Source organism: Nicotiana tomentosiformis, chromosome 12, assembly GCF_000390325.3.
Source record: "Nicotiana tomentosiformis chromosome 12, ASM39032v3, whole genome shotgun sequence".
NCBI classification, from domain to species: Eukaryota; Viridiplantae; Streptophyta; class Magnoliopsida; order Solanales; family Solanaceae; genus Nicotiana; species Nicotiana tomentosiformis.
The window spans coordinates 131,099,883-131,231,075 of NC_090823.1; the positions used below are offsets into that span (position 1 = coordinate 131,099,883).

The 131,193-nt window shown below is 35.8% G+C and overlaps 10 protein-coding genes across 21 annotated transcripts; 9 read left to right on the top strand and 1 right to left on the bottom strand.

The window, feature by feature from the left end:
* The first annotated feature begins 3,006 nt into the window (after positions 1-3,006).
* Positions 3,007-15,043, top strand: LOC104107897 (pheophytinase, chloroplastic). 2 transcript variants are annotated; one of them, XM_009616813.4, is made up of 8 exons: positions 3,007-3,328; positions 11,077-11,169; positions 11,728-11,939; positions 12,482-12,626; positions 12,704-12,776; positions 13,388-13,534; positions 13,649-13,774; positions 14,465-15,043. In XM_009616813.4, the coding sequence occupies exons 1-8, from the start codon at positions 3,072-3,074 to the stop codon at positions 14,534-14,536; spliced, it is 1,125 nt and encodes a 374-aa protein (XP_009615108.1). In that variant the 5' UTR covers positions 3,007-3,071; the 3' UTR covers positions 14,537-15,043. The 2 variants fall into 2 exon arrangements, with proteins under 2 accessions (XP_009615108.1, XP_009615109.1); XM_009616814.4 differs by having other exon boundaries at positions 3,045-3,328; positions 11,077-11,197.
* Positions 15,044-17,018: 1,975 nt separating this feature from the next.
* LOC104107898 (signal peptide peptidase-like 3) lies at positions 17,019-33,549 on the top strand. Its single transcript, XM_009616815.4, has 14 exons — positions 17,019-17,364; positions 19,353-19,511; positions 19,687-19,798; positions 19,924-20,043; positions 21,929-22,080; positions 28,855-29,028; positions 29,845-29,879; positions 29,980-30,136; positions 30,365-30,418; positions 30,527-30,619; positions 31,922-32,064; positions 32,580-32,650; positions 32,954-33,037; positions 33,128-33,549. Exons 1-14 carry the CDS (start codon positions 17,236-17,238, stop codon positions 33,229-33,231), a joined length of 1,587 nt encoding a protein of 528 aa, XP_009615110.1. The 5' UTR covers positions 17,019-17,235; the 3' UTR covers positions 33,232-33,549.
* Positions 33,550-37,823: 4,274 nt separating this feature from the next.
* On the bottom strand, positions 37,824-51,759 carry LOC104107901 (importin beta-like SAD2). Of its 5 annotated transcripts, none has more exons than XM_033659104.2 (22): positions 51,571-51,759; positions 49,624-49,759; positions 49,380-49,467; positions 48,983-49,132; positions 47,685-47,841; positions 47,041-47,225; positions 46,769-46,936; positions 44,925-45,070; positions 44,706-44,829; positions 44,358-44,538; positions 43,625-43,784; positions 43,501-43,542; positions 43,283-43,410; positions 43,003-43,201; positions 42,029-42,160; positions 40,111-40,214; positions 39,846-40,025; positions 39,324-39,463; positions 39,093-39,232; positions 38,895-39,001; positions 38,547-38,607; positions 37,824-38,434 (listed from the first exon to the last, which is right to left on the bottom strand). In XM_033659104.2, exons 1-22 carry the CDS (start codon positions 51,658-51,660, stop codon positions 38,274-38,276), a joined length of 2,979 nt encoding a protein of 992 aa, XP_033514995.1. In that variant the 5' UTR covers positions 51,661-51,759; the 3' UTR covers positions 37,824-38,273. The 5 variants fall into 5 exon arrangements, with proteins under 5 accessions (XP_033514995.1, XP_018630232.1, XP_009615114.1 ...); XM_018774716.3 differs by having other exon boundaries at positions 47,077-47,225; positions 47,685-47,847; XM_009616819.4 differs by having other exon boundaries at positions 43,283-43,401; positions 47,685-47,847.
* An 8,583-nt stretch (positions 51,760-60,342) lies between these two features.
* LOC104107902 (eukaryotic translation initiation factor 3 subunit H) lies at positions 60,343-67,954 on the top strand. 2 transcript variants are annotated; one of them, XM_009616822.4, is made up of 12 exons: positions 60,343-60,483; positions 60,570-60,652; positions 62,162-62,278; positions 62,380-62,483; positions 63,338-63,404; positions 64,228-64,361; positions 64,453-64,501; positions 64,954-65,025; positions 65,119-65,220; positions 65,300-65,367; positions 66,841-66,993; positions 67,724-67,954. In XM_009616822.4, exons 1-12 carry the CDS (start codon positions 60,474-60,476, stop codon positions 67,779-67,781), a joined length of 1,017 nt encoding a protein of 338 aa, XP_009615117.1. In that variant the 5' UTR covers positions 60,343-60,473; the 3' UTR covers positions 67,782-67,954. The 2 variants fall into 2 exon arrangements, with proteins under 2 accessions (XP_009615117.1, XP_009615118.1); XM_009616823.4 differs by having other exon boundaries at positions 60,573-60,652.
* Positions 67,955-70,143: 2,189 nt separating this feature from the next.
* Positions 70,144-79,571, top strand: LOC104107903 (uncharacterized WD repeat-containing protein C2A9.03-like). Its single transcript, XM_009616824.4, has 10 exons — positions 70,144-70,331; positions 71,321-71,467; positions 72,287-72,454; positions 72,569-72,655; positions 76,385-76,519; positions 76,855-76,965; positions 77,893-77,984; positions 78,063-78,168; positions 78,507-78,593; positions 78,955-79,571. The coding sequence occupies exons 2-10, from the start codon at positions 71,345-71,347 to the stop codon at positions 79,366-79,368; spliced, it is 1,323 nt and encodes a 440-aa protein (XP_009615119.1). The 5' UTR covers positions 70,144-70,331; positions 71,321-71,344; the 3' UTR covers positions 79,369-79,571.
* A 1,846-nt stretch (positions 79,572-81,417) lies between these two features.
* Positions 81,418-85,294, top strand: LOC138891352 (DEAD-box ATP-dependent RNA helicase 45). Its single transcript, XM_070190003.1, has one exon. The coding sequence runs from the start codon at positions 81,721-81,723 to the stop codon at positions 85,141-85,143; it is 3,423 nt and encodes a 1,140-aa protein (XP_070046104.1). The 5' UTR covers positions 81,418-81,720; the 3' UTR covers positions 85,144-85,294.
* Positions 85,295-85,440: 146 nt separating this feature from the next.
* On the top strand, positions 85,441-95,550 carry LOC104107904 (uncharacterized). Of its 6 annotated transcripts, none has more exons than XM_070190004.1 (11): positions 85,441-85,643; positions 86,895-88,529; positions 89,616-90,516; positions 90,597-90,740; positions 90,829-90,927; positions 91,721-91,943; positions 92,352-92,603; positions 92,965-93,367; positions 94,209-94,338; positions 94,442-94,950; positions 95,041-95,550. In XM_070190004.1, the coding sequence occupies exons 3-11, from the start codon at positions 90,445-90,447 to the stop codon at positions 95,264-95,266; spliced, it is 2,058 nt and encodes a 685-aa protein (XP_070046105.1). In that variant the 5' UTR covers positions 85,441-85,643; positions 86,895-88,529; positions 89,616-90,444; the 3' UTR covers positions 95,267-95,550. The 6 variants fall into 6 exon arrangements, with proteins under 6 accessions (XP_070046105.1, XP_070046107.1, XP_070046108.1 ...); XM_070190006.1 differs by lacking the exon at positions 85,441-85,643 and having other exon boundaries at positions 85,661-86,951; positions 87,076-88,529; XM_070190007.1 differs by lacking the exon at positions 85,441-85,643 and having other exon boundaries at positions 85,661-86,946; positions 87,116-88,529.
* Positions 89,623-90,411, top strand: LOC138903409 (uncharacterized). The gene has a single exon (XM_070191383.1). It carries the CDS (start codon positions 89,623-89,625, stop codon positions 90,409-90,411), a length of 789 nt encoding a protein of 262 aa, XP_070047484.1.
* Positions 95,551-102,402: 6,852 nt separating the features above from the next.
* LOC104121634 (15-cis-zeta-carotene isomerase, chloroplastic) lies at positions 102,403-106,635 on the top strand. Its single transcript, XM_009633672.4, has 4 exons — positions 102,403-102,974; positions 104,741-104,887; positions 105,014-105,223; positions 105,956-106,635. The coding sequence occupies exons 1-4, from the start codon at positions 102,561-102,563 to the stop codon at positions 106,289-106,291; spliced, it is 1,107 nt and encodes a 368-aa protein (XP_009631967.1). The 5' UTR covers positions 102,403-102,560; the 3' UTR covers positions 106,292-106,635.
* Positions 106,636-107,425: 790 nt separating this feature from the next.
* Positions 107,426-110,420, top strand: LOC104121636 (ABC transporter G family member STR2-like). The gene is made up of 3 exons (XM_070191692.1): positions 107,426-107,927; positions 108,213-108,904; positions 109,693-110,420. The coding sequence occupies exons 1-3, from the start codon at positions 107,445-107,447 to the stop codon at positions 109,907-109,909; spliced, it is 1,392 nt and encodes a 463-aa protein (XP_070047793.1). The 5' UTR covers positions 107,426-107,444; the 3' UTR covers positions 109,910-110,420.
* The last annotated feature ends 20,773 nt before the right edge of the window (positions 110,421-131,193 follow it).

A 131,193-nucleotide genomic window follows, 5' to 3' on the forward strand; every position in this document is an offset into this window, starting at 1 on the left:
CAGAGAAGGTTAGGAATATATGTTGGGTTTGAATCACCCTCTATTATACTCTATCTTGAACCATTGACGGGAGATTTATTTACTGCTCGATTTGCAGATTGTCGATTTGATAAAACAAATTTCCTACAATTAGGGGGAGAGAAAAAGGAAATCAAAAAAGAAATTGTGTGAAAAATTTCATCATTATCTCACTTTGATCTATGTACCCCTATATGTAATCATGAGGTCCAGAAGATCATCAATTTACAGAATATAGCAAATCAAATGCCAGACGTATTTACTAATTTGAAAATGATAACTAAGTCACATATCCCCGCAGAGAATGTGCCTATCTGAATTGATGTCCCAGCAGGACCATCTACTAGTATGGGAGCTAGTGAACCTAAAGCACGTCTGAAGCGTGGTAGGCCTTTGGGTTCTAAGGATCGAAATCCTAGAAAAAAAATCGACAAATGATCGAAATGATATTATGAAGGGATCTCCTGAAGAGACCCAAGATCTGATTAGTTCTGAGATTCCTGAAGAAATCAATGAACACGAGGCTAAAGTGAGTGAGGAACTTTTAATAAGTTCTACTGATGATGGGATTAATTTAAATCGATCTGAAATAGTGGTAGATAATATTTTTGCATATAATGTTGCACTTAACATTATGCAAGATAGTGAGGATCTTGAACCCCGGTCTGTCAAAGAATGTCGACAAAGATTTGATTGGCCAAAATGGCAAGAGTCAATTCAATTGGAATTGAAGTCACTTGCTAAAAGAGAGGTCTTTGGACCAGTAGTCCAAACACCTGCTGGTATAAAGCGAGTTGGTCATAAATGGATTTTTGTGCGAAAAAGGAATGATAAAAATGAAGCTGAGAGATACAAAGCTCGCCTTGTTGCACAAGGATTCTCACAACGACCTGGAGTCGATTATGAAGAAACATATTCACCCGTTATGGATGCCATAACATTTCGATATCTCATCAGTTTAGCCTTACGTGAAAGGCTTGAAATACATCTAATGGATGTTGTTACAACTTATCTATATGGGTCACTTGATAATGATATTTACATGAAAATCCCCGAAGGATTTAAAATGCCTGAAGCATATTCAAAGTCTCGGAAAATGTACTCAATCAGAGTACAAAGATCTTTGTACGGTTTAAAGCAATCTGGGTGCATGTGGTATAATCCCCTCAGTGAATATTTGCTGAAAGAGGATTACATAAATGATGTTATTTGTCCATGTATTTTTATAAATAAAATGGCTTCAGAATTTGTTATACTTGCTGTTTATGTTGATGACATAAATCTTGTTGGAACTCCAGAAGAGCTCCCAAAGGCAATTGAATATCTTAAGAAAGAATTTGAGATAAAAGATCTTGGAAAGACAAAACTTTGTCTTGGTCTGTAAATTGAACATTTAGCAGACGGGATCTTTATCTATCAATCTGCCTATACAGAAAGGGTCTTAAAACGCTTTTACATGGATAAAGCACACCCATTGAGTACACCGATGGTTGTTCGATCACTTGAAGTGAATAAATATTTGTTCCGACCTCCAGAAGAGGATGAGGAACTCCTTGGTCCCGAAGTACCCTATCTCAGTGCAATTGGTGCATTAATGTATCTTGCTAATGCTACAAGGCTTGACATAGCATTTTCTGTTAATTTACTAGTAAGATATAGTTCTTCTCCTACACGGAGACATTGGAATGGGATTAAGCATATATTGCGATATTTAAAGGGAACTATTGATATGGGTTTGTTTTATGCTAACAAAGATAGTGCAGATCTTGTTGGTTATGCAGATACAAGTTATTTATCTGATCCCCATAAAGCTAGATCTCAAACCGGGTACGTTTTTATATGTGGAGGTACTATCATATCATGGTGCTCCACAAAGCAATTTATTGTTGCTACTTCTTCAAACCATGCTGAAATAATAGCTATTCATGAAGCAAGTAGAGAATGTGTATGGTTGAGATCAATAATTTATTTTATTCGGGAAAAATATGGTTTGGAATGAGAAAAAAGCCCCACAATTTTATACGAAGACAATGCTGCATGCATAGCTTAATTGAAGGGAGGATTTATAAAATGAGATAGAACGAAGCACATTTCACCAAAATTATTCTACACACACGATCTTCAGAAAAATGGTGACATTGATGTGCAACAAATCTGTTCAAGTGACAATCCGGCAGATTTATTCACTAAATCTTTGCCAACTTCAACTTTTGAGAAGATGGTATACAAGATTGGAATGCGGAGACTCAAATATTTGAAATAAGGTTTTCATCAGGGGGTGTAAAATACGTGATGTACTCTTTTTTCCTTACTAAGATTTTTTCCCATAGGGTTTTCCTTAAAAAGGTTTTTAACGAGGCAACTAGAAATGCATATTACTAAATATGTGTACTCTTTTTCCTTCATTAGGATTTTTCCACTGGGTTTTTCCTAGTAAAGTTTTAACGAGGCACAATACCTTTTAGTGAACATCCAAGGGGGAGTGTTATGAAAATAATTATATTGTGGATGTCCATTTATTACTCCGCTATAGATAATCTTCCTGAAGAAGATTATCCATTTAGTACTTTGTTGAAGTTTATCTACAAGCAGCTGATGCAGGCAGGTTGTAAGCAGCTCAATAAAATGATTTGAAGCAGCTTCTTATTAAGCAGGCAGGTTGCAAGCAGCTCATGCAGACAACTTACAAGCAGCTAAAGAAAAACCTTGCAGCTGCTTCCTGAAAAGCCTCGCAACTGCTTCCTTTCTTCTATAAATAGAGTAGTTTTTAGTTAATTATGTACGTAAATTTGAAAGTTGAATAATATATCAGCTTCTCTCTATAGTTGTATTTACTTTACAATTTTTATTTTATAACATCTCTTAAATAATTACAAATGATATACACGTAATAAGAGGAAAAAGGAAAGATTATTACTTTCAAGAAAATATGGGGACGTGGCTGTATTTATGTGGCTTCATTCTGTCCAATCACTTTGGAAGTTTTTTTTTTAAACTTTACTTCCAACTTTAGCTTCAGCTATCTCACTAACCAAACTGTGACAAGTCTGAATATGGCGATCTCAAGTTGTTCATCAATCTTCATATCCAAATTGGATTTCCCTGTTTCATGTTCACAAAGCATAACCAACAAAATATCAATTAGTTCAATTCCTTTTCTTAGAAAATCTGTTAGTACTAAGAAGTTTTTTATTTCCATTAAGACTCCAAAATCTTGTAGCTATATATCCAATTCACTTGTAAATGACTATTCAATTGATGAAACATCTAAAGAAAGCACAACCCAAGTTCCCATTGAAGTCAAAACCAGGTAAAATTCTATCCATTCTTTTGTTTGTTGTGTATTTATGTTGTCTATTTGAATATTCAATTGTATTTTACTGAATTCATCTTTTAGTTGTGGCTGTCTGAGAGAATCTGTAATCTGTACCTATAAACTCTAGTGTATTACAGGGAAAACCTTTCCCCGCTCCCCATTTGAAACCAACCTCCACCCCACCCCAAATCCAAAACAAACAGAAAAAAGGAAAAAACAAATTGTTGCCTTTAGTGCCCAATTGACTAGCAAGATTGCAAATTATTATATAGGAGTTCCGAATGACACTTTCCCTGTGTTATGAAATGAGCCCGTTTACAGGGGAATATATAGCCGATCCCAGCTTGTTTGGGATTGAGACGTGGTTGATTGATTAATTGTTATAGAGTTGGATTGGGGCTAATGACAGATTGAAAATGTAGCTAATGCTTGAAAAGAATAGGCTAACAGATATATTGTAGAAGAATTACATATCCAAAAGAAAGAAAAAGGTTCTATAGGAGGATAATTAAAGCATAAAGCACATTAAGCTGAAACGAAAACGAACTTAGGAAAGACAGTCTGAATTTCAGCATTAAGGTTCCTTTGGAATTCATATGTTGGAAAAGGAGAATAGGAGGGAAGAAAATAAATTGTGATCGTCGGCCTAATATGTGGGATTGGATATAGGTATTCGTAACACGCGACGGAAGACAATAAAAATCCTAGGAAGATCTTTTCGTGTTTAAAATTTATTTACATGTCAAAGATCGGATCTAAGACGTACCTGGTGAAGAGAATCTCGTTGCAAAATTTCTTCGATAGTGCGAAGACCCTATACGTATTCACACCGAGACCGATCCTTGCTATCAACTCTTTGATCAATGAAACCCGTGAACAAATTGAATGAAATTGTGTACTGAATATTTTCTAAAAAATTTCAGCCAAGAAGAACGAAGAAAACTATTTTCTTGTCAAGAACGTATTTCTCTTAGAATTTTGTGCGGTGCATACACCTTGTGATTTTTCACACTGACTTCCTCTTCACAGATATGTGTATATATATAACAACAACAACAAAAAAATTGGACTTCACAAATATGTGTATAAATACATGAAGTGAAAACAATATTCTAATAGGGCAAGTCAAAGATGGAGGCTTCAAAGATGGTGGCTTCCCTTTTGTCTTTCAAAGTCCATTCCAAATTGGACTTCAGAGAATCCTCCTTTTTGAAAAAAAAAATCCAATCCCATATCAATTTGTCTAATTGTGATGGTCGTACTTTAGTTAGTCCAATTGGACTTTCACGTCCCTTGATACAATTCAAATTGGATTATAAGAATAAATGAATATTATATATCACCTTTATATAGATCAATATCAATTTATTATATATATCACATATATATTTTAATTGAGAGATATAATTTTAATTTTCTATTCCAAATAGAAAACTTCAACTTGTCCACAATATTAATTATATCCTCTGTGCTAGCAAAGAATATAATAATATTTCATTTGGACTAATAACTAAATTTATTTGACTAATTACATTCTTTAATTTAATTATCAAATAATAAAGTAATTAATCCTTTAGCAAAGATCAGAACACTCGTTAGTGTGCGACCCTATAGGTTCAATACTAAGGCGGTAGTTAATTGATCACATCAATATACTAATCAAGGGTGGCGTCTAGCAACACTCCTTAACGACCGGATATAATAAAGTATACAATTTACTCTTAAGAACCAGTAGAAAAATAATGTAGTAATTCCTCCGGTTGGACCCTATGTCAATCATATGATTGATCTTATTGAAGAACTTGAGAAGTTGGGGTGCAAACTGGGTAAAGAGCTTTCTCAAGATTTGATCTTGCAGTCACTCTCTGAATCCTTTTCACAATTTGTTATTAATTTCAATATGCATAAAATGGATTGTGATCTTCATGAGATGCTTAACATGCTGATTGATTATAAGAATCAACTTGCATCTGAGAAGAAGAAAGGAACTGTCATGTTGGTTAGAAACTCTTCTACGAAGAAGGGTAAGGGTAAAAATAAACCCAAGAAGAAGTCTACTGCGCCTAAGGGTGGTGTGACCAAATCCAAAGGCAAAGGAGGCAAAACTGACCAATCTGATGCTGGATGTTTCCATTGTAAAAAGATAAGACATTGGAAGAGAAACTGCACGGAGTATCTTGCAACTCTAAATGATAAGAAACAAGGTAAGACTCGAATGAAAAATATTTTTAAAGTTTCTTTAACTACTACTGATCCTTCATTGTGGGTATTAGATACTGACAGTAGTTATAACATTTGCAATATGTTGTAGGATTCCAAATAAGTAGAAGGTTGAAGAAAGGAGAAATTAATCTGCAAGTTGGAAATGGTGCAAAAGTTGCGGCCGTAGCTGTAGGATCAATTTCTTTAATAATGCCTACGGCAAAGTACTTATGTTGGATGATTGTTATTATGTTCCTAAATTTTTTGCGAACATAATTTCAGCTTCTATGTTAGACAAAAGTGGTTTTCGCATACCTTCCAATGTTCCTCACAAGGATTTGCCTGATATCGGCTAGTCATTCCTAGTGCATAAGCCACGTCAGAAAGTGTACATGTCATGGTATACATGATAGCTCCCACCACACTAGCGTATGGGATCCTACTCATGCGTTCTCTCTCTTCAGGTGTTTTAGGACAATCGTCCCTACTGAGAGTAATTCCAGTGCCTATCGGTAGATAGCCTCTTTTGGAATTATCCATGTTATACCTCTTTAAGATGCTATCAATGTACAAGGACCGGGAAAGCCCAAGCAGCTTCCTAGATCTATCTCTATAAATCTTTATTCCCAATATATAAGCTACTTCTCCTAAGTCTTTTATGGAGAACTGTTGAGATAGCCAAATCTTGGTACTTTGCAATGCTAGTACATCATTCCCGATGAGCAATATATCATCAATATAAAGTATTAAGAATATAATTGTGCTCCCACTAACCTTTTTGTACACACAAGGCTCTTCTTCGCATCTAACAAAATTAAACTTTTCAATTGTCTTGTTAAAGCGAATATTCCAACTTCTAGAAACTTGCTTTAGGCCATAAATAGATCTATGTAGCTTGCAAATTTTATTATGATCGGGCGAAGATGTGAAACCTTCAGGTTGTGTCATGTACACATTCTCTTCTAGTTCACCATTAAGAAAAATTATTTTCATATCCATTTGCCATATTTCATAATCGTAGTATGCTGCTATAGCAAGCAAAATCCGAATCGATTTGAGCATTGCCACGGGAGAGAAAGTCTCATCATTGTCGACTCCTTCTTTCTGATGATATCCCTTGGCAACAAGACGTGTTTTTAGGTCTCCCCCTTTCCGTCCGCTCCAATCTTTTTCTTAAAAACCCATTTACATCCTATATGTTTTATATCCTTTGAAGGTTCAACTAAAGTCCATACTTTATTCTCCTTCATGGATTCCATTTCGGATTCCATGGCCTTTTGCCATCTCTCATAGTCAGAACTTTGTACAGCCTCTTCATAGGTCTTAGGGTCATCATCATTATGATAAACTTCATTTGATACATCATCTTGTACCATTAGATTTAATCTAGTTGGTACATGACGTTCTCGTGTAGACCTTCTAAGAGGTGCTTGTACAACTTGCTCACCTTGTGTTGGATTTGATTGTTGTTCAATTTGGTTTGGAACTGGTTCATTAACCTGTTCTTGAACTACATTTAGTTCTTGAACTTCAACCGTTGAAGATAACAACTTTCTTATCAACTTCAAAACATCCAATAAAAGTTCTTCAATTAGTGTCTCATGATCTTGATATTGTGTTGATTCATTGGTTTCTTGAACTTCACCAAGTTCTATTTCTCTGCTATATTTTCCTTCTAAAAGAAATTCCCTTTCCAAAAGGTTGCTCATCTAGCCACAAACACTTTATGGCCAGAAGGGTGATAGAAATAATATCCCATTGTTTCTTTGGGATACCCAATGAACCTACACTTATCAGATCTTGAGTCCAGTTTATCAGATTGTAGTCTCTTAACATAAGCTGGACAACCCCAAACTTTAATATGCTTAAGGTTAGGCTTACGTCCTTTCCATATCTCATATGGTGTTATAGAGACTGACTTAGTGGGAACTTTATTAAGTTAGTATGTTACTGCTTCCAAAGTATATCCCCATAAATATATTGAAAAATCAGTGAACCCCATCATAGATCTCACCATATCTAATAAGGTTTGATTTCTCCTTTCAGACACACCATTATGTTGTGGTGTTCCTGGAGGTGTCCACTGTGAGAGAATCCTGTTCTCTTTGAAATACCTCATAAAATCTTCACTAAGATATTCTCCACCTCTATCAGACCTTAGTACCTTGATACTTTTACCCGTCTGTTTCCCAACTTCACTACAGAACCTTTTGAACATTTCAAAAGATTCAGATTTGTGTTTCATAAGGTACACAAATCCATATCTTGACATATCATCAGTGAAGGTGATGAAGTAAGAATATCCAACTCTAGCTTGAATTTTCATAGGCCCACAAATATCTGTATGAATTAGTCCCAATAATTCAGTAGCTCTTTCTCCACTTCCAGTAAATGGAGATTTGGTCATTTTTCCTTTGAGACAAAATTCACAAGTTGGATATGATTCAAAATTATTCCTGTCAAGGTACCCTTCCTTGTACAACTTGTTAATTCTTTTCTCTCAAATATGACCAAGTCTACAATGCCAAAGGTATGTATGATTTACTTGATCATCTCTTTTTCTCTTAAGACTTGAAACATGCATAATCGAATTAGCATTCACATTAGGTAAGACATAAACATCATGCTGGAGATAGCCATTCACATATAAATTATCACCATAATAAATAGAGCAAATACCATTACTTATAATAATGCGAAAACACATTTGTCTAACATAGAAACTGAAATTATGTTCAAAACAAATTTAGGAACCTAATAACAATCATCCAACGTAAGTACTTTGCCCGTAGGCATTATTAAAGAAATTGATCCTACAGCTACGGCTACAACTTTTGCACCATTTTCAACTTGTAGATTAATTTTTCCTTTATTCAACCTTCTACTTATTTGGAATCCTGTAACAAATGTTATAACTACTGTCAGTATCTAATACCCACAATGAAGGATCAGTAGTAGTTAAAGAAACTTTGAAAATATTTTTCATTCGAGTCTTACCTTGTTTCTTATCATTTAGAGTTGCAAGATACTCCGTGCAGTTTCTCTTCCAATGTCCTATCTTCTTACAATGGAAACATCCAGCATCAGATTGGTCAGCTTTGCCTCATTTGCATTTGGGTTTGGTCACACCACCCTTAGGCGCAATAGACTTCTTCTTGGGTTTATTTTTACCCTTACCCTTCTTCGTAGAAGAGTTTCCTACCAACATGACAGTTCCTTTCTTCTTCTCAGATGCAAGTTGATTCTTATAATCAATCGGCATGTTAAGCATCTCGTGAAGATCACAATCCATTTTATGCATATTGAAATTAATAACAAATTATGAAAAGGATTCAGAGAGTGACTGCAAGATCAAATCTTAAGAAAGCTCTTTACCCAGTTTGCACCCCAACTTCTCAAGTTCTTCAATAAGATCAATCATATGATTGACATAGGGTCCAACCGGAGGAATTACTACATTATTCTTCTACTGGTTCTTAAGAGTAAATTGTATACTTCATTATATCCGGTCGTTAAGGAGTGTTGCTAGACGCCACCCTTGATTAGTATATTGATGTGATCAATTAACTACCGCCTTAGTATTGAACCTATAGGGTCGCACACTAACGAGTGTTCTGATCTTTGCTAAAGGATTAATTACTTTATTATTTGATAATTAAATTAAAGAATATAATTAGTCAAATAAATTTAGTTATTAGTCCAAATGAAATATTATTATATTCTTTGCTAGCGCAGAGGATATAATTAATATTGTGGACAAGTTGAAGTTTTCTATTTGGAATAGAAAATTAAAATTATATCTCTCAATTAAAATATATATGTGATATATATAATAAATTGATATTGATCTATATAAAGGTGATATATAATATTCATTTATTCTTATAATCCAATTTGAATTGTATCAAGGGACGTGAAAGTCCAATTGGACTAACTAAAGTACTACCATCACAATTAGACAAATTGATATGGGATTGGATTTTTTTTTCAAAAAGGAGGATTCTCTGAAGTCCAATTTGGAATGGACTTTGAAAGACAAAAAGGAAGCCACCATCTTTGAAGCCTCCATCTTTGACTTGCCCTATTAGAATATTGTTTTCACTTCATGTATTTATACACATATTTGTGAAATCCAATTTTTTTTTTTTTGTTGTTATATATATACACATATTTGTGAAGAGGAAGTCAGTGTGAAAAATCACAAGGTGTATGCACCGCACAAAATTCTAAGAGAAATACGTTCTTGACAAGAAAATAGTTTTCTTTGTTCTTCTTGGCTGAAATGTTTTAGAAAATATTCAGTACACAATTTCATTCAATTTGTTCACGGGTTTCATTGATCAAAGAGTTGATAGCAAGGATCGGTCTCGGTGTGGATACCCATACGGTCTTCGCACTATCGAAGAAATTTTGAAATGAGATTCTATTCACCAGGTACGTCTTAAATCCGATCTTTGACATGTAAATAAGTTTTAAACACGAACAGATCTTCCTAGGATTCTTATTGTCTTCCGCTGCGTGTTACGAACACCTATATGCAATCCCACAGTGGTATCAGAGCACAATAAATAACTTGTCAATTACTATGATGATCTCAGGTCAAAGGAAACTCTTACATCACATCCTTCAAGAGAATATTCTATTGACAATTTATGGTAATTCTAACCATTAAGAATTATCCAATTAATCGGTTCAATGATCATATCTCTATATGCATCATCTATTTATGTGATTTAGTTAATGAGATCAATTAATCTTTATCCCATAAAGGCGATTACATAAATATTGATCTAACCGGATTTCTAATGTCCAAATTAATAATCCTACGATCAAGAACAAAATTTAAATTAAATTGTAACTCATTATCATGATCTCCATCATGATGACAAGTCTCAAAATTTAATCAAGGACTTTATTAAATTAATCAAGCAATTAATAATAACTATGATAAACGAATATCAAATGCCATATATTTTTATATCAAATAACATTCACAAAAATATGTTCAAATCATCAAATATGAGATTGGATCTAGGGCATATCTAATATATCTCTAACATAATAATGAAGCAAATTAGTATATGAAAAAGGAAGTGCTGTTTCATCCTAAAGCTATTTGTTTTTGTACAAAAATTACATTATTGCTATGCTTGGAATGTATTTCAAGAACAAGCCGTTAGGATTTAATTGGAAAAAAAAGGTAGCCGGTGCACTAAGCTTCCGCTATGCGCGGGCTCCAGGGAAGGGTCGAACCACAAGGGTCTATTGTACGCAGCCTTACCCTGCATTTCTGCAAAAGGCTGTTTCCACGGCTCTAACCCGTGACCTCCTGGTCACATGGCAACAACTTTACTAGTTACGCCAATGCCCTCCAGGATTTAATTGAAAGTTTCAAATAAATCATTTCTGGCAAGATAGAGAACATAACTGCGACTATCACTATTTTGTTATTTAAGATTTCTGAATGACGTCATTTAAAATATTGTCTGATTTTGCATTTTCCGTCTTCAACTGTTTATCTGTTTGTTTTGGTCCTGCAGTATGTGGAACTGGAGGGGCTATTCCATTCGATACCAGTATTGTGGCAACAGTGGCCCTGCGCTCATTTTAGTCCATGGTTTTGGAGCAAACAGGTCAACATCAATCACATTTTGCTTATAGGTACTAATTTGCAAAACAACAGCACAAACATAATATTCCCTTCCCCTCCATTTCAGAATCCTTTTCTCTTTTGGCCTTTGAATTTTTAATCACATAGTAGATAACAGAATTTGAACTTTAGAATGTAGTTTATCTTTGATATATTTACTCCTTTTTTTATATTAAAGCCAAAACTCTATTATACTAAGATTCTTCGAAGATGCTTGAATGGAAACTATAGTACATTACAGAGAACTTCACGATCAATTTGTTATCTGGACAGAGTATAGAAGATGTCTAAAGTTTGAGGTCTAATTTTGCATCAATTAAGTTAGTTTATGAATGTAAACCTTTCAATGTAACATTTCTTTTATAATTGCAAACCAGAACACATGGTTAACGTGTAGCTCTTTTTGCTGGCTGTTGGTTGATTTGGTTTCATTTGAATACAATTTCAACTATTGGCACCCTTCAAAAAGATCATGTTTGGCATTTTGTTACTGTTTCATTCTGTTTGAACCGCCGTTTAGAATGATCGTCTTTTCCCACAGTGACCATTGGAGAAAAAATCTACCTGTTCTTGCACAATCACATCGGGTGTTCTCTATTGACCTTATTGGTTATGGCTATTCAGACAAACCAAATCCTCGTGAGCTTGATGTAGACAACTTTTATACCTTTGAAACATGGGGTTGCCAGCTAAACGATTTTTGTAAGGATGTTATCAGAGATAAAGCCTTCTTCATTTGCAATTCCATTGGAGGTGACCCCTTCTCTTTATGTTTTGTTTATGAGCTTAAAAATAATGTACCTTTTACTGATTCAATGATTTTTCGACTGATACATAATTCTAGAAGACTGAGCCTTTTGTATATTAGTGTGAATATTCCAATTGATGCTCGAAAGTTCACTGAGACATCATATGAGATAAACAGATAAATTATGTACAAGAAAATCTCATTATATTTATTGTTTTCACTTGTAAAAAAGGAAAAATGAATTGAAGTTTGAGAACCGAAATCATGACATTGTGTTTTTTGCTATTGTTACCGTACATCACTAGGATATATCACATATATATGGTTTTAAGTACTAAAGGTAAAAAAACCTTGCTATTTTGTTTATTTTTATTTCACTTTCATGCAATTTTTATGTGTGGAGTAGTCAAATAGTTTACTCGCTGCGGGCTCCCTTTTGAACTAGTGGAATTCACTTATTTGCGCTTATGTGCTTCTTTCATATTTTTATGCTTTAATTTATGTGATGTTTGTAACCCATAAAAGAACTTTCTGGATACCTCTGCAGGACTTGTCGGTCTTCAGGCTGCAGTTATGGAACCACAACTCTGTAGAGGCATTCTTCTTTTAAATATCTCGCTCCGAATGCTGCATATAACAAAGCAGCCTTGGTTCGGAAGACCACTGATTAAAGCATTTCAGAATTTATTGAGGTGAACTTCTTTATTCATTACATCTCAAATCTTTTGCTATCTGCAACAGACTCATGTTCTAAGTGTTTTTGACTCAGAAATACTGCAGTTGGGAAATTCTTTTTCAAAAGTGTTGCTACGCCTGAATCAGTGAAGAATATTCTATGTCAGGTAGATAATTTAAAGCACCATTTTGTCTATAATGTTATATCTATCTGAAGAATTAAAAAGTAATTGCTAACAGAAATGTTCACCAAAAGTATAAAACAATGATCTTGAGATATCTTTCAATGTTTAGCGTCCGTCAATTGTTATTCAAGATAGCATAATTTGGGAGGAGTGGACATACATGAACTATTAAAAAGAACAAAGAATCTGACATCTAAGGCCAAAAACTTCACAGGCTACTTGTAACTTAAATTTTGGCTTGGAATAATTGAGAATTTTCAAATTTAAGCAGCTTAAAAGATTACGTTTGTCATAGTTTTAAGGTTGAAAATATTCAACTATTTGAGGTCGGTAAGTATGCATTTCTTTAAAGGGTATTGAACTTAAGTGGAGCATTAGTTGGTTTAGAAGAAACTACTATGACAAAAAGGTCAGAGGGATGCCGCTTTAGCAAGTGAAGCACAGCAAGAGATGACCAAAACATCGCATTTGAAAAATCTGTGGTATGCTGGTCACATATTTGGAGGATCTCTAGTGTATTTTTACAGTTTGTTTTCGTTTCTTTGTTGTGACTATAGCAGAAATCGATAAGATAACCAAAACTTTCTTTGCAGTGTTACTATGACACATCCCAGGTGACAGATGAGTTAGTACAGGCCATCCTTCTTCCAGGGCTCGAGCCTGGTGCTGTCGATGTGTTTCTTGAGTTCATTTGCTATTCAGGGGGTCCTCTTCCTGAGGAACTACTGCCTCAAGTAAAGGTGATCCTAAATTTATTGCTATTTTTTCTGTACTCTAATCGATTATTTATTTATTTTTGGGAACTAAATCTTTTTTTGGAATTCAATGTTCTTCCACAAATGTGCAACTTGCAGTGCCCTGTTCTGGTGGCGTGGGGTGACAAGGATCCTTGGGAGCCAATAGAACTTGGAAGAGCCTACGGCAAATTTGATACAGTTGAAGATTTCGTTGTCCTCCCTAATGTTGGCCATTGTCCTCAGGTCTTTCCTCCCTCTTTCAAATGCAGACGCAATTGTCAAATGCCTTTAATTCATTATCTGCAATTTTGCAATCATACTCGCAGACGCAAGTTCAAAATTCAAAATTTGATGGGTTCAATCTTTAAGGTCTTTAGCGCTAAACTCATAGTACATTTAAAGTTATGAGTTCAGAATTTAATATTAAACTTGAAAGTTTAGTGGTTTCACACACATACTCTCAAAGTATGGAAAATACTAGGTTAAGTTGAATCTATTAGACAAGGCTCCATCCGCCGCTGCATACTAGCTCAAAGTACGTAGCTTATATACGAAGCAATAACGTCAAGAAAACATGCTTCTTCAAAATTTGCATGTCATCTTTTTCCAAAGGATAACTCTTTGTTTTCTTACGTCTACCAAGAGAAGAAAAGCTTGATTCTTGTACAAAAGGGCAGCTCGGTGCACTAAGCTCCCGCTATGCGCGGGGTCCAAGGAAAAGCCGGGACCACAAGGGTCTATCGTACGCAGTCTTACCCTGTATTTCTGCAAGAGGCTGTTTTCACAGCTCGAACCCTGACTTCCTGGTTATATGACAACAACTTTACCAATTACGCCAAGGCTCCTCTTCAAAAGCTTGATTCTAGTGTAAAATATATTACAACTCTGAGGATTGTGTCTCGTCATTGTGACATTTTATTGATTTTCTTGTAGGATGAGGCACCTCATCTTGTGAACCCACTGGTGGAATCATTTGTTGCCCGCCATGCCAACGTTGAGAACTGAGTCGCTGAGCCTGTAGTCTTGCTGTTTACATCAAAATATACACGTTTGTTCTCGATCCAAGGACGTCAAAGGTTGCTAGTCGAGAAAGACTGAAAGAAGTATATGGGGAGAAGAAGGAAAAAGTGAGACATAGTTTACTCAGTTCATGTGTATGTAAATAGGTACAATATTTCTAGTTTTCTCTATATGATGCAGGTCCTTGAGCCTCAATATTTTTTCGAATATAACGTTGTTGGTCTCGAAACCATTCTATAGAACTTGTTTTCTTTTTACGTGAGTTCGAGTCACTCCAAGAGTAAGGTGAGGAGTTCTTGGAAGAAGGGAGCCGGGGGTCTATCGGAAACAGTCTCTCTGCCTCAGGTTAGGGATAAGGTCTGCGTACACACTACCCTCCCCAGACCCCACTAGTGAGATCATACTGGGTAGTTGTTATTGTTGTAGTTGTTGTATGTACTTCCTATTACATAGCTAACACAACATGTAAATCGTAGTGCTCCCTTTCAACCATTCGTTTTGGTTCTATTTTTTTCACGTTTTACTTCTACATGTTTTTCATGTTTTACTTCTTCTCAGATATTGAAGAAAAGGTTAAAAAGTGGATAACTAAAGAGTGCAAAATAAACACAATTTCTGTCTTTTCTCATCAATCTTGGCGATATGTTAAAACAAAGAGTTAAAGTTTTGTGTACCGTTAGTGTAAAAAAAAAATATGCCATCATGTAACATTGACTTGCTATATAGTTTACCAATATTATTTTAATTTTTTTTCCTGTTTACAAAATTCAAACGCTGCTCCCCCCCCCCCCACCCCCTCCTCCCTTCAAATACTCGTTTTCCTACTGTATTCACAGTTTATTATATGAATATATTTAATGGATTTCTCATAGATATATAGAATCGGGCCAGAGCTACTGGGTTCGTAACATATATTGTGCCTATGCCACTGATTCAATGTTTTTTTTTTTCTTTTCTCAATGGTTGATTTACACAAAAGAAACAAATTTCCTATTAGCTTTTTAATTAGTTAAAGATAATTAAAGTCTTGCTCTCCCTTCCTTCCCCATTAAACTACGTATATTATTGTGTGGAACATAAATAAATTAGTACCATCTTCTTCTTTAATTAAGAATCATTCTAACCAAATTTGGATTAGTTCTTTAATTTTGCTTGCTACTTGTTCAGTTAAGATTAAAAAGCTACCTCAGGAAAATGCTAAGCCAAATGTTAATCAATTCATATATATATATATATATGCGCACTGTTCAGGACTCCAGGTTAGCCAAATTGTCCTGTTTCAGGCTATTAAAATTTAAGAAAACACATCATTATTAGGTTTCATAGATTTTTATATTTAATTATTAAATTCGATTAACCTTAAAAGCATGAAAAATTATTGTTAGACGATTAAGAAAATAACTAGTATATGTATTACTAAAAAAATTATCCGATAAGAATATTTTAATAGATCATATGTTTGTCAGTTTTTTAAATTTTTACTAATCGTATATTCACTTATCAGAACTTTATCTATACTTTAACAGAGTAAGATTGAAATAATATTCATGTAACAAAAAAATTCAAAAAAACCCGAAAAGACAAAAAAAGTCAAACCAATCCAAACTGATATAATTGATTTGGTTTGGTTTTGATAAAAATCGAACTAACCAGGTTCATGTACGCCCCTAGTGGTGGTTTAAAAAAAAAACCGCAGGCAGAAATTTACCCAATTACTCCTCTATGTTTTAGTTATACATGCTTATTCTTAATTTAGGATATTTTGCATTACTTTGACTTCAATTCATGTGGCCTATGCTAAATAAATTGTGTATATATATATACAAAGGAGTCAAAGTCTTTATTTATTACAGTTTTAATTTGTTAAATGATTGGTGGCAAAGCTGCAAAAGTAAGTATTCATTGTATCATGTAAGCGAACCTAGGTACGTTAAGGAATATGTAGAATGCGATTTAAAAAAGATAAAAAACCATCTTATAGTGTAATTTACTAGTCCGATTTAGTAAATATGACTTACAAATTATAGTGAAATCGTGCTTGAAAAATAAATCTACTTCAGAAATACGATTTATAATTCAAGTCGGACAAAAAGTGATGTATACTTATAAATTGTAAGTATATGCCAAATGCAACTTATAAATAGATTTGCTAATTTAGAACTCATAAGTCGCATTTGTCAAATTTCTCAAAATCTGACTAATATTGCTACAATGGGGTTTTATAAAACGCAAATTTGGAATGAGACTTATGAATCGCTATTAGCGGATGCGACTTATAAATTGCATTCTGATTACACAACGCCTTCACCAAATGCTACTGCAAGCTGGAATTGAAACTTATAAATAGCATCTAATAAATGAGACTTATAAATCTCATTCACCGAATGCTACTTGTAAAAGCATTCTGAATTTATAAATTTGATCGAATGCAACTTATAAATATGCGGTTTCCTCTGTACGGAACTTTATTGAAGAAACTTTAATAATTTTTCATTCGTTTAACTGTAAACTAATGAAATCCCAATAACGACCGCATCACCTACTTTTAACCCCCCCCCCTCTCTCTCTCTCTCTCTCTCCGTCAAAATTTCTGAGCAAAAACACAGAGATTTGCTTTTGAATCTCCCAAAAACCCTATGCGGAGATAGGGTTATTGGAGTAGAAAGCGGATCAATAATTTTATTATGGCATTTTCATGGCGTTTAATCGGACTGTGCATTCTTCTTCTATCATCGATCGTTATAGCCGATGATGATATCTCACGCGCCGCCCCTGCTAATGCGTCAACCTCCTGCAACAATCCTTATCGATTGGTAATTTGTTTTATTCTTTCCTATTATTCAGATTCCTTCCACTCATAGTTTATTTGCGAAAAAAAAAAATGGTGGTAGTGGCGGTTAGAGAGTATCTAATCAATTTATATGTGAAAAATAACTAAAAGTTTAAAAAAATATAAATTTTGAGCTCATAGTTTCAAAAATGTAATAGGTTCTACAGTAATAAGCTGAAGGTTGAACTTATCAAATTTAAATCCAGAATTTGACTCTGCCTGGTGGTAATTATGTGGAAACGTAGTTGGGAGAGAGGTTTCTCTTCTCGTATTTTTTGAGTTTTAGAAGGCATAGTTTATTTGAAACCAAATTATTAGGTGTTGGAATGAAATGGGTCCAAATAGAACGGTATGAATATAGAGGAGTGGCGGAGCCAGAAATTCATACAAGGGGATATAAAAGAATACTAGAGTGTCACACTCAGGATTTGAACTTGTGATCCAAGGCAATTTTTGAACCCCTTTACCACTACACTAGAATCATTCTTACCGATAAAAAAACTACACTAGAATATTTCTTATGTCAATGAGATTCGACAGTTCATATATAACCAAAAAAAAAAAAAATTAACCCTATTTTCTCAGTACAATTTTCCGTAAAAGGGGGTTCAACAACCCCCTTGGCTCCCTTTAGCTCCATCACTGATATAGAGTATTCATGTAGCTAACCCTGACTAGTTTGGGACAAAGATCAGGAATTCCAAATAGAAATTAAGATTGGTTGGTGGGCTGTTAAGCCCCTTATCACAAATAGCGGACAAAGTGAGTTGTTGTCGTTGTTATTATTGTTTTGTCTTAAAATTACTCTATACAACAATAACAACCATAATCCCACTAGTGGGGTCTGAGGAGGGTAGTGTGTACGCAGACCTTACCCCTACCCTGGGGTAGAGAGGCTGTTTCCAAGAGACCCTCGGCTCCTTCCCTCCAAGAACTCCCCACCTTGCTCTTGGGGTGACTCGAACTCACAACCTCTTGGTTGGAAGTGGAGGGTGCTTACCACTAGAGCAACCCCCTCTTGGTTAAAATTACTATATATGGTAGTGAAATAATCTTACAAGGTTGCTGATACCCTGATAACCAAAACTTGTAGCCAAATTTGAGCTATCTTCTAATCAATATTTAATTCTGAGGTTTTAGTTCGGCGAGAGTATCATAAGGTTCACAAAGTTTAGTAGTATGAGTTATGCACTAGCAAAGTCTACTAGTGAAATCGTTATGGAGATCTTACAGGGAGGAAGATGCCTACTGGAGAAAGATAATTAATGCTAAGCATGGAATACAAAATAATTGATACAAAGTTTACCTCCTTACCCATGGAAAGAAAGGAATGCAAGATACTTTGAAGAGACCTCTGCTATCCCTGTACTAATGCCTCTTGAACCCTTTTTGTTGGTGTAAACATACGGATATATCTGATGTAAATATGTTTTTGGACTTACATTGGATCCCTGAGTTCTGCATAGGAGCTATTTACACTTTTGAAATTATGCATCTTCTGGACGCCAGTATTAATAAATGTATCTTTACTTCATCAAAGAAAAAACAAAAGAGCAGTACAGAGAAGTTCTATGTGCATCCAATCCAATGAGAAAAATAAAGATCTAATCACCGAGTTGTATGCATGTGAAAATAGGTGTCATTATTGTGTTACATCTTTGAATTCGACAAAAGGTAGCCTAACTAGTTTTAGATTGAGATGTAGTTGATCGATTATTTGATCAGTTATTTCTGTATCTGTTTCTTGGTGACTTGGGAGGGTGAGGGGTGCTTAGGAATTAGGAAGTTGGGTTCTAACCATCTGATGTCATGTCATCTTTCAAAAGATGTAAATTTTAATGACTACGAGAAGATTGAGTCAATCCATTTTGTTGTTGTGACAAAGTATTCTTTGATTTAATTCTGTTATGTACCTCTGGACACATACTGAGTTACTTCTTCATACCAAGTTATTACTTTCTTTTTGTACAGGTTCTGGTGAAGTTGTGGATTGATGGTGCTGAGCATGAACAAATAGGTGGCTTAAGTGCGGCATTTGGGTCTCTTTTACCCACTAATACTAAAAATACCCCCAGATTGCCTGCTACTTATGCAAAACCCTTGAATGGCTGTTCTAGTTCCTCTTCTAAGGTATTTATTCCAGATTCCTGACAATGCCTTTATTCTTAGGTAAATAGCCAGCATCGCAGAGGCTTTCAACTCGTAATCTATAATTTTTGGTTGCAATTCTTTCTCTGACATATGAAGAAGGTCAACTTTTGTTATACATTGCATAAAGCAGAGATTTTTGTTTACTTTGGTCTAGTTATCAGGGTCTATTGCACTAGCTCTTCGCGGTCAATGTGATTTTCTAACGAAGGCTACGGTTGCACAAGCAGGAGGTGCTGCAGGGATTTTGATGATAAATGATCAAGAAGGTTTTCATCCATCATGACTTATTGCCATTTCAGTTTTTATTTTCTTTTCTTTTTTTACTTTTTTGGTGATTTTGTCTCCACCGTCTCTTCCAGAAATGACACTACTTTTTCCTGCTATCCTTTAGATCTTTTGGAGATTACTTGTCCGGACAATTCTACGGTATCAAACATAACAATTCCTGTTGTGACCATTTCAAAAGCCGGAGGAGATGCCATTGAAAAATATATCTCTGCTGGAAAGAAAGGTAAAGTCTTGGCTTCATGTATATTAGCTCCATTTTCTGTCAAGGGTTAAACTTTCTGTTGATTCTAGTTCTGGTTTTCAAGGTATCTGGTATCTTAGGATACGATTTATACTTTTTTATAGTACATGCATTGTTTTTCACCTCTTTCAATTGTCGTAATGTGTAGTGCGATTCTTGTATCACTGTATAGCATATGTCTTGCAAAAATCTGTTCAACACATGTCCTTTTTTCAGGATGTGATATGATCCATATTTTTATGATACATGCATACCTTTGCAGGAAAGATATGATATGGTCTTTTTTTTTTTTTTTTAATCTTTTTTACATGTGTGCCTTCAACATATATGAAGTGCGAAATTAGTATGTTTGTTGTGCATGCCATTATTATTTTGGTGCTATTTCTTTCTAACAAGCTTGGGGTTTTTTTTTTTTGGGGGGGGGGGGGGTTCTTGTGTCTTTTTTGGGTTGGGTTTTGATTTACTCCGACTTATGCCTTAGTTCTTATCTTTGTTCTTGTTTCTCCTTGTACTTGTGTTTACTAACTGAGTGCCATTTACCTGTTAGAAAGACCAATTGAGTAACATCAAGCTGCCCCAAATGATTTGAGACTATATGAGTCTCATCTCATAAGGATGGCTGATAAATAGATTTTGGATGCTATTTCACTTGAAAGTGCCGTTTAAACACCTAAACTATATAGAAGAGTTGAGCTACAAGTTAGACTTAAGCGGTATAAGGTGTTCAGTTTGAATGATTGATTCAGAGTGTTCTAGAGATCTCTGCTTTTCATCTCACTTCATCCTCATTTTTAATGCTCAGTCATCAGATGATGTGGTTCAGGAAGTTCTGAGAGTTAAAAGGCTAGTACTGGTTGATTGGTTAAGGTTTCAGGTCATGGAAAGGGCTTTAGGAGTATACCACAAATGTAAACTGAGAATAAACGGAGTTTTAGAGGTTTTCAAAGTTGGTTTTTTGCTGCTGCGGAAGATCTAGGAGATCAGATGGTGCTCATGACACAAGGATCTGATTTGGGCTCCAGGACAATTAGGGTAGTTTGTAAAAGTTGAAGTGAGAAAGGAGATATGGAAATTTGAGGAGTTTAGGTTTTCGGCACAATGGATTGAAGGATTTGAGTAATATGGTTTTTTCAGTAAGTGTTTCATTGGAAGAGGTATACTGCAGTAGAAAGTCTACACAAAAGGTTGACTTTTTTCATAAAAGCATCTCATCATCTATACAGGGTGTGTTATTCAAAAAGATTCAAGACCAAGAATGTTTCTTGGACCTGTGACAAAGGCTTCTCGATTTCCGGTAAAGCCCATGGTTACGTTCACTTTGAACAGACAATCCACATGAGTGCCAAAGCAGGAGCTCCTGAGCAACCTCTAAAGCTCTGTTGGAAATATTTGAGTATTAATTACCATTTCAAAAAAAAATAAAAAAAATACTGAGTATTGTAAGATTTCTTGTAAAGATTACAAAGATGCCTGAGGTGGCTTTCACGGGAGAAATAAGTTATTGGAGGGTCATTGATTAGAGTGGGCTGGATTAGTCTTGAACTAGTCCTATGATGGATTAAGAATATCTGCATATTAGTCATGGGAGACTGGGAGTGAAAAGACATCCTTCATATGGTAAGTAATGGTATACAACTGGCTTTGATGATGGGATGACTTGTTCTTAAACACTGTGACTGAGGATAGAATATTCATGCTCACTATTGAGCATGTGCATTTAAACTATATAGTAGCGGCTTCTCTTGCTACTCTGTCCATTGTGCATTTGTCATCATGCTTGTTTTAATTCTTGTTATCTCTTGTTGTTCCTCTGTTCTTGGATCGTGGAAGAATTACAACATGACGGGCATACTTTCTCTTAATGCAGTGGAGATTCTGTTGTATTCGCCAGATCGCCCCATTGTGGACTACTCAGCGATGTTCATATGGCTGATGGCTGTTGGCACAATTTTTTGTGCATCTTTTTGGTCCGAGCTTACTACATCTAAGGAAAGCAATGGCTATGAACAGGCACCGGAGGTTCCAAAAATAAGCATCCTGATATATCTTTTACATTTAATTTATACAGCCCCTTATGTTCTTACAGAATTAATTAGCAATGCTCTACTTGTTTAATCAACTTTTCATACTGTATCTTGAAGTTGATATCCTAGTTTTTAGGCTGCTGCATTGTGTTGGATTTTGGAGTTATACACTTAGGAATAGCTGCAGTCTTTCAAAAGTGTGAGAAGGCACGGGAGAAAATATGTTATTGATATTGGATGAACAATACAATACAAGAGGTCCTTATCTATAGCTATACTATACAAGGACATACTACTCCTCTACCAATGTGGGACAATACTACACTATATACATGCTGTAAACTAACACTACCCCTCAAGCCGGTGCATACAAATCATATCTACCGAGCTTGTTACATATATAACCAATACGAGGACCAGTGAGAGACTTGGTGAAAATATCTGCAAGTTGATCATTCGACCTCACAAACTTTGTAGCAATCTCTCCTGAAAGTATCTTTTCTCTGACGAAGTGACAATCAATCTCAATGTGTTTAGTTCTCTCATGGAACACCGGATTTGATGCAATATGAAGGGCAGCTTGATTATCGCACACAAGTTCCATCCGACTGATTTCACCAAATTTCAACTCCTTGAGCAATTGTTTGGTCCAGACTAGCTCACATGTTGCCATAGCCATTGCTCGATATTCTGCTTCTGCACTAGACCGAGCAACTACATTCTGTTTCTTGCTCTTCCAGGACACCAAATTTCCTCCTACTAAAACACAATATCCAGACGTAGAACGTCTATCAGAAGGTGATCCTGCCCAATCAGCATCTGAGTATCCAATGATCTGCTCATGACCTCGATCCTCAAAGAGTAACCCTTTGCCTGGAGCCGATTTTATATATCGAATAATGCGGACAACTGCATCCCAATGACTATCACAAGGAGAATTCATAAACTGACTTACAACACTCACAGGATAAGAAATGTCGGGTCTAGTCACTGTGAGATAATTTAATTTTCCAACCAGCCGCCTATAGCTTGCAGGATCGCTAAGCGGCTCCCCATATCCTGGCAGACGTTTAGAATTCGGATCCATCGGAGTGTCAACAGGTCTGCAACCTATCATCCCTGTCTCCTCAAGAATGTCTAAAGCATATTTTCTTTGAGAAATAACAATACCTGAGCTAGACTGGGCAACCTCAATACCTAGAAAGTACTTCAATCTGCCTAGATCCTTAGTTTGGAAGTGCTGGAAGAGATGCTGCTTCAGATTGGTAATACCATCCTGATCATTGCCAGTAATAACAATATCATCAACATAGACTGCCAGATAAATACAGAGACTTGAAGCAGAGTGCCGATAAAACACAGAGTGATCAGCTTCACTACGAGTCATGCCAAACTCCTGGATAACCGTGCTGAACTTACCAAACCAGACTCGAGGAGACTGCTTTAGACCATAAAGTGACCGACGCAAGCGACATACAAGGCCACGAGACTCCCCTGAGCAACAAAACCAGGTGGTTGCTCCATATAAACCTCATCCTCAAGATCACCGCGAAGAAAGACATTTTTAATGTCCAGCTGATAGAGGGGCCATGACGAACCACAACCATGGATAGAAAAAGGCGGACTGAAGCCACTTTAGCCACGGGAGAGAAGGTATCACTGTAATCGAGCCCAAATATCTGAGTATATCCTTTGGCAACAAGACGGGCCTTAAGTCGATCAATCTGTCCATCGGGACCAACTTTGACTGCATAAACCCAACGACAACCAACAGTAGATTTACCTGAGGGAAGAGGAACAAGCTCCCAAGTACCACTTGTATGTAAAGCAGACATCTCGTCACTCATAGCGTGTCGTCATCCTGGATGAGACAACGCTTCACCTGTACACTTAGGGATGGAAACCGAGGACAAAGAAGATATAAAAGCATAATGGGGAGATGACAGACGATGATAGCTCAAACCGACATAATGAGGATTAGGGTTAAGTGTGGTTCGTATACCTTTCTGAAGTGCAATCGGTGTACTAGGAGCAGGGTCCGCAGCAGGAGCAGGGTCAGGTGCAGGACGAGAACCAGTTGGGCCTGATGGAGGACGCAAACGACGATGATAAGTCAAGAGTGGTGTTTCTGTGGTTGGGGAACTAGGGAGAACAACACTAGACTCCTTAACGGTTGGTATGGATGAAACCTCTGTGGTTGAAGGTGGAGGAGGAGCTATAGTAAACTCCTCAAAGGTCGGTATAGGTAAAGAAAGGTTTAGACTCAAAAAATATGACGTCAGCTGACATAAGGTACCTACGAAGATCTGGAGAATAACAACGATATCCCTTCTGAACACGAGAATAACCAAGGAAGACACACTTAAGAGCACGAGGAGCTAACTTATCTTTCCCAGGGGCTAAGTTATGAACAAAACACGTGCTCCCAAAAACACGAGGTGGAAGAGAGTATAAGGGTGACTGGGGAAACAATACTGAATGCGGAATCTGATTCTTGATGGGAGATGAAGGCATCCGATTAATCAAATAACAAGCTATGAGAACTGCATCGCCCCAAAAACGCAACGGAACACGAGATTCAATTAGAAGTGTGCGAACAGTCTCAATAAGGTGCCTATTCTTTCTCTCAGCAACTCCATTTTGCTGAGGGGTATAAGGACAAGATGTCTGATGAATAATTCTTGAGAAGTCATAAACTGCCGAAATTGAGAAGATAAATATTCTAAGGCATTATCACTGCGAAAAATGCGAATAGAAACACCAAATTGGTTTTTGATTTCATCACAGAAACTTTGGAATATAGAAAATAACTCAGAACGATCTTTCATTAAGAAAAGCCAAGTACATCTTGAATAATAGTTAATGAAACTAACAAAATAACGAAATCCCAAGGATGAACTGACTCTACTAGGACCCCATATATCAGAATGAACTAAGGAGAAGACAGACTCTGCATGATTCTCAACACTATGCGAAAAGGAGGATCGGGTATGTTTCCCAAGTTGACACGACTCACAATCTAATGTAGACAAACTAGATAAACTAGGCACCATCTTCTGAAGTTTGGATAAACTCGGATGTCCTAAACGTCTGTGGATTAGATCTGGAGGATCTGTAACTAGACATGTTGTGGAAGGACTGAGTGAGTTAAGGTAGTAAAGGCCTTCTGATTCACGTCCTGTACCAATTGTCTGTCCCGTACTGCGGTCCTGCATAATAAAAGAATCGTCAATAAAATATATACCACAATGGAGGGCACGAGTCAAACGACTAACATATGCAAGACTAAAAGGACAGCCAGGGACATAAAGAACGGAATCTAGGGTGATAGAAGACAAGGGATTAGCTTGTCCAACTCCTTTTGCCTTAGTTTGACATCCATTGGCTAAAGTAACAGTGGGAAGAGACTGTGAATATACAATATTTGACAAAAGTGATATATTACCAGAGATGTGATCAGAAGCGCCTGAGTCCATGACCCATGGGCCAAGAGTGCTAGACTGGGAAACACAAGCAAAAGAATTACCAGTAACAGAAGTATCAGTCTGAGCAACTGAGGCTACTTGTGGAGATGTCTGCTTACTTGCTCGATACTGAAGGAGCTCATTATATTCTTCTTTAGATAAAGAAAATCCTTGGTTACCTGGAGTCTCGGTCTGAGCAATGTAAGCATTTTTGGGTGGACGACCATGTAAGGAATAGCACATTTCACGAGTGTGTCCAAGTTTGTGACAATAAGAACACTTGGGTCTAGATCTTCCAAAACGACCTCCTCCTCGTCTATGCTCCATAGTTTGAGATGCCCGAACATCCATTGTCTGGGATGCAAGAACAGAGGAATCAAGTATCTGTGATGAGATCACTGGTGGACTTGGTGCTGCAGCAAGGCGGAGTAATCGAGAGAATAATTCATCAACTGTCGGGACAGACGGACTAGCCAAAATCTGGTCGCGTACTGAATCAAGATCATTAGGAAGTCCAGTGAGGGTAAGAACGAGAAACATCTTCTGTCGCTGCTCTTGTTGTTTTTCCACACTAGCAGAAACTGGCATCAACTTCTCAAATTCCTCCGTGACTGCCTGTACTTGACCCAAGTAAGTAGATATATCCAACTCCTGCTTCTTTAAGTTTGTCATCCGCGATATCACATCATAGAAGCGAGATATGTCATTAGTGTATAAGGTGCGTGCCTTTGCCCAAACCAAATAACATGTCTGGAATGGACGAAACAAGGGCATCAACTTGGAATCAATAGATCGCCACAAGATGCTACATAACTGAGCATCTATTTTTGCCCAAAGTGCTATTGTCTTTTCATCTCCATCGTTAGACTGTTTGATTAGATGATCTTAAACACCTTGACCTCTACACCATAACTCGACAGATGAAGCCCAAGCTAAGTAGTTTGAACCTCCCATTAAAGGTTCCGAGGTAATAATAGCACTAGAGCTTCCAGAACTCATGTTTCTAGACCCAAAAGCATCAAATCCCAAAGACATTGTTGCAAATTATTACCATATAAGTGAAAGAATCAACTGTAATCCACTGAAACAATGTATGGAAACACAGAAACAGAATACTGAAAATTGTAGCTGCCGGAATCTACTGTAGCTGTCGGAATAGTACTGTAGCTGCCGGAAAAAACTCAAAGTTGTCGGAATGAAATGAAAATAGTAGGGGTAGGATCGGAATTACCAGGCGACCCAACTGTTCTGAAGGAAGATTTTCAAAAAATGGCCGGAAGTGGTCGTACGCGCCGGCGCGTGGAGGCGCGTGAGGAGGCTGCTGCCGGAGCTTTTCACTGAGGTTTGGTCGCCGGATAGTGACGACTCTTGTGGTAGTGTTGGATTTTGCACAACACTGACAGAAATGAAGCAGATAGAAAACAGCCTTAAAAAAGTACTGATTTCTCTTTCCCGGACTCGTTGAATTTAATGAACAGCGGTAAGTCTCTCACAATTGCTCTGATACCATGTGAGAAGGCACGGAGAAAATATGTTATTGATATTGGATGAACAATACAATACAAGAGGTCCTTATTTATAGCTATACTATACAAGGACATACTACTCCTCTACCAATGTGGGACAATACTACACTATATACATGCTGTAAGCTAACAAAAAGTTTATCTACCCGCATCACCAAAATATCCGGGAAGGGACACACATATATCTAAAGTCACTCGTAGTCAATACATAATATATTCTTTTATCAGTCAAAAGAATTTCATTGATGTTGGCACTAGGATGGAAAGAGTTTCTCATAAATTGAGATCGAGGAAGTAAGTTGTTTCCTTCTACTGCAACTACTCTCTCTAGCATCCCAGAAGATAGAGCAGGAGGCTAGAGTATTGGGCTTTTGGGAGATATCATCTGCAAATATAATATTCCCATCACTAAGTGGTTCTTCAACCAAATATTAACACACTAAACTAAATTGAAACTCAAAAGAAAGCAGTAGATATTATGGCTAAATGCCATAAAAATAGTAGTCTATTAAGAACCCTTTTTAAATTATTTCTGGTATCTCCCAAAGATAAGTTTATGCAGTCAAAATTGTTGTATGGACATTGTCATCCTGTAAACATTCATGTTTAGTGATATTTGAGTGTCTTTCATCGCATAATATCATTTCAATGCACAAAGAAGGTAATAGTGAGGTCTGTTGGAAATAATTTCAGAGGATCTTCTTTATAAAATCGTTTCAGAGGATCTTTTGGAATGGTTAAGCATGTGTTGCTTTGTTTCATTTGTATTATTACGAGATTGTACCCTCTTTTAGCCCTTGTGTTCTTTTGATGAAGTAAGTAATTATCATTAATAAAAGGCATCCAGAAGATGCAAAATTGGAAATACAATGGTAGCAAAAAAGGTTAGCTCCAGAATAATGTCTATGCTAGAATCAGGGAGCTAACAAAATCCAAAAAAATTATCAACAAATTTAGCCCTTGTGTTTTCTTTTGACTTAATGTAGTTCTGAGCTTTTGAAGCAGGAAGATGCAGTGGGATTACTTATTTTGCTTTGTTTAAAAGTTTATGCTGATTGCTGATAGGGTAAGTTGGACGCTAGTAGCACAGACAAGACACTCGTTTGTTTACTAGTCCTGTGACATGTAGTTTTGCATATGGATTCTACTGGTAGGAAATTTGATTGCGACTTAGGTGAACCACCGGGAATTGTTAGAGCATGAGAAGATGGGGAGGAAAAGTTACGAAACAATTTTTTTACGATGAGAAAGTGCTAGGATTCTTTATGTTACCTAAGCTAGAGGATGAATATCTTGCATTATGGGTGAGTATGGTCCATTAAAGTGGAGAGGTATCAGGAGCAGAGTGGTGCTTGGGGCATTTTAGCTATGCTTCCCTGACATGACGGAAAGCTGAAAATTCTTCTTCGTCGAAGGAAAAGGAAAGAATGCAGATGATAGGTTCATGGCAATAAAAAACACTATCACTGGCGTAACATGTATTAGAGATTGATTTTGTTATACTGTGCGATTCTTAAACAATGAACTGATGGCAATGGTACAGAATTCTTGGTCACTTGTCTTAATTTAATGTATCTAGCTTGTTACAGTCTATTGCTGTGTAGGAGGTGCTCCATCTTTTTTATGTTTGGAGGTGATTTATGTTTCTTATTTTTATACTATGTGTCCCTTCTTTCCCATTCTTTTTGCTTGGAGTAAAAGATTCAGACAAATCACAATTAGTTTTGATGATTAATGGCTGTCACACTAGTTTATATGTTCTTCCTTTCTCATTTTTAGGTAAATGCTGGAGGCGCCAGGGAGGAAGATGACAAGGAAATTCTAAATATCACTACAAAGAGTGCTTTTATATTTGTCATCTCAGCGTCTACTTTTCTGCTGCTACTTTACTTTTTCATGTCGGCTTGGTTTGTATGGCTGCTGATAATACTTTTCTCTATTGGTGGAGTTGAGGTACTTAAATAATTCTCTACTTTGACTTGATCACGAAGTTAAGCTAACTTGTTTTGAACTTGGTTAAGGTAAAACCATCTCACTTCATAGCATTGCGTTTCTCTTCTCATGGTGCTAGTAGTTGACAGATTATAGGTCATCTATTTTGTACTAAAAGGGAGCACGATGATAAGCAAAGACGATGCCATCCACAAATTAACCACAAACAAGCCTTTCAAAACAACCCGAAACCAGAAACTGCACACAAACTGACCCACACAGTCAAATCAAACAGAACCTGATTAATAAGCCACAAATGGAACCCATCCCCACAAACCATACTAAACCTTCAATCACAATTTATGTTCCCAAAATGACCCACTAATTATAGTGTCCTTTCAGCTGATTAACTTATTAGTTATGCTGTACATAGCATGACCAGTTATAATGTAATAAAGCTATGCTTTGTAAACCAAATTTAGTCAAGGGAATGCACCAACTGTTAATTTTTTATTCTTTTTGCCTGGTTGAATCAAAGATAAAAGTGATCTATTTTTCCATGTGAGCTCATAAGAAGATTTAATGAAATTTTCTGCTCAATGCATTTTCTATGGTAATGAAATTTTGTGCTCAATGCATTTTCTCTATAGTTCTGCTGGACAATGTTCTTTAGAAGGGTTACCCTTCTCCAGCTCTAGAAGATTGAAGCTTATGGACACATATTGAGCATTTTTTGCATTTTTATGCATCTTGTTTGAGCAGAACTTAGGTTTCTTTCAGTTTGGTTGACATTGTCTCTGCTTATTGACTTTTAGTGCTTAATTGTTTCCTTCTCAGGGAATGCATAGCTGTATAATATCCCTAGTATCAAGGTATAATATTTCCAAGAGTGATTGTTTGTCTGTCAGATTAATGTATGGAATAGATTTCTAATTAGCTCTTCTACTTTGTTTCTGTCAATCTTGTGAGTAGCAAATGTAAAGGTTGTGGAAGGAAGACGTTGAATTTGCCGCTTCTTGGGGAGATTTCTGTTCTATCTCTTGTGGTCTTGATAGTCTGCGTGGCATTTGCCATCTTCTGGGCCGCAACTAGGAAAGCATCATACTCTTGGATTGGCCAGGATATTCTGGTAAGCTTATTAGTAAAATTCGTTCTTGAAATTTCATGCATTTTCTTGCATAACTGGAAACGTTTTTTGCACTTTGATCTGTATGCTGTTACTATGAACCGGGTAATAATCTACTCAAGCCAGTTATCTAATTCTCTGATAAATATGCATCATAGTCACTTGAACTTTCACTCTTCTAATATTTGCACTCTCAAACGCAGTTAAAATTAAAGAACTTTTCTTTGCCAGGGAATTTGTTTGATGATAACTGTTCTGCAGTTGGCTCAGTTACCTAATATAAAGGTATGTTGATAGCTTCCATATATTTTTCTACGAGAGGAGTTTATAGCTTATTTTGCTTCACTATGATTACTGTTCTAATTTAATTTGATGATTATTGTTTTGCTTTAGGTTGCTACAGTGCTTCTGTGTTGTGCATTTCTCTACGACATCTTCTGGGTTTTCCTTTCACCTGCTATATTCCATGACAGTGTAATGATTGCAGTAAGTTCTCTCTTTAGCTACATCTATCTCTCTGTACCGTCCATGCTGACTTTCTGTATTGTGGTGAGTTCCCAATTTTAACCTTTGTGTAGGATGTGTTATATCATATAGTATCATATTTGTTTTGAGTAGAACTTAATTCCTAAAAGTTTGATTGCATATTTAACCTAAATGAATATGGAAAAAATCTATGTCAGTTAAACAAGACTTCTAGTGAACGCTGGTCTTAGACTCATTTGTATACAGCTGATTCTGTACTCAAGTATTTGTGCCTCATAGGATAGATTTACATGCAATGACATAGCACGAGTACAACTTATCACCTAGCATAACCATGGCTAGTTTATATATTAGATTCTTTAGTCCACTTGGCTGGTTTTGAAAGCTAGGCCCTCGTGCTGGCAGAAAAATCATTGGAAGTGTGTCATTTATCTTCTCCTTTTTGTTAGCAAGAAGCTCGAATGGATGTTGATTGAGTGAGTTCACTGTCTGTTTTGTGAAAGTCTTCACTCTATGTTGGAATGTTTAGTTGTGTAGTAATGATTCAATCGTTTTGTCATTTATATAGGGTTTAACCTCTTTGGCTGTCTATTAGATTATATAAGGAAATAAGCTTCAATTCAAATATTAGAACATGAGCATGCTCATGTGTAACAATGATTGTTTTGATAAGGTATTTTAGTCACAAAAGAACAAAGAACTTGCTAGGGCTGGCGAGAAACAGAAAATCGAGTATAGTTCTGTTTAAGTTAACTTAATTTTATAAAGGAAGATAACATGAGTATCAAAAGATTCAAGGACTACTGAAAGAGTAACCCGAAACTGCAAGGAATAAACTTGAACAGAAGATATACATCAAAATTTCTTGAATTCTAGGACCCGGGGATCTCGAGAACATAGTAATCAATAATTAAACTGAAGACTCATTGATAGTTTTCTTTAATCGATGTGGATTGTGGACATCTCACTGAAATGAAACTAAAGCATTTGATGGGTTTACACGTGAATGAACTCATGATTTTTGTGAAACTTCTGCAGAATAGTTAAGATCATATAGATGTATTTAGGGAAGAGCTTAATTGTGCAGCTATGTATATTATATGTTTTAGTGGATCAAAAATTGCTTTGTGTTTTTCGCTATACGGCAGTAGAATTTTGGTTCGATTGTTTAGTGGTTACTTCAATAAGCTGGAATAATACACGAACTTTTGTCCTTCATTGCCGCAAGAAGATGATTTAACTCTTAGAAGCTAACATCATATTTTCTCACTGACATCTTCTTGAGTTCTTCTCCTCTCATAGGTTGCCCGTGGTGACAAAGCTGGAGGAGAATCCATCCCAATGCTTCTGAGAGTTCCTCGGGTATCAGATCCTTACGGTGGCTATGATATGATTGGCTTTGGGGACATTCTCTTTCCTGGTTTGCTAGTTTGTTTTGCTTTTAGGTATCCCTTTGTCCTTCATCCATCTTGCAAACAAAAGTTTTTACCCTCTCCCAAAAATGAAAAAGAACTAAGCACATTGACTAGGTGAAACAAGAAGAATATTCCTTTGTGTAGTTGTTTTCTACCTTTGCTCTTCGAGGATATTCAGATGTTATATGTTTATAGATAGGTTGAATAAAAATGAACTGTAGTCACGCGTCTTTTGATAATTGCCGATCTGTGTTCTCATATAAATTCTTCTTATTAGTTATGAAAATATCTCTCTAAGTATCTTATTGAAGAGAGAAAATGGTTCCTATGACAGTGATTAAAATTGAAATTGATATTGGGGAAATGTATTGGATCTAGAGCTGAAAGATGTTTTCAATGCTAGGGTTGCTCACTTTAATGAGTCGACTACCTTTTTCCTTTTACAGAATTAAAGTCATTTAATATCCTTTCATCTGATAAATCACTTTCTCTCTAGAAAAGGCAATTGAACCTCCTGTTAATCCTCTTTGCTATCTTTTTTGCAGATTTGACAAAGCTAGAAGGAAGGGTATACTAAATGGATACTACCTCTGGATGATCGTTGGTTATGGAATTGGTGGGTACTTTGCTTTAGTATTATTTCTGTCTGTTTTTAGCTACTTTGCTAATTTTGTTCTCCATCCCTTTTGTAAATGATGTTATTCAGTTGCTTGAAATCATTAACACTTCGGTAACACGCAACTGAATAAAAAGTGTGTGAAATATAAATATGTCTTAAAGCACGTTTTAACGAAATCAAAATCATTGTTGACAAGTACAGATCCTGAAACCTGTTATTCTTTTCCTTTTAGCACTTGTTTTAAATTTCCTCCCCTACTCATTCTGTATCCTATTCCAAATCAACTTGGAATTCTTGCAGGTCTTTTATTCACATACTTAGGTTTGTATCTAATGAATGGACATGGTCAACCTGCTCTTCTATATCTCGTGCCCTGCACGCTAGGTATGTCAGTTTTACGGCCTCTTGAACCAAAATTTGTGTTTGGTCTTTATATATCTTTTTTTTGTGTGTGTTTTAACCTTTAATCTTTAGGAACTTATGTGGTGCTGGGATTGGTGAGGGGCGAACTTAAAGACCTATGGAACTACGATAGTGAATCAACAGAAGTTGCAGACTCACTATTGGAAGACGCTTGATAGATGAGAGAATTAAACATTAAATCTACAGACACTGATAGATGGGAGAAGAAATATTAAATCTACAAGCACAAGCCGTTGGTGTATTCTTTCCATGCTATTTGTATAAGCTGTTCATAAAATTCAAACTTTATTCAGGAAATTCTTGCTGTGTTTTATATGTATATTTCCGTTCACGACAATGTTTTCTCTTTCACCTTTAGTTTCCACTGCAGCTGTTCTTGATCAGTATGTACAACTTCACAGTAATCATACAAAAGAAGAGAAGTTATAATGTAACAGATTTAGTAGTCAAAATTTTCCCTATTGTTCTGCAAATTGCTGTTTGATCATCTCATTTATTGTCCCCTAAACTGCTTTTCATTTGAAACACCTTGTTATTTGCTGATTGAATTACTTTACATCCACAGTACATACTCTTCGAGTAGCTATTTGTATCGTTTTCTGCAGTTTTGTTTTTTCAGTTAGGCAGTGGGTAATTAGTTTCTTTGCTCTGCAGTTAGAGACAAAATAGTTTATCGATATAATCCTAAAGGGGAGACTGAATTTGCTGCAATAATAGTTTGAACTCCTCTCATTATGTCGATATAAACCTCCATTTCCTTGCCCTTTTTCTCAGAAAAGCTATTTGCCCTGGGTCTTTTGTCTAGCGATAACTGTTAAGAATATAGTATGTGATGTGGGGAATAAGTGCATTTCACAGGCTTGAACCTTGCCACAAATAGAAGTCTGGTATTTACGTAAAAAGGCAGACATATTATCCACTGAGTTTCAAATCGTGAGTTATTGGTCCTCGAGAATTTTTCGATTATTTAAGAAGAGAATTGAAATCTATTCTCCAACTGGAGCTTGAAGCGAGCAACGCTTACTGGAATTAAGAAAAGTATCAAACATTTATGAGTTCAGTTCAATACAAATTAAGTTGTAATTAAAATAACTACTTTTGGCATCCAGTATACAGAAATACCGATATTAGTCCAACCCAAAGTTGAAATTATTCTTGTTAGAATCACTTTGTGCACCATTTGTTGAAGCACAAACTCATCTAAAGCACATGACTTAACTCATACTCCTTCCCGTCCATAATAAGTGATCATTTGCTCTTTGGCACACTCCTTAAGAAAATACTAACTCCTAAAAAAAAAATAGGTATTTTGACTAAATTACCCATAATTAAAATTTGCATATTGTTAACTTGACATACTGGGATATGTAAATAAAAGCAAATTTTGGAAAAACAAAATTAATTCATTCTTGATTATATAAAAGGTCACTTATTTTGGACCAAAATAAAAAACAAAAAATGTCTCTTATTACGGACCGGAGGGAGTATTAAGCAGTAACCCCTACTAGCTACTGCTGCCCATGTTAGCTCTCTGCTTTACATTTGGAGACGTCTTCAAAAAACCTACAACAGATGAAGTCATGCTTTAATGCATATACCGATTATACATGTCCAAAAATGAGATTGCTCACATATATATTTTTTATTATTATTAAAAAAAAAACCCTCCCAAATTAGTAGGATCTATAGTGTTTTCACACTTTCCCTCCAACGTTACTCGAACCCAGGACTTAACGGTCGTGGGTGAAGGTACAAATGATGAAATCATGCTGACTTTAGAGATCGAGATCTAAAGATGTGGCTTAATGGTCAATAAAGTGGATGCAAACCTTAGAGATCAGGATTAAAATTTAAGCGGAGGCAAAATCACTAAATATATTCCCATCTCTTTAAGACTCGATGGTTGGATTTACCCGATACCTTTGCATGTGAGAGGTGTAGTAGACGGAACCAGAATTTGAAGTTACCGGTTCGGAATTCTACTCTTTTTGAGTTACTGAATTCTAAATTAATAATTTATACATATTAAATGAATTTCTTAAAACAAATATAAAATTTGGATCAAAATTACTGGGTTAAGCCAAACCCACAAGTCCACAACACAAAGGCTTGCTTCGGCCCTGAGTAGGTAACTGATGGATAGTCAAGCCGCGCGGGAGCTGATCGCAACACCACCATTATAAAAAAAATCAAAAATCATAAATGAGGATGGACCAAAAGAATGATTTCAGAAATATAATCTAATGTGATTCAGAAAATTAATTTGCGAGGTAATGACAAAATGAGTTTTGAAGAACTTAACAACAACAACAACAACCCAGTAAAATCCCACTAATGGGGTCTGGAGATGGTGGTGTGTACGCAGACCTTACCCCTACCCGAAGGAACAGAAAGACTGTTTCCGAAAAACCCTCGGCTCAAAAAAAACAAAAAGACAAAAGGGACAAAAAGGAAAACAATATTAGTATCATAACAACGTTTTGAATAACTTACATTTCCATAATTCTCTTCCTCTTATCACTGCAAATGTAGGAGCTAAGCTGTTCAATCCCCATATTGGAAAAAGTGTTGTCTAAATCACGATTTAACAAATTACATATATCTAAATTTGCAGAGGACTCAGCTGTACCAGGTGTAATAGAGAGATCTTCAAGTTTCCCTTTAAGATTCTCAATCAAAATAAAACCTGCCAAATAGATATTATGAGAAAATAATAAAGAGATCAAACTTCACTTGAACCTTTATAATAAAAAAATCTCCGAACGTCAGTAGCGCACGGTAAAATATGAAAATGCCCTTTTACCCTAATTCACTTAAATATCAGGTTTTTGTATGCACTGCATTATGAAACAGTCACACGCGTCTAATTCACACATCATATGTTGCGCTCTTACCACTAAATACTGGGGACTTTCACTTAAAATGATGTAAAAATATTGTCATTTAAGATAAGAATTACTTTACAAAATATCCGGAGCTGACACATAAATTTCTTTTTTTAAAGGAAGTAACAATTAATCTGGAACAAAACTAGATAAATAATTCAACAATTTATACAGCAAACAGCAAATATTTCACCAATTTTTCACTAGTGCAAGCTTCAATATAACCAATAAATTTTGTTATAAATTCTGGAGAATAAGAAAAATTGTTAGCTAAAGAGTCATGGCCAATTTTTTAGGCACGTTGTTGTATCAACACTTTCAAACCTATTAATAAATCCTAACAATTCAACCAAATAAAACCTAAGATATATCACCCAAAAATAAAAAATAAACACACACACACACACTGAGAGAAAACTTACAAGTTCAGACTCGGTTAAATAACAAAGCCATCGGACATCTTCAATCCTATTATTCCCTAAAACACCCCTTTCTTCTTTCATCTTAATTGAAAAATTGTCCGAATTTAGGGGGAAAAAAAGAAAAAGAAATTAGTAGAAGAGAGGTTACACCTCTAAAAGCAATGTCGAAATCATATCACGTAGCCACCGTAAATGGCTGTTATTTAAGAATTAATTATTTCAATTTTTCAGGATAAAAAATATCCTTCATTGTCCTAAAGTTAAATTTTTTAGTTTAAAATTTTAGGACAAAATAAATACTACTCCTATTTCAAAAGTACTTAACATTGACTGTGAATTTGAACATAGATTCTTCAAGTTTTTGAAAATAAAATTTATATTTTCGAAAACTACATAAAAATATTATAAGTCATATTAATTCATAACTTAAAATATTTATAAAAAATATGGTCAAAGAAGAGCGTCTTAGACTTCCCAAATAGTAATCGTGTCAATCTTTTGAAAGGGAGGGAGTAGTTAAAGATTTGTGCACTTGCCCCTTAAAGATTTGCATTAGTAACCTTACCAGTCTTGTTTGGATTTCCATGTAACAATTATTTTAACTTATTTATTATGGTTATTAATATAATAAAATAATTACGACCTGACTAATTTATCTTTTTTGTGTCTTTCATAAAATTAATGAACTAATAAAAGGAGTGCAATATTAGGAAGGATTAATGATAAAGAATTAAGATAAGCGTTATCGATCTTCAACCCATAAGCGGCCCCTAAAGTTGGCTTCGTTTTTCATTTTGCCACTTTTACTTCGATCTTTTTTATTTTGACACTTCAACTCATTCTCTCATGTGCCACTTAAACACAAAACGATGAATCACATTGTGATTTGCACCTCTTTTGAGCTCGTGGAAAGCTGAAATTTTTTTACTTTTAAATTTTTTATCTTTCTGCTTCCTCCTTCCATCTCCGCTACCAATTCCGCCGTCAACACCACCAACACCACTTTTTCAAAAGCTGAAAGATAAAAAATTAAAAAGTAAAAAAAATTCAGCTTTCCACGCACTCAAAAGAAGTGCAAATCACACAATGTGACAAGTCAGCGTTTTGTGTTTAAGTGGCATGTGAGAGAATTAGTTGGAGTGTCAAAATGAAAAATGTCGAAGTAAAAGTGTGAAAATGAAAAGTGAAGCCAACTTTAGGGGGGCATTTATGGGTTTGGCCTTTATTTTTTGAACCAGAATTAAGAATACTGCTTCCTTCCAAATAAACAGGAGATCGATTTTTACTGTTTGGGGTTGAATAACACAAACTTTCGAGAAAAAATTGGCAATCCCCAGCTTTTTATCCAAACTCCAGTCAAATGTAGACTCAGAAATAGCCAGTATGATTAATTTGAAGGAATTTATGGAGTCCCTAGAAAGAAAGAAAAAAAGAAAGAAAGAAAGAAAGAAAGAGTGCCTTTGAAAGGGCAAAATCAAAGAACTATTCAAAATGATGAACAAATAAAGCTATGATTTTCCTCATGAGTTACACATCAAAGAATATGAAATGTTTTTTACAATAAGCAGCAGTGCTAATTGCACAAAACCTCTGACATGAGAAACACCTACTAACCCAAAAATTGACCAATAAACGAAGAAAGGAATGATAGCTGCAAAGAGGCATATCTTTCTTGGTAGGCTGTAACGAGTATCTGATGGAATAGCCAAGGTGCACGCAAACGGCCCTGACACCACACTTTGCCTCATAGCCCAAAGAACCACAATGTACAAATGGATATGATATCAGACTAACCACTCGAAACATACAGAGTTGGCAACTCATTCAAGCCTCTCTCCAATAGTTCTTGAATGAATGGAACAACCAAAGAACTTGAAGCAAATTGAATTTTCATGAAGCAACGGTCGTTGATTCCTTCTCCATTTTCTCCTTATCAATCTCTACTCTTCTCTGCTCAGCATGCTGAGCAATGCTATCTGCCAGCGCTTGATAATGGAAGTCCAAATTTTGGGTGAGGCTCTGGTACCTCAATTGATCAGATGCTTGCATTGCTGGATTCAGACGTCCCGGGGAGGAGGGGTAGAAATCAAGTCAGTACATTGCCTAATACCAACCTAAAAGCACTCCTGATATCAGTTAAGCAGAGGAGAAGCAGCAGCATACCTTTGATAGTTTCCATAAAGAGAATGAATGGGTCCTCGTCAATAGCACGGAAAGCCTTTGCCTGCAAAGCATGTCAAGCGCAGAAGAAATGATAACCCTAACAGGATAACGTTTTTATCACACCTTTAAAGGATTGCAATAGTACAGGTCCGCTATTATTCTTTGTTCAACATAAACAAGACAGTCAAGTCATAGCCGACTACAAGTCCAAAAGAAAAAATAGATACACTGTTTTTTTGAATTTTTAAAAGATACTCTATTTTTTTATGATTTTTTAAAAATAGATACTCTAAATAGAGGACACAGATACCTATACTTTTTGAAGAGCACCATTTTAAAGGTACTCACCTGCGCAGCCAATTTTATAATCCTATTGCTGTCAGCTTCATCTCCTTCCTCGGTTTGCAATCCTCCATCCATGTTATCATCATCTTCAGCTTCCTCTTCGTTAGCAGCTTCCGAAAACAATCATAAACTAATTAGATGAAAGTGGACCACAAGATTCAATGATATTATGTGGAAGGTGGGAGGTAATAGAGGTTTAACCTGCTACTTGATCCTTATAGACAACAAGCAGATCAAGAATCGCTTTGAAAATACGCCCTAAGGTTTCCTCTGGCAGTTGATCTGCCGGAAGAGAGAGTAAAGATAGCAAGCCCAAGCAGCAAACCTTCTTGTCATGTTCCCTGCAAAACCAATATAACAGGTGTTAGAAGTCCTGTTCTCCATTTTGCAATATCTCTCCTTTCCATCCAAACAGAAAGCAAGAAGGCTTACCTTTTAAAGTTAACCTGAGCTCCACTTTTTTTAGTTTGTCCCAACATCTCAAACCAAAGATTAAAGATCTCTGTAGCAACACCAAGCTTTTGAAGTATGTTGAGTGTCATGGACCCATTGTAATAAAGAGTAACAGCAATCTGCCAAAGGAAAATCATCAAAGAATGGAACATTAGAAACAAATAGTTAGAACAATTAAACTTAAGTGATCTACTACACACGGTCCATAAACCATTACTCCCGGTACTTGAATACTTCACCTCGTATTATATACAATCAGAAGCAGAGTGCAGTCAAGTGCAGAAGAGGTGATAACTCCAATATACATCTTTACACTTCCCAACATTTAAATAAGTAAAAAATTATCTATTACCTGCATTCGGCTCGGTTAATATAGACTCATATATGCACCCGAAGAAATCATCCAAAGTCTTATCATTTTTATCTTAAGTTCATGTAGAAGTTAACAAGTTAGTGCAGGGCCTCATTTGGAAATTCCTCGGTTTAGATGAATTGTATTACCACTTGGATCAAGAGGCACTTCAGATATGGTTTCTCAGTTTGACGAAGACGCTTGATTGTTATTCTGATATATGGCTCAACCCAATGATCTACCTGTCCCTTGCTGTTCTGGAATAGAACTTGGATAAGCTTTGGTGCTGGCTCAATGATCCCATCCTCCAAACTCTCATCTCCCATGACCTGTTCAAAAATTTAAAGCAGTATTACATATTTTAATCTGCCTCACTCGAGCAGGGCCAAACTGCAGTGTCAATATTCCACTTACAGATGAAATCATATTCCAAAGACTTTGTTGGTAGTCTGGATCTTTGCATGTTAGGAAGTGGGCAGTGCTCCTGGATATATAGTTGTCTAAAGAAACCAGAATATCTGCAAAAATATAAATCCAAAAACAGTCAAGGGAACTAGATCAGGTAATGGAAGAAGAACTGTACTTTTCAACAACAACAACATACCCAGTATTATCCCATATCGTGGGGTCTGGGGAGGGTAGTGTGTACACGGACCTTACCCCTACCTTGTGAAGGTAGAGAGGTTGTTTCCAATAGACCCTCGGCTCAGGAAAACATAAGAACTGTACGTTTCTGTTGCATATAAATGATAAAGCATTTACTATCCAGTGAAAAGACAAAGAACATGCCGCATTCTGCAGCACCAAGCATCTCTAACAGAAGAATTCACCAAAATATGTTAAGCACTACAGTATTGGTGCAGCAGCAATACAAGAACATAACGACAAAAGCCTTTGGAGAAATTTTAGTTAGCAGCCAAGCCAGATATGTTGTTTTTGTAAAGTGACAAGCAGCTCTGACAGTTGTTTCATGTGAAAAAGTCAAAGTCGGAAAGTGTGTGGAATTTAGAAAAGCAAAAATGCTTGACCTAACATATATAAATTACACATTCTCAAAGGATAATATAGCAATAATTGGGTTTTCATTTTCGGTAAAAGCATAAAGGCTGATGAGCAAAGCAAGGGTCTCAGCTGCTTTATAATTCTTATGACTCAAACCATTTAAAAGAATGACATTGATTTCGAAAGGGGAAAGCTCAAGAAGTATCTGCCTTAGGATATCAATTTAGCCTCAAGTGGTCTAGTGCAATATTTTTAAAAGCGAGAAGCGCGAAAAAACGACAAGATCCATGGAACTTGAAGCAAAAAACATGCTTTTTGAAGTGAAGCGCATAATTTACGAAAAATTAAAAATTACCTGACATGAATTTAGTACTATAATCTTACTTTACCTATCAAAAAAGAAGTACTATAATAATCAAGTTGTAATTAAATTAACTAGTTTCGGCATTCAACATATATAATGCCGATATTAATCCAACTCCTCAAAGTTGGGATGCAACGTACGCACACTTCTTGTTTGGATCACTTTTTGCATCACTGTTTGAAGTGCATGGTTTCACGCATGAACTGATAAACGCTATCTTCATAATACTGGTCTAACAGTTGATGAATCTTCAATGGAGATCATTGGAGACCAGTGTCTGGTAGAAGAGGCAAAAAAAGGTGATCGTTTCCCATCTGTCTAAGTCTTGGTGGGCGAATTTACCAATACCTGTCCTGGTGGGAGCATGCATCATTGGTGAATAATCGAGCTTCGAGCAAGCTGGACATTACTTAGTTCTACAACTGTGACATCATGCTTTCAAAGTTAGGGAGAATAAAAGGTGCCCGCCAAGATGACCCTTCCTTGAAAGGGTGCTAAAACAGCAATTACCGAACCATCTATTATGGATTGCAGTTATTTGCATCACCAACACCCTTCCCAACCCATTAATTAAAAGGAGGAAAGCCAGAAAGAAAAAAGTAGAAAGAGGAAAGAGAAGAGTACAAATAAGATGCATGAAAGCCATCCAAATTGACAATGCCTACCAGCAACTATAAAAACAAAGACAAAAAGCTTCTCATCCATGAAACTTCGATCTATCACATGCTACCCTTTGATAGAGATGATTATTCTTTCTCGAAACTTTAAATAATCATCATGCGACTTAATAGATCATAAAATGACTTCCAAGAAACCTGTTGAAGATCTAAGAGTAGCTAGTGTCTCATAGCAAATATGCTACCACCAATAAAGGGAAGAGAAACCCCATTAAAACTACCAATCCAACAAAATAGAAAATATCGCCCTACCCAACAGCAAAGTACAAGTGATATATTTTGGACATACTTGGAAAGAAGTCAATAGCCCAGTCTAGAAGTGCTTCCATCATTAATGGCCAAAGACTCCACATTTCCATGGATATTGTTGGCGGGAAAAATGTCATAAATGAGACAATTTCCGTAACTTCTTTGAAGATCTCTGCAGGAACATGAATCAGTGAGAAGGGAGACATACTTTTTCCCTAGAGGTTTACAAAGGTATCTAATTTGTTTCAAGATGAGGACTCACAGTTCGAACTACGTTCTGCAAACATATATGACTTAGGATACGCTCAGCCCAGATTTGTCACATTTTTACTAAAATTTCGCTGAACAAATAAGAAAGCAGAGAAAGATTGATTCACCATGTTCTCCTAAGCAGATAGAGTGGGAATGAAGGAATGCTCCCTTTTGTTTTAATCGAGAAGGAATGCTCACTTATACCTTAGTTAAACTAAACTTTAGTTATTTTTTTAATTGGAACAGTTTTTAGCTTTCACATTCTATCCTTCAAAAAAATAATTAACTTTTGGCATGATAGTTGTAGTCATTCCAGAGATTAACATTTCAAAAATGTAATTTAAAACACATAAAAAGTAAACAGAACTTTTCCACTTCCCCTTCATTTTACATAGAGGAAGTGAAAAGAAAAAAGAGAGCAAAATCACTTTCATCTTGACCCACTTACCTTAAGAAATAGGACAGAGAAAGCATATTGTATCTTCATATCCTCTTTGCTTTCTCTCAAACCAAAATGCACTTCTTAAACTTCTCTTCCATTTTCCTTCTATTTGCCTTCGCCCTAACAAAAAACGAAGTTTGGCTGATGGCATCAGCTAATGTCACAGCACGACTTCAAGGACAATGGATTTTGTCCATTATACTATGTAGGACATATTGCTGAAATCTAACTTACAGAATTCGGAAACTTTAACTTCAACCAAATGCTTTTGTCCTACTAAATAGCAAAAAGTTAAACAAGCTCAACAAAGACTAAAGCACCTTGTCCATCAGTAGTCAGCATCCTACGCATTATTGGGACAAGTGTCGGCTCAATGTGAACAAAGAGGTGTGGCAGATGGCTAATTGACTCAATGATTGTGCCTATGGCTCGCAAACATCCAAATGCAACCGGAGAACCAGGATCATCACCATCGTCATCATCTTCAGCCGTGTTAATATATTTCCAAAATGCAGCAGCCTAAAAAGAACAACTTCTATTAGATTCCACTGAGCAAGATATCATTTGCATTCAAATTCCTCTAATAACATATACTCTCACCAGATTATGGCATAACCGATGAGCATAAGGAGCCATCTCCACACCAAACTTGTACACAATAGTCTCAAGGGTAAATACAACATCGCCATTCTCAACTTCATTCATTAGTTTGTAAATTTCTGAATGCGCTTGTTGTGAAAAGATTGTTTAACGAAATCCATCAAGAGATGCTTAAATTTTTTATTTTTTAAGAAATGAAATAAAAATTTAGCACATACCATCTAGTAGTTGAGGAAGAATGTGCCGGATTTCATTCAAATCTGCGAGGATAAACACATGGCCAAGTCTAAACAGGGCTCAGTGAGATAAATATAAGAGATGATAGTGTCAACTAAATGTTACCTCTGCACGCATCAACAAAGGTACGTAAAGCACAAACAGAATCAACACGAACTGGGAGGTCAGGGTCATGCACTCCAGCCACCACAAAGTGTAACGCTTTCCGGAAGTTATTTGGATCTGAGAAGTTTAAATGGGCATATTCTCCAGCAATCCAAGCTGCCTAATATGGTAGAAAGATTAAATAGCTTAATGCAGTGACGCTACATCCAAATCAGTTTCAAAATTTAGAAGGAAAAAGGAGGAAATGGCATATCCCTATCTGAAATAAGAATTTGTTCAAAGATGAGGAATAAGTCAAGCATCAACCTTCATTCATAAATTGAAAAAGGAGCAGCAGCAACATGGGTTTAACATTACAAAAGGAAGCAGCTACCAATATTTAAATGAGTTAATTAGTGTACATTGGTTCCTTGAGCTATCGAGGCTTTGTAAATATTTTACAATCAGACAAACAAAGAACAATGGAGTCAACATTGCTTGAAATAGATATCAAGATAGTTAAGCTGTATAAAAGGACGGCATTGAACACAGATCATACGCTATTCATTTCACCATAAAACTTATCACATCGGACTCTCATGGGGAGGATCGGTGAAGATAAGAAAGTATATGTTATCGTTCAGTATATGCCTCTCAATTAACTAAGGGAATCAGAAAGTGACAGAACGAACAACTTATCAAGGAGGATACAAAGTGCATGTTAATCAAGAAATAGGCAACATATCCTACACACCTTGGCTCGAAGATGGCCCACGGGACAGCTGAACTCCGGGAAAACATGCTGTACAAGCATAAGCTCAAGATCAGACTTGTATGGTTCAGTATGTTTTAGTTTGTAACATAGAGTTCCAATTGCAAAAAGGGCTCCATCTTTCTGCCTATAGGGCTTGTATTCTGGAGCTGCCTCCTCATATCTAAATTATGAAATTGTCAAAAGATAAATGCAAAGGTCTGTTATCATGAAACTTACTATAACTGAAGGAATGTTGAAATATACATGTAAAGTATGAAATTGTCAAAATACATAAGGTTTGTTATCATCACATGTTGAACTGAGTTAACTAAAAATATTGAAACATACCTCTTAAAAATTTCCACAATGAACAGCATAAATTTTTGAAGGTTCTTTATACCACGCTTTCTCACTAACTCGGTTACAAAATCCCTCGCAGCAGCTCTAGGACTATATGAATCCTCAATTACATCTGCAGAATTGTAGTGAGGAAAGTCATTGTATAGTGACAAAACTCAGTCATGTTCTGCTGAGATAGTGGTATATATCAGAAAACAAATCAATTACCATAACTCTTCCTCACATATTCATGAGGATCTTCCTCCCAAAGCTTTTGATCATTATCATTGAAGCACATAAGTGGAAATATGATCTCAAAAAGAACAATATCAAGTCGTGGTTGCAACAAGATGTACATGTTACTCTTGGAGATGCTGCCAGTAAAAAGCAGAATGAAATAAGCATGCAAAGGAACGTAAAAGCAATAGTCTCCTATCAGATACCAGAACTACAAAGAAGAAAAAATATCCAGAAAGTTAGACAGGCGAAAAAGATAGTGCCAGAGGAACAAAACATGAAGTGACAGAACAGCGGCAGTAGCATGTCCCTAAAATTGAAAACTAAAACCAAGGCTTCATTTCAATGATTAGTTACCTATTAGAAACCTAAATCCATAGAGATAATTTATAAAACTGAAGAAGTGACAAATTTGGCATATGGTGGTAAAAGAGCAAAAACATAGTTTTCCAAAAATACCAGGTCTTAGATTTTCCAAAGACTTCCAAGCACAAAATCATATTAAACAATGCCTCTAACATATGGCACCCTGAAATTATGTTCCAGTTTATGAACCAAAAACTAGTTTTCTTCTCAGCATCCAATACATTACAAAGTGACTAACGGACTTAGAGAGTTGTTTATTCTCGTCAAGAACTCACCTATCTAAGACTTCCCATCCATAAGTTTGGCATTTTATGTGATGTAGTTTGAGTAATAACAAAGTTAAATAAAGTAATATGCCTTTTGCGCTGCATCAATGAGTGTGCAAAAATACATTAATTAACGTCCAGTAAGTTAGTTTCTATTCTTCTTCTTTTTTTGATAAAGAAATGAAACAAAGTTGATTAACGTCCGGTAAGTTAGTGTGATAGAAAGAGCATCACTTGGCTGTCTAGCGGAAGGTAAGTTAGTGCAGTGAGAAAAAATACCTCATTATCTTTTATTTGTTTAAATGCTGGATAGAAATGAAAATGTATACATTAATTTGTGGATATATATCATTTTAAGATGTCCCAAAAACATAAACTGGTGAAGGCGTATCTGATCTCTCAGTACTAGTGTTACAATCCTGGAGATTTCCTTGGTAGAAACTTTGGGTAGAGAAACCCTTTCTAAACTAATTTATATCCCTTTTTCTTGATAAAGAAACTAATTTGTGTCCCTTTGTACTACATTCTCATTGACTAGGGTCTCTCTCTAAATTACAACTGAAAAACCTCAAAGAAGTAGCTTTACTCAATTACAAATGAGCTTTATGTCATTTCTTAAGACCTACACCTGATCACCACATCTTATATTTTTCTTCCTGAAAAATTAACACCAGAGTACTCAATTTTAAACATTGACTAGTATAAAGAAATGGATATTTACTTTACTTTTTCTGTAAGGTAAATAAATGAATATTTCCTTAATATACTTGAAACCTACAATAGACAACATGGTGTGGCTCACAGCAAAGCTAGATGTAAAAGCTAGAAATCTAATCATGTTACTAGCATTTGATGCCATTGTCTCCTTTCCTCAGTAAAAAGACTATCTTTTTTTTATAACAGTGGTATCCGGGCCAGCTTGCGCGCAACTCGACTAATTCCACGGGATACATGCTACCTCCCACCTGTTGACCAGCAACAGGTACCAGGTAACTCTACTAACGAAGGCTTGGACATATGGGAAAGAATCACCTAGTATTTTTCACCCTGAGATCTCAATCGTTCTAAATCCACTTCATTGACCACTAGGCCATACGTAAAAAGACTATCTTATCAAGGGGAATAATCAAGGAGAGGTTTTCAGATGGGCACGCATTATATAGTTAACTGTGGTTCATAAAGCAAGAAGCAGTTTGCACAAACCTATTGCTTAGATATTGCAAAACGAGGTGGGTCACTCTATCAGGCAAATAACAACCGCCACGTAAAACATTCAACAAATTAAGGTGACATTCAAAAAAATTCCCAGCATAATTCTCCTGAAACGTTTGAGCTTCATTGTCTGGGGTTTGAAGTTTCACATCTCCAAACCTGGGATATACAGAGAAAAAAATTGGAAGAGTTAGGAAACAAAAGGTGTTAGATAATATTAGCAGTAAGCCATAAATTGCAGTGTCAAGTAAGTGTCATTCTACCACAAGGAAAGTCGATTTAATATGCGAACAATCCACTTTTTCACCTTCCACCATTCCCATGATTTCCTTATCTCAGGATCAGTTGGTTGGCCTACCAAAGGAACGGGCCTCTCCAATATATTCAGAAAAAGAACTAGCCAAGCATTGAATACATTTGGATCAAACAACTTCTTTGGAATCTCCAACTGAGAAAACGGTTTAAGATGGAAAAGATATTCTCAGGAGCCAATTTAGCTATCTCATCGGCACTGAAATCAATAACCAGAACTCACATTGTTTATGCAAGCCAGGTTAAATCTGTCTATTATTAGCCAGATCAAAAATTTATCATGCCTTAAGAAGATGAAATAAATTGCAAATTCAAACAAACGCCCTACAATGATCACATGCTTCTTCAGTCAGATATTGTAAAACAGCAAGAAACATTAATCATAATGTTCTTATAAGAGAACTGAAACATATCCAACTTGATGGATTAAAAAATTGAATAGAAGGAAGACCGGCTCCCTTCTCTACAAATACAGAAAAACCAAAATTTCTGACGTTACCTCCAAATATATTCAGTAAAGTTGATACAACTAGCACTGCAGAAAAAAGTGAACTAATAGGAGCGTTGAGCTTAAAACAATTTAACCCAAACATACATATATAGATGACCAGAATATTTTGCAGATGAGCTTGATCAACTCCGCTACTTCAATTGACGGATTCGCTATCTGAACAAGCCTGTTAAATATACTATGAAGATGTGGAAATGTTTCCTCAACAATGTGATAAACGGGTGCCCTCTCCTCATCTAATCTGCATCTGGCAAATAGATACAAAACATGAGAACAGCAGAAGAGACAACATACTTTCACCAATCCAGTAAAGGATGGTTAAGAAGAAAGTTTCGCATAATAAGCTTTGCTTGAACAGCCACACAACAGAACCCGCTAAACAGTTACACCCCTCCCCCACCCCCCCAAGAGCTTGTGAATGGCATAAATTTCTAATCGAACTTGTTGTGCCATTCCAAAAAGGTATGTATGTCAAATTGGATATACTTTATGAAGGAAATAGTATACTTTCATCACTTCACAACAAGGTATTTGGTTTTTCCACATCACTACAGCTACAAAATTTCCCCTCCCCTTGAGCCGAAATTGAGATACACATGTTCGAACACTCTAATTTATAAATAACTACAACAAAAGGCAAAAAGGGTTTCATCACAGAGTTGAAATGACAATGGAAGACTTTGGAACAAAGATATCAACTCAAAATTCAAATACAACAAACCATCAACAACCTCCCACCCAAACCCAACCCCACCCAACCCAAAAAAGAAAAGGCAAAAAGAAGATAAAAAACATATGAACCTATACCATGTTTTGTTGTTGTCCAGTTCAATGGATTGTTAAAAGATGTAACTACAGCGTAGCCGATCACATCCAAGAAATTAAAGAGCTACTTTTATAGGTTCACTACCTGCAACCTAAACTCTATATATTTTTACAACAGTGCAAAGGTAATTGCCACTATAAGGAATGTGCTTTGCAGCCTATGTTCTAGTTCCATTTTGTTTCGCAGAACTTAATGATATGAAATGTTCCACCAAAAATGTAGGACTAATTTTACTATTCTTGCAGAGAACTGCAGATTGCATGTTTTGTTGGGCTTTTGTAGAGAGAAATAGTAACATGCATATGCACCTATATACATGAAATAGTAACATGCATATCTACCCTTTATACATGAACATTATTCCATGAAGACTTGAGAATACAAAGGAAAAGAGATTCAAAAACATAAAAACCATTTCCTGAAGCACAGACTTCACCGGGTTTCGAATCAGCAGAAAAATACTTAAGTACAGTTTGCATTAATAGCTTTTACACTGGCAAAAAGAAAGATAAGAGAGATTGTAAAGAAAGTGAACTCATTTGTATCACAGACTCACTCGTATTTCCTAGAAAGAATTCTCAGGACAAACAAGACGCCAGAAACTTGCTGGTCCAGTAAATTATGCTTCACCCAACGCAAAAGCGTAGGCCACTTCTCTGGATAGTCTGCATATATCATTGTCTTTAGGGATTCTCCCAACTGTACTCTGGTCACAATAACGAACATATCCGAATGTCAATGACAAAAGATTCATGCTTTGTCTCATCATATAGGAACTGTGTGCCACATAATAATTGCAGTTAAAATACTTGGAGCATACAGTCCCACGTGCATATAGACGCATCAGATGTCAGATTATCAAATTAACAACTCATAGCCTATATCATTAGAGTGCTAGAATAAGAACATATAAAAGAAAATATACAGAACAATACATAAATGAGCCAACATACCTCAGCAATGAGGGAACTTGTGCAACAGAAATGAGAACATTTTGCCTCACCATTTCTTTATCACCTGGCAGAATTTTTGATTGCTCACCTACATTGACACAATTTCCTAGTAAGTATGAAAGTTAAGCTGCCACTTAAATGTAGCTTGAAAAATGCCAGAAAAATCAAAATTGCATGTAAAATCGAAACATCATCACATGTAGACAAAAAATTCCTATTCTAAGGTTTTAGAACAGATCATTACCAGGATCATGAGGCGACCAATTCTTTGCAATGAAGTTCTTATAAAGAATGCTAGCCACCTCCTGGACAGCCATGTCAGTAGACCCATCTACTATGATTTGCAGTAATCTCACCAAATGTTGGGGAGTGTATTGGAACTGCAAATAGAAGAGCATTCATTAATAGATAAATATTACCGTCCGATGTCTGACTAATTACTGCAGATTTAAATACCACGATAAAAGAGGAACCTCATGTAAATACCATGGAATAAGGTATGATCCTATTCATGGAGATTCCGTAACTATTCCAAAAATGAAAAATTCGACACAATTGGGGTTTTTTTTGGAAATTGGAAGCAGTTACTAATTCATGATCTGGCATGTACAGAATGAAAACTTCATTCTCGATTCTACGAGAATTTTTATGAAAGCCTTTCATTTGCTTCTCTTCGTTGGAAGTTTGATTTTCCCATAATGTATCCTAATTTTTGGCCTAATTCTTCTTCTGATGATCGATTCAATCTCTGATCAAAAAGCTCTAAGATTGTAAAACACTGATCAATTCAACCTCAAAAAGAAAGAAATGAAGAATAGTTTAAATTAAGCAATATAGTGCAATTGTCCAACTTAACTAGCTGCAATAATTGTTGAACTGAACTCTTTGACAAAAAGTAATGGAATCAGTGGAAGATGGAGTATACAATCAACAAGTTCAACTAAATCCAACATTTTCAACATGGAGTATAGATATATATATATATATATATATATATATATATATATATATATATATATATATATATATATATATATATGTGAAAAGATCACCAAATCTTCAATAAATATTAAATTCGAGCCCATAATTTTAAAAGTGTAAAGGGTTCAATGGTAAGAATCTAAATGTTGAACCTATCAAATTTAAATCTTGGATCTGCCTTGAACGGGATGTGCAAGTTTGAAGTGGGAATCCAATTACATAACTCACTCTCAGCAAACTCTAAACACTGAGCTTCTCTTTCTTAAAGTAATCACAATGTGCAATTTTCAACAAAAGACACAATCAAGATAATTGCCAAACTCATTAACAAATCAAATATAAGTTCACAAACACTCAATTGATCTAATATTTGATACTAAAATGGCCCACACCCATGATCATGATTGCCAACTATTTGCATCCCTTCTCAATTTAGAAACTATCATTTCATATCTAGAATGCATTTTATGACTATGTGAGTTTCCTATTAATACGACCTGAATTACTAAAACCTCTACAAGTAGCTGGAAAAGGAGTGATATGTCGCGTACACAAGCTAATTAAAGTGAATGTCCATTCAGCACACAAATTTTTCGGCTCAAGTTAGTATTGGAGGTAACGACTTATGCTAAAGGAGCATGTTAGCTTATTTCCCATTTCATTTCCCCAGTATTAGTTCAATAAATAAACCCGCTTGTAAAGTGGTAGGTCATTACCTATCCTTTTAAATAACGAAATAGTCCTAGTTTTTTTTTTAGCTTAGCTCCTAGTCTCTCTTTGTTTTTACCTTCTCTATTGTGTTAGCCATGATTTGAACTTTATGAGTTCGAGTTTGAAATTCTACAACAACTGGTTTGATTTACTGGGTTAGGAATCTATTATTTGTACTTATTTAGTGGACTTTTAACACATATGCAGAGCCAAAGCTACTGAGTACTGATGAATACATAACTTGTAAACTAGGTTTGCCCCTGACTTAAATTGGCCTCAAATAGAGCAATATATAAAGAATTCATATCACCAACTCCAACTAGCTTGCAATTGAGGCGTAGTCGATTGATTAATTGAATTATAACACAACAAATCCAATTTTATTGAATACAGATTACATCAAGCAACTCAAAGCTCAATTTTACACCTTAATAGATTAAACAGACAAGAAGCAATAAAGCCCAAATTTTGAAAAGAAAAAAATAGATAAAAATTACACCTGATTAAGACTCTCTTCAGCAGCTTTACGTTCATCGCTGTTGGGACTAAGTGCTCCGCGAAGAATTATGGCCAAACTTTGAAAATCCATAATTCTAAAGAAAAAATGAAAATATGAGGAAAAAAGTCGTTAAAACTTAAGACAGACGAAAGTGCTGTGTGTGTCAGTTAAATCATCAGTGTTTAGGTGGTGGGAAGTAATAGTAGGACAAGAGAAGTGTAGTTTAATTGGCTGGTTTTTGTTTTTAAAAAGGTACCTATGACTTTTACCAAACATTTAAAAAAAAAAAAAACTAAATAGACCAACTTTTGAACTAATCCGAACAACTCCTTAATTGTTTGCGTTGTTTAAGGAAAAAAAATATACATAAGGGGCGAGGAAGGGAAAATAGAGTTACAAGGCGAAGAATCTAACTCTCACCGACAAGTTAAAAAAAAAAATTGTATGCTACTTCTTTTGTTCTTATTAATTTCGAAAAGAATGAACCTTTTCTAATTTGAAAAAAAATTAACTTAAACTTTCAATTATATACATAATGTGGGTCATGTTTAAGACCACATATTTCAAATGACTTATATCCACATAAATGTTATGGATATTTAGAACTACATGTTTCAAAAGTATTTATTTTTTTCTTAAATTTCGTGTCCAGTCAAATAGGTTTACATAAATTGGAACGGATGCATTAATTTTCTAGGGATCTATTTGGTTTTTAAAAAGTATACCATGGATTTGATTGGTTGTCTACATAAGAAATAAGTACAACCTCGCATCTTGTTTGTAATTAATTTTTAATATATATACACTAAGTACATGTAATATTCTCTACAAAGATAGACAATCAACATGGAATTTTCTTAATTATTGTGTATTAGAAATATTAATCGATATATGATATTTTATGAGATTGTTAGCTATTAGTGTCTTTTATTTGAATATGACAATTGATAAGTTGAAGAAAAAAAAGAAAAAAAAAACTGTCATTATAATCTCAAAATCTATACTATATTAAAAGCACGAAAGCCCTTAGTCAAAGATCGTTCGCCTTTTTTACCCTTTAAATAATTAATTTCACACTAGACAAAATAGTCATTTTATTATTTTTCTAAATTTTAAAACTTTAAAATCAATTAGAATTTTGCATATTAAATATTTTCTTATTTAAACTTTTACGTAATTAGTCCTAATATTTAGTTGTAATGACTCAAGTATACTATAAACATTAAGAATCAAAACAAAATATTTCCTTTTCTAAGGTAAAGACAACTTAAGGTTTAGCATAGGTTGAAAGTTGCTTCGTTAACCAAAGAACGATATCATTATTTATGTCCAAATTTTAATAAGAAAACATGCTTAACTTTAGACAAACACTATTCTAAATGAACTAGCTTTAGGATACGCGCAATGCGCGTGAATCCGGTCTCAATGAGTATAATTTTTTTTTAATAATATTAAATTATAAAATAAAAGTGTACGTTCCTAGAGATGATCATGAATATCGATGTGTATAACTATCTCAATAATTAAAGAAACTATCTTAGAAGTCCTTAACATCAATAATTCAACTTAAAATTTGTTCCAAGTTTATAATTTCAGAATTTCAGTTTCACGAGCAAGAACCTTGAAAATCTAAATAATCTTGAAGTATACAACTTACAACATATAAGCATGTGACTAATAATCTACGAACTTTAAATAACACAAAATCAAAGTGCAGTAATAAACAAAAAAAATGCATTAAAAATAAATAAATAAATAAAGTAAGTAAGCTAGTAAGATATTCTACAATTGAAAGGTAGCTAATAAACCCACTCATATTTAGCTAAATGTATCATGGATTAAAAATCAAAGAATAATCTCATAAATTATCTTGTTAATTTTGCGCCCTTTATTGATTTCTGCTCAACATTTTTCATAATTATAATAGTGTATTTAAATTTTTTAAAAGTTAAAAGTATAATATTGAATAATATTATTAGTGCAATAGCCTTATATATTTTTAAAAAGTGAATTATCTATGCTATTGTCCAAGAACTCGTACCTCTTCTTTCTTAAATATTTTACTTCTTCTTTTATTTTTATTTTTTATCATTTATATATAGTTTACGTGTAAGATTTATACAAAGTTTGAAATGAAAAAATAAATAAATTTTAACTTTCTTCATGGTTCAAATAAGAAACAAATTAATAAGTAATTCTTAATTAATTTTAAGCTCTAAAATTTTAAAAATAATAATTAAATAACTATTAAATGAAGTGTTTCTTATAATAAATTGAGGGACTTCGGAATATTTATATTTGTGTGATTAAGATCAAGTTTGAAATGAAAAGAAAAGGCATTAATTTTAAATTTTAGTCCTTTATTGAAGGTAAATATTATTTCCTAAATAGTATTCTATTTGGTTTAAGAAACTCACGTTTTCTTGTTAATAAATATGTTATGATGGCCAAAGGCTAAAAATTAGGATTCTTACTTAAGGAAATATTTAATAACCAAAATTTAGGTAATTTAAATACCCCAAATATTAGGAAAGTAACTTAAATTACAATTATGTCCAATGTGAAATTTATTTTTAGAGGGTAAAAAAGGCGAACGATATTTCGCTAAGAGCCTTCGTGCTTTTTATATAGTATAGATTGCCGTTATTCCTTTTTTCAGCTATTCGAACAAATGATAATTTCTGTATATTAAAAGCACGAATGCCCTTAGCGAAATGTCGTTCGCCTTTTTTGCCCTCTAAAAATAGATTTAACATTAAATAAAATTATAATTTTAATATTTAGGACTTTAATTTAAAATCAACTAAAATATTATTTATTAAATATTTCCTTATTTTAATTATATAAACAATCTTAATATTTAACACTTTAAAATCATATAGAATCTTTTCCTTCCTTTTAGGTAAAATAAATTTCTTCCTTCCTAGACTTTGTTTTTTAAGTTTTCTTTAACGAGATAGAAGTGACAGGATGCTAGACTATTGCAACATGATTGAATTATGAAGAATTTTTTTATGATGATAAGATTTTTAATTATGAAGTTTGCCTTACTAGAATTATTGTAAAAGACGAAAAGGTATATGCTTTTGAATTCTATTTTTCCACGCGTACTATTTATTTTCTTTTACGGATAGTATTTTTTATTATATGTTTGCACAAGAAACAAGTTCAAGTAAATATAGCTAAATAAATTATAATTCAACCATTGAATTCGTACATAACATATGCCAACTTGATATGATTACCGGAATTAATTTCTTTTTTTAAAAAAAAAAACTTATAGAAATGCCTACAAAAGGACACATAACAATTTCATGTCAAGTTCAAAATATAATTTTAGAGATGATGAACAAATTATTATAATAATTTTATCATTAATTTCTTTATATCAAGTATATTCTGCTAATTGGTCCCACATAATAGAAGTGAATTGAATAGCTTTAGTAATTGGAGGCAAGACATGAAATCACGATAAGGCATCTGATATCTGTGTTATTAAGCTAGCTAAATTAGATTAGCATTCCTAATTTTTATGAATTTATATATTTTTTAATTATTTATAACTCAAATATATAATTTAATAATATTTACATAATTTTTTTAAGTTGTGTAAATATAAGATACATGTACTATTACCTCTTTTAATTAGAGTTCACATTGAATAAAATAGTTATTTTATTATGAGCCCTAAAAATTGAAGTACTACTACTATTTTTTTTTCTTGGACGAAATGAACTACTATTATTTATTCTTCTTTTTTATCTTTGGATCCAGTACTATTGATTATTCTAAATGTGAAGCTAGACGAGGAATAAGAGTTATAATAAGCCAATATATGATAAATATAAGAGAATTAATTTTTATTTATTAATAATCAAGAGCCTTCTAATTGGTAGAAAGACTGAATTCATTAGTGATAAGAAATATTTATCTTAACAACAAAAATTCCAAACAAACAAATTGCTCAATATTAGAAATTACATCATTGGTAAATAATGATGGACGACTACAACTACTAATTTATTAGTATTGAAATTGCACTAATCAACAAACTCACAAAGTTTACTAGCAAAATAATCTAGTTTCAATGGTCTAAATTTGGTTGGTGAAATTTTATTTTCTAATATTTGAAGGCACTAAATTTTATTTGACATAAAAGGGAAAAGCAAAAAAAGAATTAGCTCTTTTTTTACTTCGTGTTTTAGACCACTAAGCATGTCATTATTATAAAGGATAGTTGCCTAACTCACAAAGTTAAAACTCTAAATCAAAATTATTCAAAGTTCAAGTCGAAAAATAAATTGCTATGGATGAGATAATATTTATATAATTTTTTAAGATTTATTAATTTTAATAGAATAATATAAATCTTTTGTAGACATCCAATATGAATCCTAAATATTACAGAGTACTAATAATTTTATGTTTGGTATTTTTCTTAAATATATCAAGGATTTGAAATTTTACACTCTAATACAATGCTTAAAAATAATTAAATTTTTGAATTTATTACAATGACATGTTGGTCTATCTTTTATCCGTTAAAAATAATTTTGATATTAAAAAAAAATTGTAATTTAATTATCTTTTTAATATTTAAGACTTAAAAATTAACTATTTTTTTAAGTGAAATGTCAGATCAATTTTTTGTTATCCTTTGAACATAAAAGTTTTATTTTATAGAAATATTGTTATAGTTAAACGCTAAAAACTTGGAATGAGCTAAATATTAAGAATTTTAATCTAGAAAAGTTATTTCCTCTAATTTTGAGAAAAGGTAATTAATGTTTTAATTGATTTAAGAAAATAACTCTTTGAATCAACTAATTTGTTAAAGAATAAAATTCAATTCTTTTACGAATTCATCATATAAGTAATTGCAAAACTTTTAGTGTACGTAAATTTATTTCCATAAGAAGAACATTGAATATGAAAGAGATAAAAAATTCGAGCAACATTAATTACAATATAGTATTGAGAGTTGGTTACACACGCAAAACGCGTACTCTAAGACTAGGAGTATAAAATAACATAAGTAAACTAATTAACATGGAATCACAAAGAAAACCCAGTGCTTGGCAAAGTTTACAAGAATAAAAATTAATTAAACTAGAGTTTAGAACCACATCACCCCCTTCCCCCCCCCCCCACACACACCCCCCAAAAAACTAAAAGCATTAACAAATAGTCATCTCTTAATGTATACCTACGTCAAGTAAATTATAATTTTAACCCTGTTACTAATATTGACATTAGTCTATCAATTTAAATCTTGTCATTCAGTGTTATTTATTTCCACTTGCTAATTACACTCATTGTCAACACACATATTGTTTTCTTCTTTAAAGGGGAAAACTTGTCAATGAGAATATGTAAATTATCCTCAAAACAATAATTGAATGCATTAAATGCCCAGATAGTTGTTTCTAACACTTCACTACTGGCTAAAGTCACAAAGTCTGAACTCGTGACACTGTAGCTTGAAAATGACATTGATCATTGGGTTATCTTTACAAAGCTGAAGTTTGAGCTGCATTCAAATTTAAAACTTCTAAATTTTAAATAGTTCGAAAATTCTGGATACTTTTTAAATAGGGATACTACAGCCGGTTACTTGTGTCATTTCTACTAGCCATGACCCTTGTAAAGAAATATTTTTCCGGGATCTTTACGGAATAGCCGGTCATGTTTATTATTTACCTTTTCCAGTTATGATGGGATTGCATCAGGGGTCGGCACTCGGTCCTTTTTTGTTTGCTCTGGTGATGGACGTACTGACGCGCATCATCCAAGGGGAGGTGTCGTGGTGCATGTTATTTGCAAATGATATTGTATTGATTGACGAGACGCGAGACGGTGTGAACGCACAATTAGAGGTATGGAGTCAGACCCTGGAATCTAAAGGTTTCAAGTTGAGCATGATCGAGACAGAATACTTGGAGTGTAAGTTCAGTGGCGAGACTCAAGGAGGGGAAGGGGAGATGAGGCTGGACTCGCAGGTAATCCCTTGAAGAAGGAGTTTTAAGTACATTGGGACTATTATTCAGGGGAATGGGGAGATTGATGAAGATGTCACACATCATATTGGGGCGGGATGGATGAAATGGAGACTCGCTTCAGGTGTTTTGTGTGACAAGAAGGTGCCACCGAAACTTAAGGGTAAGTTCTACATAGTGGTGGTCAGACCAATAATGTTGTATGGGGCTTAGTGTTGGCCAATCAAGATCGATCATGTCCAGAAGATGAAGGTAGCAGAGATGAGGATGTTGAGATGGATGTGCAGGCACACCAGGTTAGATAGAATCATAAATGAGGTTATTCGCGACAAGGTGGGTGTGACCCCTATTGAGGACAAGATGCGGGAAGCGCGTCTCAGATGGTTTGGTCATGTGAGGAGGAGGAGCACAGACGCCCTGGCCAGGAGGTGTGAGAGGTTGACATTGAAGGGCATACGATGAGGTTGGGGTGGGCCAAAGAAGAGGTAGGGAGAGGTGATTAGGCAAGATATAGCACAACTTCAGCTGACCGAGGACATGACCCTTGATAAGAAGGTATGGAGATCGAGAATTAGGGTAGTAGAGTAGGTAGTCTAGAGTGTTCATAACAATAGTATTGGCACGCAGTCTCACTTTCTGTTGGTACTAGGTTTTTATGCCTGGCCGTTATTTTCTTTCATTGTTGATCACCTTACTGTCTTGTTATTTTTATTCTGCTTTTATGTGGCTTTTTGATAGTGTTCCTTCTTGTCTATATTTTCATTAATGTGGTGCTTATACTTTCCTAAGCCGAGAGTCTATTGGAAATAACCTCTATATCCTCACAAGGTATGGGTAAGGTTTGTGTACACACTACCCTTCCCATACCCTACGGTGTGGGATAATACTGGGTATGTTCTTCTTGTTGTAGTCATAGACATAGATTATACATTAATTGTACACGATTATACACATATTAAATATAAATTATACATATATTATACTTGCGCCGTCTATTTTTAGTTTAAGCGATTGAGTGAATGGCTAGCTGGGTTAATTCTATTTTTTTTTAAAAGAGATTTTTTCTTTTCTATACACTATATGAAACCTTATTACCAAAATTATCCCAATTTTGGAAATTACCTGCCCTAAATAAGGTTTGCTTAGAAGTTATATACAATCCATTAGTGTCTTAAATTAGGGGATTAAGTTACACCTTTTTCCTTTTTTCTCTCCTCTTATCTTTCCCTATTTTAAAAATCCCTTTACTTATTAATGAGATTCTTTTCAATTGATACGGTCCAAAGATTTACTTTTTTAAGAGTATTTAGAGCTCTTTTGGACATAAGAAGTTTTTCACTATTTTCGAATTTACTTTTTTTCTAAATTAGTATTTGACCATAAAAATTTTAATTTTCACTTAAAAATAAATTTTGAAATTTTTCAAAAATTTTAAAAACTCCCAAAAGTTATTTTTCAAAATTTTTACTCGATCACTCACAAAACTTAAAAAACAACCCAAAAATATCTTCACGTCCAAACACAATTCTAATTTTCAAATACCATTTTCACTTGAAATTTTTTTTCAACTTTTTTTGAAATTTTATAATTCTTATGTCCAAACGCCCACTTAATTGATTAGAAGACTGCACATCCAATTCGAGGGATAAACGGAGATTCTGGTGACAGGGATGACGATGATAATGCCATGAACTGGGATGATAATTGACGGGAGGACTGAAAATTTATCAATATTGATTGCTAAGTACTATATTACTTACAGCTTATTATTTTAGGAGTGTTAGAATTTATTGGAATACCATTGCATTTCGTATATTTTATATATGGGGTGTTATTTGCCACTGATAATTCTGTAATCGGTAGCATTTTAATTCTTCACTGATTTGTTTTAGTCATTTCATCCATGTGGCATTGTGCGGGGGAATGACTTAAATTTTTGGTCAAAGACAAACTCGAAATTTAAGTAAAATGTTCAACGTCTTCATCTCTGTCGATGTAGCATCAGCAACAACAACAATATAAACTTGATGATGATAAATTTGTATGGTACATCACATACAAATTAAAAATAAATTTCGTACAAATTTAATACATTTACAACAACATATAAACTAAAAATAATTTTTATACACCTAATTATATAATATATATAATTTATTTATAACTTATCTACAACTTTCATATATTATTTTTACCCAATTAAATATAACTACAACATCATACAATTTAAATATAATTTTCATACAAATTTTATTCAATATATCTTCTGTATGTATTTTGTAAAAGATTTATATTTATTTTGTATGTAGTGTGTTCTTCTTCCTTTCTAAAATTTTAATCAAAATTTTCTCTTTTAATATAATTTTGATATATATCAATAACTTTATGTAAAAAGATAGTATTTATAACTTAAATATAAATTTCATACAATGATTCATACATTATACAACTATTTTTCAACTTTCATACAACATTCAAATAAAAAAAATATACAACTACAATAAAATAAAACTTAAATACAGTTTACATATAATTATAATATAATTTTGTAAGTAATTGTACAATATAAAAGAAAATTGATAAGTTAAAACTCTACAGTAAAACAATTGAAATCCATTAAATATATATACATCCCGAAAAGAAATGCTTGATAAAAAGTAGATAACATCAAAATGAAAAAAAGATGGAAAAAGAGACGGAGAGACGGAGAGAGAGAGAGTGCGCGCCAGGAAATGATTCCTTATTCAATTGTAAATCTGGCCCAATATATGTTCGTCGTCAGGCCCAAATCGAAAATCCATCTCACATCTCAATTATCTCCACCATCATCAGCGCAAACCCCTTGAGCAATAAGGGTTTTGGTTTCGATCGCTTTCAGCACAGTGATATCCTTCAATCTGTTTCATAATGGCAAACGGTATGTAAAATTCTTTCCTTTTGCATCTATAATGAGTATTTATACAGAATTAGTGTAGCAATTGACCTTTTCGTTGGTTAATGTAGCAGTACCGAGGTCATTTTTGCAAGTTGCAGCTAAAGAAGAAGCTGTTGCACCGCCAGTGAGAGCTGTTCAGATTGAAGGACTGGTAATTTCTCTGTTTCTGTCCACTTTACATTTTATACATTTGAATTTGATTGATTTTAACCGGTATAGATTCTTAAGCGGCATCGTACCGAGGATTAGGATTGTGTAATAGGTGTTTTTTAAGCTAAAAGTAGAAACTTTGATCAAACCTAAGGGCGTGATCAAAGAAGTGCAAGGAGAACCATGAGTTATTAGGTTCAAATTGCTACGGAAGCAAAAAAAATATTAGGTGATTTCTTCATATCTATTCAACCCTTGGTGGACAGAGTTGATTTCTTCATATCTATTCAACCCTTGGTGGACAGAGTTACCCGCTGGTGGGAGGTAACAGGTACCTAATAGAACAGTCGAAATGTGCACAAGTTTGCTCGAACACCACCGTCATAAAAAAAACTCATGATTTTTGTACAGTTATGTAATGATAGACTTGTAAGACTTGATGCTTGTTAATTAGTTGGTTCCTCACCATCTCTGATTTGACCGAGAAAACGAAGTATTGGTACTCGTCTTATAAGCTACTTCCCATATGCGAGATAATGTATTTGTAATGAAGGTTTCAAAACCTCAAGTATTGGTCGTGATTATTTATTTAAGTTGCTTATTACAAACAACACTTAGAATACTGGCGGACTTAGTGAAGAACATAACACATTGGAAGTAAATAATCCATATAAGTAATACCAACTAGTTGGGATAAGGCATAATCTTGTTGCTACAATTATATTACGTACCAGTGCTTGTACACTTACATTAGTTGGGATTGATTCATCTAAAAAGACAGATTATCAAGTATTGGAATGAAACATGTTGAAATGGAGCGGAATGGATTTGGAAGATTCATATAGTAGACCCCAACTGGTTTTGGATTGAGGCATAGTTGTTATTGCCGTTGCTTTTTTCACACTTTTATTGTTGTAAAACTGAGTAATTATCTGATGCGCGCCAGCTTTCCTTCTTTTCATTTTGAACTGGGGATTGCCATCTTTTCCTTTTTCCTTTGATCTAAAGCTAATATTAATCAGTTCTTTACCTTTTCATAAAGAAAAAGTTAATATTAATGAGTTCTGTTAATCTAGGATTGCAATATGGTTTCTGACTTACAACTGAGTTGAACAGTTGAACTCAATTAATTTATTCCATAACACACTCCAGTGAATGGCTTCTAGGAGGAACTATAATATGTTGGAGAGTTACAAACTTTTTAATTACGTGATACTCAAAGGACTAACGGCTACGGGTCATCTCATCTAGTTAAGAAAACGATGTAAGAAACACATTGGCTACTATATTCAACCAGGTCTCTTATATAGATGGTGACTTATATGAGTTCGTTGGAATGTATCTTTTATCTTTAATATACTCCCGCATCCTAAATTATTGTCCCGTTTCTGCTTCGAGAGGGTTTCCCATGATGCGTTGTATCGCACAGTTAGATACCAGATGGTCCTGGAAAGATTGGACGCTATAGTAGAATTATTGTATTCTAATGGTATAAGTATGTGTGCAACAGGTCATTCTGAAGATAATAAAGCATTGCAAGGAGTTTTCCCCAGCTTTGGTCACTGGACAACTTCTTGGATTGGATGTTGGAAGTGTTTTAGAAGTCACTAACTGTTTTCCATTTCCGGTATGCTGGATTCTAGCATTTCGTGCTTATCATTTATGCATAAATTTGTTGTGTCAGATTCATTAATGAGTAGATGCCTTCTTAACATATATTTTGTTCAGGTTCGTGAAGAAGATGAGGAGCTCGAGGCTGAGGGTGCTAATTATCAGCTTGAAATGATGAGATGCCTGAGGGAGGTTAATGTTGACAACAACACCGTTGGTTGGTACGACTACTTTCTTGTTTGACTACATCAGAGAAAAGTATGGAAGAATGAGTGAAATGATAGTTCAAATCTTGGAAGTGGTTGTTGTTTCATGCAAAGTTTGTACATCTTTCTAGAAGTACCACTGTCATTTCCTGAAGTTACAAAAAAAAAAATTCCTGAAGTTACAAGCAAGGATTCTTGCTGCAATTTGGCTTCAAGGGAAAATAATCTAGTTATAAAAGAAAATCTAATTCTTTTATGCGTAATAAGGAATTTTATTATCTGTAGCACCCAGGGGCTCCTTATGATCATTTACAAAAAAAGCTAAATCCAATTCATTTACTGCTTACTACAACCAGCTACTTCTGACTTACTCATCGTAATCGAATCCTTATAAAAAAAATTCATTTACAGCAAATGAAATGAACTGAGGAAATCTATCATCCCCTCAGCTTCCCTTACATTTTCGTTCTTAAACCAAAAGGCTAGAAAGGGATATGCATCTATGTTTTGAATTTCTAGCCTCCAAAGTTGCTTTGATTTGTTTCCTTCCAGACTATCCACCAAACAATTGTTAGTACAGTGTTTCAAAGCATCCTAGCAGCTACTTGAAGTCCTATCTTTTTCCAACTCAGCTGCAGTTCTTTTGGAGTTTCTGACACACACCGTTTTACTTCAAATAAATTAAAAAACATATACTGAATCTCAGCTGTAAGCGTGGTGTATATGATAAGTTCCTTGCATTTTCATAACCTTCCTCACAGAGGATACACCTGGTGCAGATTATCATTCCTATTGCCACTTCTATCCTTGTCATATGATTATTGGTAATATACCCGACTATGATTTTTTCTTTGGTATTTATATTCTAGGTATCAATCAACTTTATTTGGCTCTTTTCAAACTGTGGAATTGATAGAGACCTTCATGAATTACCAGGTACATTTCTCATTTATGATTCTGTCCATCTCCATCTCTCTTTTTGGATTCTGAAATTGCGTGTATTGGTAATGGAGTTACACTTGTTCTGGTTCATGTGCTGATAATACTGGGAGGTGTGTGTCTGTGTGTATGATTTACAAGAAAAACCAAAACTAACTTCATATTTGTTCGTGTCTCCTCTCATGCAATGTAACTTTATATTTCTTCTGCTCAGTCAAGAAGTTTGTGGAAGTGCTGTAGATTGATGCATCATTCAAGAGTCTGCAAAAAAGAAAATGAATTTCAGGACATAAATGTGTGACTGTAGCGCCTACTCTAATCTCCTTCTGGTTCTCTTGCCTTTATCTCTCCTTTTTACGTATTGAGGGAGTTCAGTAGCATAGGAAAGTGCCATGCCACCAATGAAATATTTTGAGATTAAAGTTTCTTGATAGACCTTCCGCATATCATCATCTGAACCCAAGATGTGCAACACGAAATCTTTTACCTGTTTAATAGCTTGAATTAATTCACTACGGAAAGCCAACTCCTAGCAACAACTTGACCAGAACATCCATGGATTGTGTCAAACTGAATAACAGAATGTGTTTTACTTTCTTCCGAGCTTGCTTATGTTTTGTATTTGCTCTATGGAAAAAGATACTTAAATTTTCTCATCATTGATGCTTTGATGAATGGAATATTCTTTTCTGTAAAGAAATAAGTTTTCTTGTAGAATTTTCTTGTGTTCTTGCTCGATCAGTTGCTCTTTAATTGTCTCTCCCAATTGTTTATGTGAATAATCCCTTGTTCTTGGACTCGATGGCCTTTTGTATTTCAGGAGAATATTAAACGTTGTGTTTGCATTGTCTATGATCCATCAAGATCCGACCAAGGCGTCTTAGCATTGAAGGCCTTGAAGCTTTCCGATTCTTTCATGGAACTCTACAAGAGTAACAACTTTACTGGAGAGAAGTATGTTCATTCTTGCATTCTCCTTTTCCCCCAGGATAATATTTTTGGACATATCAAACTTAATCTATTGCTGATATTGGTTTATTTCTAGGTTGAGGGAAAAGAATCTTTCATGGGTCGACATCTTTGAAGAGATACCGGTATGCTTCTTATCCACTTTGCTTTTCTCATACTTATACTTTCATGTGTAACTATTATCCTTGTATGAGCAGATTTTTCAACAATGCGACATTATTTGCTTCTCGATGCCATTTTGCGCTTGTATCAGTTCGAAAGACTGTTGCTTCAGATGTATTTCTCATTATTAGCCCTTTTTTGCCCAGCAAGAGGATTCTTTACTTTTTTGATCGGTGTCCTGTTTTAAAGTTAAACTCAATATCTGACGTGTATTTCTTCTCCACACTCTTTGATGAGATAAATTTAAGATACTTTGAGTAATACCATGAAGTGGTACTGCCATCTTGGTTTTAGTCTGTAGCCATGGAAACTTCAGATGCGTTTTGTTCGTAGTTTCTAGTGAGAGAAAAGTTACAGGAAGAAAGCATGCTTCAGTTTTCTAACACATTTCAATTTTGCCATCTCTTTTGGACAGATTAAAGTTTCAAACTCAGCTCTCATAAGTGCCTTCATGACTGAACTTGAACCTGATACACCTGTAACTCAGGTAGCTTAGTCTTTATCTTGGCAGAATTCTCGAATGATCAGATGTAGCTTGACAAAATGTAACTGAATGGTTTTCTTTTTCCTTGCGTGTCAGTGTGATTATGAGCGCCTACAATTGTCAACCAATCCATATTTGGAAAGGAATTTGGAATTTTTGATTGAGTGCATGGATGACTTGTCAATGGAACAGCAAAAGGTTAGTCCTTTTCTTCCTTTCCCTTTCTTTGGAGTGTGTCATATGTTTAAATATTGCTAACACTACCACCTGTTTACAGTTCCAATTTTACTATCGGAACCTTTCCCGTCAACAAGCTCAGCAGCAAGCTTGGCTTCAAAAGAGGAGGTATCCTTTTTTTTCTTTAGGGACATTTTCAAATGCTTGATCACCTTCTTTACAAGAAACGTAATAGCAGATATGATAAGCCTGCAGCTGATACTAGACCTCGTAAAAGTGAAGCTGAAACATCTTATATATTACTTAAGAATTGGAGAGAATGCTCTATCATTGCTCTAATTTCATTTCTTACTAGGAGCATGGGTAAAGGGTTTTACATTGTAATTGGAAACTGCATCATTGAGGCCCTCTCTGGAACTGCTCAACTTTCGGTGGGGTTAAGTTACTTTATAAGATATTTAGTACGTCATGGTGGAACCCGTTATATATGTAGCATTGAGAATGGATAGGCACAATTTGTAGCTGGATATATCTGATACATATGTCACAGCCATATCCGAAGCATATTCGAAATGTTGCATAGAGAATATCTTATGATTCCATATCAACTCAAAAGACAAGTCTACAAAGACCTTTAGCCTGTACATATGTTGAGTATCTCAAAGTATCAGGGTTGCTGTATCAACTCAAAAGCCAAGTGTTAAAAAACTTTATCCGTGTACTCTTTTGTAAATTTTTCTCTTTTACAAATAGATTTTCTTAAGGTGCCCTTGAAGTACATGGTGTAGGAGATTGATGAAAGCACTTCACATGCCAGGTTATAGATAAAAAATACTACGTATACATGATGGCAGCCTTTTATCCTAACCTGAATCTTGGTTTGCCTTGGTTATCTGGAATCTCTATATAGCTTCTTACCTTGGTTTAAAAAGATAAGGAGGTGAGATACTGATATTTCTAGAATAGACAATTGTAGAAATCGAGGACATGACCCTCGATAGAAAGGTGTGGAGGTCGAAAATTAGGGTGGTGGGTTGATAGACGGTCTAGAGTTTGCCTTGTCTTACTAGTAGTAGTTGTACTAGTCGGGTTCCTTCCTATTCCTAGCCCCTTGTTTATATACGGTATGTCAGTATTAGCAGTGAGATTGACACTATTCTTGTTGTTTCATTTCCTTGGATCTCTGTCATTATCCGTTGTATTATTTGCTTACACTGTCTTATTACATTGTTGTTGCTATTGTTTCTCTATTGCTCCATTTTTTTTTTTAACGTTCTTGAGCCGAGGGTCTTTCGGAAACAACCTCTCTACCTTCATAGGTAGGGGTAAGGTCTGCGTACACACTACCCTCCCCAGACCCCACTTGTGGGATTCCACTGGGTTGTTGTAGACAGTTGTAGAAATATTATGGCGTAACTTCTGGATGATGTAAATATTATTTATTTATTTGGTGGTGGGGAGGGGGAAGCCATTACCAGTTGTGACAGCTCGATTGTCGAATTTGCTAATTAGAAGTTTCAGGGTTTGGATGTCTTGGCTGTGGTGTGATGATACTTGGTTAAGTCACTTTTATTTGTGTTTTTTTTCTTCTTCAAGAGGTCCTTTCAAATTGATATCTGTTCTGGATTTTGTTCTCTGCAGGGCTGAGAACATGTCACGTAAAGCTGCTGGAGAAGAGCCACTACCGGAGGAAGATCCTTCTAATCCCGTCTTTAAGCCAATCCCAGAACCCTCACGATTGGACAGCTTTCTCATAACTAATCAAATAGCAAACTACTGCAACCAGATTAATGGGTGAGTTACAGTCTAAAACGATAATCATTACATTCATGTTTGCAAGCATTGCAGATAGGGAAAGTTCAACTGAGGAAACAGAGACTTCACTTCTGAGCATTGCCAATTTACCAACCCCTTAGATATCCTAGTATTTAGCTTGGTCAACTTTTATTATTTCAAAAAGGATTTGAAATGCTTCTACTATCATCCTGAGTGAAGTATTCAGGAAGTTCCCCATCAAATAGAAAATCTAAATATCTCGATATCTTTTTTTGCATCAATAGAAAAAAATGGTGACAGAGATTTTATATTTGATTTTATTTGCTCTAGCATTTTCTTTGGGACATGGTTTTAACCTTAATTATTCAGTAAGGCCTCTTAAGGAACCGGACTTATTAAGTGTTCAAGTATTTATTTGGAGTTTTGAGTAGTACATCTGCAAAAAAGAGAATCATGACTAGTTTGTAGGGAAGGCGCAGCCTGGGTGTTGCTTAACGGTCAATAATGTAGGTTAAAACTGCCGAAAACAAAGTTTAAATCACAATAGACATAAGATGATTTCTTTTCATGTGCCTAAGCTTGGTGGACAGAGTTGCCCGAGTTACTCGGTGGAATAGTGAGCGCGCGCAAGCTGGCTCGGATACCATCATTAACCACCCCCCCCCCCCCCCCCCCCCCCCAAACAACTCACACACACACAAGAAAAGGATTGGTTTGTGAGCTGAACTTGTTTGTGAATTGCTTGCAGTGTTGCTGGACAGAGCTTCAGTAGACTTTATCTGATGAAGGCTCTTCACGAGAACTGAGGAAATCTATGGAGGAGTAGGCCAATTTTGTACTCATTTTTTGTCGTTATTTAAACATTTTTAGTTGATATGTGAAAAGAATGAATTCCTGTGCATGTGTCTCATTCTCCTGCTGCTTATTAAGTTATAACCTTCTCTCATTAGTTACTTAACTGTAGCCTACATGCTGGAGGTACCATTTAAATTTGAAATGAACTGGATCTAGCCCGAAAAATCTATCAATCACTCATTAAGCGGAAAAGTGCTATAGACATTACATAACAAAAAGAATTAAAAAGAACTTGTAATGTGCAAATATTGCCGAAAATGTTGTAAATCACTCTCGGCATTCATACATTTTTAAAGGTAAATCTGAGGAATAACTGATGTTTATCATAGTTATTCACTACTATGATATTTACTACTAGTAATTTTCTTAAATAATATAAGTGACCAAATTGCATTGGCGTAACAGGTAAAGTTGTTGTCGTGATTAGGAGGTCACAAATTTGAGCCGTGAAAATAGTCTCTTGAAGAAATACAGAGTAATATTGCGTATAATAGACAATTGTGGTCCGGTCCTTCCCTGGACCTCACGTATAGCGGGAGCTTAGTGCACCGGGATATTTTTTTACCGAATTATTTGTAAAAATAGCACGGGGCTAGCTAGTTTTCGGATTGGTAATTGAAAAATAGCTAGCATTTGCAAAGTCATTGAAAAATAGCCACTATTTTGCTGCAACACGGACCGTTCCAACATAATATACTGGAGATTGATGCACTTGTGTATGAACTTCCAGCATGTTATGCTGGAACTCCAACACGCTGAAAGTTCCAGCATAATATATTGGAGATTGGAGCACCTGTATATGAATTTCCAGCATATTATGCTGGACCGGTATATTATACTGGAGCTCCAGTATATTATGCTGGAGTTCCAATATATTATACTGGAGTTTCAGTATATTATATTGGAATATTTTTCGGATTTTGAACAGTATTTTCGTTCAGATTTATCTTTACATGAAAAGTGGCTAAATTTTAATTACTTTTAAAACCGTGACTATTTTTCAATTAACACTTGTAAATCTGACTATTTTTTAATTTCTGCCGAATTATTTAAACCGTTAATGCGTAAGACTTAAATTCCATGAATGCAATACTTTTACAACTGATCTACACAATGGATGAATATAATTGAACCTCCCCACCAACGTAACTATCTTTACGTTTAGTTTAAAATATTAAAAATGACATTAAACTAATCAAGAAAACCAGTGAGGTCTAAAACTCTATAAAGAGTTGTCGAATTTTTTCCATAGTTAGTTAACAATTAAAGGAATTTCTAACCCAAAAAAGGGGGGGGGGGGGGGGGGGTTTCTATCAGAAACATTTGCACTTTTAGTTCCTCAAATATTGAAGAATTGGAATTTTTGTTCCTTGTGAAATCTGAATAAGTATATTTGACCTTTAATTAAATGAATGTGCACTTTTAATCCCTCTTTTTTTGAATTTTAAAAGACTTTATAAGTTATGTATCATTACATCATTTGATCATACATACATTATGTTAAGTTTGAGAATTATATAATTCTAAAAGCAGTCTAAAAAAAGTACAACTCGAAGCATAAAACATCCCATATTCATGCTGGGTCCGAGGAAAGGTCGCACCTAAGGGTCTTGAATGTGATGTTCACCGTTTACTCTAATGCAAGCTTTAGTGGTTGCTTTCACATCTTGAATATGTGACTTATAAGTTACCGAGAATAACTTTACTATTGATCCAAGACTTCTCTGAGGATAGTCTAAATATGACATATAAACGGACCAAAACACATATTTTAGTAAATTGAGCATTAAATACACTTGTCCGTTTGGACATAAGAAATTTTTTTTTTTTTCAAAAAAAATTTACTTTTTTTCGAAATCAGCGTTTGTTCATAAAATTTTTAATTTTCACTTGAAGATGCATTTTGAAAATTTTAGAAAATTTAAAAAACTCCAAAAAACTAGTATTTTTCAAAATTTTTACTCATAAAATTTTAAAAATAACCAAAAATTATATTCAAATCCAAACACAACTCTAAAATTTAAATACCATTTTCATTTAAAATTTTTTTACCTCTATTTTGAAATTTTACAATTCTTATGTCCAAACCCCACTTAATCATATATGACAAGAACTAGAATTTACAAACAGCCAAAAGTGATGAAGTATTATCTCTTGCTATTATTCTGAAAATAAAAGAAATTAAAAAAAAAAGTTGGAAGTGTGGGTCCCTTAATCTTGAAATTTGCGCGCGTGGGTCCCTTAATCTTGATATTTGCGCGCGTGGGTCTGTACCTCCTTATATTAACAATCTTTTACAATCATACCAAAGGTATGGCACGAACCTTCTTGGCCGACATACCATGATTTGTAAGAGCATACATCGCTATCATATAACTGCAGATATATATATACATTGGAAGTGAAAAAAGATCATTTTTTTCTTGCTTTATAATCATCTGGATATTTTTTTAGAGAGAGGTACTGGTTCTTTCACTGACCCAGAGAAGCAAATTCTTTAGGTACATTTATTTTGAACTCTCTTTTTGCTACTTTTTGTGTTTATAATCAGTCTTTTAAATCAACCCCAGATTTGATTTTAGCTGAATTTTGCCTAATTGGTGACTTGTTTTTATGGTTTTATTGGATTTAGCTTAATTTGCAAGAAAAATGTCGTTTTTTTTCTTTTGATTTGTTCTCTTTTGTTGGGATTTTGAAGTAATTCGCAAGTTAGCAATTTTTATAGTGTTTAAATGGGACCCTAGATTCATAGAATTCAATTTCTTTCTGTTGCGTTTTTCGCTGCGTACCTGATTTTGTGGGTTTATTGGATTATAGCTGAATTTTGCATAAACTTGTCATCTTTTTTTTCTTTGATTTGCCTTTTTTTTTTCCTGGGGTTTGAATTTCTAGTAATTTCCAAGTTAGCAACTTTTATATGGTCTCTAAATGCAACTCCAGATTCATAGAATTCAATTTCTTCTTGTTGGGGTTTTGGGTGTGTGGTTTTTTTTTTTTTTTTGGAAATGTAGCTGAATTTTGCATAAAATGTCATCTTTTCTTTTCTCTATTTGTTTTTTTGGTTGGGGGGGGGGGGGGGGGGGTTTCAAGTAATTTCCAAATTAGCAATTTTTATACTCTTTAAATGCAACTCCAGATTCATAAAATTCAATTTCTTCTTCTTGGGTTTATGGTGGAGGTTGTTGGAAGAGTCTGAATTGTGCCTGGTTTGGTGGGTTTATTGGATTTTAGCTGAATTTGCAGAAAAATGTCATCTTTTTCTTTTCCTTGGTTTTATTTGGGGGGGACTTTGGAGTGATTTCCAATTTAGCAATTTGGGTTCTTCCCACTTTCTTCGGCTAGAGATATGAGAATGCTGACATTTTTTTTTTTTTTTTTTTGGTTTTTCCTGCTCCTTTAATGTCTTGTTTTAATTTGGGGCTTTTAATTTTCGTCTCTCTATATCTGAGAAAACAATGTGTTTGGTTTGCTGGACTTTTCTTGAACTCAGGGTTGAAGGGTTTTGCGGGAAAGCATGGCTTACCAAAGGGTTGACCGATTGGATTACATGAGTCTTGATGAAGAGATGGCAGATTCAATGGATGAATTCGAAGAGGTTTTCTACAGTGAGGATACGAATCTTGATGACTTTGAGCTGGTTAGTACATATACACTTTTACGTACTCCTATTCTCTGGTTTGTATTGAGTTTTGCTTTAATGTGGTTGAAATGAGTGACCACCTCAACCGAAAGCTTAACCTGTTAGAGAGAATTCGTTTATCTATTTATATTAGGTTTGCGACATGTCCTATGTTCTGGGCTGACTCATTCTTCTTTGGTCCAAGTGCGTGGAAGTTCCTTTTGATAATAATGCGTGTCAGTGAGAATTGAACCAAGGGCCTTTGTCTGCTATGATGCCTTGTTAAATGTTGATCACCTTATCTAAAACTTAATCCATTAGAGAGAGAACATGTTTATCCAGTTATGTTAGGTCTGTAACACGCTTTTGTCTTGGTGTGACGATGTGTTGAAAAGTATTGTCTTTTAGGTGGTCTAGCAGTTTAGCAAATAATTGTTTCCGCGTATATTGGATTCTGCACTCTTATTTTGTTTATTAGTTGTTGTTATTATGGCAGCGAAACATGTACCTCTTAAAGATGTTCTTCGTTTGAAAGTTCTATCGATACACAGCCAAGCACTTATTGAATTTGACCTAGTCATGTTACCTTTCCTTTTGGGTTTCATTGTCCTATTTGTTTGACGGAGTAATCACATGGAGTACCTTTTTTCAAATGAGTCCTATTTCATCAGGTGCTAAAGTACCGAGATGAGTTTTTTGGTATTTCTTCTGTTTTTAAGTTACCTTGAATTTTTGAAATGACTGCACATCAAGTGAAAGCATGAATATTTGATTACTTCGGTGTCGTATATCAACGGTGTACTCATTTACTTTTCTTAAATTTGTGAAACTGGGTAGGTAACAGAAGGGACTGATACATCTGCTGCACAAGCAAGGAAAGGGAAAGATATACAAGGTATTCCATGGGACAGATTGAATATAACCAGGCAAAGCTACAGATTGACAAGGCTCGAACAATACAGAAATTATGAAAACATACCTTTGTCGGGAGAAGCTGTAGATAAGGTCTGTATCTTCCGTTCTCTCTTTCTTTTAAGGACATAAACTTAAGACTTTAATTCTGTATTGCCAAAGTAGAATTTTAAATTTTTCTGATCTTCTATGTGATTGCTTTGCCAGGAATGTAAGCAGGTTAAAAAGGGTGGCAACTATTATGAATTCTTTTACAATACAAGATTGGTGAAGCCTACCATACTTCATTTTCAGGTATGCATTTGTTACAGATTAGGTAAATATTATAATCACATTGGGTAATTTTTGGTTTGTAGTAAATAGTTCTCTCAAGTGATCTTATCAGATGTATCGTTCTTCCTCTATGCTTCCCAATTAGATATGTTCAGACTTTTTACTTGGATGCAACAATACTTTTAACCTAAACAACATAATGCAAACTTATTGTCTTTATATTCTTTGAATGCCTTCTGAAAGCTAATATCATCCATACCCAAAAAATAAGGAATTTTTGTTTTTTTTCCATGAAAGTGTCAATGGTATTTTTGTGGTAGAACATAGGCATATGATGGGAACAAACCCATATGTAAACAAAAAGAGAAAAGCAATAAATTGCACAAGATAAAATTTGCGTGGTTCGACAATTTGCCTACTCACTGCCATACAGAGAATAGCTTTATTATTACACAGAGAAAAAAATTGCGATGATGGTTTACAAATTAGGAGCATATGCCTTTTTATAGGCAGAGGGTTAGCTGAAAAATTTTCAGTGAAGATGTGAATACCCAGAAACTTTATTTCTGCGTGGCAGAACGGCACCACAATGGTGTGCCAATTTCTTTCTTCAGACTATGCAGCCTATCTATTCTGACCCTCTCTTTCTTTCTGTCGTTTTCTTTCTTATCTCTCTTTCTTTTTTCTCTTGTCTTTTTTCTTTCTGTCTTTTTATATTTTTTTTACATATGAGTTTGTTCCCATCAATCTCCGTCTCATATCCATATACATCAAGAAAGAAAAAAGAAGATATGTTATTCTCTAGTGTGGAACCTTGGTTTTGAAATGGAAGACTTAGCATCAGCTAAGCAAAAGCTTGGGATGAAGATTAGCAGAAACATGTTTGAAGGAACCTTAAATCTGTCTCGAAGTAAAATACATACAAAAGGTACTAAGAAGGTTTAGTCTTCATGATGCAAAAACCAGAAGCAATCCTCTAGGAAGCCATCGCAATCCGTCTAAAGAGCAATTGCCAAAGTAAGATGAAGAGTACATGTCTAATGTACCATATGCTTCAACAGTAGGAAGTTTGATGTATGCTATGGTTTGTGCTAGGCCTGACATAGCCCATTAGATACATGTTAGATCCAGGAAAGGAGCATTGGGAAGGTTAAAATGGATTCGCGATACCACTAAAAAGTACCACAGGCTATGTGTTCACTTTGGGTGGTATTGTTGTTAGTTGAATGTTTAGACTTCATAAGAGTGTTGCTTGTCTACCACTGAAGCACATGGCAATCTCAGAAGCTGGAAAAAGGATGATTTGGCTCAAGAATTTCCCGAAAGAGCTGGGTAAAGAGCAAGACAATTGTAAACTCTTCAGTGATAGCCAAAGTGCGATTGATCTTGCCAAAAGTCCAGTGTTTCGTGTTAGATCAAACAAGCTCTTAAGGATTGGGAGATAGAGGAGTTTGCTCAGTTGATGCAACTCCTTAACACTGGAAGATAAAATAGGAGAGATTCACTGATTTGGGCAGCATGTAAAGATGGAAAGTTCACAGTCAGAGGATGCTAAGGTTAATTACTGAAACAACAAGGATTATATGAAATAGAATGGCCATGGAAAGCTATATGGAGGACAAAGGCACCTGTTAAAGTTGCTTGTTTTGGATGGGTTGCAGTAATGGGAGCATGTCTCACTCAGGAGAATCTGCAAAAAAAAAAGAAAAGGAATTTCTCTAAGCAACAGATGTTATATGTGCGAAGAAGAAATAGAGACAGTCAGTCATCTCTTTATTCATTGCAGGGTGGCAAAACAGTGTTGGGAGCTCTTTTTAAACATGTTCGGCATTAAGTGGGTAATGCCTAACAGTGTTAAGAGCTTGTTGGAACAATGGTGTCATCAGAAAATGGCAAAAAGGAACCAAAAGTATGGAGGACAATTCCTTTGTGTGTTTTATGGACAATGTCCATATGGCTGGAAAGAAGTAGTGTTTGTTTTGAAGGGAGAAGACAACATGTTTTCAGAATTATAAATAGCTATCTTTTGGACTTGTATTTTTGGTGTAGTAGGAGTAGTATTGAAAATATGGAGCAATACTTGGACTTTTTAGAAGAGATAGGAGATTTGTAGTTGCCATGTTAGTGGCAGATGTTGGATTGATGTAACTTGTACCATCTTGGTACCTTTTTAATAAAATTTTACCTTATAAAAAAAAAGAGCACTTAGGAGACCAGATTATAGTATATGCAGAGGAAACTACACAAGAAAGACAAAGAACATATCCTACTAATTTTATAGATTTTAGCATTACGAGCAATAAATTCAAGCAATTCAATTTGAAAATGACAGGAAAGGTTAAGTAAGCATCACTATACCTGAGTCTAGTAGGGAAGTCTCCTCCTTTCCTCTTCAATAATAGGGATTACTCAAAATTGAAGGAGATGAGATTTTCTTTAAAAATTTAGTTACACGTAGACAAGAAATGATTATGCGAGCCTTAGGTTATTGAGTGTTGACTGTTGAGATATCTGATAAAGAAGAGCACCCTGGTTCCTTATTTGTGTGCCTGTGTACTCGGTGGTACTGTGCTAGCTGTGAGTCCAATCTACGTGGTTGTGTGGACAATAAAGAGGTTCTCTTTATTCTCTTGAGATGTTAAATGCATGGAAAGTAACTTATCAATATTTGGAATTAGGGAAAATCTTTTGGTCTTTGGGTTCAAATATGAACATTTAACCATCAATTATGTATGACTGGAATATTATGCGATATCTCTTGAATGCTTACATATTAGTCAACACAGATATAAACCCCACATCAGCAGTATTAAACACCCACCTGCAAACAATTATACGAGCATTTACCATCAGTAACTCAATCACAATTCCTCTTGAATTGGAACTTAATCACAATTTTAAAGTCAACATACAAACATTTTAAACAGCAGGATTACAACCAGTTATCGAAGTTCACAGTTCGTAAGCAAATTTAATTTGAGTGAACGTATTATGTCCTAGCTTTGCGCTATCTGTTTGCTTTAGATAGCCAGCCACTATATACTTCGTTCATCTATTTTTCTGGAAAGTACTCGTCAACCAACAAAAACTCAAAATGCTAAGAAGTCTCAGTTGTTTAGAGGGCAGCGACTAGTTTTCTGAACCCAGATGAAGAAGGGAGAAAAAAGGGTTTGGAAGATCTTTCAATCGGAAAGGGTCTAAAATAATAGGGTAGTTGTAATACAGAGTAGCTACATTGAAAAGGGTCTAAAATAATTGGCACATGAAAATTATGAAAATTTGGGGGATATAGTGCATAAGAACCAAATATATTATATGAATAGGAAACCTTAAAATCTCTCTCTAAAAAAAAGAACATACTCTATTAGTTTCATCAATTTTAGCACTACAATCAATAAATTCAAGCAGTTGAATATGACAAGAAAACTTGAGTAAGCGTGCTGAAAACTATGCCTAAATCTAGCTGGGAAGTCTCCTCTTCCTCTTCAATTAGGGACTGGTCAAAAATAAAGGAATTGGGATGTGTTTTTGAATCTTGACCGCGCTAAGACAATTGCTGGAGGATCTTATCTCATGTCCAATGCTCTTGCGATAACTTCTTAACTGCAGTTACTTATCAAAACAGAATTTGTTAACTACGTATTTCTTCGAAAAATTTCGGTTTATTCTATGGTCTTTGCCTCCTAAATAATGCTTCTTTTTTGCTGAGAGGATGATTTTAATGATCTCTTTATGCCACTTCTTTTGCAGCTAAGGAACTTGGTGTGGGCTACTTCAAAACATGACGTGTATCTTATTTCGAACTACTCACTTATGCACTGGTCATCCATTTCCCAAAACCTATCAGAAGTCCTCGATTTCTCTGGACACATAGCGCCATCAGAGGTAATAGTACGCTTAGCAGTGTTGCTTCCTTTTCCATTTTAGTTTCTAGGATGCCTGTAGTTCTTCTCCTTTATGTTGGTGTCATGTTTCCAAGAAGAGGATTTTTATGTCTTTGTGTCTGATCAATTCGTTTCTTTTGTTTGCGTTTTGGCGGGGTTTGAAGGAGTACCCATTCCCCCATCCCCCGGTCGTCTAGAAAACAGATACTTTTAGAAGTCCCTCTTGAGTTTTGTTTTCAAGATTTTTTCTTTGGTTCCAATTGGATGTCAATATTAGTTGCTGTTTCTTCTCTTATTGCTTCCATCTTACCTACTCTTTGTTACTTTGGCCTCTAGAAACATGCAGGAAGTTTGTTAGAAGGTCTAACACAAACCCAGATCAGCACAATGGCAGTGAAGAATCGGTTTATGGTTGCTGGGGGCTTCCAAGGAGAACTCATTTGTAAGGTCAGTTGGATTTTATTCTATTTGTTTGTAGTAGCCTTGGGTTTGTTCTGAATGTCAGGTAAATATGGGACAATAAGGTTTCCCAGAAGATTCATGAAATGAAAGAGGGGAAGTGGAAATTAACTTTCTTACAAATGTTTATTTGGCTTATTTTAAGTTTTTAACCACGTAATGATATACGGATATGAAATCAATATGGATTATGATTGTTATAGTTGTATTAATAATGTTATGATGTAGAGTTGTTTAGTTTATCTTATTAAGAATAGTAGATCATTTTTGAAATGAAATTGTCAGAACTTTCTGATTGTTGTTGTTGTTACGTCAGAAGTGCTCTATAATCTAGAGAACAAAGAGGAAGTGGCAAAAGTGAAATGAAGATATATTGGCAATTTGAGCTTTTGCTAACTTTTTGGACTGAGTTTCCAGGAATGGTTTGTGGAAAAAAATATCTGGAACGAAATAATGCAAGAAAGCATGGGATCACTTTTCTTGTCACTTTTCATGTTAATCAAATGCAAACAGATTTTACTAGAAAGTTATTTTCTTGTACTTTCTTGCTGCTTCCACAATAATCAGACACATGGATACGTGGATTAAGTTAGAGATCGAAGGATAGGGTCATGTGACTTATCGGCAAGCTCTTTCAAGTTTTTCTCTACGTCATTCAGCAGCATTTCTTTTTAATAATCTTGCTTCTCTATTAACTATTGATAGCGGAAGACTAGCTGGTTTTGAAATATAAATAGGAGGGGTCAAAGGTGGCGGACAACTGGTATTTGGTTGCTCTGTTTCTGTAGGAGAAAAGAGTATCCATTTCTAAATCAGCACGAACTGAGATAATTAAATTTGAATGAAATAAAGACAGAAGCTTTATCCTATATGCGGCTTTGTTATCCTTGCTTAATTTAGCTTCAAATAATGCAGTGTTTGGATAAGCCAGGTATAAGCTTCTGCGCAAGGACCACTTATGAGGAGAATGCTATCACAAATGCTGTTGAGATATACGAAAGCACGAGGTAAGAATGAATATAATATCAGTTGTTGGGCTAGTTTGAAATTCAACTGATTGAAAGTATGTCGAAATTGTTTTGCAGTGGCGGGCTTCAGTTTATGGCAGCCAATAATGATTCTGGTGTGAGAGAGTATGACATGGAAAAATTTCAGCTTATGAACCACTTTCGGTTCCCTTGGCCAGTGAATGTCAGTTTCTTATCTACCTTTTACTGCTTTTTTTATTCTTCCATTTACCTTTTATTTTCTGTGGCATGGAAGGTAAAGCGTTGTTATTGACATCCTATCATAGGCTTTGTGAACACTTCTTTCTTTAAAAAATTAAGTATATATTTGTTATTGTTCATGAAAAAAAGGACGGAATGCTTGTTATCTCTCCAAATAAGGATATCTTCCTTCATCTGATTTTCTGCTGGACTAAATAATTTTACTCTACATGCGTGATATCATATGATTTTGTTTGGGATGCATGTGTCTTCGGCACTTTCACTCTCATGCATTCGTAATTTCATTGGTTATTTATGCAGCATACTTCAATGAGCCCAGATAGCAAGATTCTTACTGTTGTCGGGGATGATCTCAATGGTTTACTCGTTGATTCGTGCAACGGAAAGGTAATGAATATTTTCCTTCAAATCAGATGTAATGAAAAGTTCTTCATCATGTGCTTACCTCATATTAGTTCTTAGTTCAGAAAGTAGATTCTGAAGTATGTTGGTCATTTCTCTACTGCAGTTATAATGAAATGGTTATTTGGCAAGAATCTATTAATTGCAAATAGTTCCACTTCTATTGTTTTTTGCATTTTTCCATAGATAGGAATTTGTTGAAGCTTATTCTGTTTACAGAATGACTTCTAGGTTCTTATTTTGTTTAAAGATGTCCCATAGTCCCTTTATTTTTGGATTTTCATGGTGACTCCTCCATTTTCCGATCATATAAAATCCGTTCTAATAGAAGTTCTTACTGTATCAGACGGTTGGCTCAATTGTTGGTCATCTAGACTACTCTTTTGCTTCTGCATGGCACCCCGATGGCCGTACCTTTGCCACCGGGAATCAAGATAAAACCTGCCGAATTTGGGACTTGAGAAACCTGTCCTCGCCTACAGCAGTGCTGAAGGGAAACATGGGTGCTGTCCGATCTCTTCGTTACTCATCAGATGGGAGGTTCTTGGTGGTAGCTGAACCCGCAGATTTTGTCCACATTTATAATACTGATGCGGATTACCAGAAACGTCAAGAAATTGACATGTTTGGTGAGATATCTGGAGTATCTCTGAGTCCAGATGATGAGTCTCTATATATTGGAATCTGGGATCGAACATATGCAAGCTTGCTACAATACAACAGAAGGCATTCTTCTGAATATGTTGATTTGTTCACATAAATACCCTGATGGTTTGTTTCTTCACAGCGGGCCGATATACTGGAGAAATCAAGGGCTCCTCAGAGGTGATGAAATGATTAATTCTGGTTTTATTCAATGTTGAACTCTAGGAACTTGGCTCAGTTTTTAATCTTGTGGTTATACCATTACCATGTACAGTTTCCTTAAGAAAAGCCTTATACAGAGAGCCTTATTTCTGGTAATATACAGCCTTTCTGATGTGGTTTCTTTTGAAAATAACATGGTGCTCTTTTCTTCATAAAAGATTATTGCTGGCGATGAGCAAAAAAATCCTGTTGAAGGATACAAGATAATTCAGTTCTTGATCTTTCAAACAGGAAACATCATTTCTCTCTTGACTTTAATAGCCTTGGGATTGAAATATAACCATTATTTAAGTCCTTTTTAAAAGTGTTTATCTTTTGGAAACAAGTTTTGTTTTAGAGCTGTCAACTCTGTTGCCACCATACATCAATATTTTCTTTAATGAAGAAAATAGTGGTAACACAATATATCAATATTTTGTTTACTGAATATTTCTTTTCACTAGAGGAGCTTGGGACATCTTTAGCGAGAGTCTATCGGAAATAATTTCTCTACTTTCACAAGATAGGGATAAGATTTGCGTACACATTACCATCTCCACGATGATACGTTGAGTATATTGTTGTAATAGTAGTAGTAGAGGAGCTTGGGACAAGGAGGATCAACAAAAAAAGTTCCTAAACTCAGTGTTTACATCAAATTTTAAACAATTTAATCTTAAGTGGTCATTTGGTTGACAAACAAATTATAAAGAGATTGTAAAGTAGGGATTATTTCGGTCGACATTTGGTTCATTGTATTAAAAGTTAGATATATATTGCATATATAACTTAAAATAAAATATGGGTTCTAAAATAATAGAAGGGTGCTTTTGTTCTTTTAAATGTTTAATCATGTACTGTAAATGCACATATTTTTATTTCACATCTTATTCTATGTAATATAATACGTAGATTTATGTATAGCTTATGGGAGTATTTCTTCATTGGAAAAAGAACATTGTATAGCCGCTTTCAAAATAATAGTCGAAAAAATTCTATATGTTATATACAAAAATAATATAAATTTTATATACTTTTTCGGCTATCAAATATAAATAGTTTTTGATGTGAGCTAAAAGTGATAATACCCCTATTTCATTTGCGCGAGCAATGAAAGAGGCAATCAATTAGCATACTACTATTGTCTAACTTTATCCATGTATTATACAATACTTAATGGGTCAAACTAAACCAGTTTAAACAAACGATAAGAGTGACAAACCAGAATTAGAATATATGTCGTTGAGAAAAGTAAGTTTGTATTTGTGTACACAAGATATTTATTTTTTAAGTTTATTAATTTGACGTAAATGTCAAACGTCTAATTAATAAAATAATAGCCAAATACATAGTCAACCCTTTAAACTTAGCACTGATTTCACTTAGACACTTCGACAAACAGTGTTTCCATCAAACACTTGAAATGTACTTACAATTGTGCCAATTACCCATATTGGGGTACGGCCTAATATGAATTTACACACTCATTAAAGAGGAAAGCGCTTCCTATTAATTTTTTTTTTCATTTTCAGGGCTTAAACTTGAAACGTGTGGTTAAGGGTGTAAGAATTATATTCATCCCACCATAATCCTTGGTGATAGCTGAAGAAATATACAGAGACTACAAGTGCGATTGTTTTACAAAAAAGATGTTTATGATAAATAAGTTAGTTTTTGGTATTTAATTTTTATTTTTCACCAAATGAGGAAAAATAATATGCTCTAACCTATCCTTTAGACATCATTATCAAACTCTAATACTCAAAATTTCATTAAATTACTAAACCATTTGTTAACATTAATGCCAATCTTTAGAAAATATTTTTCACTCTTCAGGAAAAGCACCTAAACTTCTTCAGGAAAATAATTTCATAATTAAGAAAAAAGAGCGCTCTCTTTCTTATTTTTCTGTTCAATAAGATAAAATAAATGAATTGTTTTGGGAAATAATACCTCCTAAATCATTCCACTATATTCAATTCGACTCCACGTCGGAAGAAATAAAAAATCATAAAACTCGACTCAACTATAAAGCATAAATTCAGTACGAGAAAAGCTAGGGTTTGGGAACTTCTCTTCTTCCCTGCGAGCTTTGGCATATATATAACTTCTCGAATCGAAGATAATTAGGGATTTCCCCGGAAATAATTGGTGATTTGCCGGAGATAATTAGGGATTTTACCGGAGATAATCGAAGCTACTGTATCGCCGTTGCCTCCGGTGTGGCGTGTATTGCTTTTGCCTTCCGATTTCCGACTATCTTCTAATGGAAGAGAAGCACAAGTCGAAGAGAGAGGAAGAATCGAAGAAGCGTCACCGTGATAGTAAGGAGGATCGAGGAGATCGTGACAAGCATAGGGACAGAGACCACCATCGTTCCTCATCAGATAAGAAGGATCGAGAGAAAATCAGCCGCTATGATAGAGAAAAAAGTGCCGATGAAAAGTACGGTGAGAGGGATAGGGATAGAGATAGAGATAGGGCAAAGCACAAGGATAGACACAGGGATAAGGAGCGGGAAAAAAGCAGGGGCCGTGATGATAATGATGATGAAAGACCTAGTAGAGATAGAGTTAAAGAACGAGAAAAAAAGGATAAGGAAGATCGTGAAAACAGAGAGAGGGAGAGGGAGAGGGAGAGGGATAGAGAGAAAGAGAGGGAGAAGAAGAGAGATCGAGAAAGGAGGGAGAAAGAGAAAGAGAAAGAGAGAGAAAAGGAGAGGAGAGAAAGAGAGAGAGAAAAGGAGCGGAACAGGGAAAAGGATAGACACCGTGAAGTAGAAAATGGTAGCGATGATGAAGTTGATGCCAAGGATCGAGATAGAAAGAGGCGAAAGAGAAATGATGATGATCATAAGGAGAGGGAGAGGGATCGTGAAAGGAGTAGCAAATCCAACAACAAGCTCAGGGAAGATAGCACTGATGAAGTATTAGCAGAAGAAAAGAATGAGAAGAGTCGAGAAGAGGATTTTGCTGAGGAGCAAAGGAAATTAGAGGATGAGATGGAGAAGCGAAGGAGGAGAGTTCAAGAATGGCAAGAGCTAAAGAGAAAAAAAGAGGAGTCCGAAAGGGAGAAGTTTGGTGTTGCTGGAGGTGCTGAAGAAGAACCTAAATTGGGCAAAACTTGGACTTTGGAAGGAGAATCTGACGATGAAGATGCTGAGGGGAAACATGGCATGGATATTGATGTGGATGATAATGGCAAGGCTATGGATGATGATGACGGTGCGGACAAGGCGGCTAGTTCCCCTGTAATTCAGAATGGCAATGATGAGTTAATGGGGGACGACGATGATATTGACCCGTTGGATGCTTTTATGAACTCTATGGTTTTGCCTGAAGTTGAGAAGCTTAACAATGCCGTAGTCAATAATCTTGATGGTGAAAATTCTAAAAATGGTACTCATAAAGGCAAAGAAGAACAACAGCCTAAGAAGATGAGTGTGAAGAAGACTATGGGAAGAATTATTCCTGGTGAAGATTCAGATTCGGATTATGGGAACGTTGAGAATGAAGGTGATGATCCTTTGGAGGAAGAGGATGATGAAGAGTTTATGAAACGGGTGAAGAAAACCAAGGCCGAGAAACTATCAATAGTAGATCATTCGAAAATTGACTATCCTCCTTTCAGAAAGAATTTTTACATAGAAGTTAAGGAGATTTCAAGAATGAGTGCTGAAGAGGTTTCTGCTTACAGGAAACAACTGGAATTGAAGATCCATGGAAAGGATGTTCCTAAACCGATCAGAACGTGGCACCAGACGGGACTGTCCTCCAAGATGTTAGACACTATAAAGAAACTGAATTATGAGAAGCCCATGTCTATTCAGGCTCAGGCTCTGCCAGTAATTATGAGTGGCCGAGATTGCATTGGGATTGCTAAGACGGGTTCTGGTAAAACTCTGGCATTTGTATTACCAATGCTGAGACATATTAAGGACCAGCCTCCTCTGATGTCTGGAGATGGTCCTATTGGGCTGATAATGGCCCCTACGAGAGAGCTTGTGCAGCAAATTCATAGTGATATTAAGAAGTTCACTAAGGCGATGGGTCTCGTTTGTGTACCTGTGTATGGAGGTTCTGGGGTTGCTCAGCAAATTAGTGAATTGAAGCGAGGAGCTGAAATTGTTGTGTGCACTCCGGGCAGGATGATTGATATACTTTGTACAAGTGGTGGAAAGATTACGAATCTGCGAAGAGTCACTTACTTGGTCATGGATGAAGCTGATCGAATGTTTGACATGGGATTTGAACCTCAGATCACAAGAATTGTCCAAAACACACGGCCTGACCGTCAGACAGTCCTGTTCTCTGCAACTTTTCCTCGCCAGGTTGAAATATTAGCTCGTAAAGTATTGAACAAACCTGTTGAAATACAGGTAGGTGGTAGGAGTGTTGTGAACAAGGATATAACACAACTGGTTGAGGTGAGGCCAGAAGGTGAAAGATTCCTTCGGCTCCTTGAATTACTTGGTGAATGGTATGAAAAAGGAAAAATTTTGATATTTGTTCACACACAGGAGAAATGTGATGCTTTATTTAGGGATTTGCTCAAGCATGGTTATCCCTGCCTCTCCCTTCATGGGGCAAAGGATCAGACTGATCGCGAGTCCACCATATCCGACTTTAAAAGTAATGTGTGTAATTTGTTGATTGCTACTAGTATAGCAGCCAGGGGCTTAGATGTCAAGGAGCTTGAACTGGTAATCAATTATGATGTTCCGAACCATTATGAGGACTATGTTCATCGCGTTGGTCGGACTGGTCGGGCTGGTAGGAAAGGTTGTGCCATCACATTCTTATCTGAAGATGATGCAAGATATGCACCTGATCTTTTGAAAGCTTTACAACTGTCGGAGCAAGTTGTTCCAGATGACCTGAAAGCTCTCGCTGATAGTTTCATGGCGAAGGTGAATCAGGGACTTGAGCAAGCACATGGGACTGGTTATGGTGGTAGTGGTTTTAAATTTAATGAAGAAGAGGATGAAGTGAGAAGAGCCGCCAAGAAAGCACAGGCAAAAGAATATGGATTTGAGGAAGATAAATCAGATTCAGAGGATGAAGATGATGGAATTAGAAAAGCAGGTGGCGACCTCTCTCAGCAGGCTGCCCTTGCTCAGGCTGCTGCTCTTGTTGCTGCTTCCAAAGCGAGTATGGCTTCAGCGGCAACTCCAGTTTCAGCTGGTCAGCTTCTCCCCAATGGTGGCTTGCCTGTTGCATTGCCTGGTGTACTTGGTATTAATATACCAGGTGCAACAGCAGCTGTTGCTGGAAATGGACTGCCAATTGGCTCTAATGATGTGACAGCCAGAGCAACAGCATTGGCAGCTGCCTTGAACTTGCAGCACAACTTAGCAAAGATTCAGGCCGATGCAATGCCTGAACATTATGAAGCAGAATTAGAAATAAATGATTTCCCTCAAAATGCTCGCTGGAAGGTGACGCACAAGGAGACTTTGGGTCCTATTTCTGAATGGACGGGAGCTGCCATCACCACTCGAGGACAGTATGTTCCACCTGGCAAGGCACCAGGGCTTCTGGATAGGAAGCTGTACTTGTTCATTGAGGGCCCCACGGAACAATCTGTCAAGAGAGCAAAAGCAGAACTAAAACGTGTTTTGGAGGACATTACCATGCAAGCATCATCTCTTCCTGGTTCGGCTCAGCCAGGCAGATACTCAGTTGTATAAGAATGAATGTCCTTGCCATTTTTGTAATGTTTCATTTCTGATTGTTACATATTCCAGGCAAATTATTTCTTAAGTTTTGTTGCTTAATTTCGAGATGACGTTGCTTGTAAATCTATACAGGTTTAACAGGATACATGATTATTCCCCCTGATATTCTAAGTATTAGCTTCTGAAAGAAAAAGCTCGGCTCGACTCAAGGGCACTGATAGCACTGACCTCCTGACTTGATTAGTCCGGCTTTGGCTAAACCCTTGTTTGATACAAAACTTGGGTTTTTCTTCTTCGCGCCACATTCTTTCTGTTTCTTACTTCACTCTTCTTTTCTTTCGTGGTTAGCCATGGTTTGCTATATGATTATATAAACCGTTATTATGAACTTGAATTGAAACAGCCGCAGGGAGATTACATAGAGTTGCACAAGAAGAGACATGGGTATCACTGATAACTTTGAGCATAAATGCAACAAGGAGGATCATAAGTGCTCCCAGACTACCCAAAAGGTTTTACCCTAGTTCAGTCCCCTTGCAGTTTATCTTCGTATTTTTCTCATACCTTTCATGTATTGAATCTGAAATTTGTGGTTTTCTTTTTGACGACTCCAATGAGCTCTGAGTATCAAAGTAATATGTTTGGTAAGAGATGCTATGCTGAAAAGGCCCAAATGAAGGAACACGCAAGGAACTATTTAAAATCAAGTTATTGTTTTAGTTCATGTTTTGTAAGGATTATTTTAGCTCATTCATGGGTTTAGTTCACTTTTGAAACACCCTTCCAGCAGTTTTGGGTTACTTTTTTATGAGATATCATCTAATTGTTCCCTCTGCCATTTTATAATCACTGTGTTTACCTGGACAAGGTTAAAGTAACAACTAAAAGTTAGTTTCATATGAAAAAAATTTAAATTAAAGTCTAAATTTTAAATAGTTAAATGAATTTGAATTCTTAAGAATTGTAAATATAGAGAATACTATTATTATTGGAATTGCATCATGCATGTTGGGAGGACCTCCCCATGTGGAAAGGGTTGTCAATATTAATTGGGATGGAGGGAGTATTACCTATATTTCACATAATATTGTTGGTTATTTTTGAACGTCATTGCTATATGTTACAGAAATGATTGAGATTAGGAGTGTTAATTAGTTAGGCCTATTTGGTTGCTAAGTCCCTATTATCTTAGATTGAGGCAGTCTTTAAAGCATTAGATATAATCCATAATGGTAATGCCTCCATATATCTGAATAATGCAATTGCATTTCCATGTGTGGCATAATCCAGTTGTCTCGGGGTTTTACTTTAGGTTTTCTCTTTTCTCTCAACTCAAATCAGTTGTAGGATCTCTGATGCTTATTTGGTGACTATGTCTACTTTTTGTTGTATTTGAGGTTGAACAGATCGTGTCTTTTAAATTTCCTTTTCATATTTGCATGCTGATAGTGGAAGAGAATAGTCAAAAGCAACTTTTGTTGGGCCAGGTTTTACCATGAAACCTTCCAATTATGATCGGTTTATCGGACCGACAGGTTTACGCCTTCTTGAAAGCATGTGACACTTCCTGAACTTAAATGCACGTTCAATCTTGAGAGCATTGGGGTGAAAAAAATCCTAATGGTCCAAAGTTTACATCTCTAGGCTAGGTGTTGTAACCAAAGGAACCAATAACCGTCATTGAGATAATCTTCCTTTTGCAATGGTGTATCCGAGTTTATGTAGTTGATGTTTCATATCTTTAATTTTCTCTGTGAATCTAGGTAATTGTCAGTGAGCTTGGTCTTGTCTCCCCTGCTGGAAAATTCGTATGGGGTAAGGTGTGCTTTCGGTGCTTGTTACTCTATGTTCTCTCTAGATTTTTCTTTTAGTTGCTGCTATGTTGTTTGGATCCTCGAAAATGCTGCTGAATTTGACATGGATCAAACAAGGACATTTTTGTAGGATCCGAGCAAACATAGGTTGCTGATGAGTCATTCCTCAGATGGTGAATGCAGGGAAACACACAATTGACGAATAATCCTGAAAATGATGGTTCTATCAATGCAGTTCACTTGCATAGTAGTTGAGAATAGTAGAGAAAGGGGTCAATTTGGTGTTTCAGATTTGCATAACTGATCTATTAGTCTCATCAGAATTTTCTGATGCTGGTTTTGTAGTGATGTAGAACACCTAATGGAGAGGGAAAAAGGAAGTATGGAGCAACGCTTGAAATCTATCATTCACCTTGTGGTGTGATAGTGCTCTTGGGTTAATTTATACATTATGTTTTTTTCCACATCATAATATTGCTGGAGGTGAAGCACCCTGGGCTTTGTCTAGTGGTTAGAGCTTAAATCATAATGTGTGGGTAAGGCACACGTTACGGGTTCGAATCTTGCTGCTGACAAAAACTTGGTATTTAAGGTGAGAAAGGTGGAGGGTGGGACTCATTATCCACCGAGTTTTGAACAGTGTGCTACTAGCCTTAGATTTTTCGGTTATAAAAAGTAGTTCCTGGAGGCGGATTGTGTACATCATATAGTAAAGAAGCTTGAAAGAGAGAACCAGGAATGAAATAGCGAGACCAAACGAGCGGAGGTTGACGATAAGAGCGTAAGACTTCATGTGAGTGGTAGAGCCCTTGATCCTTTAAAGAATGTAATTATCCTTAATATTCAGGAGCAAAAGAAAGAACATACTCATGAAAGTTAAAGAACATACTCATATGAAAGTTCCCCTGTTACGATACAACTAACTGTCTGCATGTTAATCGGCTGATAGTAACATCAAATTCCATGAGCTTTAACTATCAATGTAGTCAACAAGCTTTAGATTTTTGCAAGCTTCACAAGGGTCTATCTTTTCAGACAGCGCTCCTGCAAAATCTGGAAAAACAACAAAATGTTGCTTGATCCATTTATGGTGTTGCTTGAATCCGTAGACAATAAGGGAACAGGATGAGAAAAATGTTATTGTGTTTTAAAGTGGGATTAGTTTAGCTTAGAATGGTGGATTCCTTGTTTATTGGGTATATGAATGTATTCCAGAAAATATTACTATTTCCTTCTATCATAAGAGTGCTTCAAGTGAAAATTTTCTTGTAAAAATGGCGTGTGGTAGCCACTAAATAAGGTGGTGTTTATTTTTTATCCACCAATTTTAATGTTGAGCAAAAATAGCCACTATTCTATTAAAATTAATATGAAAAGACATTTTTACCCTTTCTTCTATTTCTTTTATTCCCAAACCCTTCCTTTATACACTTCTTTAATTTAAGTTCAGAGCCAAAATTTCATAGGTAAAATTTCGCTCCCTCAATATCGCTCCTGCCCAGCCCACAAAAATTTTCTGCGTATACTTTGTCCAACTTAATCTCTTCTCATTTGTCATCTTCTCTGCAGCGAACCATCGTACTGGTATGTTTTCGATTCTGCTTTTATGCATTTTTCTTTTTGTATATCTCTAATCGTGATCAATGCTGTATTTGTCATCAAGTATGTGTGAAATGTCCAAAATAATGATTATAACTTGATTCGTTGAGGAATAAGGTGCAGATTTTTGTGAGAAAGTTATTGAGAAGCTTTTGGTATTGAAATGTGTTTGTGGTTCAATCAATATATTGATTATGTAAGGACATTTCAGAAAAATAGTCCTAAGAATTTGTAAGCTAGCTGTGTTTAGGAATTTTAGTTAACTGTGCTTCTATTAAAGATGCATCTAATTAGGTCCTGAATTTTAGTTTTTTAGTTTAAATATTAAGGACATTTCAGAAAAATAGTCCTACGAATTTGTAAGCTAATTTTAGTTAATTGTGCTTCTATTAAAGATGCATCTAATTAGGTCCTGAATTTTAGTTTTTTAGTTTAAATATTAAGGACATTTTAGAAAAATAGTCCTAAGAATTTGTAAGCTAATTTTAGTTAATTGTGCTTTTATTAAAGATGCATCTAATTAGGTCCTGGATTTTAGTTTTTTAGTTTAAATATTAAGGATATTTCAGAAAAATAGTCCTAAGAATTTGTAAGCTAAGTTTAGTTAATTGTGCTTCTATTAAAGATGCATCTAATTAGGTTCTGGATTTTAGTTTTTTAGTTTAAATATTAAGGACATTTCAGAAAAATAGTCCTAAGAATTTGTAAGCTAATTTTAGTTTATTGTTCTTCTATTAAAGATGCATCTAATTAGGTCCTGGATTTTAGTTTTTTAGTTTAAATATTAAGGACATTTCAGAAAAATAGTCCTAAGAATTTGTAAGCTAATTTTAGTTTACTGTTCTTCTATTAAAGATGCATCTACTTAGGTCCTGGATTTTAGTTTTTTAGTTTAAATATTAAGGACATTTCAGAAAAATAGTCCTAAGAATTTGTAAGCTAAGTTTAGTTTACTGTTCTTCTATTAAAGATGCATCTACTTAGGTCCTGGATTTTAGTTTTTTAGTTTAAATATTAAGGACATTTCAGAAAAATAGTCCTAATGTTTACGTTCTATTTCCTTCTTTGTAGTGTGCTAATGGAAGGAGATCGTATTTTCGAGTTTGATGATTGGCGTAATTTGATGAGCTATTGGAAAGGAGATTTTCAGTATAAGGAAACAATAAAAAGTTTCTTGTCGAACACGCAATGGAAGAAGTTGAGGGATGGTGTTTTCGAAAACTTTTTCCGATTACAAGGTGTGAAGTTCTGTGGTAGACTTATTCATTGTGTGTTGCTTTCAGAAATTATAAGCAATGACTCGCATTCAATGACATTCAAGGTTTTTGATCATGAAGTGAAGTTTACACGTGAAGCGTTCCAGATAATTACTGGGTTGAAATGTTCTTCTTCAGTGGACTTCAAAGTTTTAGGTGAAAGAGAGAATAGGCTTTCGAAAGTCTACTTCCCTGGAAAGGATAGAATCGAGTTAGGCGATTTGTGGCATTTTATTACTAGTCACCCATATGGTACAACTGCATCATTTGTAGGCAGCCATGACGATGTGGTGAAGTTGGCAACAATTTATTTTGTTGAATCTGTGTTGATGGGGAAGCGCAAGAATCGGAATGTGTCTGAGCGGGTAATGAAAATCGTAGATGACGATGAACTCTGCTCTTCTTTCAATTGGGGCTCTCTTTGTTATGAAAAGTTACTAAAATCATTGAAGAGCTGCTTGAAGCCCAAACAAAATACTTCAGAGAATGAGAATGAGAATGAGAAAGAGAAAGAGAAAGATAAAGAGAAGGACAGTTATACTATACTTGGCTTCCCTTTCGCCTTCTGTGTTTGGATTATGGAAGTATTCCCAATTTTTCAGGAAAAATAATTTGTGAACTTCAGAGAATGTGGGTTCCCCCGGATGCTATGTTATTCAGATATGAAATCTCCACATTATGACACCCTATGTAAAAAGTACTTCCATAATGAAAAAGTAAGTTAACAGGATTACTAGCTATTTTTTTGTTTATGTGTTTTAGTTCTGAATACTTACGTTTTTTTCTTATATAATAGTTGTATCAGTTGCTCGAGATGGTACCATTTCTTTCTTCTGAAGTAGATGCGGAGCCCACTAGTGTGCATGTGCCATTGTCTCAAGATCAAAGTTCAATGCCTTCAACACAATTTGATGAAGTCTTGCTTAAGAAAATTGTTAACGTAGGTTTTCTGTCTTTGAATACCATTAGTTTTTTATTTGCTTATTTTTGCTTAAGAGACTTTTTTGTTTTTATGGTTTTTGATTCAGAGATTATCGGAGAAGTTCAAAAAGGATATGGAGGTAGAATGTACTAGAATACATCAAAAAATAGCTTTATCAGAAAAAAGGATTCAAAATGACATCAAGGTAATATCCTTAATTTCTGTGCTTGTAACTCTAAGTTAAGGACACCATGTCCTTAATTTTTGAGCTTGTAACTCTCAGTTTAGGACTTCATATTCTTAACTTTTGAACTTGTAACTCTAAGTTCAGGACTATACGTCCTTAACTTTTGAACTTGTAACTCTAAGTTCAGGACTACACGTCCTTAACTTTTGAACTTGTAACTCTAAGTTCAGGACTACACGTCCTTAACTTTTTAACTTGTAACTCTAAGTTCAGGACTACATGTCCTTAACTTTTTAACTTGTAGCTCTAAGTTCGGGACTACATGTCCTTAACTTTTTAACTTGTAGCTCTAAGTTCAGGACTACCTGCCCTTAACTTTTTAACTTGTAACTCTAAGTTCAGGACTACCTGTCCTTAACTTTTTAACTTGTAGCTCTAAGTTCAAGACTACATGTCCTTAACTTTTTAACTTGTAGCTCTAAGTTCAGGACTACATGTCCTTAACTTTTTAACTTGTAGCTCTAAGTTCAGGACTACATGTCCTTAACTTTTTAACTTGTAACTCTAAGTTCAGGACTACCTGTCCTTAACTTTTTAACTTGTAGCTCTAAGTTCAGGACTACATGTCCTTAACTTTTTAACTTGTAGCTCTAAGTTCAGGACTACATGTCCTTAACTTTTTAACTTGTAGCTCTAAGTTCAGGACTACCTGTCCTTAACTTTTTAACTTGTAACTCTAAGTTCATGACTACATGTCCTTAACTTATAAGCAGCTAACATTCTGATTCTTATTTTAAATACTATCTCACAGGCTTTAAAGAAAAACCTAGGATCAAAGATTGATACTTTATTGAAGCTTCTTGACAAACCTCATGAAAGGACCATAAAGAGAGAACCTAGTGTTCCAATTAGCAAAGATGCAGTTGATGATCAATGTGATGATATAGATGTGCATGTAGAAGATCATTATGAAAGCGATTATAGAGATGCGCATCTAGAAGATGAAACTGATATTGGCATCGAAATTGGGAAAGGTTAGATACAGTTTTTGAATTTGTTATCATTGAAATTTATATTCAATAGCATAATACATATAAACTTTTTTGTGATTACAAATGTATGTAGAATCTTTTGATGGAGTGTAAGTTCAAGATGGAATGGAATGTCAAGACCAGGACAATCTAAAAGAGACAAGTGTAATAGACATAATTTGTAAATCTGGAGTGCAATCTCAGGATTTAGAAAATCCATTGGGAACAAGTATAAGTAAGATTGTATGCAAATGTGTTGAAAAAATATATGATCTATCTACACCTCTCTCACTTAAAGAGAAATTTGGAAATCAAAATGATGCCAATCAAGGTTAGATGGAATTTTCATGACATGTTGAATGTTAGTTTTAGTAAACTATTAGTAACAAGTATTAATTGTAAATGTTACAGAATCTTTTGAAACTGCAAGGAAAGAAGATGGAGTGGACTATCATGATGATGAAATTTCAAAAGAGAGAAGTGGAGGACAATCTCAAGACATAGAAAATACCCAAGGAACAAGCATAAGTAAGATTGTTTGCAAATGTATAGAAGGAACGTATGATATCTCTACACCTCTCTCTCTTACAGACAATATTGGAAGCCAAAAAAATGCTAGTCAAGATAATGATTTAACTGGCATGATCTTGACAGTTGCAAAAGGTTAGACGGGATTTTTTTCATCTTATACATGTTTGTTTTAATAAAAGATTAGTAACAAGTACTAATTGTGTTAGCTCCTGTAAATATTTTGCAAAATCATGTGAACTTGCAATCGAAGAACATGGAGAACAGTTGCAAGATAAAGAAAATGCAAACAATATGTCAACACTATTGTCTGTTAAAGAAATACAAGAAGGCAGCGTGGCCAACACAAGTATTGATTGTGTCCTTAATATTGTATTCATAATTGAAATTGTCAGGACATTTCAAAAATTATGTCCTTAGTTTTTGTCTCTTCATTTGACAATTTATAGAATTGACGACTTGCAGCAAACTAATGTATATGTAGTATTGCTTGCAGAGCAAAACAAAAATGAAGCCGTTAACCAATATACTAGGAAAAGGAAGAGAGATAGTATTGGTTTTGATGGTCCATCATTTGCTATTCTTACTCCTACTCCTCCGACTACACAAATGAGCATTGATGAGGGTTTGTCTATGGAGGTTGAAGGAAATGTTGAAGAAGAGCTTGGTCGAGGGAAAAGGAATAAGAAGCTTAGTTGGCAATTGAAATCTCCTTTTGAACAGAAAAGAAAAAGAGGAACATCGATGGCACACAATGAAAATACTCCTAAGTATACAGGCTGGATAAAATCAAAATATACTCGTACATGTATTTTTTATTATGCCAAAGATGATAAAAACTTATTGAAGAAATTTATTGGGTGGTTGGGCAAGGAGAAATGGAAAGGTCGCAAAAAAGTGTAAGTCCCTAAATGTATTCATTATTTCTTAATTGCTTACATTTGTCCTTAACTTTTGAACTTGTAACTGTAAGTTAAGGACTACATGTCCTTAACTTTTGAATTTGCAACTCTAACTTCAGAACCAAGTGTCCTTAATTTTTGAACTTTCACTCTAAGTTTAGGACCAATTGTCCTTAACTTATGCGCTTGTTACTCTAAGTTCATGACTAATTGTCCTTTAATTTATGAGCTAGTAAGTCTAAGTTCAGGACCAAGTGTCCTTAACTTTTGAACTTGTAACTGTAAGTTAAGGACATCCTGTCCTTAACTTTTGAATTTGCAACTCTAACTTCAGGACCAAGTGTCCTTAATTTTTGAACTTCCACTCTAAGTTCAGGACCAATTGTCCTTAACTTATGCGCTTGTTACTCTAAGTTCATGACTAATTGTCCTTTAATTTATGAGCTAGTAAGTCTAAGTTCAGGACCAAGTGTCCTTAACTTTTGAACTTGTAACTGTAAGTTAAGGACTACATATCCTTAACTTTTGAATTTGCAACTCTAACTTCAGGACCAAGTGTCCTTAATTTTTGAACTTCCACTCTAAGTTCAGGACCAATTGTCCTTAACTTATGCGCTTGTTACTCTAAGTTCATGACTAATTGTCCTTTAATTTATGAGCTAGTAAGTCTAAGTTCAGGACCAAGTGTCCTTAACTTTTGAACTTGTAACTGTAAGTTAAGGACATCCTGTCCTTAACTTTTGAATTTGCAAATCTAACTTCAGGACCAAGAATCCTTAATTAGGAATTGAGAACTAACTTATAAACTTTCTAACTTTGATATTTTCAAAATTTTCAGGGGACAAACTGATATATATGCTGAGGATAATGGTGTGAGAAAGAATCCATATAAATTGTACCATCAAAAAATCAGTAGAAAAATGTTCTTCCTTGAGCTTGCAGATAGTAGCTTTGTACTTGATGATAAGGTTTGATAATTCACAAGGCATTTGTTTTCTTTCTTCTTAATTTATTATTTTTTATTTATTTATGACTGATGGATTTTTTTTCTTTTTTTGCCTTTTTATGAAGCATATTGACATTGCCCTGTATTATTTGAGAAAGAAGGAATGCTACCACCCTTGCGCCCATCCTTTTCGTTGCACAACTACAGATATACTTTTTGATAACTATATGCTAATTGTGTATAAGGATTTCAATGAAGATGCTTCAGATTTATTTTGGTGTGATGATAATCAGTTGGTTCTCACACCATATGTGTGGGGTGACAATCGTAGATGTGGAATTGCTTGGACAGAGGTTGACAAAATCTTTTTTCCATGTCGGCTTCCTTCAGAAGATAATGATGTTGTGACACATTTTCTTTTGGGGGTATTGGACTTGAATGAGAGAAAGATTGATGTGTACGATTCCATATATAGTGAGCCATATGAGCAAGGAATGAAACACATTGAAATGTATGCACGCATGATCCCCCACTTGCTAAAGTTCTCACAATTTGAGAAAAATCACAAGTCTTTTGGAAATGCATTCAACAAATTTGATATTCAGTGGCAAAGATCACCACACCAAACTGGATCGTACGTGTTGTCATTTGCTATATAATTTATATGTACTTTAGATTTAATTTTATTAAAGATATTATTTAATTGACTCCATATTTTTCTTAGGACTGATTGTGGTGCATTCCTAATCAAGTATGTGGAGTTGTTGATGATGGAAAAGGATGTGGAGAAATTCCAACCTGAGGACATATCAAACTTCAGAAAAGAACTTGCAGCAAATCTTTGGGCACATGGAGAGTGGAAAAAAAATTCTGGTTATGATACACCACCAGAAAATGTCGGCGACGATTATGATAGTGAAAATGAAACTTCCTGCCTAAAGGAGCTGTAGTGTAACTACATCCTTATTTGTTGAAGGATGAAAATAATATTGAAGACATATTTTTTTAAATGTGCTAAACTTCTGGAATATAGACAATAAACTGAGATTTCCAGAAGTTAAGGACATTTTAGAAATTTATGTCCTATATATTAGATTCATACTTCAAATATTCAGGACGTTTCAAAAAATTATGTCCTGAAGTCTACTTGTACCAATCTCATTTTAAAAATAAGATGTAGCAAGTTGTGTTTAGCAAGCTGCAGATGCCAATTTTATAACTACTGATTTGTCCATTTTAAATTGTCAGTTTTTTATTAAATCTGTAGAGATATAGCAAAAGATACATTGATTGTTGTAGAACTTCAGGACATTATGTTCATAAACGTCCTGATTTGTTGAAGGATGAAAATAATATTCAGGACATATTTTTCTGAAATGTCCTGAACTTCTGAAAATCTAGATAATAATCCAGAAGTTAAGGACATTTTAAAAATTTATGTCCTTAATATTAGATTCATACTTGAAATTTTCAGGACTTGTAAAAGATTATGTCCTTAACTTTTACTTGTACCAATCTCATTTTAAAAATAAAGATGTAGCAAGTTGCAGGCGTCAAATTATATAAAGAAAAGGACTTTCTTGTTTACTTACGGCAAGAATAAAATCCCATAAACAATAATTGGTCCGACAAAGGTAAATTGAACTCCCAGAAAAAGAAAAAGAAACAAAGAGCAAGTAAGTGCAAAGAAACTTTGAAAATTCAGGACATCTTTTATATAACCATCTGCTAATGTTTACTTGCTCAAATAAAAATAATCTAAATGAATCCAATTTATAGCAAAAACTTAAAAGAGTAGATAAACATAAGTAGATATATCTATTATTCTCTATGCTTCCTTAAAAATGGATGGATTGCCGGAGAATATATACAAGATTTTCTATTATAACCAATTCTTCTGTAACGACCACATTTGAATGTTATTTTTGATGATTCGGTAGCTGGAATATGCCTTTTCTTCTGCCTTCTACCTGGCGGGACTTTGAAATTTGGAGGTTTAATAATTTGTGACTTAACACTCTCTGGTATAATCTAAGAATCCGTATTTCCTACAGGATGTATTTGTCTTTCATATGTTTTCAGCCAAGATTCCTTTAAGTACCAGTCCGAGCAGAAATTGAACTTCTTGATGTTTCTCTTCTCGATAACTGCAATTGCATGTATACATGGCAATTCATCAAATTGAAACTGAAAACAATCACATGTTCTTTTGTTTAAATCCACCAAGAAAGTAATTCCTTCTTCCTCAACTCTAGAACGCCATGAATCAACAGGGAAGACCTTCAAAGTTGAAAAACTATAAGTTAGTACATTATGTTAAATTATCATTACAATAATAAGCTAAAGTAAGAACATAATACTTACATTTAAAGTAAAAGCTAAATCTATCTTTTTCTTCAATTCCTCTTCTACCCAACAAGAAACGTCATAAAAAGTTCCTTCTGCTTCATTTCTTCTTTCATAAAACTAACGTTGTAGCTTCACTTGGATGAAATCCATCATTCTTAATATAGGTAACTCCCTTGCTTCTAATAGCACAGAATTCATTGACTCAACTATGTTTGTTGTGAGCATGTCATATCTTCGTCGTGGACTACAAGAACGTGCCCACCTTTCCGGTGGTTCTTCCATCAAGTAGTCAAAAGTCTTCTTATCAACTTTTACTATATCTGACATGTATAGATCAAATTCTTTGCGCCTGTATACTCTTGCAGCACTTTGAAAAAGTTTTATGACCTCACTTTTCACTTTCCTTCGCTTTAGGTTCTGCTCCAAATGATAGATACAAATCCCATGGTGGCTTTCAGGATATACCTTTGCAATGCCATGTGCAATAGATTGATGCCTGTCCGATAAAAAAATTAAATTATCACGGCTCCCAATTGCATTGCGAAGCTCACTAAAGTACCACTCATAGGAATTGTTATTTTCAGATTCTGCAATTCCAAAGGCTAGTGGGAATATTTGATTATTTGCATCCTTTGAAACTGAAATCATTAAAACACCACAATATTTTGACTTCAAAAAAGTTGCATCAACAGCAATCACTAGTCTATAATGATTCCAACCAGCTATTGATGATGCATATGCATAAAACATATAAAGAAACCTGAAAATACAGTTTAACAGAAGGTTAAAAATACAGGACACCAAATCCTTAATATTTTCACTGCACATATCAAAGTTAAGGACACAATGTCCTTAACATTTTCAGTGCACACATCAAAGTTAAGGAGAACTTGTCCTTAACTTTTAGAATACACATATCATAGTTAAGGACACCATGTCCTTAACTTTTACAATGCACACATCAAAGTTAAGGATACCACGTCCTTAACATTTTCACTGCACACATCAAAGTTAAGGACACCATCTCGTTAACTTTTTCACTATACACATCAAAGTTAAGGACACTATGTCCTTAACTTTTTCACTGCACACATCAAAGTTAAGGACACCATCTCATTAACTTTTTCACTGCACACATCCAAGTTAAGGACACCATGTCCTTAATATTTTCACTGCACACAGCAAAGTTAAGGACATTGTGTCCTTAACTTTTACAATGCACACATCAAAGTTAAGGAGACCATGTTCTTAAGTTTTTCACTACACACATCCAAGTTAAGGACACCATGTCCTTAACATTTTTACTGCACACATCAAAGTTAAGGACACCATGTCTTTAATATTTTTACTGCACACATCAAAGTTAAGGACATCATATCCTTAACTTTTTTATTGCACACATCCAAGTTAAGGATACCATGTCCTAAAGTTTATAAAACAGACTAATAAACTCTTTTTGATTGTTTACCTGTTGTTGTCGTCTATCTTTATGTTAGTGTATGTTCCCGGATTTTTACTTTTCATCATATACAAGTATGAAGACAATAATTCATAATTCTCTTCAGGAGTTCCTCTTATTAAAGCTGAAGCACGTTGAATAGCACGCCACGCCTTATGATAACCAATGTCTAGTCCATGCGATTTTTGCATTTCTGCCATGACAAAGGCTGGTGTAACTTCAAACCTTGGGTCTCGAAGATTGTCGATAATGTAACCACTAATCAACTTTGAAGTTGCATGCCTTTGATCAGCTTTCATAGTGTTAACTGAGCAGTCATGATTTTTCTCAATCTTTACTATCTTGAATAGTGTTGAATCTTTAATTCTGAAAGCACGCACACACCACCCACACCTATCATCATTGCATTTCAATGAATATCTTGTTGAGCTTGATCTAACAACCTTGAATTCAAAATATCCTTTAATTGCTATATTGGAAAAACAGTTAATTATACTCTTCTTTTTTGTCAAATATTGATCCCACTTTTATTTCATCCAACGAAGCATTTTCTCTTAATATCATAGTTGGGGATTCTTTTTGTTTCGAATTTGAGTTTTGTCTAGTTAGTTGAGTAAAGGTTTTTTTCAGCAACTTCTTCTATTACCGGTGCACTCTCTAAGACTTGAATACCCAAAGCTTGTTCGTTGTCAATCTCTATAATGCTTTGTCCTTCTACTTGAATAGAATCAAATATTTGAAGCACCTCTTCAGTTATTGGTTGAGCTTCAACCACATCTATTTCCATTATCTGTTGGAATTTGTCTTGATTGTCTTGTTGAATTTCTGTATTGACATGTTCAAAGATGCTTGTAGAATCAAAAACTCTTTCCGAAATATCAACAATGAAACGACAGCCCTTGAAGAGTGAATGACTTTTTAGTAACTCTATATATGTGTGAAGATTTAAATCTTTGGATACAAGCATTCCCTTGCTTGTTCCCAGATTGATATCAAACCATATCATTGCTTCAAACTTGTCTCTATCCAATTCAATAACTTCAAATACCTGGTTAATGAAATCTTCAAATCGAATTGCCTCAGGTACTAGAAGCTTTGTTTGATGATCAAGATACTTATAGTCTGCAGTCCATCTACCATTAAAAGTAACTATAATACATATTGTATCCATCCTGCAAGTCAAGAAAATGAGAAATTCAGGATATATTTATACAACAATCGTAAAGTTAAGGACAAGATGTCCTAAACTTTATCAATACAAGTTGCAAAACACAAGACACTATGTCCTTAATATTTAGAACAACAGTCATGAAGTTAAGGATATCATGTCCTAAACTTTATCAATACAAGTTGCAAATACAGGACACTATGTCCTTAATATTTACACAGTAGTCATGAAGTTAAGGACATCATGTCCTAAACTTTATTAGTATAGGTTGCAAAAATAGGACACTATGTCCTTAACTTTTACACAGTATTCATGAAGTTAAAGACATCATGTCCTAAACTTTATCAGTACAAGTTGTAAAAACAAGACACTATGTCCTTAACTTTGATGTGTGCAGTCAAAATATTAAGGACATGATATCCTTAACTTCGATGTGTGCATTGTAAAAGTTAAGGACAACCTGTCCTTAACTTTGATGTGTGCAGTAAAAAAGTTAAGGACATTGTGTCCTTAACTTTGCTGTGTGCAGTAAAAATGTTAAGGACATGGTGTCCTAAATTTTATTAGTATAGGTTGCAAAAACAGGACACTATGTCCTTAATTTTTACACAGTAGTCATGAAGTTAAGGACATCATGTCCTAAACTTTATCTGTACAAGTTGTAAAAATAGGACACTATGTCCTTAACTTTGATGTGTGCAGTCAAAATATTAAGGACATGGTGTCCTTAACTTGGATGTGTGCATTGTAAAAGTTAAGGACATGATGTCCTTAACTTCGATGTATGCATTGTAAAAGTTAAGGACAAGCTGTCCTTAACTTTGATGTGTGCAGTGAAAAAGTTAAGGACATTGTGTCCTTAACTTTATTAATACAATTTGCAAATACAGGACACTATGTCCTTAATATTTAGAACAACAGTCATGAAGTTAAGGACATCGTGTCCTTAACTTTATTAATACAAGTTGCAAAACACAGGACACTTTATCCTTAATATTTTTTAGAATAACAGTCATGTTAAGGACACCAAATCCTTAACATTATGTCCTCAATATTTACAGAACAATCACAGAGTTAAGGACGCAATGTCCTTAACGTTATCAATACAGAAAAGAAAAAAAATTCAAATTCCTAGCATCTTATTCTTCAGTAACGAAATAAAAATCTACACAAACACACAAAAGCATATAGAGATATTTGAAACTTTAGAACTTACTGTAATTTTATGGTGAATTTCGGACGAGAAAGTTAAATTCTGAACTTAGACAAAAAGTTTGAAATCGGAAGAGAAGCTTCTGCAATTTTGGACGATCACAACAATTCTCTGCACGTAAGTTTGAGCTGCTGCTGATCGTGAATAAGGAGTGTATGTATCAGCGAAATCCTATATAGCAGAAGGGTATTTTCGTTCGGGCGGGTAAAAATTTATTAAAGCAGTGACTAAAGACTAAATACATTTAAAACAGTGACTTAAAAGTAAATACATGTGTTAATACTGGCTATCTGTGCACATCGCCCAATTTTCTTTTCTAAAAAACTCATAGTACAAATTAACCAAACGACTTCTCCGTACAATGCAATTTTTTTTTTAGAAATACCTTGTGCATTCGAAAGAATGTAGCTAAGTATGTAAATTTTCTTCCCCATGTTTGGTTTGGCGAATAAGAGGAAAGGAAAGCAGATGGCAGAAAGTTAAATTTTCTTCAAGTTTCTCCTTTCGGTTCCCTGTATAAGCAATTGCGAAGCCAGCATTTTTATCAAAGGGGTCAAAATATAAAGAAATAAACTCACCAAGAAGTCAAGGGGTGTTAATAATAATATATATGCATATTTTATAAAAAAATTACCTAACTACACAGTGTAATTTTACGATAAATGGGTGTCGATTGACACCTCTTGAGTGCGTGTGGCTCCGCCACGGTATATAAGTAGCAAGCATCAAGAATTTATTTTAAAAAAATAAAAAGAAAAACGATCTGTTCAGCGAATAATTGAATGAAGTTGCAATTTACTAGTTTACTAGGTGAAAGTTGAAACTTAGCATTACCACATTGAGGTTAGCTTTCTTGTTCTTTTCTCTGCAGTGAGTTAATACCTTCCATTGCTCAACTGTTTATGGGCTCTCAAATTTTTACATGATATTGTCCATTAAAGAAATGGAGTATTATCACTTTTATCACGTATCAGAAACTATTTATATTTGGTAGTCGAAAAAATATAAAATTTAATAATTTTTATATATAACATATATGATGTGTATATATATACAAAAAATATACAAATTTTATATAATTTCTTGACTATTATTTTTATAGCGGCTATCCAGTGTCATTTTTCCAAGAATACCTTCCCCTGTCACAGATAATTCTTGTTTAAAGTTTGTTGTTTTAATGCATCCTACTCGCTATTCACAGCTGAGTTCTCCCTCAAATGCATGGGCTTCCATATTAATATAGCTTGTTTGGCCAAGGTTCTCTAAGGCTATAAAAAAAAAAGTGTTTTTTATTCAAAGTTGAAGTGTTTGGCCAAATTTTTAGAAGGAAAAAAAAATACTTTTGAATAGAAACATAAGCAGTTTTGGAGAGGCAATAAAAAATAGCTTCACCTAATACACTTACAAACACTTTCTAAAATCTTGACCAAATATCAATTGATGCTCAAAAGTGGTTTTCAAATTTGGTAGCTAAACACAAACTACTTTTCACTAAAAATACTTTTGAAAAAAAAAACTTTTCAAAATAAGTTGATTTTAGAAGTTTTGCCAAATATGCTATAAGTCTTTTGTCTGTATGTTACGAACGTTAACTCGAGGCAAGTTCAAATTAGTTAAGTGCATTCACACGGCCTAGTGATTAATAAAGTAGAGGAAAGCTTTAGAAGACTATGATTCAAATTTTAGGAAGGATAAAAAAAAATACATCAAAGTAATTTGTTTCTATTTGTCTAAATTTTAATGAAAATAATTACAAGAAGTTGAATCGACAACGTTATAAATAAAATTACTTAAATACACAGATTTTACTAAGGAAGGTATCTTTTTATAGGTAGACATATGTTTTTGCCGACCCAAACCAAACAATCAAAAATAAACATAAAAAGCTACAACTAATGTCTCATCACCCACCTCCCTCCACTAACTGTCCAAAATACACCAAAGAGCACATCTCCTTTAAGATACCTCTCTCCCCTTTGCATAAATCCCAAACTCAACACACACACACACACACACACACACACACACACTGAAACTCAATTAATCTTTGCAAAAATGGCCACTTCAATTTTCCTCTCACATCCTCTTTTTCCTTTCCCTCCTTTATCATCAAAACACCATAAAATCCCAACTCCCAAACAAACCTCAGCCATATTAGCATATCACCCCACCATCAAACACATCAAGAAACCATTTTTCAACTCCCATTTTCCATTTCCTTACAAACCCAGAAAGGAAATTTGGTCTATTTCAGTGGGAAGAACACAAATTGATGATAAAGATGAAATTTTGGTGGGGGAAGATTCAGCTGAATTCCAGTTATCCAAACAAAAGATTTCATCTTGGGTTTATTTTACTGGGATTCTTGGTGTTGTTCTTTATGTTCTTAATGTTATTTGGATTGATAATTCAACTGGCTTTGGAAAATCATTCATTGATGCTGTTTCCACCATTTCAGATAGCCATGAGGTGGATATTTATTGCTTGTTTCTTTGTCTGATTCTGTTTGTATCTTCTTCTTTTTTTCTTTCTTTTTTCTGAATTGGGTCGTGAGATATTGCTTTTGGTGTTATTCGTTACTTGGTTTTAGGTGTTTAACATGTTACTCCCTTCATTTCATATATGTTCCAATTTATATCACATTTGTGTGGCAGATGTATTTCGTTAAGGGTAAAATATAAAGTTTAAAGTTAAATGTGTTTTCAGGTATTAAAATGTGTGGTTCTTTTGAAACGGTATAATAAGGAAATATTGTTACATAAAGTGAAAGAGAACTGGAAAAGGAAAATTGTCTTAAAAAAGAAACTTTAAATGGAAAGAGAATTACTTAAAGGGGGTTACATTATTCTATTTTCTTTTACTTTAACTTTACTTGATAGTGATCCTAAATTTTGTAGTTTTCTGACAGAGGACGGAGTTCCCACTTCTTCCTCATTTGCAGTCCTTGTTGCACTTCACTCAAATTTGGTATTTTGACAATCTCAATAAACGTGCTTCTGTCATGCTTGGTTATATTCTATACGCACAATTTTTTAATGGTGATGTCGAGCCAGCTTTCGCGCACCTTTACTACTTTACCTGGTAATTATATCCTCCTACCAGTATAGGTATCGAGGAACTCTACCCACCAAGGCGTTAGGCATTACCTAACTCCTTTTTTTTCCTCTGCAAAATTTAAACCCTGGTCTAACAAGGTCTTTGTTCGAGTTTCATTGACTACTAGCCCATGCGCTTGGGTGCAATATCATCTGCTAACTATTATCTGTTAAGTTTGGTTTGAAAATGAAGTAGAGGTCAAGATTTTTAATTTCTGCTAACTTGACTTTAGCATATAAATAAAAGGACCTTTCTGTTCAGGTGGGTGTTAAGGTTCTTGTTTGAGTTAATAAGTGCTAATTGTAGCAAATTTATTGCTCATTTGAGCTTGACTAATGCTTGGGACAGTTCAGTTGGAATTGGCATATGCACTAACATATTGCGGCCACAACTTTGGTAGTTAGGTGAATAACTACTGTTTTGTCTGACGTTCTTTTTCTTTTTCCATTGCTGCTCTTTTGTCTGCATTAACTAAAATATCATGTCATAAAATGTGACTAGCAATTCATTGTTTTAGTCTCTATTACATAAGTTATAGTACAAGATTATCTCACTTATCTAGAGACCTAAATAAGATGTTTTACAATCATGATTTGTGGAAAAGAAGACGGTAAAAAGAAATATCAGGAACCAGTGGAATAAATGTCATTCTTACAGTTCGAAGAATTTTTATTTTAAAAATTTAATTACTAGCGAGTCTAGGACTAAATTTCAAGACAATAATATTTTTGCATAGGATGTTAGACAGTTTTTTGACTGTCTTGAGAGAAGTGTTCTTTCTTCTTTTTCTTCCTTTTATTTTTTTTCTTTTGGTTGGTAGTGATACAGTTGGAGGTGTATCTACTGATACTTCACAGGTATTAAGTAACACATTGGAATTAAGTTACTTATGATATGAAGAATGGGACTTAGGTGTAGTTGTTGTTGTTTGTTGTGTACGAGGGAAGCGATGCATATGAGTTCTTGACGAATCATGTGGCAAACATACAGTTGTCTGAAGCTTCTACGCTATTGTTTCTTTCTTCATAAACTTTCTTGCTTTCCACTTTGGCTCTCTTGGTCACCAGCATAAATATTATTCTTTCGTTTTGCATAATTAAATTTCTGTTTGCTGAGTGTTTATCCAAATGTTTCCGCAGATTGTAATGCTTTCCCTCACCTTGATTTTCGCAATAGTCCACAGCGGTCTTGCTAGTCTTAGAGACAAAGGTGAGGAACTCATTGGAGAACGTGCCTTTCGTGTAGTGTTTGCCGGGATATCTTTGCCATTGGCAGTCAGCACAATTGTAAGTTTCTACACCGCTGGCAGAAACTGAGAATTTAGAATCTTTTGGTAACTTCTATAATTTTCCTGTGCAATGCTTGATAAATGGAAATTTAACATAACCAAAGGTTCTTATAATGGTGTACAGGTGTATTTCATTAACCACCGATACGATGGAGTGCAATTATGGCAATTACAGAGCATAGCCGGACTTCATGAACTAGTTTGGTTCTCTAACTTTATTTCCTTCTTCTTCCTATACCCATCGACATTCAATTTACTAGAGGTAGCAGCTGTTGACAAACCCAAGATACATCTTTGGGAAACTGGGATTATGAGGATTACCAGGCATCCACAGGTATTAGTCAACATTCACTTAATTGTGACTTACTGTTGTGTAAGATACCGATTGAATCTGATACCATAAAGTGCCTTGTCCTGAAACACCATTTTGTACCTTTTAGTCTCAAAAGTCTTTCTGAACCAACTTCAACTACGGATTCATATCACTTCACTTTGTACCTTGTATTATTTTTAATTTTCCAGGATATAAAAGACGTAATAAACAAAGGAAGGAGGTTTAGATATGATGATTTGTGTTTATAATTTCAGAAGGGGTCAGGACTAGTTTCTTTAGGTTTATACAAGTGTATAAAACTCATCTTACCGTGCGAAACTTTATTTTACTTTTGATTCTGTGAATCAAAGTATTGACTCTACGGGTCAAAGGGTTTGTTAAAGGAGTCAAATAAGGCATGTCACAAAGAATAGTATTACACGAAAAGGACGGATTTGCCGCATGATGAGCTTTAACAGGAAAAGAGGTCAAGATTATTGTAATCCAGTTCTGATCATGCAGAAAAGGGAAGAGGCCGTCCTATTGATGAAGCTGTTCCATAATTGAGGATTTTTAGTAAATAGGAACCATTCTCAAGTCTCGAAATTTGAGAAAACAAGTCTCCTTTACATGATTGTTATAATTGTTTTTGTGCATATATGTTAAGCATTTTTGTCTTTATTTGCTGCTTCATTGCCAGGTAATGTTATTCTTTCTTTTATAGCTAATTGAAGCCTATGTTCTCCTTATCAGATGGTTGGGCAGGTGATATGGTGCTTAGCTCACACGTTGTGGATCGGGAACTCAGTTGCAGTGGCTGCCTCAGTAGGTTTGATTGGACATCATCTGTTTGGTGCCTGGAATGGAGACCGAAGGTTAGCCATACGACATGGTGAGGCTTTTGAAGTCGTGAAGAACAGAACGAGTGTCATACCATTTGCAGCTATTCTTGATGGCCGCCAAAAGTTGCCTGAAGATTATTACAAGGAATTTTTCAGGTTGCCTTATGTATCAATAACAGCATTGACATTAGGTGCTTACTTTCTCCATCCCATTATGCAAGCTGCCAGTTATCGGCTGCACTGGTAGTAACTCTGATGTCAGACAACTCTTTTCCATACAAGAAATCGCGAGTCCAAGTTGTACATTTCAAGATATATATTGGTTGCCTAAAGTGAGCCTTGAAGGAGTAGGAAAGCAAAGAAAGAAGAGGAATATGAAGGATTCAGTTTAGTGCTCTTAGAAATATACAAGTTTCAACTTTGGTTTCCTTCAAATTCTGTATTGTGTATTATTGTATATGTCCTTCTGATGACTTTAATTTAAGCAACTATAAGAGAAAATATAATACAGGGATTAGGATGGGGATATTACAATACATATATTACTACTTATGTATAAAAGATTTCCATATTGTATGGTTGATCTTTTTATAGATCGGACAGGGGAAGAATCCAATACTGCGTTTGGTTTGAGGGTCATACACGGTTATAAAAGGGCAGTTCGGTGCATTAAGCTCTCGCTATGCGCGGGGTCCGGGAAGGGCTGAACCACAAGTGTCTATTGTATGCAATCTTACCCTGCATTTCTGCAAGGGGCTGTTTTCACGGTTCGAACCCGTGATCTCCTGGTCACATGACAATAATTTTACCAGTTACGTCAAAACTCTCATTCATCTTCAAAGACTATGAAAGATATTAAAAAGTTGAAGACTTTTATTGTGTGAAAGTTTGGAAAAGGTAAGTACAGTAAAATATCACGAAGACACTGACTATAATGGTGTTGAGATTAGTTTGCACACATCTCGATTATTTCACGAGTATTTGTTACTTCTCATCAGCACAGACACCGAGAGAAAAAAGAAAGTACGTGCTAAAGTTAACACGGAAAAATAATAAAACAAAGAAGATAAAACAGGGAGAATTATTGGGGACTTTGGCTATAATGTGAAAGGTAAGAAGACAAGCAAGAGAATGAAAATGGACAATGAAACAAACAAGAAGGCAAGTTCTCTTTTTCGATTAAAACAACTTTCAAACGGATTACTCAACGTTGGAAAAGGCTTCTTTCAACTTTGTAATTGCCTCCTCTCACTAGCCTACACAGCTATAATATTGGAACCCTTTTCTCACCCTTATATTTTCCTTCAAATATGCAAAAACATTCTATATTAAGCAGAAAAAATGAACAAAATAATGTTATAGCAAAAAAAGAACACAAGATTTTATAATTGTCCAAAGTTATGAGGCATGTCAATGGTCATCATCGAGTCGATACAAAGATCGAAATAGGGATGAAACCAGTAAATTTCACAGGTGGGTTAGAATTCTCAAACCTTACATACACTTTGACAAAGAAGATAAAAGATACTGATGGAAAATGGCTAAATCAAGAAGTTGACTTATTACACCAAATAACTGGCTATGCACCAAAAGGTTGTGTAACTGCAGTTATGGGTCCAAGTGGTACTGGAAAATCAACATTCTTAGATGGTTTAGCTGGTAGAATTTTAAGTCTAAGGGGTAGAGTTTCTGTTGATGGAATAGATATGACACCAAGTTTTATTAAGAGAACTTCTGCTTATATTATGCAAGATGATAGACTCTTTCCTATGCTTACTGTCTATGAGACATTGTTGTTTGCTGCTGATTTTAGGCTTGGGCCAATTTCAATGACTGATAAAAGACAGCGCGTTGAGAAGCTAATTGAGCAACTTGGTTTACCTGTAAGTCACTCAATAACTGTCATATAGTTTTTATACACTAGATTACTATATATAGTAACTATTTAGAGAGGCGGAGCCAGGATTTCAGCTTTATGAGTTCTTGATTTTAGAATAACGACTTCAAGTGCTAATAACTAGGTTCTAAATTTAATATTTGTACATATTTAAAGAACTTCTTAAATGTACACAAATGTACTGTTTGAGCAGTAGTTACTGGGTTCATCCGAACCTGTATTTGGGCTTCAAGCTCCGGCCCCTGACCATTTATTGTTTATTTTATGGTAGTCGGCTAGGAATACTTATATAGGTGATGAAGGGACACGAGGGGTATCTGGTGGTGAACGTCGTAGGGTGTCAATAGGGGTGGACATAATACATGGACCTTCATTGTTATTTTTGGATGAGCCAACTTCAGGTCTTGATTCAACTAGTGCTCATAGTGTGATTGACAAAGTTCATGCCATTGCGCGAGCTGGTAGCACGGTGATCCTAACCATTCATCAACCATCATCTCGAATCCAGTTGATTCTTGACCATCTCATTATTCTGGCTCGCGGACAGCTCATGTATCAAGGATCACCAAAAGACGCTGCTATACATCTTGGTAGAATGGGGAGAAAAGTACCAAAGGGTGAAAGTTCAATAGAGTATTTGATTGATGTGATTCAAGAATATGATCAGTCTGAACTTGGAGTTGAGGCATTAGCTGCATTTGCTCTTACTGGAATGAAACCTCCACCATTAGGCGAACATGAGATGTCAATTGTCCCTTCATTACCAGCATCGTCACACAGGTCTAACAAACGCCTTAATCATTTGCAAACAAATGCAAAAAAGGATCAAGATTTTGATCATAGTCTAAGAAGTCCCTGGAATTCATCTAAGTCTTGGAGTGCTAGCCACAGTGGAGTTCTTCAAACACTAGGATTTTCACCTGCTAGACACCGCACTGATCATAGAAATCCAAATCCGATAAGGTAAAATATTCTTTTATGTCAACGCATGAGTTGTTCTAATTCCTAGATCAGTATGTTAGAGTGTCCTATATTGGCTGAGAAAACTGATTGTTGTCTCCGTATATGGTCTCGGACAATCTTCATTTTATGAGCAAGCTTTTGAGGTTGAGCTAGATTCAAGGTTCATTTTCTTAATATGGTATCAAAGTCGAACCCATCCTTGTTCTTGGTTTACCCGATGTTAGACCCCGTCCCCCTATTTTATGTGTTCCCCTCTCCAAATGTCCAGCGTTGTGCGTGCAAAGGGTGTTAGAATGTCTCATATTAGTTGGGGGAATGAGATGTTGTCTCTTTATATTATATTGGACAATTTTCACCTTATGAGCTACCTTTAGAGGTTGAGTTAGGCGCGAAGTCTATTTTCTTAACACAGGATTTGAACACTAGTGATCATTTTAGTCGTGTAATAAACATGCCTCTTTAATGCCTATTTTCACTCATCTAGATGTTTAACTTGCACCTAGGGAGACCGATCTTCCTAATTGCTTTAAAGCTATATCTGATCCAGCCTTGGGCGTGTTGGGGGTGTTAAAGTGTCTCACATTAGTTGAGAGAATGAGTTGTTGTCTCTTTATATGATATTACGCAATCTTCACATCATGAGCTAAGTTTTGATGTTGAGTTAGGCGAGAGGTCTATTTTCGTAACACAAGATTTGGAAGCTAGCGATCATTTTAGTCGTCTAATAAAACATGCTTTGTAGTATTATCTGACTAACTGCCATATAATATTTGTGTTTTTTTGTGCAGTTCATCTCCAGGTGACTATGCCTATACTAGTGAAAATTATCTAAGTACTACAACCCCTCACACTCAAAGTAGTGAATGCACTCTCAATGTAAATGATTTTTTGACTCCATATGCTGCAGCCAACACCAATTCATACCAATATCTAGGCCCCAAATTTGCAAATTCATTCTTATCAGAGACATGGATTCTCATGAGAAGAAACTTTATAAACATCTGACGTACCCCTGAACTAGTCATGAGAATTATGATGGCAACTATGTTTATGCATCCAAAAGAAAACCTACAGGGGATAACGAATCGCCTTAGTTTCTTCATCTTCACAGTTTGTCTGTTTTTCTTTTCGTCTAATGATGCTGTCCCGGCTTTCATTCAAGAACATTTCATCTTCGTCCGCGAGACATCTCACAACAAGTATAGAGCCTCTTCTTACACTATTGCAGGTCTAGTTACTTACCTTCCTTTCTTGGCTGTTCAGGCTGCAGTTTATGCACTCATTGTTTGGTTTGCACTATCGCTTCGCGGACCATTTATATACTTCTTGATTGTTCTTTACATGTCCCTTCTGTCCACAAACTCTTTTGTTGTGTTTGTGAGTTCAGTGGTACCAAATTACATATTAGGATATGCTGCTGTCATTGCTTTTACTGCTTTGTTCTTCTTGTTTTGTGGCTATTTTTTAAATAGCCATGACATGCCATCATATTGGAAATGGATGAATTATATTTCAACTATGAGTTATTCATATGAAGGGCTACTTATGAATCAGTTTCAGACATCACAAACTTTTGGAATTGACCCTTTTGGAAGGAATGTAACTGGCAATGGAATCTTGAAATCACTCAGGGAATTTGAATTCCTTCGAAAGGGTCTCTCCAAATTCCATCGACTCATTCGCCATGTTAGCAGATTCTTTTGTAAAGGCACACGCAGGGGCCATAAAGGTCGCAACGAGAAAATCGGACCTTTTTAAGGTAAGACAAAAGGATAATGAAATGCTGAGGGAGTTCTTGTCCCGATTTCAAATAGAACGCATGGAATTGCCACCGGTCACAAATGATTGGGCCGTTCAAGCTTTCACCCAAGGGTTGAACGAGCGGAGTTCGATCGCATCACGTCAGTTGAAACAAAGTTTGATCGAGTATCCGGCCGTGATCTGGGCAGATGTGCACAATCGATATCAGTCAAAGATCAGGGTCGAGGACGATCAACTAAGAGCCCCCTCCGGTTCAGTACATCCAAACAGGTCGATAGTTAAGAACCAGAAGGACATCGATAGGGAGCGAAGGTCGAACAGAGATCGATATCAACCATATACCGCAGATCGAAGGAACAATGGTTCAAGATGCAATTCCGCCCAGAACAATTGAAGAAGTGATCAAGGACAGAGTTCTCGGGGACTTATGAGCAAAAGTAGTTTTGACAAGTATGTCGATCCCACAGAGGCACCTCGATTATCGGAATATAACTTTAGCATCGATGCATCGGGCATTGTATCGGCAACCGGAAGGATCAAAGATACTAGGTGGCCCAGACCCATACAGACCGATCCTTCCCAAAGAAACCCAAATTTGATATGCAGGTTTCATGGCACGCATGGTCACAAGACCGAGGATTGCAGACAATTAAGGGAAGAGGTAGCTCGTCTATTCAACGAGGGCCACCTTCGAGAGTTCCTCAGCGATCGAGCCAAGAATCATTTCAGAGAAAGTTCTCCCAAAAGGAAAAATGAACATGAGGAACCCCAACATGTCATTCATATGATCGTCGGTGGGATCGACATTCCACAGGGACCCATGTTCAAACATACTAAGGTATCAACCACTAGGGAAAAACGAACTCGAGACTATGTGCCCGAAGGCACTTTGTCATTCAAAAACGAAGAAGCAGAAGGCATTTCTCAGCCCCACAACGACGCTCTAGTAATTTCTATCTTATTAAGTAAAGTTCAAGTTAAGCGTGTTTTAATGGATCCAGGTAGTTCGGCGAATAATATCCGATTGAGGGCCGTGGAACATCTCGGCCTACAGAATCAAATCATACCCGCAGCTCGAATTTTAAACGGCTTCAATATGACCAGTGAAATAACTAAAGGGGAGATTATTCTACCGGTGAACGTGGCTGGAACGATTCAAGACACCAAATTCCACGTAATCGAGGGTGACATGAGATACAATGCCCGCTCGGAAGACCTTGGATCCACAATATGAGGGCAGTCCATTCGACCCTCCACTAAGTGATGAAATTCCCGACGTCGGATGGTGTAAAAACAGTATACAGGGAACAGCAAGCTGCAAAGGAAATATTTGCGGTCGACGAGGTAACACCAATATCGACACTATCAACCTCGGAAAGGTCGAGCATCAAAGGAAAAGAGGAAGTCAAATAGCAATCACAGCCATCAGCCTCGACCGAATCAGGAAAGCAAGAGATAGAAGAAGAAGAGGAGGACTTTCTGACCCCTCGAACTTTTATTGTTCCCGAAGATTCCGATGCCACCAAATCAACGGTCAAAGAGCTGGAACATGTTATATTGATCGAGTACCGGCCCGAGCGAAAGGTATTCCTGGGAACAAGATTAACCCCCGAACTCTGGAAGAGGCTTATTCAATTCCTTATTGATAACATAGATTGTTTTGCTTGGTTCCATTTAGACATGACAGGGATCCCACCGGAGATAACGACGCATCGGCTGAGTCTGGACTCCGGTTCAAACCGGTGAAGCAAAAGAGGAGACCCTAGTCCGAGATAAAGCACACATTCATAAAGGATGAGGTAACTAAACTTCTCAAAATAGGCTCCATTCGGGAGGTGAAATATCCCGAATGGTTAGCCAATGTAGTCGTAGTTCCTAAAAAAGGGAACAAACTTAAAATGTGTGTAGATTATAAGGATTTAAACAAGGCGTGCCCCAAAGATTCTTTTCCACTACCTAACCTTGATCGCATGATCGATGCCACGGCCGACCACGAGATCCTTACTTTTCTCGATGCCTATTCCGGTTACAATCAAATCCAAATGAACCCGGAGGGCCGATAAAAGACTTCATTTATCACCAAGTATGGAACCTATTGTTATAATGTAATGCCCTTCGGGCTAAAAAATGTAGGAGCTACTTATCAACGTCTAGTAAATAAAATGTTCGAAGAATAAATAGGTAAATCAATGAAAGTTTATATTGATGACATGCTAGTTAAGTCCCTACGAGTAGAGGACCATTTGATTCATTTGTAGGAAACGTTCGAGATTTTAAGGAAATACAACATGAAACTCAACCCCGAGAAATGTGCTTTCGGTGTCGGTTCGGGCAAGTTTCTTGGCTCCATGGTATCGAGTCGGGGGATCGAGATCAACCCCAATAAAATCAAGGCCATCGAAGACATCACCGTCGTGGACAGTATAAAAGCCGTACAGAAGCTAACCGGATGGATAACTGCATTAGGCCGATTCATCTCGAGGTCGTCGGATCGAAGCCACCAATTTTTCTCTCTACTCAAAAAGAAGAACGATTTTGCATGGACCCCGGAATGCCAACAGGCATTAGAAAAATTGAAGTGATACCTATTGAGCCCACCACTGCTTCACACTCCGAAGGCAGATGATAAACTTTACTTGTACTTGACAGTATCGAAAATAGCGGTAAGTGGTGTCCTAGTTCGAGAAGAGCAAGGTACGTAATTTTTCGTTTATTAAATAAGTCGAACCTTAAGGGAAGCAGAAACTAGGTATTCGCACTTAGAGAAATTGGCACTTGCACTGATAAGCTCCTCTAGAAAGTTAAGACTATGCTTTCAATGTCACTCCATATGTGTGTTAACCACTTACCCACTTCAGAATATTTTTCACAAGCCCGAACTATTGGGCCGATTGGCCAAATGGGCCATCGAACTCAGTGGGTACGATATCGAATATCAATCCCGGACGGCCGTCAAGTCTCAAATTTTAGCGGACTTCGTAGCCAATTTCGCACCAACCCTCGTACCCGAAGTGGAAAAGGAACTCTTGTTAAAATCGGGTACATCATCGGGGGTATAGACCTCTTCACAGACGGTGCTTCGAATGTGAAGGGGTCCGGGCTAGGCATCGTTTTAAAGCCGCCCATGGGTAGTACTATTAGGCAATCTATCAAAATTTCTAGGTTGACTAACAATGAGGCCGAGTACGAGACCATGATTACAGGTCTCGAACTAGCCAAAAGTTTGGGAGCAGAAGTCATTGAAGCCAAGTGTGACTTTTTATTGGTGGTAAACCAAGTAAACAAAACCTTCGAAGTTCGAGAGGATAGAATGCAAAGGTATTTGGATAAACTGCACGTAACTTTGCACAGTTTCAAAGAATGGACTTTACAGCATGTACCTTGAGAACAAACAATGAGGCCGATGCACTTGCAAATTTGGGGTCGTCGGTCGAGGAAGACGAGATCAGCTCGGGGACTATCATTCAACTCTCGAAATCCGTGATCGAGGAAGGTTATGCCGAGATAAATTCTAAGCTTAACCTAGGATTGGAGGAATAAATATATTGAATACTTGAAGAACGGAAAGCTCCCATCGGACCCTAAAAATTCGAGAACCCTACAAACCAAAGCTGCTCGATTCATATTGACCGCAAATGGAACATTATACCGAAAGACATTCGATGGACCATTGGCAGTATGTTTAGGACCAGGAGACACCGACTACATCCTACGTGAGATTCACGAAGGCACTTGTGAAAATCATTCCGGTGCTGATTCATTGGTCCGAAAAATAATTAGAGAAGGATATTATTGGATCGATATGGACAAAGATGCAAAAGAGTTTGTTCTAAAATGTGATAAATATCAAAGGTTTGCACCAACGATCCATCAGCCCGGAGAGCAACTTCACTCAGTCCTATCCCCATGGCCGTTCATGAAATGGGGCATGGATATTGTCGGCCCTATGCCATCGGCCCCAGGTAAAGCTAAGTTTATTTTATTTATGACTGACTATTTCTCTAAATGGGTTGAAGCACAGGCATTCGAGAAAGTAAGAGAGAAAGAGGTTATAGACTACATCTGGGATCATATCGTGTGTCGATTTGGGATACCCGCCGAAATAGTGTGCGACAATGGGAAACAATTTATCGGCAGCAAAGTGATTAAATTCCTCGAAGACCACAAAATAAAAAGGATATTATCAACACCATATCACCCTAGTGGGAACGGACAAGCCGAATCGACGAACAATACCATCATTCAAAACCTAAAGAAAAGGTTGAACGACGCTAAGGGAAAATGGAGAGAAATTCTACCCGAAGTTCTTTGGGCATATCGAACAACATCAAAACCCAGTATGGGGTCAACCCCGTTCTCCTTAGTATATGGCTCTGAAGCCTTGATTCCAGTTGAAGTCGGGGAACTCAGTGCCAGGTTTCGATATACAACAGAAGAGTCAAATCACGAGGCTATGAATACTAGCCTCGAATTATTGGATGAAAAACGAGAAGCCGCTCTCGTCCAATTGGCCGCCCAAAAGTAGCGGATCGAAAGATACTATAATCGAAGAACCAATCTTTGCCATTTTAAAATCGGGGACTTAGTGCTAAGGAAAGTCACCCTCAGCACCCGAAATCCGAATGAAGGAAAACTGGGTCCAAATTGGGAGGGACCGTATCAGGTACTCGAAACGTCGGTAAAGGATCCTACAAGCTCGGTATTATTAACGGCAAATAACTACCAAGCAATTGGAACGTGTCTCACCTAAAACGATACTACTGCTAAGGTACGACCCTCCCATGTTCATTTATATTTTGAAACTAACCCTCGTAGGGGTTCGATCAGGAACAAGGATGGATTATTCAACACGAAGCCTTAGGTTTGAAAGCACGCGTTGCACTCTTTTTCCCTTAGACCGGTTTTATCCCAAATGGGTAATTCGATAAGGTTTTTAATGAGGCAACCATTGATCGTGCTAGCTTAGAACAATTCAACAGTATCTGAGGCCTCTTTACAATCGACCTCGAATACTGGGGAGCGTTACCCTCAAATATATCAAGTTCATATCTCAAGTTCAATACAAGGAAGTTACTTCATAACAATGGGGTTTCGATAGGAAAAAATGTAAGAGCCAAATGGTCAAATCGAACCATGCTCGTGTAGTTTGCTCAATCCCTCGTACAAAACATGAACACATGTATAACGAAAGAAAAGAAACTTCTTTGCCGATATCCCATGTCTCAAAACCCATCCTCTATTTCATGATCTATTATGCAAACAGGCTCGAGGATCGACCATTAAGTCTACGGGCTACATTACTTCGAGTTCGAGCAATCAACTCACTCGACCATTAAGCCTAAGGGCTACATTACATCGAGTTCTAGCTAGCACTCACTCAGTTATTAAACCTGCGGGCTACCTTACTTCGAGTTCGAGCAATCACTCACTCGACTTTAAAACCTATGGGCTATACATTACTTCGAATTCGAGCAAGCACTTACTCGGTTATAAAGAATACAAAGTCCGAATTCGATCAAATTGCCCATAGCCTCGAACTTATGAAAACTTTCATAGGGCATTAATGAAACAAGACCTTCACAAGGCAGAAAATACGACAAACACAAATTAGGAAAGGAAAAGATCTTTATATATACAAAAATGTTTACAACGTCCGAACAGGACCCTACACAAAAAAACAGAAAAAACTCTAAGGCTCCTGGTTATCTCCGAGGGCGGTCTCTTCTCTATCGGGCTCCTCCCCGCTTTCAGACCCACTCTTGCTCCCATCATCATCACCGTCATCATCGGAAGCCAATGCTTATTGGCTTCAAGCTCTTTGGCCCTTTTTATCTCTTCGGTGAGATCGAAGCCTCAATAATGGATCTCCTCGAGGGTCTCCCTCCGAGATCGGCATTTGGCAAGTTCAACAACCCAATTGTGAGCACCTAATTTTTTATCATATTTAGATTTTTTTTTATCAATTTTAGTATTTAAATAGTTTTTAAGTTTAATCTTAGTATTTTAGCTTGTATTTCACCTTTTTATAGGTTTTATCTGGTAAAATTGAAAATCACAAAAAAAAAAAGATTTAATTTGGATTAGTTCTCCTAAAGTCTTGCTTTGTTCAAATGTCCAAGTCATGGCCCAAATTGGGCCAAACCTAAGCCCAAATAGCTTGACCCATCTCTAAACCCAAAAAAAACCTAGCAGCCAAAAATCTTCTTCTCCTCCATATAATCTCAACCAAACTCCAAAAAAAAAAAGAAGAAGGAGAAAACAACTTAGATCCACCGTGAAAAAGAGTGCAAAAATGACAGCAAAACAATTCCGAAAATCAGTCCAAAAGGTCCTCTACAATACTATGTAGAGATTCACTATTAGTGATCTCTCTCACGCGAAAATCCATTTTTTTAGCCATAAAATCCCCATCAAAATAACCACAAAAATCAGCAAAGCGCAGCTGAAATGCCCCCAAAATGCAGCAGTAAAATGACCTTCAAATCTCCCTGAAACCGGCCATTTTCGTCCCTAAAAACAACCTTAAAATCCACCCCCCCAACACTCATGAAGACCACCCAAAACAGCCCTTGAGATGGTATTCTTAATTAATCTTTCTGATAGTGTATTTGTCTACTTTTTCATGTAGATATCTTCTTGTTTTAACTTCTTTTGTTTCATCTATAATTAGTTTCAACAAATCCCTGAAATAGAATAGTAAGAACTTGTTAAGTTGTAAATAATTCATAGTAGTTTGTTAATAATTTATAGGGCTAATGATTCTCCACAACTTGATATCCATAACTCTCGAGGCTTACAATAATCCCAAACTTTTAGGAAGAATAATTCATGAACATCGTAGCTTGCTTTAGGCACGATTAATAACAATTCATCGTGATTATGTATACGTTCGCGTGACATGATTACGATTTCCAAAATAAATCAAAGTACGCGTTCGCACGATTTTGAGCAAACAATCTTGATAATAATAAAGTATTATTAATTGTGTACACGTACGCATGACATGGTTTTTGACACACCAAACAAAATGAGTACACATACGCGTGACTTATTTCAATAAATTTTTATAAATTCAATCAAGCAATAAAAGCGGACATAGTTAAAACATGAGAACCAATAAAAAACATGTTATCCAAAATTAATTCAAGCCAAGTTGTAGTTAATAAAGCGACCGTGCTAGAACCACGGGACTCGGGAATGCCTTACACCTTCTCCCCGGTCAACAGAATTCCTTACCCGTACTTTATTTTCGCAGACCAATAATAATAGAGTCAAACCTTCCTTTGACTAGGGATTCAAATAAAATGTGACTTGGAACACCTTAAAAACTCAATTTCAAGTGGCGACTCTGTAAATAAAATAATCCCTACTCAAGTTTGTCACTTTAATTAGAAAAACTCTTTAACCCAATCCATATAACACATATCTCTTTTTTTTGGGGGGGGGGGGGGGTTAAAAGGGTGTGACAGCTCTGACGATTCAGCTGGGGAAACTCTCAAGAATTCGAGCTTGTACATTGACTTTGTTTGGCTTTATTAATTTTTATATATATTGTGATTTATTTGGGCCTAATGTGTTACTTGTCCACTTTTTTCCGTTTTGATATTGTTGAATTGTACATATAAATTGTATCCTCTCGCACCCCTATGAGTCTTCTTATAGTTAGTTATGTTGTGTTTGCCTACCAGCATCACAAAATTTCTGTCTTGAGATAAAACCAGTTAGCCTACCAGCTTCTGGTGAAGGATTTAGTCACACATGCTTAGGCGGGAGAGCCGTTAGCTAGCCAGTACTGTTCTACTACTGGTGACGCTTGACACTCCTCGGCTCGGGTTGTTTGCCCGGGTAAGCTAGGTCTAGATACCATCTCCTTTAGGATTTGGAAACTTAGAAGAACAAGCCACAAGCAATGAATATCCCTAGTAGGCTAGGCTTTATTTGCATCATGTGCATTTGACTTAGCAGCGTTTGACACTAGGATCGAGTTCTGTTTTAGGACAGGTACCTTGTTGAGACCATTATGTCATGTTATGTACTACTTGTTACATTATTTGGGAGGCTTGCATGTCGACCGACTTCAGCATAAATCAGTTGAACGAACAGAGAAAAAATGATGTGGTCTAGCGCATATGGTTTTTAAAGATTAATTTTCATAAAAATCAAAAAAAAAAGAACATAGTTAGTTTTAACCGAACTACGCAGGTCTGATTCTCACCGGATATGAGATACGTAGGCAAACCTCATCGGTTCCGGTCCCCAATTTTCAAAAATTCAAAAAGATATTTTTCTTTAATTGCTTCTTTAGAAGTTTCTTTTTTTGAGACCAAAAATCCAAAAATATTTTCTTCCTTTTTTTAAAAAGTCTTTCTCCCAAAAGGAAAAATGAACATGAGGAACCCCAACATGTCATTCATATGATCGTCGGTGGGATCGACATTCCACAGGGACCCATGTTCAAACATACTAAGGTATCAACCACTAGGGTAAAACGAACCCGAGACTATGTGCCCGAAGGCACTTTGTCATTCAAAAACGAAGAAGCAGAAGGCATTTCTCAGCCCCACAATGACGCTCTGGTAATTTCTATCTTATTAAGTAAAGTTCAAGTTAAGCATGTTTTAATGGATCCAGGTAGTTCGGCGAATAATATTCGATTGAGGGCCGTGGAACATCTCGGCCTACAGAATCAAATCATACCCGCAGCTCGGATTTTAAACGGCTTCAATATAACCAGTGAAACAACTAAAGGGGAGATTATTCTACCGGTGAACGTGGCTGGAATGATTCAAGACACAAAATTCCACGTAATCGAGGGTGACATGAGATACAATGCCCGCTCGGAAGACCTTGGATCCACAATACGAGGGCAGTCCATTCGACCCTCCACCTAGTGATAAAATTTCCGACGTCGGATGGTGTAAAAACAGTATACGGGGAACAACAAGATGCAAAGGAAATGTTTGTGGTCGACGAGGTAACACCAATATCGAAACTATCAACCTCGGAAAGGTCGAGGATCAAAGGAAAAGAGGAAGTCAAATAGCAATCACAGCCATCAGCCTCGACCAAATCGGGAAAGCAGGAGATAGAAGAAGAAGAGGAGGACTTTCTGACCCCTCGAACTTTTATTGTTCCCGAAGATTCCGACGCCACCAAATCAACGATCGAAGAGCTGGAACAGGTTATATTGATCGAGTACCGGCCCGAGCGAAAGGTATTCCTGGGAACAGGATTAACCCCCGAACTTAGGAAAAGGCTTATTCAATTCCTTATTGATAACATAGATTGTTTTGCTTGGTTCCATTTAGACATGACAGGGATCCCACCGGAGATAACGACGCATCGGCTGAGCCTGGACCCCGGGTTCAAATCGGTGAAGCAAAAGAGGAGACCCTAGTCCGAGATAAAGCAAACATCCATAAAGGATGAGGTAACTAAACTTCTCAAAATAGGCTCCATTCGGGAGGTGAAATATCCCGAATGGTTAGCCAATATAGTCGTAGTTCCTAAAAAAGGGAACAAACTTAAAATGTGTGTAGCATATAAGGATTTAAACAAGGCGTGCCCCAAAGATTCTTTTCCACTACCTAACATTGATCGCATGATCGATGCCACGGCCGACCACGAGATCCTTACTTTCGGGTACAATCAAATCCAAATGAACCCAGAGGGCCGATAAAAGACTTCATTTATCACCAAGTATGGAACCTATTGTTATAATGTAATGCCCTTCGGGCCAAAAAATACAGGAGCTACTTATCAACGTCTAGTAAATAAAATGTTCGTAGAATAAATAGGTAAATCAATGGAAGTTTATATTGACGACATGCTAGTTAAGTCCCTGTGCGTAGAGGACCATTTGATTCATTTGTAGGAAACGTTCGAGATTTTAAGGAAATACAACATGAAACTCAACCTCGAGAAATGTGCTTTCGGGGTCGGTTCGGGCAAGTTTCTTGGCTTCATGGTATCGAGTCGGGGGATCGAGATCAACCCCAATAAAATCAAGGCCAACGAAGACATCACCGTCGTGGACAATGTAAAAGCCGTACAAAAGCTAACTGGACGGATAACTGCATTAGGCCGATTCATCTCGAGGTCGTCGGATCGAAGCCACCAATTTTTCTATCTACTCAAAAAGAAGAATGATTTTGCATGGACTCCGGAATGAGAACAGGCATTGGAAAAATTGAAGCGATACCTATCGAGCCCACCACTGCTTCACACTCCGAAGGCAGATGATAAACTTTACTTGTACTTGGCAGTATCGGAAATAGCGGTAAGTGGTGTCCTAGTTTGAGAAGAGCAAGGTACGTAATTTTTCGTTTATTAAATAAGTCGAACCTTAGGGGAAGCAGAAACTAGGTATCCGCACTTAGAGAAATTGGCACTTGCACTGATAAGCTCCTCTAGAAAGTTAAGACCATGCTTTCAATGTCACCCCATATGTGTATTAACCACTTACCCACTTCAGAATATTTTTCACAAGCCCGAACTATTGGGCCGATTGGCCAAATGGGCCATCGAATATCAATCCCGGACGGCCGTCAAGTCTTAAATTTTAGCGGACTTCGTAGCCAATTTCGCACCAACCCTCGTACCCGAAGTGGAAAAGGAACTCTTGTTAAAATCGGGTACATCATCGGGGGTATGGACCTCTTCACAGATGGTGCTTCGAATGTGAAAGGGTCTGGGCTAGGCATCATTTTAAAGCAGCCCATGGGTAGTACTATTAGGCAATCTATCAAAACTTCTAGGTTGACTAACAATGAGGCCGAGTACGAGGCCATGATTACAGGTCTCAAACTAGCCAAAAGCTTGGGAGCAGAAGTCATTGAAGCCAAGTGTGACTTTTTATTAGTAGTAAACCAAGTAAACAAAACCTTCGAAGTTCGAGAGGATAGAATGCAAAGGTATTTGGATAAACTGCACGTAACTTTGCACAGTTTCAAAGAATGGACTTTACAGCATGTATCTCGAGAACAAACAATGAGGCCGATGCACTTGCAAATTTGGGGTCGTCAGTCGAGGAAGACAAGATAAGCTCGGGGACTGTCATTCAACTCTCGAAATCTGTGATTGAGGAAGGTCATGCCGAGATAAATTTTACGAGCTTAACCTGGGATTGGAGGAATAAATATATTGAATACTTGAAGAACGGAAAGCTCCCATCGGACCCTAAAAATTCGAGGACCTTACGAACAAAAGCTGCTCGATTCACATTGACTGCAAGTGGAACATTATACCGAAAGACATTCGATGGACCATTGGCAGTATGTTTAGGACCAGGAGACACCGACTACATCCTACGTGAGATTCACGAAGGCACTTGTGAAAATCATTCCGGTGCTGATTCATTGGTCCGAAAAATAATTAGAGAAGGATATTATTGGATCGATATGGACAAAGATGCAAAAGAGTTTGTTCTAAAATGTGATAAATGTCAAAGGTTTGCACCAACGATCCATCAGCCCGGAGAGCAACTTCACTCAGTCCTATCCCCATGGCCGTTCATGAAATGGGGCATGGATATTGTCGGCCCTATGCCATCGGCCCCAGGTAAAGCTAAGTTCATTTTATTTATGACTGACTATTTCTCTAAATGGGTTGAAGCACAGGCATTTGAGAAAGTAAGAGAGAAAGAGGTTATAGACTACATCTGGGATCATATCGTGTGTCGATTTGGGATACCCGCCGAAATAGTGTGCGACAATGGGAAACAATTTATCGGCAGCAAAGTGATTAAATTCCTCGAAGACCACAAAATAAAAAGGATATTATCAACACCATATCACCCTAGTGGGAACGGACAAGCCGAATCGACGAACAATACCATCATTCAAAACCTAAAGAAAAGGTTGAACGACGCTAAGGGAAAATGGAGAGAAATTCTACCCGAAGTTCTTTGGGCATATCGAACAACATCAAAACCCAGTATGGGGTCAACCCCGTTCTCCTTAGTATATGGCTCTGAAGCCTTGATTCCAGTTGAAGTCGGGGAACTCAGTGCCAGGTTTCGATATACAACAGAAGAGTCAAATCACGAGGCTATGAATACTAGCCTCGAATTATTGGATGAAAAACGAGAAGCCGCTCTTGTCCAATTGGCCGCCCAAAAGCAGCGGATCGAAAGATACTATAATCGAAGAACCAATCTTTGCCATTTTAAAATCGGGGACTTAGTGCTAAGGAAAGTCACCCTCAGCACCCGAAATCCGAATGAAGGAAAACTGGGTCCAAATTGGGAGGGACCGTATCAGGTACTCGAAACGTCGGTAAAGGATCCTACAAGCTCGGTATTATTAACGGCAAATAACTACCAAGCAATTGGAACGTGTCTCACCTAAAACGATACTACTGCTAAGGTACGACCCTCCCATGTTCATTTATATTTTGAAACTAACCCTCGTAGGGGTTCGATCAGGAACAAGGATGGATTATTCAACACAAAGCCTTAGGTTTGAAAGCACGCGTTGCACTCTTTTTTCCTTAGACCGGTTTTATCTCAAATGGGTAATTCGATAAGGTTTTTAATGAGGCAACCATTGATCGTGCTAGCTTAGAACAATTCAACAGTATCTGAGGCCTCTTTACAATCGACCTCGAATACTGGGGAGCGTTACCCTCAAATATATCAAGTTCATATCTCAAGTTCAATACAAGGAAGTTACTTTATAACAATGGGGTTTCGATAGGAAAAAATGTAAGAGCCAAATGGTCAAATCGAACCATGCTCGTGTAGTTTGCTAAATCCCTCGTACAAAACATGAACATATATATAACGAAAGAAAAGAAACTTCTTTGCCGATATCCCATGTCTCAAAACCCATCCTCTATTTCATGATCTATTATGCAAATAGGCTCGAGGATCGACCATTAAGTCTACGGGCTACATTACTTCGAGTTCGAGCAATCAACTCACTCGACCATTAAGCCTAAGGGCTACATTACATCGAGTTCGAGCTAGCACTCACTCGGTTATTAAACCTGCGGGCTACCTTACTTCGAGTTCGAGCAATCAACTCACTCGACTATTAAGCCTACGGGCTACCTTACTTCGAGTTCGAGCAATCACTCACTCGACTATTAAAACCTACGGGCTATACATTACTTCGAATTCGAGCAAGCACTTACTCGGTTATAAAGACTACAAAGTCCGAATTCGATCAAATTGCCTATAGCCTCGAACTTATGAAAACTTTCATAGGGCATTAATGAAACAAGACCTTCACAAGGCAGAAAATAAGACAAACACAAATTAGGAAAGGAAAAGATCTTTATATATACAAAAATGTTTACAGTGTCCGAACAGGACCCTACACAAAAAACAGAAAAAACTCTAAGGCTCCTGGTTATCTCCGAGGGCGGTCTCTTCTTTATTGGGCTCCTCCCCGCTCTCAGACCCACTCTTGCTCCCATCATCATCACCGTCATCATCGGAAGCTAATTCTTATTGGCTTCGAGCTCTTTGGCCCTTTTTATCTCTTCGGTGAGATCGAAGCCTCAAGAATGGATCTCCTCGAGGGTCTCCCTCTGAGATCGGCATTTGGCAAATTCAGCAACCCAATTGTGAGCACCTAATTTTTTATCATATTTAGATTTTTTTTTATCAATTTTAGTATTTAAATAGTTTTTAAGTTTAATCTTAGTATTTTAGCTTGTATTTCACCTTTTTATAGGTTTTATCTGATAAAATTGAAAATCACAAAAAAAAAAAAAGAAGAAGATTTAATTTGGACTAGTTCTCCTAAAGTCTTGCTTTGTTCAAATGTCCAAGTCATGGCCCAAATTGGGCCAAACCTGAGCCCAAATAGCTTGACCCATCTCTAAACCCAAAAAAGGCCTAGCAGCCAAAAATCTTCTTCTCCTCCATATAATCTCAACCAAACTCCAAAAAAAAAGAAGAAGGAGAAAACAACTTAGATCCACCGTGAAAAAGAGTGCAAAAATGGCAGCAAAACAATTCCGAAAATCAGTCCAAAAGATCCTCTACAACACTATGTAGAGATTCACTATTAGTGATCTCTCTCACGCGAAAACCCATTTTTTAGGCCATAAAACCCCCATCAAAATAACCATAAAAATCAGCAAAGCGCAGCTGAAATGCCCCCAAAATGCAGCAGTAAAATGACCTTCAAATCTCCATGAAATCGGCCATTTTCGTCCCTAAAAACAACCTTAAAATCCACCCCCCCAACACCCAACACTCATGAAGATCACCCAAAACAGCCCTTGAATCTCTATTAAAATAGCCTCAAAATCACCTTAAAACAGTCAATGTTTGGTCGATGTTTTGAGCGAAGCTCCGGTTCCTGTTTGAAATCCTGTTCGCGTTTTGGTTCCGGATTTTGTTTTTTGCCGTTTTTGGTCTTTGCTAGTTGAACAGTCATAATTTCTGTACTGCTTGGAGTTTCTCGTTAAATAAAGTTTGGTTTGAGGCACGTACAAGGTCTGTTTCTCTATCTACTGTTTAATGGTATTAAGTTTGCTTTAATTGGCATCTCTTTAATTAAATGCTTGATCTGTTTCTCTATTTACTTTTTTTCCTCTTGCTTTGTGTATTTCATCTACATTTACATTAATTATTTTTGAGTATCTTATGTTTAATTCATCATTTTACTTGGTATCGTTAAAAAGTCTTGGATGAGTATTGAGTGTTTGTTTGAATCGTTGGATCTTGAAAACAAAAGGAAATCTTACAGCGTGAAACCATGAAATATGATGCTCTCATTGGTGTTAGTGTGCCATTATTGTCAGCTTACTGGAGTTTTGGGGCTTGGAATAAATTTAAGGGATATGTAAAGTTATGGGAGGTCCATTTTTAATACATATTGTTTTAATATGCATATTTTTGAGATGGTATTCTTAATTAATCTTTCTGATAGTGTATTTGTCTACTTTTTCATGTAGATATTTTCTTGTTTTAACTTCTTTTGTTTCATCTATAATTAGTTTCAACAAATCCCTGAAATAGAATAGTAAGGACTTGTTAAGTTATAAATAATTCATAGTAGTTTGTTAATAATTTATAAGGCTAATGATTCTCCACAACTTGATATCCATAACTTTCGAGGCTTACAATAATCCCAAACTTTTAGGAAGAATAATTCATGAACATCGTAGCTTGCTTTAGGCACGATTAATAATAATTCATCGTGTTATGTATACGTTCGCGTGACATGATTACGATTTCCAAAATAAATCAAAGTACGCGTTCGCACGATTTTGAGCAAACAATCTTGATAATAATAAAGTATTATTAATTATGTACACGTACGTATGACATGGTTTTTGACACACCAAACAAAATGAGTACACATACGCGTGACTTATTTCAATAAATTTTTATAAATTCAATCAAGCAATAAAAGCGGACATAGTTAAAACATGAGAACCAATAAAAAATATGTTATCCAAAATTAATTCAAGCCAAGTTGTAGTTAATAAAGCGACCGTGCTAGAACCGCGGGACTCGGAGAATGCCTTACACCTTTTCTCCGGTCAACAGAATTTCTTACCCGCACTTTATTTTTGCAGACCAATAATAATTGAGTCAAACCTTCCTTTGACTAGGGATTCAAATAAAATGTGACTTGGAACACCCCAAAAACTCAATTCCAAGTGGCGACTCTGTAAATAAAATAATCCCTACTCAAGTTTGTCACTTTAATTAGAAAAACTCTTTAACCCAATCCATATAACACATATCTTTTGGGGGGGGGGGGAAGGGGGGAAGTAAAAAGGGGTGTGACAGCTCTGGCGATTCAGCTGGGGAAACTCTCAAGAATTCGAGCTTGTACATTGACTTTGTTTGGCTTTATTAATTTTTATATATATTGTGATTTATTTGGGCCTAATGTGTTACTTGTCCACTTTTTTCCGTTTTGATATTGTTGAATTGTACATATAAATTGTATCCTCTCGCACCTCTATGAGTCTTCTTATAGTTAGTTATGTTGTGTTTGCCTACCAGCATCACAAAATTTCTGTCTTGAGATAAAACCAGTTAGCCTACCAGCTTCTGGTGAAGGATTTAGTCATACATGCTTAGGCGGGAGAGCCGTTAGCTAGCCAGTGCTGTTCTACTATTGGTGATGCTTGACGCTCCTCGGCTCGGGTTATTTGCCCGGGTAAACCAGGTCTAGATACCATCTCCTTTAGGATTTGGAAAATTAGAAGAACAAGCCACAAGCAATAAATATCCCTAGTAGGCTACGTTTTATTTGCATCATGTGCATTTGACTTAGCAGCGTTCGACACTAGGGTCGAGTTCTGTTTTAGGACAGGTACCTTGTTGAGACCATTATGTCATGTTATGTGCTACTTGTTGCATTATTTGGGAGGCTTGCATGTCGACCGACTTCAGCATAAATTAGTTGAACGAACAGAGAAAAAATGATGTGGTCTAGCGCATATGGTTTTTAAAGATTAATTTTCATAAAAATCAAAAAAAAAGAAAGAACATAGTTAGTTTTAACCGAACTACGCGGGTCTGATTCTCACCGGATATGAGATACGTAGGCAAACCTCATCGGTTCCGGTCCCCAATTTTCAAAAATCCAAAAAGATATTTTCAATTAATTGCTTCTTTAGAAGTTTCTATTTTTGAGACCAAAAATCCAAAAATATTTTCTTCCTTTTTTTAAAAAGTCTTTCTCCCAAAATCCAAAAAAAAAAAAAAAATATCTTTCTTTTAAAATTTAAAAAAAAATCAAAATTCAAAAATGTATTTTTTTCTTCTTTAGAAGTTTTTCTTTCGCCAATTCCAAAAAAAGCAAAAAAAATCGAAAAATAAATTTAAAAATATTTTCTTTGCTAGGAAATTTTGTCGGATTAATTGTACATGAAAAGGAGTTAGTTTATCTGTTTTATTTCTGATCCACCAAACTGCGCGAGTCTGATTCTCACCGGATGTGAGATACGTAGGCAAACCTTATCGGTTCCGGCCCCCAATTTTTAAAAATCCAAAAAGATATTTTTCTTTAATTGCTTCTTTAGAAGTTTCTTTTTTTGAGACCAAAAATCCAAAAATATTTTCTTCCTTTTTTTAAGAAGTCTTTCTCCCAAAATACAAAAAAAAATATTTTTTATCTTTTGAAAGTTTAAAAATAAATCAAAATTCAAAAATATTTTGTTTTCTTCTTTAAAAGTTTTTCTTTCACCAATTCCAAAAAAATAAAAAAAATAGAAAAAAAAAATTAAAAATATTTTCTTTGCTAGAAAATTTTGTCGGATTAATTGTACATGAAAAAGAGTTAATTTATCTATTTTATTTCTGATTCACCGAACTACACGGGTCTGATTCTCACCGGAAAAAAAAAACCAAAAATATTTTCTTTCTTTTTAGAAGTCTTTCATTTGAAAAAAAAAATCAAAATCCAAAAATATATTTTTTCCTTCTTTAGAAGTCTTTCTCCCAAAAAATCCAAAAAAAAAAAAATCAAAATCCAAAAAATATTTTCTTTCTCCTTTAAGAAGTCTTCTTTTCAAACATTCTCAAAGAAAAAAAAAAGAGCTAGCTTATGTACTTTATTCCCGGTATTCCTAAATTACGTAATGATCTGATTCATGCGGTGCCATGACACGTAGGCAATCCCCATCGGATTCGGTCATAGCCATAAATAAATTGAGTTAAAAGATAAATCGAAAAAAAAAAAGAACAAAAAAAAATAAGTGAAAAAGAAAAGAGTGACAAAAAATAACAAAGAAAAACAACAAAAAGAGAAAAAAAATCAAAAAACAAATTCAAAAAAAAAAAGAAAAAAAAAGAGCCCCCGAGATGGATCAGTTCACCCCTGTTGGTGAATCATACTCAAACTTGTTCTAAAGCTAGTCAGGCTAGGCCTACTGCAGCTAATAGCCCTGAACCGGCCAAACTCTGAGTCCCCCTCGCACCTGCTAATGCTAGATGTGAATACCACTCTGGAGTAGTGGGACATGATACAGAAGACTGTTGCACTCTTAAGAGAGCAGTTGAAGACCTCATCGAGGTCAAGGCAATAATGCTTAGGGATGAAGAGGCCCCTAATATAATGAACAATCCTCTGCCTACTCACACCAATGGGTTAGTAGTCGGAATGATCTGTGAAGATGATGAATTTGATCCGGCACTGAAGGCCATTGCAACCATTGCCGAGATAGAAGAAAAGCCAAAAAAACGGTCGCTAAGCCTGAAAGTCCCCCATCAGACGGGAGTCTTGGTAGCCAGTCTTGCTATCCTTTCTGTGTTCGGATTATCTCAGGGTGTGATCCAGATATTTTACTTTATTGTCTTACTTTCTGATGTAAACCCTTCTATATTGAATTTTTTTTTAAAAAAAAACAAAAAAATCAAATCAAATGAAATTAATATTTCATTGAATGTTTCTTTTCTTAATCTTGTCACCTTTCTTATTCTCTTTTCAGTTCTGTCAATGCAGATTTTAATGACATGACATGCTTGCGGACTTCATGCCTAGATCCTAAAATGCTGTCAGACCTCGAAATAATGAATCAAGAAGCATAATGTGTTGAAGATAAGGCTTGTGAGAAAATAAATAAAGAATTGGATCACTAGGCCTAAGCTAAGTCCAAATGAAATCGGAAGAAGTTGAAATTCCCTCTCAAGAACCGGTTTGGAACAGTTGACTATGATTGATAAAAAGCGGATGGCCGCAGTTCGCCACGGGTAGTTGTACCAACAAAGAATGGCATATGCCTATACCAAGAAAGTGCGGCCCGGAAAGTTCGAAGTGGGGCAACTCGTCCTAAGACGTATCCCCCCCTCCCCCGCATCATGAAGAAGCCAAAGGTAAATTAGCTCTAGATTGGAAAGGTCCATACATTATAAGAAGAGTATTGTCGAAGTGAGCGATGTATTTGGAAGACATCGAGGGAAATGACCCCAAGACAGCTGTCAATGCAGACGCGGTCAAAAGGTATTATATTTGACCCTCTATGTAAGATTATTGTTTTCTGATTGAGATGATGAATGCTTTTATTCTCGCTACCCAAACACCACCAACCCTTTGCTAACCTTTTTTAGCTGGTTACCTTTTTTTGATTACCCTCTTGGGAACCTGAAGATGCTATTAAAAGAAAAAAAAAGAAAATAATAATAATAATAATAATAATAATAATAATAATAATAATAATAATAATAATAATAATAATAATAATAATAATAATAATAATAAAGAAGAAAAAGAAAAAAGAATAAGGAAAAGAAGAAGAAAAAAGAGAAAGAGGAAGATAAAGAAAATAAAACAAAAATCCAAACAAGTTCATGTTCTTGAACTACGCTCGACTTGATTCCGAAAGGATACGTAGACAGCCTCTCTCTGGGGTTCAGTCACACCAAAACAAAAATTCACATTCCCCCAAAAATTGAAACTGGGGCAGATGTCACATTAGTTTGGCGACGGTTTCGCCTGAAAGGTTCCAAAGTTGTAATTCAATCCAAATCCTTTTTACCCAAATCCTTTTCAAGTCCTTCCGATCAATCAACGAGAATGTTTAAGAATTGGAGGATACAGTCACTTGGATCAGATGCCACCAAAATGAGAGAAATAAAATGAGAGTCTTATTGGTGAAAACCCTCATAAGCACCGTAAGGCAATGGTGAGTAAAGAAACTAAAATGAGTATTTTTAGTGAAAACCCGCAAATGTCACTATAAGACGATGGTGAGAAGAGAAATGAGAGAGGTTAGCTGGTGAAAACCCGCAAAGAGCGCCACTGATCGAAAAAGAGGATCCTCAGTGACTGACATTGACACAGTCCTGGGCAAGGTTTCTCGGTTTCAAGGCAAAGGTTGTGATGAATTTCTGAGAGTCAGACGGTTTACACAAATCAGGCATCCAGTCTAAAAGGCATGTCATGTTCATTGAGTTCCGCATGTACTTCAGACAAGTCCTTTCCTTTCCCCGAAAGGGATGCCTCTTGTCTATATTCATTGTCCATTCCATTGTTTGCTGTTCTTTGAATCTCTTTCGGTCTAACTCTGTTCCAAAAACTAAAGCAAAGAAGGGATAACAAGACTGATTTACAGGACTCCGGTTTGATTCAAGCTAATATGCAAAAAGGCACCCAGACTTGGCAGGGGCATCAAGTTGACCCCGACTGGCCATGTCGGCCGATGCTTCGAAATCAAAAACTCTTGTAAGGATTAAATCAAATTGAAAGTGCCTACAAGGGCAAAATGAAGTTGGAAAAGTTAAGTCCCAAGTGCTAACCATTTTGGCAAAGTTTGAAAAGCCAAAGGTTCCCCAATGCTCTGAAACTCAAAAAGTGTTAAGGAAAGAAGTCAAAACTGAAATGCCACAAAGTCAAAATAAAGTTGAAAAGGTTAAGTCCCACGAGGCTGGTATTGAGGAAATCATCAAAAAAAAAGATGGGCACAAAGCCAAGCTTCCAAAGACATCAAGGCCACAAACCGACCACCACTTTTAAAACTCACAATTTTTCTTTGTTTTGAAGCAGGAACAAAGCAGTGCAAAATGGCGATTCCTAAAGGACGAATATCACCAAAGGTAAGTTTGCTTAAAATCT

What these genes read in the sequence shown, in the direction of transcription:
- LOC104107897 (XM_009616813.4), top strand. Translation starts at nt 3,072, where the DNA reads ATGGCGATCTCAAGTTGTTCATCAATCTTCATATCCAAATTGGATTTC. An exon ending in TGAAGAATATTCTATGTCAG is followed by an intron (nt 12,777 to 13,387) that starts GTAGATAATTTA and finishes CTTTCTTTGCAG; the next exon opens with TGTTACTATGACACATCCCA. An exon ending in AACTACTGCCTCAAGTAAAG is followed by an intron (nt 13,535 to 13,648) that starts GTGATCCTAAAT and finishes TGCAACTTGCAG; the next exon opens with TGCCCTGTTCTGGTGGCGTG.
- LOC104107898 (XM_009616815.4), top strand. Translation starts at nt 17,236, where the DNA reads ATGGCATTTTCATGGCGTTTAATCGGACTGTGCATTCTTCTTCTATCA. An exon ending in GATGATAAATGATCAAGAAG is followed by an intron (nt 19,799 to 19,923) that starts GTTTTCATCCAT and finishes GCTATCCTTTAG; the next exon opens with ATCTTTTGGAGATTACTTGT. An exon ending in GGATTGGCCAGGATATTCTG is followed by an intron (nt 30,137 to 30,364) that starts GTAAGCTTATTA and finishes TTTCTTTGCCAG; the next exon opens with GGAATTTGTTTGATGATAAC.
- LOC104107901 (XM_009616817.4), bottom strand. Translation starts at nt 51,660, where the DNA reads ATGGATTTTCAAAGTTTGGCCATAATTCTTCGCGGAGCACTTAGTCCC. An exon ending in TTGGTCGCCTCATGATCCTG is followed by an intron (nt 49,468 to 49,623) that starts GTAATGATCTGT and finishes GTGTCAATGTAG; the next exon opens with GTGAGCAATCAAAAATTCTG. An exon ending in GGCTATTGACTTCTTTCCAA is followed by an intron (nt 40,215 to 42,028) that starts GTATGTCCAAAA and finishes ATATTTTTGCAG; the next exon opens with ATATTCTGGTTTCTTTAGAC.
- LOC104107902 (XM_009616822.4), top strand. An exon ending in AGACCTTCATGAATTACCAG is followed by an intron (nt 63,405 to 64,227) that starts GTACATTTCTCA and finishes TTTGTATTTCAG; the next exon opens with GAGAATATTAAACGTTGTGT. An exon ending in AACAACTTTACTGGAGAGAA is followed by an intron (nt 64,362 to 64,452) that starts GTATGTTCATTC and finishes GTTTATTTCTAG; the next exon opens with GTTGAGGGAAAAGAATCTTT.
- LOC104107903 (XM_009616824.4), top strand. Translation starts at nt 71,345, where the DNA reads ATGGCTTACCAAAGGGTTGACCGATTGGATTACATGAGTCTTGATGAA. An exon ending in GGTTCCCTTGGCCAGTGAAT is followed by an intron (nt 78,169 to 78,506) that starts GTCAGTTTCTTA and finishes TTATTTATGCAG; the next exon opens with CATACTTCAATGAGCCCAGA. An exon ending in TTGATTCGTGCAACGGAAAG is followed by an intron (nt 78,594 to 78,954) that starts GTAATGAATATT and finishes TTACTGTATCAG; the next exon opens with ACGGTTGGCTCAATTGTTGG.
- LOC138891352 (XM_070190003.1), top strand. Translation starts at nt 81,721, where the DNA reads ATGGAAGAGAAGCACAAGTCGAAGAGAGAGGAAGAATCGAAGAAGCGT.
- LOC138903409 (XM_070191383.1), top strand. Translation starts at nt 89,623, where the DNA reads ATGGAAGGAGATCGTATTTTCGAGTTTGATGATTGGCGTAATTTGATG.
- LOC104107904 (XM_070190004.1), top strand. Translation starts at nt 90,445, where the DNA reads ATGCTATGTTATTCAGATATGAAATCTCCACATTATGACACCCTATGT. An exon ending in TGCTTAAGAAAATTGTTAAC is followed by an intron (nt 90,741 to 90,828) that starts GTAGGTTTTCTG and finishes TTTTTGATTCAG; the next exon opens with AGATTATCGGAGAAGTTCAA. An exon ending in GATCTTGACAGTTGCAAAAG is followed by an intron (nt 92,604 to 92,964) that starts GTTAGACGGGAT and finishes TATTGCTTGCAG; the next exon opens with AGCAAAACAAAAATGAAGCC.
- LOC104121634 (XM_009633672.4), top strand. Translation starts at nt 102,561, where the DNA reads ATGGCCACTTCAATTTTCCTCTCACATCCTCTTTTTCCTTTCCCTCCT. An exon ending in CATTGGCAGTCAGCACAATT is followed by an intron (nt 104,888 to 105,013) that starts GTAAGTTTCTAC and finishes AATGGTGTACAG; the next exon opens with GTGTATTTCATTAACCACCG. An exon ending in GGATTACCAGGCATCCACAG is followed by an intron (nt 105,224 to 105,955) that starts GTATTAGTCAAC and finishes TCTCCTTATCAG; the next exon opens with ATGGTTGGGCAGGTGATATG.
- LOC104121636 (XM_070191692.1), top strand. Translation starts at nt 107,445, where the DNA reads ATGAGGCATGTCAATGGTCATCATCGAGTCGATACAAAGATCGAAATA. An exon ending in TTGAGCAACTTGGTTTACCT is followed by an intron (nt 107,928 to 108,212) that starts GTAAGTCACTCA and finishes ATTTTATGGTAG; the next exon opens with TCGGCTAGGAATACTTATAT. An exon ending in AGAAATCCAAATCCGATAAG is followed by an intron (nt 108,905 to 109,692) that starts GTAAAATATTCT and finishes TTTTTTGTGCAG; the next exon opens with TTCATCTCCAGGTGACTATG.